At 35.9% G+C, this 144,179-nt stretch overlaps 10 protein-coding genes, 1 long non-coding RNA gene and 1 pseudogene across 15 annotated transcripts in view; 7 read left to right on the top strand and 5 right to left on the bottom strand.

The window, feature by feature from the left end:
• The window catches only part of LOC145064998 (uncharacterized), a 2,713-nt gene extending 391 nt beyond the window's left edge, over positions 1–2,322 (top strand). The window contains exons 1-5 of the long non-coding RNA XR_013688189.1: positions 1–51; positions 178–944; positions 1,050–1,159; positions 1,257–1,315; positions 1,390–2,322. The exon at positions 1–51 is cut by the window's left edge and continues 391 nt beyond it. This is a non-coding gene — a long non-coding RNA (uncharacterized LOC145064998). The remainder of the gene's footprint in view (positions 52–177; positions 945–1,049; positions 1,160–1,256; positions 1,316–1,389) is intronic.
• A 40,170-nt stretch (positions 2,323–42,492) lies between these two features.
• Positions 42,493–45,004, bottom strand: LOC145063073 (uncharacterized). Its single transcript, XM_079010667.1, has one exon. The coding sequence runs from the start codon at positions 44,907–44,909 to the stop codon at positions 42,666–42,668; it is 2,244 nt and encodes a 747-aa protein (XP_078866793.1). The 5' UTR covers positions 44,910–45,004; the 3' UTR covers positions 42,493–42,665.
• Positions 45,005–48,596: 3,592 nt separating this feature from the next.
• On the top strand, positions 48,597–50,365 carry DECOY (decoy). The gene is made up of 6 exons (XM_079008708.1): positions 48,597–48,969; positions 49,278–49,343; positions 49,418–49,492; positions 49,585–49,714; positions 49,785–49,910; positions 49,991–50,365. The coding sequence occupies exons 1-6, from the start codon at positions 48,800–48,802 to the stop codon at positions 50,129–50,131; spliced, it is 708 nt and encodes a 235-aa protein (XP_078864834.1). The 5' UTR covers positions 48,597–48,799; the 3' UTR covers positions 50,132–50,365.
• A 140-nt stretch (positions 50,366–50,505) lies between these two features.
• LOC145061275 (E4 SUMO-protein ligase PIAL2-like) lies at positions 50,506–55,360 on the bottom strand. Of its 4 annotated transcripts, none has more exons than XM_079008705.1 (16): positions 54,935–55,360; positions 54,635–54,713; positions 54,444–54,506; positions 54,220–54,285; positions 54,036–54,118; positions 53,893–53,944; positions 53,725–53,796; positions 53,566–53,633; positions 53,436–53,484; positions 53,234–53,318; positions 53,054–53,137; positions 52,856–52,907; positions 51,985–52,036; positions 51,730–51,846; positions 51,152–51,298; positions 50,506–51,062 (listed from the first exon to the last, which is right to left on the bottom strand). In XM_079008705.1, exons 1-16 carry the CDS (start codon positions 55,111–55,113, stop codon positions 50,637–50,639), a joined length of 1,674 nt encoding a protein of 557 aa, XP_078864831.1. In that variant the 5' UTR covers positions 55,114–55,360; the 3' UTR covers positions 50,506–50,636. The 4 variants fall into 4 exon arrangements, with proteins under 4 accessions (XP_078864831.1, XP_078864829.1, XP_078864832.1 ...); XM_079008703.1 differs by having other exon boundaries at positions 53,054–53,155; positions 54,935–55,359; XM_079008706.1 differs by having other exon boundaries at positions 51,757–51,846; positions 53,054–53,155; positions 54,935–55,359.
• Positions 55,361–63,840: 8,480 nt separating this feature from the next.
• On the top strand, positions 63,841–66,335 carry LOC145064890 (desiccation protectant protein Lea14 homolog). The gene is made up of 2 exons (XM_079012253.1): positions 63,841–64,167; positions 65,974–66,335. Exons 1-2 carry the CDS (start codon positions 63,962–63,964, stop codon positions 66,221–66,223), a joined length of 456 nt encoding a protein of 151 aa, XP_078868379.1. The 5' UTR covers positions 63,841–63,961; the 3' UTR covers positions 66,224–66,335.
• A 19,634-nt stretch (positions 66,336–85,969) lies between these two features.
• On the top strand, positions 85,970–86,979 carry LOC145061219 (desiccation-related protein PCC27-45-like). Its single transcript, XM_079008644.1, has 2 exons — positions 85,970–86,254; positions 86,613–86,979. Exons 1-2 carry the CDS (start codon positions 86,049–86,051, stop codon positions 86,866–86,868), a joined length of 462 nt encoding a protein of 153 aa, XP_078864770.1. The 5' UTR covers positions 85,970–86,048; the 3' UTR covers positions 86,869–86,979.
• Positions 86,980–88,104: 1,125 nt separating this feature from the next.
• Positions 88,105–89,685, top strand: LOC145061218 (desiccation protectant protein Lea14 homolog). Its single transcript, XM_079008643.1, has 2 exons — positions 88,105–88,403; positions 89,239–89,685. Exons 1-2 carry the CDS (start codon positions 88,198–88,200, stop codon positions 89,489–89,491), a joined length of 459 nt encoding a protein of 152 aa, XP_078864769.1. The 5' UTR covers positions 88,105–88,197; the 3' UTR covers positions 89,492–89,685.
• Positions 89,686–106,987: 17,302 nt separating this feature from the next.
• LOC145061917 (RING-H2 finger protein ATL67 pseudogene) lies at positions 106,988–108,091 on the top strand (annotated as a pseudogene).
• A 122-nt stretch (positions 108,092–108,213) lies between these two features.
• On the top strand, positions 108,214–110,306 carry LOC145061916 (S-adenosyl-L-methionine-dependent methyltransferases superfamily protein). Its single transcript, XM_079009509.1, has one exon. It carries the CDS (start codon positions 108,725–108,727, stop codon positions 110,093–110,095), a length of 1,371 nt encoding a protein of 456 aa, XP_078865635.1. The 5' UTR covers positions 108,214–108,724; the 3' UTR covers positions 110,096–110,306.
• An 852-nt stretch (positions 110,307–111,158) lies between these two features.
• Positions 111,159–113,352, bottom strand: LOC145062629 (UDP-D-xylose:L-fucose alpha-1,3-D-xylosyltransferase MGP4-like). Its single transcript, XM_079010207.1, has 4 exons — positions 112,568–113,352; positions 112,081–112,242; positions 111,765–111,980; positions 111,159–111,533 (listed from the first exon to the last, which is right to left on the bottom strand). The coding sequence occupies exons 1-4, from the start codon at positions 113,069–113,071 to the stop codon at positions 111,321–111,323; spliced, it is 1,095 nt and encodes a 364-aa protein (XP_078866333.1). The 5' UTR covers positions 113,072–113,352; the 3' UTR covers positions 111,159–111,320.
• Positions 113,353–113,998: 646 nt separating this feature from the next.
• LOC145062216 (protein ABIL1-like) lies at positions 113,999–118,286 on the bottom strand. 2 transcript variants are annotated; one of them, XM_079009848.1, is made up of 9 exons: positions 117,899–118,286; positions 116,726–116,808; positions 116,483–116,633; positions 116,312–116,411; positions 115,351–115,443; positions 115,155–115,239; positions 114,971–115,053; positions 114,802–114,899; positions 113,999–114,405 (listed from the first exon to the last, which is right to left on the bottom strand). In XM_079009848.1, exons 1-9 carry the CDS (start codon positions 117,980–117,982, stop codon positions 114,232–114,234), a joined length of 951 nt encoding a protein of 316 aa, XP_078865974.1. In that variant the 5' UTR covers positions 117,983–118,286; the 3' UTR covers positions 113,999–114,231. The 2 variants fall into 2 exon arrangements, with proteins under 2 accessions (XP_078865974.1, XP_078865975.1); XM_079009849.1 differs by having other exon boundaries at positions 115,155–115,236; positions 117,899–118,284.
• A 2,168-nt stretch (positions 118,287–120,454) lies between these two features.
• LOC145060972 (delta(8)-fatty-acid desaturase) lies at positions 120,455–124,226 on the bottom strand. Its single transcript, XM_079008304.1, has 2 exons — positions 124,029–124,226; positions 120,455–121,980 (listed from the first exon to the last, which is right to left on the bottom strand). Exons 1-2 carry the CDS (start codon positions 124,075–124,077, stop codon positions 120,626–120,628), a joined length of 1,404 nt encoding a protein of 467 aa, XP_078864430.1. The 5' UTR covers positions 124,078–124,226; the 3' UTR covers positions 120,455–120,625.
• Positions 124,227–144,179: the final 19,953 nt, after the last annotated feature.

The following is a 144,179-nucleotide window of genomic DNA, read 5'->3' as shown; positions in this document are numbered from 1 at the left end:
CAGTGTTTCATCTGCGACATCATCTTCCCATTGATCTGCAACTATGGCCAGGTGAATCTTAACTACCAACCGCTTGCAAAACATTAGGTTTCTTTTATGTGCCAAATACTCCTCTATATGTTCTACTTCTCATCATCTTCTTTTTATCTCTATATTTTGGTCCCACAAACATCTCAGAAACTGCTGTCATGGATCTCAAATCACTACTTGAGATTGAAGAACAACAAGATAAGGAACAAGATGAAGCACAAGAACACCGTAGAAAATGTGAAATTGAAGAAAGAAATGCCCTAAAAGCATATCTAAAAGCCCAAAGGGCATTAGCTGAAGCCAATACTAAATGTTCCTATCTTTACCATAAACGTGAATTATTTTCAGCTAATCTTCGGTCTCATGTCATGGAAGACTTAACCATGTTCTGATCAAACTTAAACATGCCAGTGCTACGTCAGCATACTGGACCAAAGTTGATTACTACCGAATCAACACGAAGGTTACATAAACCACCTTTGTTTTGCTTCTACCATTTTTCCTGAATCCTGTCATTGATTTTAAAATTTTATCAGCACGGTGATTATTAGATATGGGGTTTCAATGGTAAATTTTAAAAGAATTACATTGGGAACGATTTGAATTTCATATCTTGAAATGAATCATCTATTGATTCAAATGACCATAGATTGAAGCATAAATTATTGATGTTCATATGACACCATCTAAGATTGTGAAAATTTTCCTTAAACTAAAGTGAGATTGTGAAAATTTTCCTTAAATTAAAGTGATAGAATGTTTTCCATGGATACATGTTATGGTACTAGCTAATTGAATTTCTTTTCTCTATGATGGAGTATAAGGTGCATTCATATAACAGAAATGGTTTATGCGTGGTGGGCTTAATGGATGATCACTATCCGGTTAGGAGCGCCTTCTCTGTGTTGAACTAAGTAAGCTCATATTATTAATAACTTTAAGAAACAAATGATCATATGATCAATCATATCAGATCCTTAAAGGTTTATATAAATGACTTGAAGCTATATTTTGATTAGGTTATAGATGAGTACGAAAAGAAGCATGGAAATTCATGGCAGAACATACAAAGATATCACTGCTCAATGGCCATATCTTAATGATGCTTTAACCAGGTTTCATGTTTGAGGTAACATTTAACCTTCTTTGACATTGTTATGCACTTGATGTGCTCTTTTTTATCAGATATCTGATATCATATTTGAATCTTTTTTTTAACTATACAGGATCCTGCTCAGGTAGACAAGCTGTTGAAGACGAATTGGATGAAACCAAAATCATCCTTGTAAGCATCAAATTCCTTATTTTCGAAATGAATTTTTGTTATTAACTGCGGCAAATAATCTTTTTTTTTCACAGCATAAAACCATTTATAATATCCTTGAAAGAGGCGAAAAGCTAGATAGCTTAGGTGAGAAGAGTTCTGATCTCAATGCAGCATCACAGGTTCATCTTTAAACTTTTCTCATCAATATGCATGATTTTAAAGAGGGAAAATTTGTAAAAGGTTAGACTTGATGGGGAAGTCTCATTTTCTTGACTTTTCTGTGTTAATTCGTTCCTTTTGTATTAACTCTTGTCTCCTCTTAATTCTATTAAGTTAAAAAGAATCAACCGATACAATGTTGGCTACAGGCTAGTGAGTGGATTTAAAATTTTCCCATTCCCACATTTGTATATTCACAAATTACATGTCTAGAAACATGTTTTAGGGTTTAGGGTTTTCTATACAATTTGTTCGATTCTTATACATGCTTCAAGAAAACAAGATGACAACCAACAAATAATCTACACCATTGACTTATATCTGTGGGTTTAAGCCACATCAAAGGTATGTCAACCACATATTACTGAGTTCTGGTGCTTATCTATAATATTTCACTTTTTTCCCTCCATTAAAAAATTATCAATGTGTGTTTTTGTTTTGACAAACAGATGCGACCAACAATTACACAATTCCTACACTCAAATATGAAACAATTTAGTAATTTGTGACATTGGATTCTGCAAACATGTCTTGAATGCAAAGTTTTTAGCATCCAATTCAGGGTAGAAAAGAAACTACCGTTGATTCCTAAGTTGTCGGAACCGGAACTAGAACCGTTTACATCGGTTCCTAAAACTTTGGAACCGTAATGCTGAGTTGATTTGGGATGGTGTTTGAAGTACAAACATGATTGTTATTTGTTGCATTTTTCATATTTAAATAGCATGGTCCTTTACAATGTAACTTAATAAAATCTTCCTGTATTTTTTCAATTCTTTGGCGTTTCCAACCCCGCAAAGCGGAGTTCTTCCCTAGTTTAATATTATTTTACAGTTTTACTTTGTTACAAATAAAAAGTTGTTATGAGTTGATTGTTTACACAAGTTTAGTTATATCTATTTTATGATATGTTTTTTTTCTAACACATTCTTTGATTTTTTTTAACAACTGAATTTTATATATATAAAGAAAACTAGAAAAAAAGAGATCAATGAACAAATAATTAATTGAATAGCCAATACGGAATTTTTTAACCACTCAACCCAGTCGACTTTAATTTTAGAATTTTCAAGACTAAACCAATTAAAAGAAAAATGTAACAATTTTCTCAAAGACTACATCTTTACTTACTGGGACAAAAAACCAATGAATTAGGGAATAGTTAAAATGGACCCCGATGGTAGACATGAAAACCATATGGACCTTGATGTTGGAATGAGCCTGGTCATGGCCAAAAAAAACTTCAGAGATTAAGGCAAATGATCTCAAGTTTGCCCATTATAGTCCAACCTATACTAGAGGTATCCCTCACGAGCCACATGATCTCAAGATTTGCTCTTGCGATAGTTGATACTAGAGTCCTAAAGCACTTCCAAACTCCCACCATGAAGCCTTATGATGGAACTATGGATCTCGCAAAACATGGAGAACAATACACGGAAAGAATGGAGATCATCCCCATTCCCACACATTTGAAGGAAGCTTGTCTATGCAAGAGTTTCAGTTTGACCTCACAGGATCTACCTTAAAATGGATTCTTAACATTCTGTGAAATCCCCAAATTTACAGTCATTTAAAAAAAAGTTCATTTATACTTATTTTAAAACAGAGTCTTTCTTTTGTTGCGAAATTGGTCCCAAAAATATTATTTCAATGTGAGATAATATTAACATTAAACAATTCCGAAGAAACGTTCGACATTGATATCTTTTCAAAACTTTGTATGTCATAACTTATACAAAACATAAGCATAAACAGATCTTACATTTATTTTCACTAATGGTCTATATCTCCTTTAATCTCTCAGTATAATGTATATATTCGCATCGATACCTATGATACAAAAAAAGTGAGTGAGTCAGGTTGGGAAACCTGGTGAGTACATACAATTTTCAACCCATAATAATATAGTTAATTATCAAACAACTAACCTAATTTCCCATCCCCATTATCTTCTTTATTCTTAAGGATATACACTAAGGATCTTTTATTTGATAGTACTAGTTCATGGATTCCTCCGTAATACTTGTCAATAGGTTGTTTTTCTATCTTCCTTTCTAAAGTTTTTTCCTAAGGAATAGACAAGAAGTTCATCGCTGTCAGTTTTTATCTAATATGCATTAAGTCCATAGGTGTTAGTGTTTATCTGGTAGGCACTAAGTCCATAACTACCAATCTTTATCTAACAGACACTAAGTCCATAGCTGCCAGTGGTTAGGCATGAAATCCATCGCTACCAATGTTTAGGCACGAAATCCATCATTGCCAGTGTTCCACGGGACGGTCATGAATAGTCTTGGTGGTTGTCACCTTTACTTTGTTAGGTGATTATATCATTGATACACTGGTATCATTCCTACATCATTCTCACACTAGTACCTTTTCCACGGTCATGACATTCTATGATTGCCTATATCTTTAATTTTACTATGGCACCTATTACTACCATTTGTTACCTAATGTATTATATCTATAAAAATACATATATGGTATAAATCATATAACTTATCTTTATAACATTCCATCTAACACATCATATTTGCACATAAGCACATATATGGTATAAATCATATAACTATGCACCCACTTGTTAAAGTGGATGATTGGAAAGTTGGGCAGTGCTTCCTTTAGCACTTGGCTTTTCCCTTGATGTGACCTAGGTTCATTTATCCCTAAGTCTTAGTTTATTATTTCTTATGACTAATTAATATTCGAGATCCCTTAATAATCCCTATGTATTCTGATCTATAGCTTATAAGAGACAACCAGGTAGGATCATATCTAAGGTAGGGTCCATTTGGTATACATAGTATACTGTTTGGAAATCCCACTTTAAACACCTTATTAAATCCATCCTAGACATCATCCTTGTAAGTAGATCAATAAATATACGACTTAGAATCACTTATAAACGTTAATTATAGGTTCATAATAATAACTATGACTATAATTAAATGTTACACTTAAATAAAATAAGCGTAGCTTAACTTATAGAGTAATCTAGTGAAAATCGAGATATTATGCGGGTAGAATCTCGATCCGAGAACTTCTATTCTCCGACTATCTTACTCCACAGGGCCCCGCTATAGTAACCGGGAACTTGGGATTATAGGGAATAAGGAATAGAAATGATCTCTAGAGGATTCAAAGGAAGGATGTGAGAAAAATTATCTGAAATCGGAAGTTTATATAGGCTGATTCGGGTACGTGTCGCGCACCCTGTCCCCTGCATGCCACGCATCTGGTTAGCCATGGTGACATGTCGCTCGATGGGTGGTGCCACATGTCGCAATCTCGTGGGTTGTCGATACGCGTCGTGCATCTTGTCTGTGCGCATGACTGCATGCGAATTTTTATAAAATCTTAGAAAGCTTATAACTTCTTCGTACAAGCTCCGTTTTTTACAGTTTTATATCCACGCGTAGCTATCGACGAGATCTACAACTTTCGTTTAGACTCCATCGGCTAACTTTGACTTTATTTTTAAAGTTATATTTTTAATAGGCTTAGATTATTAAAGTCCGTTAAAAACTCATAACTTTTTCATCTGAAGTTTGTTCTCGACTGTCTTTATATTGTCGGGTTTCTATTAACGAGATATTTGATTCTTGTTTAGATTTTTTTGGCTAAAAATCAACCTATCTAATATTCAATTTTTGAGCTGTACAGTGCTCTGCTAAATCTTATAAAAATCATAACTTCCTTTAATGAAGTCAGATTTAGACGTCCTCTATATGCACGCTCTCGGTTTAATAAATAATATGACTTTTGTTTAGATCACTTAGGATAAAAAGTATTTTATCAAAATTTTACTTTAATGATGCGTAGAATCGTGTCGGTTTAATCGCGAAACTTCGAAGAGGCATAACTTCTTCATACAAAGACAAATTTCAACGTTATTTATATGTGTGGAATCCTTGTCAAAAATACTATAGCTTGGTTAAGATTATTCATCATAAATAATCTACTATTTAAAAGTCATTATTTTGGCGTATAATAACTTATTTTCCTAGCCCGAATTTGCAGATGTTACATTTATCTCCCCCTTAGGATGATTATGTCCTGGAATTATCAACAAAACATGGCTTGCATAATGACTCTACCAGTTTCATTTCCATCCTAGGTGGTAATTGTAACTCTTACGTCCTTTGTGTTTCAAATTCTTAGACTATTTAGACTGTTGACGGTGTTGCACTTACTTTTTCTTCTAAATTGGATGTTCATGCTCCTTCTAGGATAGACTTTACCTAAATTAAGATCCTTACTTCAAGCACCGAAATAGACCGATGGGTCATGCTCTAATGACCTCTCATCGTATAATGCAACGGTTAGACTCTAATAAAAAAAATTGTCAAATTTTTTTTTAGCCTAAATATGACTTAGACGCACCATTTGGAGAAGATTGATGTTTTTGGTGTTGAAAAATGATGAGTTGATTATAAGTTCGTAAGTTCACATGTTTTTTTAGTTTTCACAATAACTCGTACCTAAGCTTATATACCCTTAAGGGTATATTTACTTTTCCATATATATATATATATATATATATATATATATATATATATATATATATATATATATATATATATATATATATATATATATATGGAAAAGTAAATATACCCTTAAGGGTATATAAGCTTAGGTACCCAAACTCACAATAGTACATCGTTTTGTATCATATATAGAGATTGTAATTGTCCAATGTTCTCATAATTCAACTTCTAACTTGAATTACTTCAAACATTTTTAAAAATTTCGTATTTATCTTCCTCTTACATAATTGTCATTTTCAACAATAATATATATAGCCTAGTAAGTGTTCGACAAAAAGATGTGATGTAAGAGGAAGATAATAGTGAAAATTTAAAAATATTGAATATAAATCATGTTAAGGATTGAAGTTTAACAAAATTATAATTAATATATCAAACAAAACTACGTATTATTATGAGTTTGGGTACCTAAGCTTATATACCCTTAAGGGTATATTCGCTTTTCCCATATATATATATATATATATATATATATATATATATATATATATATATATATATATATATATATATATATATATATATATATAGAGAGAGAGAGAGAGAGAGAGAGAGAGAGAGATAGATGAATCCCATCCCTTATGAGGAACAAAGAGGTACAAGTGAACCTTCAAGCTAGTGCTAGAAGTCCAAGGTATCCATATGTTTTTCTGTTTATTATTTAAAACTTAAATGGTTGGAGAGATGCGACTTCAGTGTTCTTTCCTACTTTTTCTACAACCCAATGATTATGGATGTAAAAGCAAGAAAATAGAAACATTAAGAAGTTGGTGGAAAAAAGCAAGGAAAAATGATGCTACAACCAAATCATAATAGAGTTATTCTAATAATAACCGAATCACATAAGAATTTTTTCGAAAAGCCAAATATCCCTAGTCCGTCAAATTGAGCCAATTAAGCAACATATCGCATACCCTTTTCTAGTATTTCCACTATTTTTGCTTAATCAAAAGTTTTTTTTTTTTTTTTTTTTTTTTTTTTGTATGCGACAGTTTTAAGGGAATTCTTTTGCTAAAATTAGAATTTAAAAAAATTAATAATAATCTTTTCCTTAAAGAGAATCATTGTCATCGACTATATGGTGACAATGGTAATATATAAATATATTTAACAAGTTAAATTATCAAATATGTACAAAAAAAGAAAGTCTTTTAAATTTGAAAAAAACGAAAAGTTAATTACCTTAATAAATTATTTTCCCCATTTTTAATAGTGATTTTATTTTTCATATTTGTTTGTATTATTTAAAAAAAATTTGAGACGTTATTTTTAAAATATCCATAATGTCATAAATACTGATCAATTCTAAATTTTACTTTTTAATTAATGAATATCTTTTTATTTTGTGAAATATATATATATATATATATATATATATATATATATATATATATATATATATATATATTCTTTTGTTTTTAAACATATATAATATTTTTAAAGTAAATGGTATCTAACAATAAAATTAAATAAATTAAATATATAAAAATAAGTATGGAGGGTCTTTTAGAAAAATAAAAAAGAAAATATTATGTACCAAATAAAAAAATATGTATAATGTAAATGTTTTAAAATTATTACAACTTTTTAATACCTTTTAATTAGAAGTTTATAAAAAGTTTTAATTTTTTTAATACAACTTTTAAACTAGCATTTAACGAAAGTATTTTAAAATGTTATAAAAAAAGTATTAAGTTGTCATACAAACACTTTTAAAAATATTGTAAAAGAAAGTTTAGAAATAATTGTATGAAAATCATAAAAAAAAATTGTATGAAAATATAAAAAAATAAAAAATAAATAAAAGGTTAAAAACTTGTAAGAAAAAATTTAAAATATTTGGTTTAAAAGCACTTGTATTAAAATTATATGAAAGTTAAAAAAAAATATAAGCAAACTTTAAAACATTGTATTAGAAAAAACCTATAGAAAAAAAATATCATAAAATGTTGTAAGAAATTATAAAAAGTCTTATGAAATTTGTAAACAGAAAATTGTTCACATTTAGGCAACTTTTTTTTTTTATACACATTTAATCATTTAACTTGTTAAATGTGTTCACATATTACCATTGTCACCTGCTATATATATTATCATCCTCAGATGCTATAGCAAGTGATAATGGTAATATGTGGAGATTGAATTGGTATGGTACCGATTCTTTTTTCCCTAAACCTTATACCGTACCAACTATAGTTAATATACAAATTTTGCTACCAGTACCGAACCAAATACACTTGGTACCAATATGTTTAGCTACCAACAAGTTCGGTTGGTATAAATTGGTAATGGTATACACCTACTTCTCTTAAAATTTTATTGTAAGATTTAGACTTAAACAAAAACATCTGGTAATTTTGACATTTAGTAAAGAAATTAGTTGTGTAGTTATTTTAATTTACTAAATAATTCTATTGAAGTAAAGCTAAAGTAACTGATGTGACATGGTTCCTCCTCCTTTACGTACTTTGTTCTTAGAGATTCCGATGAACCTGCAAGGTCACAGCAAGAAAGGGCCGCCAGCCATTTTCCAGGAAGGGCTCCCGGAAAAACGCTCTGACGGTCAAGTCAGTGGATAGACTTGGGGTTGTATTGTGATTAAACTGAGAGAGAATCACTTACTTCCCAAGGCACCTAGAGTAGCCTTTTATACGAGACCCTTCTGCTAGTCCGTATGGGACAAGGGCGCCAGACCCGACAAGATCGGGGACGCAGATTGGCAGATCGTGCTCCTAAATCTCTCAGAGCCAATGATTGGTTCGGGCAATAATGCTTTAAGAATCTAGCTTGTCTCCTGACCGTTCTATTTTTCCCGGAGTGGAAGGCACCCCGGGCGGGGCAGAGCCTTTCTCTACGGGCGCCCCGGGCGGGGCAGAGCCTTTCTCTGCGAGCGCCTTGCTCTTAGGGGCGTTGTCCGTCGGGCTTAGCCTTACGGGCGCATCATGCCTTGGGGCATTCTCTGGCGCGACCAGGCGCGGATATTTCGTGCGCGCTAGGGCACGTCATCAAGTCCCCTAGTCCAGCATGCGTAGCTTTGTTATACTAACTATGACGTTCTGGGCTTAGCTGTTTGGTACACACGTCAAGCTTCAATTCAATCGTCGCTTTAATTTTTACGGAGACGTGATTGCCTATTGTGGCAGTCAATTACATCATTACATCAAGGATTTTAAATATCCCGCCTTTCCCTATTCTGTTATAAGGCCAAAAGCGTTTCATGCTTACACCACTCTTTTCTCTTTTTCTTTCCTCCTTCTTCTAAGGTTTTGCTTATTCTTCTTTGGTCTTATGGCTTCTCAATCCGGTGCGATTCCGTTTAAGGCCAACTTCAAGCTTCTTGGAGATGCTTATGGATTTTCCCCGGTGGACGGAGCTGAGTTTCCGTCGTCAGAGTCGATGATCTTATCTCCTCCACCGGGTAAGGTAGGTATCTACTTGAAAACCCTTGATGTCGGTCTACTTCTTCCTATTTCTGAATTTTAGGAAGAGATTTTGTAGAAAATTGTAACGCCTGTGTTTCCGGGCTTGCCATTTTTAGCAATGTAATAGTCTAGGTTAACCTTTGTAAACCGTTTTGAAATAATAAGATTGTATTATTTGAGTATTATGTGTTTTGTGCTTAATTGCTTAATTATGTGGTTTGATTAATTAAGAATAAAAATAAGCGTCAAAATTAAAGTGCAAAATAAACTTGATATCTTCGATTAATGTTGTAGTAGTTGAAACGAGGTTTCCAAATATATATAGAACGCCCAAATCTGACTTCGTATGAGGAAGTTATGATTTATCGAAGTTTCGGCTTAGCGGTATGCAGCCTGAAATACTCGATTTGAGATCGAGGGGTTTTTAGCCGAAGCAATCTAAACGAGGATCGAAGGTCTCGTTGTTGGTATCGAAACTATGAAAAGTTAGGCGAGAACGGACGTCAAACGAAGAAGTTATGAATTTATAACGAAGTTTTTCTGTCCCGGCCTATTAAAAATAAATAATAAAAATAAAGTTAAAATTAGCCGACGGAGTCTAAACGAAAGTTGTAGAGCGTAGTCTCACCTTTGCGTGGATATAAAGAACGTCGAAAATGGAGTTCATATGAAGAAGATATGAATTTCCGAAGTTTATTAAATAATTTGTATTTAAATTTTATTGGAAAATCCGGCATTATCCGAAGAGGAGTCATCGGACTCATCCGAAGTACACCCCGCGTACACCGAGGAATGTCGACACTCGCACTCGAGCACTTCGGATACGTAAGCAGTGACGATTTCAGACTAGTACGCCCCGCGTACTCCGAGGCTCCAGCCTCCTATAAATAGGATCCGAAGGCAGCCGACTCTTTTGCTATTTTTCTCTCTTCTCTCTCCCGTTTTGCATTGATTTGCATGCCAGAAATACCCCGAAGCCCCGGTATTATTCTCGAGCCCCGAAGCAAGTCCCGAGATCCCGAAGATCCCGAGAAGTGCGGTTCTCGAGCCGAAGCTCTGCCCGCGAGAAGTTCAATTTTTGTGAAGATCTTCCAGATCTGCTGAGGATTACTACTTCTGCAAGTCGTAGTGTTGTCCGATCATCTTCTGATCAAGTGAGTGTATACTACCTTTCATAAACACAATAATAATACAAGTATGGTTCGAGTGTATTAAGTATATTGTTGTTTATATGTGGGAGTATGTAGTTACTTTCTTCTAACGCATAATCATGAAGTATTTTATACGAAATACGTGTTATGTGTATATTTTGTGTTATATGTGTGAATGTATATTCACTCTCTTCTATCTCATGGATCTGATTTGTTTTCTATGAAATACGTGTTATGTGTGTGTGCCTCATCTGTTATGTGGGATATGTATTGATCAAAGCATGCTATACAGTTTTTTTAAATTATGTATAAAAATGTATTTTTTATCTACTAATATGTTGGGTAGAACATGGGTAGATAGTTGGTGTGTAATAAACAGATGAGAGGCCTCGTTGTTGTTTTGATTCAGTCATCTAGCGGAGTTTAGATGACGACCACGTACTTTTCTAGACAGTCTTGTGGAACATTAGCAGGTTCGCCACCTGTAGGTGTTAATGAACTTGGGTGTTCATTCGCTGTACTCCATCCCCCTCATGGTTTCCTTATTTGACTTATATTGCTGAGGAACCCCCGAAGCATGTGTTGTCGCCCCGATGAAATATTCTTAGACTATGTCCCTTATGTTAGTTGTCTTAGGGACATAAAGTGAGAATAACGGGAATGAGTAATTGGGTTATTGTTGGTTGGTGAAAATTAAATATGATTATTTATTGTGGGTTGAAAACCCTATATGCTCACCAGGCTCCTAAGCCTGACCCACTCAGTTTTATTTGTATTACAGGAAGTGGCGCGAGGGCATAAGATTGATGAACCATCAAGTTGTTTTGTTTACAAGTCTGTATATGTATATATTTTTTGAATGACTTGTAATGTTATCGTTTATGCTTATTGGTCTGTATCGGAACATGACACCCCGAGTTTTGATTATATAATGAAAATACATTTCTTTTATGAAATGCTTTGGTAAACATTGTTTTATCATGTTTTGTTTTTGGGAACAAATTCCGCAACTCTTTCAAATCAAAAGGATTTACTCTGAAATTATTTTAAAAGCATAAATGAAAATCGGTCTTTTCTGGCCGAGATTTTGGGGATGTCACAGTTGGTATCAGAGCATTAGTTTAAGCGAACTAGGAATTTGTAGGATTTCTAGACTTAAACTTAGAATGCTAAGTGAAGTTTTGAGATGTGTGTCTGTTATGTTTTAGACATGAGCACTAGTTTATTTTAGGAAAGTTTCCTAAAATGCTTTTATATGCTAAATGTTATATGTTGCCATATATGATATTATTTGTTCGGATCTATGGTCTGTTGCCGACCGAATCTAGAAACTTATGTGTGTAGAAGTCTAAGCGTGCGTCTACGATATTAGAACTAGCATGTAAACGTTTCGGAGTGATAAGGATGATTTGAATATCTATCATGAATGAGGATCTAATTTCACCTTATTCGGTGTGTAGATCAATAATGGTAAGAACAAGAAGTGGAGTTGGAAATGCTGATGAAAACAGGAATCAACCACCCATGATTGAACAAATACCTGTCGTAGCAGCAGCACCTGAGCCAATAACCATGGATGGTGTGCAATTGATGATTCAGACGATGTTGGATCGTTAGATGGATGAAACTAGACAGTTGCTTCAACGGAATCGTGAAGAACTGTCAATTCGTGTGGAAGAGCCCGAATTAAATGAAGGGCACTCGGAAGGTGGAAACTTCAGTGGGTCTGTTGGTCAAGCCAACCCACCGATAGTTAGGCAAGATAACCATGATGGAAGGAATGATGGAATGGGATGCAAGTACAAGGACTTTCTAACTTGCAAACCATCGACCTTCAATGGAAAGGAGGATCCGATTGGAGTTATGGATTGGATCTCGGAGATGGAATTGGCCTTCATGACTTGTGGCTGTAAAGGCAAGTTGCAGACTATCTATGCAGTGCGTCAGTTCCGAGGTGGAGCCGTTCATTGGTGGAACACTCTAGGGAAGACTTTGAGCCCTAATGAGCCACTGTAATTGTCATGGGCAGAGTTCTTGGCGCAGTTCAAGCGCAAGTTCTGCTCGGCTCAAAATCTATTGGAATTGGAGAACAAGTTTTTGGCATTGACGAAAAGCAGCATGTCAGTTGATGAATACACCAATAACTTCACCGATAAGATGGAGTTTGCCTTGTGTATCGTCCCAGACGAGCTGACAAAGGTGGACCGGTATGCGAAGGGACTCCCATGGGAGTATGAGGTGCCAGTACGTCAGACACATACTCTAGAGGCAGCTATCTGGGCTGCCAAGTCTGTTGAGAACATGATTAAGGGGAGAACCACCGACAAGGTTGAGGTTGGTGACAAGAGAAAGTTTGAGGGAACGTCTGGTTCCGGTAAGAAGGGCAAATTTTCGAAATCTGATTCGAAAAAGTTTGGAGGAAAAGGAGGCGAAGCGAAGTGGTGTGATAAGTGTAAGAAGAAGCACTTTGGGAAATGTAGTGAGGATGTAACCTGCTACAAGTGTGGAAAGGTTGGACATTTTGCCAATGAGTGTCCGAACAACAAAAGGATGTGTTTTGGTTGCAACGAAGAGGGGCATATTTTGAAAGACTGTCCGAAGAAGAAGGAGGCAGCTAGGCCCAACATTCCACCAAAGCCGACGGCGAGAGCCTTCCAGATGACACTCGAGGCCGCGAAAGATGAAGCTGATGTCGCTTCAGGTACCTTTCTTGTTAACGAACTACCTGCTCAAATTTTGTTTGATTCTGGAGCCAACTACTCCTTCATTTCACATGAGTTTGGTAGAAAACTAGCTTTGCCTGTTGATAGACTAGATGATGCTTTATTAGTCGAAGTTGCTAGTGGCAAGTTTGTACCTGTTAGCCATCGTATGAAAAACATCTTAATTGATCTGAATGGGAATAAGTTCCACGAGGAATTATTGCCTATCGAACTTAATGGTTTCGACATCGTTTTGGGAATGGATTGGCTTAGCGCCAATGATGCCGAAATTTTGTGCAAGAAGAAGATAGTTAAAGTAAACCCGCCTGGGAAGGATTCATTTATGGTGTATGGGGACAAACGCAGAGTGAATTCTAGAATCATTTCTCTAATGAAAGCCAAAAAGTGTTTGACCAAGGGATGTACATCATACTTAGCATTCGTGATTGATGCTAAGAAGGAAAAGAAGGTGATGCAGAGTATTCCAGTGGTGTGTGAGTATCCAGAAGTATTTCCCGAAGATCTTCCTGGATTACCACCCGATAGACAAGTGGAGTTCAGAATTGACTTGTTACCAGGAACCACGCCAATAGCAAAAGCACCTTACCGATTAGCACCGACGGAGATGAAGGAGCTAATGATGCAACTTCAGGAGTTATTGGACAAAGGTTTCATTAGACCTAGTTCATCGCCCTGGGGAGCTCCGGTGTTATTCTTAAAGAAGAAAGATGGAAGTATGAGAATGTGCATTGATTACAGAGAGCTGAACAAGGCAACAATAAAGAATAGATATCCGTTGCCAAGGATTGATGACCTGTTTGATCAATTGCAAGGTTCGAGCTATTTCTCGAAGATCGATCTAAGGTCAGGATATCATCAACTAAAAGTAAGAGAGCAAGATATCGAGAAGACTGCATTCAAAACTAGATATGGACACTACGAGTTCTTGGTTATGTCGTATGGACTAACCAATGCTCCGGCAGCATTCATGGATTTAATGAATAGGGTTTGTAATCCTTTCCTTGATAAATCCGTGATAGTGTTCATAGACGACATTCTAATTTACTCGAAAAGCCAGGAGGAGCATGACAGACACTTGCGAGAAGTGTTGGAAGTTTTGAAAAAGGAGAAGTTGTATGCGAAGTTCTCCAAATGTGATTTTTGGATTCGAGAAGTCCAATTATTGGGTCACGTGGTCAACCAAGAAGGGATCATGGTTGATCCAGCAAAGATTGAAGCTGTGATGAAGTGGGAACAACCAAAAAGTCCCACAGAGATTCGAAGCTTTTTAGGATTAGCCGGATATTACCGCAGGTTTATCCAAGGTTTTTCTTCGATCGCTACTCCATTGACAGCTTTGACCCACAAAGGAGCTACTTATGCTTGGAGTGATAAGCATAAAGAAGCATTCGAGAAGTTGAAGAAGAAGCTATGTGAGGCACCGATACTTTCTCTACCTGATGGAGTTGAAGACTTCGCTGTTTATAGCGATGCGTCTGGGGTTGGATTGGGTTGTGTTTTGACCCAAAGAGAAAAGGTGATAGCATATGCGTCTCGACAGCTGAAGGAGCATGAAAAGAATTACCCGACTCATGATTTGGAGTTGGCAGTGGTAGTTTTCGCTTTGAAAATATGGAGGCATTACATCTATGGCACGAAGTGCAAACTTTTTACTGATCATAAGAGTCTCCAATATCTCTTTAATCAGAAGGAATTGAATATGAGGCAACGACGCTGGCTAGAATTACTTAAAGACTACGACTGCGAGATACTTTACAACCCCGGTAAAGCTAATGTTGTTGTTGATGCTCTCAGTCGGAAAGTCAATCTTGAAAGTAAAAGGCCAAGAGCGTTGAGAATTGAAGTTGTCTCGACCATTGTGGAAAGTATAAAGAAAGTTCAAGAAGAAGCTTCTGAGAAGAATGACCGGAAGGAGGAACGTTTGGGTAAAACGTTAGTGTTTGGTACAAACGGTCATGGACTGAAGGTATTCCAAGATCGTATTTGGGTACCTAAGTCAGGAGGAATTAGGGATCTTCTGATGGAAGAAGCTCACAAAACCATGTACTCAATTCATCCTGGTAGCACTAAAATGTATAGGGACCTAAAACCCTACTACTGGTGGCCGACGATGAAGCTTGATGTTGCAAAGTATGTGGCCGAGTGTGTGACTTGTGCGAGAGTCAAGACACAACATCAGAAACCATACGGGAGTTTAGAACCATTGCCTGTGCCTATAGGTAAGTGGGAAGACATTGCTATGGATTTTGTCACTAAACTGCCCAGAACAAAGAATGGTCACGACATGATTTGGGTGGTCGTTGATCGATTCACTAAGAGTGCGCATTTCATAGCAGCCAAGGAGAAATGGTCTATGGAAAAGCTTGCGAATTCTTACGTGAAGGAAATTGTGAGGCTTCACGGTGTTCCGTTAACGATTGTATCGGATCGTGATAGCCGTTTCACCTCGAGGTTTTGGAAAAGTCTACAAGAGGAAATGGGTACCAATTTATGTTTAAGCACAACTTACCATCCGCAGACTGATGGTCAGAGTGAAAGAACGATACAAACACTTGAAGATATGCTGAGAGCATGTACCTTGGAATTCCTAGGTAATTGGGATGAACATTTACCATTGGTAGAATTTTCCTATAATAATAGTTTTCACTCGAGCATTAAGATGGCACCTTATCAAGCTTTGTATGGACAGAAGTGTCGTACGCCGTCTTGTTGGCTTGAGGCTGGGGAAAAGCAGTTTATGGGACCGGAGATGGTTCATCAAACTGCTGAAAAGTTGAAAATAATTAGGGAAAGAATGTTAGCGGCTCAGGATCGTCAAAAGAGCTATGCTGACAAAAAGCGAAGACCGATGACTTTTGAGATTGGAGATTCGGTTTTGCTTAAAGTCTCGCCGTGGAAGGGACTTATAAGATTTGGTAAAAGGGGAAAGTTGAGTCCAAGGTTTATTGGACCGTTTAAAGTTCTTCAGAGGGTTGGGAACCAAGCTTACAAGCTCGAATTACCCGAAGAACTGAATGGAATTCACAACACTTTTCATGTGTGTTATTTGAGGAAGTTCACGGGAGAATTTCCCGATATAATTCCAATTTCTGAATTGAGAATTGATGAGAACAAAAGGTTGATTGAAGAACTAAAGGCAATTGTTGACCGAAAGACTAAGAAGTTGCGACGCAAAATGGTTGGGTTAGTGCTTGTCCGATGGAAACACACGAATAGGCCGAATCTCACCTGGGAGACGGACAGTGACATGTTGAGTCGCTATCCGCATTTGTTTGTTGATGTGTGATTCCGGGGACGGAATCATTCTAAGGTGGAGAGAATTGTAACGCCTGTGTTTCCGGGCTTGCCATTTTTAGCAATGTAATAGTCTAGGTTAACCTTTGTAAACCGTTTTGAAATAATAAGATTGTATTATTTGAGTATTATGTGTTTTGTGCTTAATTGCTTAATTATGTGGTTTGATTAATTAAGAATAAAAATAAGCGTCAAAATTAAAGTGTAAAATAAACTTGATATCTTCGATTAATGTTGTAGTAGTTGAAACGAAGTTTCCGAATATATATAGAACGCCCAAATCTGACTTCGTATGAGGAAGTTATGATTTATCGAAGTTTCGGCTTAGCGGTATGCAGCCTGAAATATTCGATTTGAGATCGAGGGGTTTTTAGCCAAAGCAATCTAAACGAGGATCGAAGGTCTCGTTGTTGGTATCGAAGCGATGAAAAGTTAGGCGAGAACGGACGTCAAACGAAGAAGTTATGAATTTATAACGAAGTTTTTCTGTCCCGGCTTATTAAAAATAAATAATAAAAATAAAGTTAAAATTAGCCGACGGAGTCTAAACGAAAGTTGTAGAGCGTAGTCTCACCTTCGCGTGGATATAAAGAACGTCGAAAACGGAGTTCGTATGAAGAAGATATGAATTTTAGAAGTTTATTAAATAATTTGTATTTAAATTTAATTGGAAAATCCGGCATTATCCGAAGAGGAGTCATCGGACTCATCCGAAGTACACCCCGTGTACTCGTGTATGCCCCACGTACACCGAGGAATGTCGACACTCGCACTCAAGCACTTCGGATACGTAAGCAGTGACGATTTCGGACCAGTACGCCCCGCGTACTCCGTGGCTCCAGCCTACTATAAATAGGATCCGAAGGCAGCCGACTCTTTTGCTATTTTTCTCTCTTCTCTCTCCCGTTTTGCATCGATTTGCGTGACAGAAATACCCCGAAGCCCCGATATTATTCTCGAGCCCCGAAGCAAGTCCCGAGATCCCGAAGATCCCGAAAAGTGCGGTTCCCGAGCCGAAGCTCTGCCCGCGAGAAGTTCGATTTTTGTGAAGATCTTCCAGATCTGCTGAGGATTACTACTTCTGCAAGTCGTAGTGCTGTCCGATCATCTTCTGATCAAGTGAGTGTATACTACCTTTCATAAACACAATAATAATACAAGTATGGTTCGAGTGTATTAAGTATATTGTTGTTTATATGTGGGAGTATGTAGTTACTTTCTTCTAACGCATAATCATGAAGTATTTTATACGAAATACGTGTTATGTGTATATTTTGTGTTATATTTGTGAATGTATATTCACTCTCTTCTATCTCATGGATCTGATTTGTTTTCTATGAAATACATGTTATATGTGTGTGCCTCATCTGTTATGTGGGATATGTATTGATCAAAGCATGTTATACAGTTTTTTTAAATTATGTATAAAAATGTATATTTTTATCTACTAATATGTTGGGTAGAACATGGGTAGATAGTTGGTGTGTAATAAACAGATGAGAGGCCTCGTTGTTGTTTTGATTCAGTCATCTAGCGGAGTTTAGATGACGACCACGGACTTTTCTAGACAGTCTTGTGGAACATTAGCAGGTTCGCCACCTGTAGGTGTTAATAAACTTGGGTGTTCATTCGCTGTACTCCATCCCCCTCATGGTTGCCTTATTTGACTTATATTGCTGAGGAACCACCGAAGCATGTGTTGTCGCCCCGATGAAATATTCTTAGACTAGGTCCCTTATGTTAGTTGTCTTAGGGACATAAAGTGAGAATAACGGGAATGGGTAATTGGGTTATTGTTGGTTGGTGAAAATTAAATATGATTATTTATTGTGGGTTGAAAACCCTATATGCTCACCAGGCTCCCAAGCCTGACCCACTCAGTTTTATTTGTATTACAAGAAGTGGCGCGAGGGCATAAGATGGATGAACCATCAAGTTGTTTTGTTTACAAGTTTGTATATGTATATATTTGTTGAATGACTTGTAATGTTATCGTTTATGCTTATTGGTCTGTATCGGAACATGACACCCCGAGTTTTGATTATATAATGAAAATACATTTCTTTTATGAAATGCTTTGGTAAACATTGTTTTATCATGTTTTGTTTTTGGGAACAAATTCCGCAACTCTTTCAAATCAAAAGGATTTACTCTGAAATTATTTTAAAAGCATAAATGAAAATCGGTCTTTTCTGGCCGAGATTTTGGGGATGTCACAAAAATGGATGCAACATTATGCTCACCTCGAATGTTGTTAACAAGCTGGAAGCATTCGAGATGATCTGCCGAGCCAATGGGTTGCTTCCTGATTACTTCGTCTTTAAGTAGTTCTTTAAGTTTTGTGCCACCAACGACAAGTATACTTTTTCTGTCCGGTGAGGGCGCATACTCTAGTTCCTGACAGTAAAACTCCCAAGAACTGGCAGGATAAATTGTTATGGGTTAATTGCGATCTGGTTGGCAACGGGCAGTATCAGGCGAACAACTTTGTCGACGTCGCTCCTAAATTATTTCCCTATAACCAGGTCACCACTAATCTCCTGAGGAGTGTTCAAGTTGTTCCTGAAGGATAAATGCCCATCTTCTATATTGTTGTTGATGGTGAGCAGCTCTATTATTTTCCCTTTTCCCTCCCCCCCTGATGGGGGAATGGTGGAATTTTCTACTTGGTTGTTTAGATTCATCACTTACCTTTGCCCTGACAGGTGTCGAGTCCCCGCTGTCGATGGACGAGGTTTTGCGGAAGCGATATTGGGGGAGGTTGGTGATGGGTTTTGGTCATAAGATCATCCTATGTGCTCATACAAACCCTAATGCTTGGATCTAGGTTTCTATTGTACATGTAAGTTATCCAAGACTATAAACCCTAATTCTAGCATACAAGTAATCATATTAACATAAGAATGGGTTTAAGATATTACCTTGATTGTTATGTAGCAATAACAATCCCAATTCCTCCTTGCATTGACTTTAGAAAGCTTAGAGTCACAAATGTCACTCCTCTAATGATTCACAAACACCAAGAGCAAGAGGATGAAGAGGAGAGAGGATGGAGGCTGCCCTAAAACATGTGAAACCCTAGAAGGATGCTTAGCCACGTTTTTGGGTCATAAGGGATCCATATATATAGGAGGCTATTAGGGTTATCTAACAAGGAAACCCTAAATTGGATGCTTAAGCCCTAAGCAACCCATATATTCCTTTCCTTAAGGCCTTGGACGATTTCTAATGGGTTTCCCCATAAAATTCGTCCACTCCTTAATATAAGGCAATCCATAGCCCAAATTGCAATTATCTTATAATTACAATTCCAGTCCCTTAAGTTTAATTAATCTCTTTTAGTCACAAAACTAATTACTAATTAATTCTTGACTAATATTAATTAAACAATATGATTTCTCCTTTAATATATTATTCTCATAATATATTAATAAATCATATTTAATCATTTTCTCTCCATAATTCATCCTATCAAGTTGCTTTGGTGAAGGCAACCCAAAAGGACCATGCACCATCGGGTCAAGTACATACCAAAATAGTTATGGACTTAGACACTAATCCAACAGTCTCCCACTTGGATAAGTCTAATAACTATTCTGCATATGACTTCAGATCCTGATCTGCAATCATAGCTTTCCAAAGCCGCTGTCAACTCTGATCCTATCAGATACGCGTGTCCTTTAGATAAGGGATCATATATTCCTCCATTCTAGATATCGTATGAGACATGATTTCTAATCATTCTCTTTGTACTATATCTCGATTCCCGATTTATGACGACTGACTAATTGAACAAATCAAATTAGCCTTAGCCCGGCCGAGCATTTACGTTTGTCATCACTAAATCATCGAGGGGCCCAAAGATATCGCTTTTATCCTACTTTGGATAAAAGGAACGGATAAACTTTGATACAATGCTTGCTTGCACTCACTCACCGAATTACACACAATAATATGTTTTATAACACCAAGTTACTAGTGCGTTTACATATTATCAATGTGCAACCGATTTGCAAGATACAACTCACACATCTCGGTTTCAAGAATATAAGATGTTATCGTCTCACCAATCACTCGTGATACAATTCATGGAGTGATCCAAGTGAGCGTGGGTTTAATCCAATGCTCAAATCATATTCATAAGCACTCATGAACGTTGCAGCAAACATTTGCTTATGTCTAATGCTCTTTAGACAATCCACACACCAATTCACGACAATCTTCTTTCATATCTACTTCCAACATATGAACGACTGTGGTCCGTTCGAATAATTTGACTGTTCTTAACCAATTAAATTATTCAGGAAGTCAAAACATGCAAATGTGAAACACAAGGATAATACTAATCCCATATGGCCTCAAACCTTTGAGTATAAATAAAACACCTTTTATTTACCACCATATCGATTACTCATTATTTGTTGTTTCGGGTAATCAACTTCTTACTTGAATTATTACACTTGTCCCATGCTCTTATCATGCACACAATGTTTACCTATGGTTCTTACTTTGTGAAATAGATCAAATGAACACATTTCCAATCATACTCATTTCACAACTCCTAATCCTTTTCCATAAGTGAAATAATATCAAATTCTTGCCACTTATGGAATATGCTAGATTCTAACATTTTATGCAATGATCCTTTCGTAATATCACTGCACTAAAGTCACAATGACTATTGCCAATGAAATTACAAAGTCCTCTATCGGAGATGTTACAAGACAATTCCTTAGATATGATGTCTCTCACTCAAAGTACATTCCTTTGAACATCCTTTTGCATAAAGGTTTCTAATCTAGACATAGATTTTCAATATTCAATTCCCAATATGGAAACGTTTCCATATTTTCCATATGACAACTCATTCTTAATAGAATCCTATCTATTCGTAATAATGTCGATATGGTCCATCCAATATGGAATCATTTCCATAATTTCCAATACTATACTTCCAACTACTCACAAGCAACCAATCCTCGTCGAACTTTGGATTGTCCTTTGATAGTTGTTTAATTATTTTAGTCAAAACCGATTCTAGTCCTTTTTCCCTCTAAATGTGCTAGACATTTGGAAAATTTTAGAATGGTCAAATATTATAGCATTCGCAATCAATCCTATACCCGAAGTGTATGGGACACGATGCATAATGTCTTACATAAAGATTTGATACTTTATCAATCTTCTGCCATAATATTTTATTTGCTATGTTCTCAAAATTCGAATTGTGAAGAGGAATGTCATAATCATAATCAAAATTTTAAGAACACACTATGTACCTTTGACTAAATTTATTAACATTCCACAACCTAAGCCTTTAGATTTGAAATGAAGCATAATATTCTCTCCCTTAATTATAGCAAAACAACTTTACAACCCTTACGACTTTGCAAGGTGTAACTCTTGTTTTCTATAATTAATATTGCCAACTTGCAATACGTGCCTTAATAATCATACAATCATAACATTTATGCTCCCACTATCATGATGATTATTATAAAACATAACACTTATGCTCCCACTAGCTTCGACATGTATTCATAAACATCTTAACTTCCAGAAAAACAATACATATTGAATTTCTTAAGTCCATGTTTCTAATACTTAATGCTTTGATAATCTTTTATCAAGGCCTCTTAAACTTATACACCTTTGCCTTAGATAGTTCATATGTATGTCTAAACAATTAAGACTAATTGCCAAACCTCACAATTTAAATCATGGAAAGGGATATCGTAACCATAATCGAATTTGAGAATGCAATTTTACAATCACTATCTTCTTAAAATCTTTCTTAGTGAAAGCATTTCCTCACAATCATTTTCATGACGGAGAAAATCTTATGACACTTAGATTTAAACGGTGTATGTGTTCCTATCCATGTGAATTTGTTAAAACCAAAGTTTACGACAAATTCAAACTCATATGGACCGAACTTTCTTAATCTTGATTTCTTGCCTTATGGTAGCACAGCTGCCCACCATGTCTTCCAAGTAGTTAAGCAACTCACCTTTTCCTATCAATGTGCCTTTCATTGATTAAGGTGCTTTGCCTTTTATGCGTTCAAAATGAGAACTCATAGAACTCACATGCATAATTAACTCAATTGGAACAGCACATAAACAAAATAAAGTCAACACGATAGGTTGTAAACCTCAACTCGTGTGCTAGTGATGATCGATAAGGTTTATTTGATTTGTTCTTGAAACCTTTCAAGACCATTAAGACTCCCACTAACTCCTTGACATATAAGATTCTTTTGTCAATAAACATTTCTTGACAAACAAATATTCAAGAGTTAGTGTAGCTTTTATTAAGACAAAACACTTCATAACTTTGGTCCTAGTTGGTCTTTGTCTTATCCAAGACATCACAACTTTCCACATTTGATGAATGTTATAAACCTTTTTAATACTTGTCACTCATTGTCACAATCTTAACTCTAAGACTTGTTTGGAACGAAGTATGATTGACTTCTTGATTTTAACCATTTCTTCAATTCTTGATTCCTCTTCTTATACATACAATTGTACTAAGACTCACTTAGAGGATCAATTGAGATATGGTTCTTAATCATTAAGACCTATCATAAAGCATAAAAGGTACTCTCCCTTCTTCTTAGAATGGAAAAACTTTATCTTTCTGCCTACTTGATTCTTCTTATTCGTTCTGCTATTGATTTAAACTTTTTCAGTCAATTCAGAATTATACTTAATCTTATAATTATAATCATACTTACTAAACCTTTAGTAAATCATGACGAATATCTTTGTTACTCTTATGGTGGACTTGATCAACACGCAACTTTGTGTACTTGATCTCCTAGTCCTTCACTTGACACTTTGTCTATGAATTAGTCTAATTTTCAAATATGAAATTTCTCATTCATCGTGCAACCAAGTTGCATGATTCCAAGTTTCTGTCCAATTGAAACTTGAACGATGAGAAACTCTCCCTATTTGGTAAATTCTCGACATTTCCATCAAACAACATAATTAAGAATCAAATCCATTATTGCAAACATCAATTTTTCATACACGCCATTGCAAGGATAAATAAATAAAATCAAAATTTATTTTATTGCGGAAAAATTTGTCCTTACAATGCAATTCATTGAAAAACTATGCTAATACATCTTTCTTAGCAATCTAATTCTAACTCTAAGTAGCAGCTCGAGAATCTAATCTTCAACTAATGCGATTGAAATCCATTCCTTCACGGTTAGATTCTGCTCACTTCTTCCCTTAAGCTTCCTCTCCTTTCTTCGATCCTACAAAACATCAATTGTAATCTTATCACATTATGTATTAAGAATCTAGAATAGGAGCTTAAAAGAGTTAGTCAATGGATTTTACCTAAAGTAGAGCCATACGTTTTGACTCTCCCATCTCTTAGATCTCTTAGGTAAATAGTGCAGCTTCGTCTCCAATGCCCCTTCTCTTGGCAATAAAAGCAAATTGACTCTTCTGGAACAGGACATGGAACTACTTCAGACATTGCCTTTCTCTTATGATCAAACTTTTCGATCATAGCATGTCTTTCGTTGCCATTTTCTATATCCATAGAGGGCTTGAAGGCAGATTCACCAATCAACGTTGCTTTTCTATTGCGCCAAACCATTGTTGATTCAGCAGCAATAAGCATATAGGTGAGATCTATGAGGGTCACGTCGCAGTTCATCATATAATACTCTCTTACGAACTCACTATACGAGTTAGGAAGTGACTGAAGAACCCAATAAACAGCCATCTCCTCACAGACAATGGATCCCAACATTTTTAACCTATCAATGTGTGACTTCATCCCTAGGACATGTGCACACACCGACTTTCCTTCTTTATGTTTACTTGCCAAAAGGGCTTGAGTGAGTTTGAACTTTTCAAGCCTTCGAACTTGTGGGTTAGGGAGAATAATTGGAGGAGGTGGAGGAAGTGAACCATGATCTCTTGTTCCTCGATCGAATCGTGGACTATCATCTTCATGTGGAAAGCTTGTTCCACGGGATTTGGGAATACCATAGTTGTCGAACTTTGACATCTACAAAACGGGAGAAAACGAATTCAGGTTAGTTGATTGATTAAGTCCTTAGTAAATCACCCAAATGAGATACTAAGGCTAGGACCCAACACAATATTCCACAACTCGGGAGAGGGATGTCGTAACCCTAATTGCAGAATATTTGAAGGTAAGTGAATGACGATTCACTAATTTCCACCACGAAAAACGAAAAAGAAATTTAAGTTTTAAATCTATGAAAACTCCTAGATCCTATGAGATTCATTGAACATTTCAATGGCATGTTTAAATCTCGATATGCCCCTCTTGTTTGTGACTGGGATGCCGATGATCACAAAGCGGGTGTGAATAACCATGCAAACTGACATGGTGCCCTCACATGTTATGGTCACCTATTCGATGTGCCGGTAAACCACACACGCTCCACCGAAATATGAAAAACATTGAGTCACCCTTTGCTACCTTTGCTTAGAAGCATTTAGTGTGCCGGTTAACCACAAACGCTCCACTAACGTCTTCGCAAGGGCACAAAGTGTAATTTCATGGAATTGCATCAATTCACTTTTTCCTAAGTAACTAAGATTGGAAATTTGTAAAACATTTAGTTACTTTTGTACTTTATTATACTTATAATGAAAGGTTTTTTCCTATCCTACCCGTTCGGCTAACGACCCTCCACTAGTCAAGAGTGCGGTGGGTAAGAGTGGATACCCATTCAATCGCCATTTTATAGGCAATTTCCTTAAACACCCCTTATTGACCAGCTTCGTGAATGAGGCCTACTAACGGTAAGACTGACTTTTACTCATACATATATATAATGTTAGACTTTTAATGTTATATATAGTATATGGTGTATTTTACACTTTCAAAATACTAGGTGGTCTAATTTAACAATTATACTTTTAATTCAATTAAATTGTAAACCTAAACTTTTATGGATTTATTAATCCTCTTTTAATTATACACCTTAATTAATTAATAAAACCATAAGGGTGTGATTTGAACTTTTCAAAACAATACTAGGGTTTTAGAATTTAACATTCCTAATTAAACTTTTAATCAACTTTTAAATTCCAAAACTTGAGGGCAAGTTTTGAAACATTTCAAAACATTTAGGTTTAGAATTTAAATATAAATCAAAATTAAACTTTTAATCAAAATTTAAATTCCAAAACTTGAGGGCAAGTTTTGAAACCTTTTTCAAAACATTAGGGTTTTAACTATTTAAATTTCAAAACAACAAAACTTTTGGGTTCAAATTTAAACTATAAAACCTAAAGGGGAAAATATGAAAACTTTTCAAAGCACAAGAATCAAATAACAAATAATCTAAATTAACATTTAATCACATAATTATCCATATTTGATTTATTTAATGATTTCTTGCAAAACAATTTACCAATTTAATCAAAATAATTAATCAATTATCACATAAGGAAACAAATATTTTATTAATTGATAAATATCTTCAATTAGATCAAGAATATAGTCAAATATATCATAAAATCGGATTTATATTGATTTAATGTGATAAGGCAACTATCCTTAAGCAAAAACAGCAAGAAATCCCAGTTTTCCGTCAATCTGACCAGCCGACTCGCCGAGTCAGGCATGGACTCGGCGAGTCCAGCCTCCAGAAACACAAAAATCGAATTTTTCAATCATACAATGCATCAATACAATAGAAACCAATCTAGGCTCTGATACCACTGATGGGTTTTAGTCATAAGATCATCCTATGTGCTCATACAAACCCTAATGCTTGGATCTAGGTTTCTCTATTGTACATGCAAGTTATCCAAGACTATAAACCCTAATTCTAGCATACAAGTAATCATATTAACATAAGAATGGGTTTAAGATATTACCTTGATTGTTATGTATCAATAACAATCCCAATTCCTCCTTGCATTGACTTTAGAAAGCTTAGAGTCACAAATGTCACTCCTCTAATGATTCACAAACACCAAGAGCAAGAGGATGAAGAGGAGAGAGGATGGAGGCTGCCCTAAAACATGTGAAACCCTAGAAGGATGCTTAGCCACGTTTTTGGTTCATAAGGGATCCATATATATAGGAGGCTATTAGCGTTATCTAACAAGGAAACCCTAAATTGGATGCTTAAGCCCTAAGCAACCCATAGATTCCTTTCCTTAAGGACTTGGACGATTTCTAATGGGTTTCCCCATAGAATTCGTCCACTCCTTAATATAAGGCAATCCATAGCCCAAATTGCAATTATCTTATAATTACAATTCCAGTCCCTTAAGTTTAATTAATCTCTTTTAGTCACAAAACTAATTACTAATTAATTCTTGACTAATATTAATTAAACAATATGATTTCTCCTTTAATATATTATTCTCATAATATATTAATAAATCATATTTAATCATTTTCTCTCCATAATTCATCCTATCAAGTTGCTTTGGTGAAGGCAACCCAAAAGGACCATGCACCATCGGGTCAAGTACATACCAAAATAGTTATGGACTTAGACACTAATCCAATAGTTGGAGCACCGAGAGACTGACCTAGTTGAGATGCTTCCCCAGCCTCGTCAGGCTGATCGGCTTGCCTTGACTGCTACTCCAGTATCTCCGGTGGTAGAGGGATCCCCGGCGTCTGTTGGAGTGCCACCTTTGGCCTCCCGTCCTATCTCGATAGTTGCTCCTCCTTCTGCTGCCTGATCTGGTCATACGAATGTGGTTGAGGACAACAAGGATGGTATTATTTCGGACATCCGGCAGGCTATTTCTAAAAGGAAAGTTGTCTTGGCCATGGGGGAAGCCTCCGCCAATGTTGTTAACATCGGGAGGCGGGTTCAATCTAGATGCAACTTTACTTGTTTGTTGAACTCGATATCTTCCACGCCAGAAGCGGTTGTTGTGATCCCTGATAACGGCGTGCAACAGTCTGAGGGGGAGCGAGGGGCGATTAAGCAGCCTGTAGTTCCTGTTTCCCAGCCTCTTTTTGATCTTTCTCCCCCGAGGGGCTCTAGGGATGTTGCGCTACACCAAACCCCACCTCGAGAGGAGTTCACGGGGATAATTATACATCCAGTGTTTTTGTTCCTGCTTGGAATTTGAGAAATGAATCTCGATTGTCTGTATGTACTAACGCCGTGGAATTCGCTCGCCATACGTTCCCACATGTTGTTGTTGCTGACATGGAGGCTATGAGTAGCTCCGCCTTATCTCATAATATGTCTTATGCTGCCACCCATGCCATGTTCTACCTTGTTGCTGGTGCCTATCGAGTTCAATTGCTCAGTGTGACGGAGGCTGCTCATTCGGGATGTGCTGCCCAGGAATCCAACTTGAGGCGTCGGATTGCTGAACTTGAAAATGATGTTTATGATTTTGAGCAGAAGTGTGCACTTCTTGCTTCGGAGAAGGTTGTTGCGGAAGAGGCTTGATCTGCCCTGGAGGCGAAAGTGGATACCCTGATCCAGTCTAATGAAGGTCTTATGATTCAGAATGAAAGCTTGGAACGGGATGTCTGGGATCGTGATAAGCTAAATACGGATGCTCGTGTTGAGGTGGATGCTACCCAATGTGACCGGGATTAGCTTTTGTGTGTGGGGGTCGTACGCATTATGAATAAGTTGATTTAACATACGGAGTTTTCTAGCATTGTGAGCTTGATTAGGAATAAGTTGAGGTGGATGCTACCCAATGTGAAAACCGGTAATATTACTACCCAAAACTCGCACTTGGAGAACTTGGCATACAAGCTCTCCCTCCTCAGGGTCTCTAAAACCTCTCTCAGATGCTCCTCATGCTCCTCCCGTGTCTTGGAATAAACCAAGATGTCGTCAATGAAAACTATCACAGACCGATCCAGCATCGGTCTGCATACGCGGTTCATGAGGTCCATGAACGCGGCAGGAGCATTGGTGAGCCCAAAAGGCATCACCACAAACTCATAATGTCCATAGCGCGTCCGGAACGCGGTCTTCTGCGCATCCTCCTCTCTGACCCTCTTCTGATGATAACCCGAACGCAAATCGATCTTGAAAAACCAAGACGCTCCCTGAAGCTGGTCAAAGAGATCATCAATCATCGGGAGTAGGTAACGATTCTTCACCGTTACCTTGTTTAGCTCCTGGTAATCTATACACATCCGATGCGACCCGTCCTTCTTTCTCACGAACAGAATCGGGGCTCCCCAGGGTAAACGGCTCGGTCGAATGAATCCCTTGTCTAACAGCTCCTGCAGCTGTGTAGACAACTCCTGCATCTCAGGAGGAGCCAACTGTTATGGTGCATTGGCTATCGGAGCCACACCAGGAACGAGGTCAATCCTGAACTTCACCTGTCGCTCCGGAGGTATCCCAGGAAGCTTCTCTGGAAAAACATCTACAAAATCTCACACCACCGGAACCTTGCTCACCGTCGCCTTACCCGCCTCCCGGGTATCCATCACGTACGTGACATAACCTGCGCATCCCTGCTGAAGGTATCGTCTAGCCCTCGCTGCTGAACAGGCTGTGGGTCCACACTGTGGCCTCTCACCATGAATCACTAACTCTCCCCCACCTGGGGTCCTGACTCGCACTAGCTGTTGCGCGCAATCTATCAATGCCCCATTAGGGCTCAACCAATCCATGTCTATAATCACCTTGTTCCCACGCAACGGAATGGGAACCAAGTCTACCAGGTAGCGCTCCTCAAACAAACGCAATACGCAATCCCGAAACACCATCGATGCTCGCACCGATCGATTATCAGCAATTTCTACCTCTAAAGGGCGATCTAACACGCCCGAAGACTCAGGAAACTTCTTGCTAAGCGCAAGGGAAACAAATGATCGGGAGGCACCCGAGTCGAACAACACCTGAACTGGGATGTCGTTCACATGGAGCGATCCTAATGCATACATATACACACAGAGCACATATCAATATCATAATATCATAAAAATAAAATAGAGGGAAAGAATCATACCCGTCACCACATCGGGTGCGGCGCATGCCTCCTCGGTAGTCAGCTGAAATGCCCGACTCCTCACCACTGGAGCCTCTGCCTTGCCCTGTCGGCCATCAGTAATCCGTAAGGTCGCTGGTGTTGGCGCTTTCACTGACGCTGTAGCTGTCAACTGGGGACAATTGGCCTTCTTGTGGCCTCTCTGGTTTCAGTGGAAACACAGCAACTCCGATGTCTGTAACACAGGTGCAGGGGTGGTACAATCCCTGCTAAAATTCCCCGTCTTTCCGCACTTATAGCAGCCTGACGATCCCAGTCTACATGCCCCCTCATGAGGCCTGCCGCATTTCCTGCGGCGGCCCGGTCCTGGCTGACCTTTCGGCCTACCATCTGATCCCTTGGGCTTCTTCCCCGAAGCCCTTCCCGTCTGTCCCTCCTCTGACTTCCGTTTCCGGATATGCTCCAAGTCTATCTCCCTCTCCCTTGCCCTGGCAATCATAGAGTCCAAGGTGGGGCAAGCTGAAAAACTAACGTGCTCCCAAATGTCAGCTCGGAGCATGTCATGATAGCGGGTCCTCCTCATGTCCTCATCACCCGCGTACTAGGGCACTAACAGTTCCCTCTCCCGGAACTTGGCGGTGATCTCCGCCACAGTCTCCGTCGTCTGTCTCATATCCAAAAACTCTCTGGCCAGCTGCTGAAGCTCGACAGCTGGCGTAAACTCCGCCCTGAAATTGGTCACAAAGTCCGACTAGGTCATAGCCTTGACTGCTGAGGCTCCCAACGAGTCACCCACTGACTCCAACCAATCTCGTGCTCGGTCTCGTAAACACCCTGCTGCATACCTCACCTTCGACCCCTCGGGGCAGAAGCTAGTCAACTGTGCAGACTCGATGTCTGCAATCCATCGCCTGGCAGCAATGGGGTCTTTCACCCCGTGGAAATCCGGCGCACCACTGCCCCTGAAGTCCTTGAAGGACAGCGTGCGAGATCCCGACTGGCCAGATGCCATGTCGCTCCTGAACGCCTTGAGGCGATCCTCCATCAGCTCAACTATCCCTTCCTTGATTGACCCGAAGATGATGGGGGTTGACTCAAGGATACCCCTGGTGATCTCTGACGCGATGAACTCGCGTAGTTCCTCATCTATCGGCTCGGAACCTGATCCCGAACCTGACCCCTCTCCTGAACCGCCATCTATCGGCCTCGATCGAAGTACCACCATTCTGCAATACATAAATAACAATTATTAGTGATACTGCTACTTCTTGAGGGATCACAACTACTACAAGTTCCTCGGTCTTATCTCAGCCTTCCTTAGTTTGGGTACGGATCCTCTGCTTTCAGTAGTATGGGCCCATACTACCTTCCACATCTATCCGTACCTTCTTCAAGGACTTCCTTGACTCCACCGGACCCCTTTCACTATTGTTGTTCATTGCTATACTCATCCTAGGATTGCCCTAGGGAAATTTCTGACTCTACTCCACCCAGTCCTCAGCTGCTGTAATGCCAATTAGCCATTACCTGAATACCATCACATGTGATGAGGCTCAGATAATCCTTCGAGTAACAGACTCGTCCCTACCACGGTTAGACTCAAACAAGAGCTACGCAATAGGATCAAATCCAACACTCTAAGATTATTCAACCCTGATCACATGTGACGTGACGTATTCACCTAATGGCTAACTCCCATTATTCAGAGTCCCACAAAGCACGAAGCAAGCAGCATTCAGACAAGGGTAACACTCTCAATCAACTCTATCTGCTTACAGGAACTGTACTAGCATACAATGCTAAGTTCATACTATCAGGCATAACCTAATCAGGCTATCCTACTTGCTGTCTACTCAATACTAGCATGCAATTCTCATACAACTGAAACATATGAAGCAGACACATAAGGCATCACTCCTAGATCCATAGTCCTATTCTAGCATGCTGTTCTACAAAAGCTGATAAACATAACATAAACTTTTATGGGTACTTTGGGGAATACTTACTTGAGCTCGGCCGGTCGCGCACATCACACACTTCGTTCTTTCTCAAAACTCTTTTCTTAATTTTGTAGAAAACATTTTCTTTTTGGAAAATCTTTTAATCCCTCGATTTGAGTTCAGACACCCCCGAAGGTGTGTCCGAATCCCTCAAACCAGGGCTCTGATACCAACTTGTAACGTCCCAAAAATACCGGTTAAAATTTTCATTTTTAATTTAGGTTAATACATATAAACATCATTCCAAAACATTCATAACAATAATCCATGTCTGAAAACCGATAATATCATAGTAATAATTCAGAGTACATCCTAGAAATCCATAGTGCGGAAAACAAGAGTGTGTGTGTGTTATGCCGCTACCGTGCCGGCTCCTTTCCCCTAGCTGAAGAGGTACCTGAAACAACAACTGAAACACGTAAGCACAAAGCTTAGTGAGTTCCCCCATCGTACCACATACCATAAAAACACATAACATACATACTGCCAGGCTATTCTGGGGTGCCTGACTACCCGGTTCGGCCATTCTGGGGTGCCGACTACTCGTGCGGCCATTCTGGGGTGCCGTCTACCCGTGTCAAGCTATTCTGGGGTGCTGACTACCCGTCGGTCCCGACAACCGATCCTCGGGGACTATTTCACTCCCTACTGCTACTTATACATATATCATAACATAACAAATCATCAAACATATATGAGGTGTCTGAACTACCCTTCGGTCCTAACAACCGAACTCTACTTCTATCACATATAACACATCATGCTAGCATATAACATATAGTGTAGTAGCAAACCTAGATGATATCACAAATACATTCATCTAACGTACAACTCCTACTGGTGGGCCGACATTGTGGCCGTAGACCCACTGCTACTGGAAGGTAACTCACCTCAAAGTAGCTGCTGATCTGATCAGGAACTGACTGTCTACTGCTGTTGCTGCTGCTCCGGACGTCCTCCGGCTATAATTCCCACAAAACGATCAGTCAAACATTGCTAGAAGTACTTAGGGTAAAATGACCCTTTTACCCTTGACCAAGTCGAAATCCAAGTCAAAGTCAACTTCCAGTTGACTGGACTCGCCGAGTCCGCAAGCAACTCGCCGAGTCCTTCCCTTACTAATCCGGTCCTACTCGCTAAGTCCCTCTCCCCACTCACTGAGTCACCCTTGACTCACCACTCGAGACTATGGGGCCGAATCGAGTCCCGACTCGCCGAGTCCGCGAGCAACTCACCGAGTTCCTCGAGCGGATCCCCTACTCGCTTCCAATCCACACCAGAACACCCCATACAAGGGTTTGGGGTTTTGGGACTACGTTACACGGTTAATTCCGCGTGCAGGTACGAAGGGTTGAACCTTCAACGCTAAAACCCCTCTTGCTCTGTGAAAGTTCATATGACTCGCCGAGTTTAAAGAACAACTCGGCAAGCTCCAAGCAATCTTCATAGGACTCGCCGAGTTGTTCATCCAACTCGCCGAGTCTAGGACCATCTTCATAGAACTCGCCGAGTTCCCCTTTGGGACTCGCTGAGTCCCTCGACCCATTTACCGAGTAGGCCAGATCTGAGACATGCAAAGCTTCAAAACCACAGATCTATGGTCCTAGGGCATGTTTACCACGTAAAGTTGTAAACTTTACGTGCATGCATGGCCCTATGAGCTCAAACATGCAATTCCAAGCTCTTTAAGAGGTCCTACACTCAATAGGGACCTCAATCACCTCAACCATAGAGACTTTATGCTACTAGGATGTCTAAAAGGTCCAAATCCGAAGTCCTTGTAGAACATTAACCATAAACACATAGAGATTTAGGTTCTTAGGGCTTAAAACCACTTTTTAGGGACAAAAAAGGGATTTAATGAACTAAAGATCAAGGTAGGAACTTTTCTACCTGAATAGAAGCCCTTCACAGAGAAGATTCCAGATCTTCTTCCCTTCTTGCACTCTTCAACCTTCTCCTTCTTCTCCCAAGCTCCAAACCACCTTCACAAAGCTAAAAATCACCCACAAGGACACAAAGGGGGCTAGGGTTTCGTTCTACATATCTCTGGGAGTGCTAGGGGAAATGGAGGCTGGGTTAGATCGTTTAAATAGGGTGCAAACACCCGGGTTAGGGTTTTAGTCCAGACAGGGTCTACTCGCCGAGTCCCACGAGCCTACTCGCCGAGTAGACAGAGTAGATCCCGCGTCTAGTCCCGTTTCTACTCGGCGAGTTAGTCCTTCAACTCGCCGAGTCCAAGGTTAAAATGCAATATATAAGGAGAGTTAATAACTAAGAATACATATCAGGAACCAGGTGCTACACTAAGCATTTTGGTTTGATCACAACTCTGAGCTGTATAAACATACTGAGTTTTTTAGCTATTTCGAGCTTTGTAAGTACACTAAGTATTTAAATGTTATGGCTTGTTATGATCCTTCTGAATACACTAAGTATTTACGTTTTATGGCTATTCTGAGCCTTGCAAATACACTAAGTATTTAGGCGTTGCGACTTGTTCTGAGCCTTCTGAATACATTAAGTATTTAAATTCCATGGCTATTTTGAGCCTTGTAAATACATTAAGTATTTAAATGTTGCTGCTTGTTCTGAGCCTTGCGAATACACTAAGTATTCGATTTTAATACCGGAGTATTATAATTAAAAGGAACATTCAAATACATTGAGTATTTTTAAGGAAAATGGCTACTTAGCCCTGCGATACATTAACCACTTTGTGGAAAGGAAAAACAGAACCTAAGTGCGTCAGGTCTTCAACGTCGGGTATCCTTGGATTGGTCGGGCCTGGTAGTGTGTCAGAAATGGAACTTCCTTAGGTTCCTGGCATTCCAGGTTCTTTTAATTTGCTTGCCTTCCATCGTCTCCAGTGTATACGTGCCGCTGCGGTTGGCTTCAATGACCTTGTATGGCCCTTCCCAGGCGGGGCCTAGATTTCCTTGCGGCTGAGCTCGACTTGCCTCGTTTTATCTCAAAACGTAGTTCCCCACCTTGAAATCTTTCTTGTTGACCCTTTGATTGTAGTACCTTTCAACAACATTTTTGTAGGTTGCTTGACGAATGTTTGACCGTTCACATTTCTCTTTTATGAGATCTAAGTTTGCTCTCAAATCTTTGTCGTTGTCCGCTTCTTTGAAATAGGTTGTACGCAACGATCCAATCGTCAACTCCATTGGTAGCATTGCCTCCGTGTCGTAGGTTAGGCCGAAAGGTGTTTCTTTCATGTGTACCCTTGGTGTCGTCCTGTAGGACCAGAGTACACTTGGTAGCTCCTCGACCCAGTTTCCCTTAGCTTTCTTAGCTGCTTCTTGATTCCATTTACTAGCGTTCTGTTGTACACTTCTTTTTTGTCCATTCACTTGGGGGTGTGCTACCAACGTAAACCGCTAGTTGATACCCTTGTCGGCGCACCAATCTCGGAACGGGTTTTCGGCAAACTGCAATCCGTTATCGCTAATGAGTATCTTTGGTATTCCAAACCTTGTCACGATATTCTTCCACATAAACTTTATCATGTGTCTCCTTGAAATACATGCCCACGGCTCCTCTTCGATCCATTTTGTGAAGTAGTCTAGTGTGACTACTAGGTATTTACTTTTCCTGGGCCATCTGGGAATGGTCCGACAATGTCTATTCCCCATTGATAGAAAGGCGACAGGATGGAAATACTTGTTAGGGGGTTGGGGGTTCCCTTGAATCGGGGAGTATGCCTAGCATTCTACACATTTCCTCATCTCTTTCGATGCGTCCTGATGTATAGTTGGCCAGTAGATGCATATTCAGAGCATTTTTCCCGTTGGGGCCCTTGCCCCTACATAGGCGCCTGCTAGGCCGGAGTGGTCTCTCGGACCGCCTCCTTGCCTTTGGTTTCCTCCACGCATTTTAGCCATGATGACATGAATCCCTTCCAGTACAATACTCCGTCCAGGATTGCGTATGACGGTGCCTTGATCCGTACTTTTCTAGCTTCCTCATGGTCGTCTGGAAGGATACTGTGCTGCAGGTATTCGATTATCAGTGTCATCCATGTATGCATAGCCAGTGCTAGGATGTGCACCCGTCGCTCATCTATACTTCTTTCTTTAAGCACTTCCACGAGAATCTTTTTGGACAAGTGATCGAAACATGTCGACGTTGGTTTACTGAGGGAGTCCGTTCTTCTGTTTTCTCCTCTTGGGATTTGTTTGATGGTGAATTCTCTTAGGGGTTCGACGAGCCGTTGTACAGACTTCACATACTTCTCCATTCATTTGTCCTTTGCTTCAAACTCTTCGATGATCTGGTTAGATGCCAAACTTGAATCTGTTAAGGCTACTATTGCCTCTGTGTCCATTTGCTTTGCTAATCACAGTCCGACTAGCAGGGCTTCTTACTCAACTTCATTGTTGGAAACATGGAAGTCGAAGTGAAGGGCATAAGTGATTTCTTCCCCTTCTGGGCTTGATAGGATCAGGCCTGCTCCAGACCCTTCCTTACTGGCTGCTTCATTGGTATATAAATTCCACTTTTGGGTGTTCCTGGGTTTGCCCACCCCTAGCGATCCCTTTTCCTGAGTTGTGTCCTTCTCCTCTCCCTAGATTTCGAGTAGGAAATCTGCTAGGGATTAATGCTAGTGTGTGGGAGGTAACTGATATCATGCTCGCCTAGTTCAATTGCCCATTTCGCTAACCGCCCGGAGGTTTCTGGCTTGAGCAACATTTGCTTGATCGGCCAGTTTGTTAGCACCTCTATTTGGTGTGCTTGAAAGTAGTGTCTTAGGTGCCACACTACATAGATGAGTGCCAATAATAGTTTTTTGAGAATGGGGTAGTTAACTTCGGGACCTTGTAGCGTTCGGCTGACAAAATAAACTAGTGCTTGCATGCCTTCTCTTTCCACGACCAGGACCGAGGAGATGGCTTCCTTCGAGGCTGAGAGATATATTTTCAATGTTTCTCCTGGAACAGGGCTGGCAAGCATGGGTAACTTGTTTAGGGACTCTTTGATCTGCTGAAGCACTGCTTCTACCGCCGCTGTCCACTAGAAGTTGCTCTTTTCAATACACCCTTTGAGTATGTGAAAGAGAAACAAAGCCTTTTCTGCCGATTTGGAAATGAAACGAATTAGCACCGTTATCTTACCATTCAGTCCATGGGCGTCTCGCAAGGTGTTCGGGTATGGTACTTCCATGAATTCGTCTACTTTGGTCGGGCTTGGTTGTATCCCTTTTTTGGTAACATATCATAATTGATTTCGGGTATGGTACTTCCCTGCAAGTGTTTACCTTGTCCGAAAGTGCCTGCCCCCGCCTTAGGCTTCTAAGTGGGAGTGTGGTGGGCTGTGGCATTTTGTAGCCGAGGCGGTCATGGCATTCAAGTATGCTTGTTTTGTGGTTGCGCCCTCTTCCTACCTCATGTAGCGTTCCACTTTCTCTTTTAGCTTTGCTCGTGTATGCGACTTCTTTCCCATGAGCTTTTGAGACAGAGGTACCGGCAGGAGGGCCCATCTGAAGGCGCCTGTTATTAAGCCTTCGTCGTGGTCTGAGACATGTAGTGTGGCATTTGTAAACATGGTGAAGTATTCTCTGACTGTTTCTCCTTCCTTCTGTTTGCAGCCAATAATTGAATGTGAATCTCCCTTGTATTTACGAATCAGCATGAAGTTCGTCAGGAACAGGTATTTTAACTACCCGAAGTTGTATATGCTCCTTGGTCACAGCGTCTTGACCCATGTTCCTGCATTTCCATCCAAGGTTGTCGGGAAGTATGTACACCAGAACCGTTCATCCAGTTTGAGAGATGTCATCGTCCACTCGTACGTGTCTATGTGGCTATCAGGATTCGTAATTCCATTGTAGGTTTTTGAGTGTGGCAATTTTGCTGTGTTTGGGATTTCGAAATCTAGGAGCTCCTTGGCGAACGGAGATGTCACGTTACACGATAGGCAGTCTTGGTTTGTGTACATCTCAATATTCAGGTATGAATTTAAAGCTTATTATTTATATTTTCAGGGAAACTCGACAACTTGGAAGGCTCTAACTCGTCGTGTAGAGTAGTTAATGTCCGCATATCTTTCAATGTCTACTCGACGAGTTGGAAGGCCCCAACTCGACGAGTTGAAGGCTGAACATGAAAACCCTAATTTTTAGGGTTTGCACCCTATTTAAAGGCCTTAACTCTCATTGATGGCCTCCCTCATCGTCCCCTCACTCTAGAGAAAACCCTAATCGTGCCTCTTTCCTCATTTTGAGTGTGTGTGAGCTTAAAGAGTATTCTTTGGTGCTATCTTGAAGGAGCTTGAAGTTGGTGGTGCAAAGTTGAGGGAGAAGCTTTAGATCCAGAATTTTAAGTGTTGTTGCAGCCACTTGGAGGTATAAAGTTGTTATCTTGTACATCCCTTTTTCTAGATCTCTTCTTTTGAATGTTATGGCCATTATTAGCTTGTTTTGGGACCATTCTTGGATTTGAGCATGTTTTTAAGCCATGGTTTTAGATCTGGACATCTCATGGCCTCCATGGACTTAAAGTTGCCAACTCTATCAAGTGTTGGCCCTCCTTCATGCCCTAGGTCCCTTGATAAGCCTTATTTGAGTGTTTTAGCCCTCTTGATGTCATGCATGGACGTAAAGCTAGAAAATTTACGTGGTATTTCAGTCATAAGGGACCAGATCTATAGTTTGGGCCTTTTGTTTCGCTTGGAAGTGTCTGAATGCATTAAGGCTAAGAAAACTCGACGAGTTGCTCTGCCAACTCGACGAGTTGGTTCAGGTTAACCTGTTTTCCGGATGCTGAAGAACTCGACTAGTTGATTTGGTAACTCGATGAGTTGCCTCAAGCTTTTCACGATTTTCTGAGGCATGAAGGAACTCGACGAGTCAGAAGATGCACTCGACGAGTTGGGTCACATGGATTGTTTACCTTGGCTGTTGACTGTTGACTTTGACCATGGTTGACCAAGTTTGACTTTTGAGGGTATTTCGGGATTTTAATGATGTAGTCATTGGTGATTAAAGGCTATTGAGTTGGAGCTGTGAGCTGGGATTGATATTACCGGTTCATCAATACTTGTGAGGTGAGTTTTCCTCACTATACTTAGGGGTCAAAGGCACCAAGGTCGGCCCATTGAATTGATATCCTAGTAGTTACTGACATGTTGAGTATGAGTTAGATATGCATGCTGGTTTGATATGCTAGTCTGGTAGATCTGTAGGACTACCTGCGATACTGTCTGATTATCTGTATGTGTGATCTGTTACATGTCAACATGTTGTGTGGGTTGGGTTGAGGTTGTACTGCTCCGTGTTGTAGCCAACAAACCCTGAAGTATGTCAGATATGAGATGAGGGCCAGGGAAGGCATACCTGACTCATACTGAGGACTCATAACATTCCAGATACGAGCTAAGGGTCGAGTAGGGTATGTCAGACTCGTACTGAGGGCTAATCTTTTGTATTCCAGTCCAAGGACTGAGGGAGCAAGCCAAACATAAGTTGTGGGCCCAAGGGGCAAGCCAGACTTATGTTGTGGGCTCGGGAGCAATCCAGACATGAGTTGTGGGCAGGACAGGCAAGCCAGACTCATGCTATAGGCTCGGGGTTAATCCAGTCTATAAAGTTGTGGACCCATTACATGTTGTTATTATGTATACTATTTGTTATGTATCGGTATTTTGGGGGAACTCATTAACCTTTAGGATTACAGTTGTAGATTTTGTTTCAGGTACATCGGATGATTGCGGGAAGGCGAAGGCTTGATCGTGCATCTCCTCATATTTTATGTTATGATTTCTAGGGTTTCTCTGATGTTAAACTATTTTGAAAACAATTTGTAAACAATGGATGGTTTTGGAATGTTTGAAAAGTTTAAATTTTTTATGAATTTTATGGATGTTACAGTTTGGGATGGGGAGGGCACCCTGCGGGTTATACTATTGGGCAGTAGCATGAGGTTACATAAGCACGTTGTTGTATGGTAGGTAATGGCCAAGGCTCAGTCCATAGAACGCTTGGTGTGGGAACGATAAGGTTAACGTGTGGGTGGACAGTATGGGTGTATTTTGTGCATGGGGATTGTTGGGCACAACTTCGTGATAATGCGGAATAATGGAAGGGGAAATGTTTGTTGCAAGTGGAGGTGTTGGGAAGGCCACCACTTGGTTTCTAACCGTCTGGTCCAGCGCGACATCTGGATAGCCAATGACGTTTCCCCCGCCATATGGGTTATTGGCGGTGTCTGGAGGAACACCAATTGCACCCCTATCGTTGGTTTGTCGATGGTGTTTGAAAAACCACCGGTTGCGTGCCTGCCATCTGTTTTGGCGGCGGTGGCGACTGGAAAACCACCGGTTGTGCGCTTTCCATATGGTTTGACGACGGTGGTGTTTGGAAAACCACCGGTTGTGTGCTTACCATCGGGTTTGGCGGCGGTGATGTCTGGAAAACCATCGATTGTGTGCTTGCCATATGGTTTGGTGGCAGTTGTTGGAAGATACTCGGTGTGGCGCTAGCGTTTTCCATCGTCGGCGGCATCGTACTACTTGGTACTGGTGCTAGTTGAGGTGCTTGTATCAGAGTGCTTTGCGTTGACACAACGGCAGAAGAAGGTTATCCTCCGTCAACTGGTTGTTCTTCTCTGATTACTGAATCACATTCCTTTGACGCTTCGCCGGCGATTACTATAGGATTTGGAGTAGTGGTTTGCTCCAGCGACATCATGGATCTAATGGGGCTGGTTGGCTTTCCACCGATCTCTCCTGTGTCGCCAGATGCCATTTTTCACCAATGTGTAGTGTGTTTTTGGTTTGTTTTTCGTCACACTTCGGATGGTGCCAAATGATGTGACATGGTTCCTCCTCCTTGACGTACGTTGTTCTTAGAGATTTCGATGAACCTGCGAGGTCACAGCAAAAAAGGGCCGTCAGCCGTTTTTCGGGAAGGGCTCTCGGGAAAACGCTCCAATGGTCAAGTCAGTAGATAGACTTAGGGATGTATTATGAGTAAAGTGAGAGAGAATCACTTACTTCCCAAGGCACCTGGAGTAGCCTTTTATACTAGACCCTTCTGCTAGTCTGTACGGGAAAAGGGTGTCAGACCCGACAGGATCAGGGGTGCTGATTGGCAGATCGTGCTCCTAAATCCGTTCGAGTCAACGATTGGTTCAAACGATAATGCTCTGAGAATCTGGCTTGTCGCCAGACCGTTGTATTTGTCCCGGAGTGGAAGGCGCCCCAGGCGGGGCCGAGCCTTTTTCAACGGGTGCCCTGCTCTTAGGGGCGCTGGATTTCGTCGAGCTTAGCCTGCCGGGCGCATCATGCCTTGGGGCATTCTCTGGCGCGACTGGGTGCAGCTCCTTTGTGCGCGCTAGGGCACGTCATCGGTTACGTTTTAATTTTCTGTTTTAACATGGTGATAGTCATCGACTAATTAATACGACCAAATGACTTATATAATATTATTAAAACTATAAACACTAAGCACAATTGACAATTGAAATATACGATTTCTTATATATATATATATATATATATATATATATATATATATATATATATATATATATATATAGAGAGAGAGAGAGAGAGAGAGAGAGAGAGTTATGTTCAAATGTTTTCACTATCTATTATGTGTATGTATGACTGATTCTGGACCAATCATTTTAGTTATTTTAAGAAAGTAGTTAATGCATATTAAATGTTGAAGATGTAATTAATACCTATTATATCTTCAACATGTAATATGCATTAATTACTTTCTTAAAATAACTAAAAAGATTGGTCCAGAATCAGTCATAAATGCACACAATAGATAGGGAAAACAAAATAACCTAACACTATATATATATATATATATATATATATATATATATATATATATATATATATATAACGATATAGTATTATTCATCAATAAATATACGAACAATCACACATTAATATTCACATTAAAATTTTGTATGTACAACTTTATGACATTATTCATCACTGAATATATGAACAATCACATATTTAACATTCACATTAGAATTTACTAAATTACTACATATATATAAAAATTTTATAGTAGAATAGCAATATAAAATTGAATATATTCATATTATAATTACTACAATACTATACATATTAAATTCATAGTAGAATACTAACATAAAGTAGTGTTGTCACGTTCTCACATTAAATAGTGTTCTCATTTGAACTTAACCCTATATATATATATATATATATATATATATATATATATATATATATATATATATATATAATGAATTAGTTGGTATGGTATTACCATGGTATTCAAAGTTTTGTACCATTACCGTACCAAGATTGCTCAATTGGTACGGTATTACCTACCAAACACGTTGGTTACCAAATATATTGGTTACCAACTTTTTTGGTTCGGTTGGTAACATGTCGGTTGATTTTCTGTGGCACAATTTTGTCAGCCATAGTAATATGTAAACACATTTAACAAGTTAAATAGTCAAATGTGTAAAAAAAAATTGTCTAAAGATGAACAGGACGAAAAGATAATTGTCATGACAAGTGATTTTCCCTTATAAAAACTACCATGCCACATAGATACTGTGTTGCTTTTTGTTACACATAACTATTATTGTGTTGCTTTTTGTTACATATAACTATTATTGTGTGTATGTGTATAAAAAGATTCTAACAGTATGTGTACTCATATAGCTAGATGGTTGGTTGGTGAGCAACTAGAAAATTAAAAGAAAGATTATGAAAATACAAAGAATAAGAACTCCTCTCTTAAAACTAAGAAATCTTGATGCACAAAGTTCTTTTTTTTTTTTAGATATTTACTGAAAATACAAAGAATAAGTGAGGATTCTATAGGAAGAGCATTTCTACTTGTAACACCAATAGCATCCAATAGAGAACTTTATGCCACCAACTAATAATAATGATAATGATGTAAGATGAAAAAGGTCAACCAAAATACAAAAAGAATCATTTTAAAGCCTCAAAAAAATTCAACGGCATTTTAGAGAACATAAATATAACTCAAAAAACATGGATGAAATCATAATTATTCATAATCAATTTAGCAAAAAAATAAATAGTATTAAGCAGCAGAAGGAGACACTTGAAATCCTTGCACAAACTGCTTCAACTTGTCAACTTCACCAATTGCAGAAAACCAATCATTCAAAATCTCCATAGTAATGTAATCTGGATTACAAGCTTGAGTTGTCATCTGATTCATAAGCCTACTTGCATCTTTCAACCTATTTCTACTTGAAAGCCCTTTCAGCATCGCATTATATGTTGTAGTATTTGGTCTAACACCTTTCTCTAACATCCCATCCATTAATGAAAGAGCATGATCAACTTTCCCACATTTGCAAAGAGAATCAATCAAGATATTATATATAACATTATTAGGAACAACCTTTGATGTTCTAAGCATTTCCTCAAAAAGATTTAAACCCTCATCAAGATTCCCAGCCACGCAATGCCCATGGATGAGAGTACCATACGTCACTACTGTAGGGGCATTTCTGTCTTTTACCATTTGTTTCAAGAACTTATGAGCAGTTTCAAAGTCACCATTTTGGGTGAAGTAAGAAATTAGAGTATTGTAGGTGACAGAATCAGGTTTGATGTTGGAATCTTCCATGTCTTTAAGAATCTCAACTGCTTTGTCAAGTTTCTTTTTTCTACAAAACCCACCGATTAAAGTGTTGTAGGTTAAAAGATCAGGTAAAAATCCGGATTTTTTCATTTTTGAAGCAATAAAAGCAGCATCATCTGGTCTTCCAGCTAGAGTCAAACCAGAAATTAAACTATAGTAAGCAAGTGCATCAGGAGACCCTAAAGACTCCATCTCATCAAACAGTCTCATTGCTCTATCGATGTTATTCACATTGCAAAAAGCAGAAATCAATGTAGAAAAAGTAACTGCGTTTCCTTTTATACCCTTTTCTTCTTGCATTTTTCTAAAGAACTCCATTGCGTTACTGATTCTTCCATTTTTACACATTCCATCTACCAAAGTGTTTATTGTAATCACATTTGGAACAACATTCTCTTTGTTCATTTGATCAAAAAGCTCATGTGCACGTTCGATTTCACCCGATTTACAAAACCCATCTATCAAACAGTTGTAGGTTACAACATTTGGAGCACAATTATGTTCTGATTTCATTTGTTCCATTAACAAGAAACCTTCTTCTTGCCTACCCACTTTGCATAAACCATCGATTACAGTGTTGTAAAGAATCACATCTGGTTTTATGGAGATTCCATCACTTCCTTCCTTCATCTTTTTAAGCATATCTAATGCATCGTCTACCCTATGAACTTTGCACAGGTGATTCACTAACATCCCGAAGGTGACAATATCTGGCTTTATGTTATTCTCCTTCATCTCATTCAACACAAGATTTATCCTCTTGTAGTTTCGCTCTCTTGACAACCCTGATAAAAGTGCATTACATGGTCCGGCTTCAAGTTTGCCAAACTTTATTAACTCATGCAACAATTCCCAAGCTTTATCATTTCTGTGACTCCTGCATAACCTAGTGATTAATTGAGTTGACCAAACATTACAGGGAAACACACCATGTATCCCAAATTTTGGGATCAAACCAAGGATTTTTTCATCCTCTTTCCCATAATTCCATCTAAGCAACACAGAAAAGACAACGCTTAATGTAGTCTCGTTGGGGGGAAACTTAGTATCTGGTTGGAGCATTTCATCGAGCAGCTTGTGTGCATCCTCAAATTTGTTAAATCTCAACAACAAACCCAGTAATGTGTTTTTCACATTGGTGTTTTTCGCATCTGGTTCTAATTCATTATACAATTGCAGAGATTCTTGAACCTTTTTGACATTAAAAAAGTATCTAATTAACAGGATTGCTGAGTTGGAGGTGAGGGGGACCTTTAGTTCCTTGGAAAGGTTGAATAAATCAACAAGGGGAACTGAATCTTCTTCACGCATTGCTAGCTCGATAACAGTTTGGAATATTGAAGGTAACGGTAGTTGAGAAAGAGACGGAGATTGGTTGTCATGAATGAAATGGAAAAATTTAAGAGCTTTATTTGAAGTTTCGAGGTGACGAGCGATTTTGATGAGAGATTGAGGGGGTAGAGAGAGGAGTTGGTGATGGAGATTGGTGTTGCTTGTCCAATCCTCGGTGATCTTCAGCTGAGTAATAGCGGTTTCCGTCAATTCTTCTTGTGAAGGTGGTTGCGTTGAATCAGGTGCAACGGAGAGGCGGCGGAGATGGGTGGTCGTGAAATATTTATGGGGTTTAAGAAGGTGATGAACGTATCGTTTCGATGCGGAGATTGGTGTCTTCATTGTTGTGGATCAAACTGAAAATACTGTCGAAGAATAAACAGTTTGTTATTTTTCCAAAAATTCGATTATAGTACAATGCAAATTACAAAGGATGACAGTCAACTCGGTTATAAGGAGGGTTTTTGGGATCGTCTTTTGAACAATAAAATATTTTTAGACAAAATGTTTATTGATTGGTGGTAAAATGTGACTTTTAAAAATTATGTGGATTAATTTTTATCGTAGATAAACCAATAAATCAATAAATAAAAAAATATTTTGTTTAAAAACTCATTTTTAAAGTAATTTTGGTTAAAAAGCCAAAAATAGTTTCAAAAAACCAAACTTTATGTGTTTTCTAAAATCAATTTTTTAAAGTTAATAGAAAAACTATTTTAAAAATTATTTTTGAATTTGGTACACTTTTTGTTTTTACTTATTGGCTTTTGAGAAAACCAACAAACTATTTTGAGAACCAACCCCAATCACCTCTTTAGGTAACAAGTTGCTTTTCAAAAGATATATCTAGTTAAGTCATCAATATTTTATTTTTTCGTTCTAACTCTGACAATTTTATACAATAGACAAATTTTATAAAATTACTAAGTTTATATGAAAATTTAATTTTAACATTGTGTTATTTATTGTTTTAAATTGGACACATGACATTTTGTTTACTAATTAGTTACAATTCTGATCGTTTGACTTGTCAACTAGATTGTCTGTTGATATAACATGACGATGTGATACTATTTGGTGACACCGTATTTTAGGTGTAAAAATTAAAGAAAAAAAAACTAAATTGTAGTGGCTTTTGGGATAGTTATCTAAAATATAACGTTTAAAAAAATCAAGATAGCAAACGTATCCAAAATGAATTTTTCGGATAAACATACTTTCTCTAGTTTATAAAGTTTGTTAAACTCTATTTTTTATACAAGCTTTGAATATATATTTTGACGGTTGTCTTCAATTATATATAACAATGCCTTGACATATATATATATATATATATATATATATATATATATATATATATATATATATATATATATAGAGAGAGAGAGAGAGAGAGAGAGAGAGAGGGGGGAGGGGGGGGGGGGGAGAGGAGGGGTAAGTCCAATTGAAAAAATAAAAAAGGTTGAGAATGTGAAATCATTCTCAACAATCATTTACTTTTGTCGTAAAAGTCTCCGACGTACCAACATAAATGATAAAGGAATACACATGTATTTTGCAACAAAACATGTTTCTTTAAATATTGCTAATCATTACCTTAATATATACAAAAACACATATATATTTTTTTTGTTTTTTTATGTTTTAAGGAGCTATTTTTATCGAAAAATGATTTTAAATACATCAAAATTCATAATTTTTTATGCTCTATAAATAGACATCTATATTGATATATTTTTAAGATAAAATATTTTTTTTTATTTTTTTATAGTTTCAGCTATTATTATTTATAAGTGAATAAAAATGCATCAGATTTTTACTACATTATATTTGTTATTCACTTATGAATAAAAAATATGATTAATTTTTTTTAGAGTTTAAATATCATTCATATATAAATATAACTACATTATACACGTAATAAAACTTTTTTACCTAATATATATATATATATATATATATATATATATATATATATATATATATATATATATATATATTAGGTAAAAAAGTTTTATTACGTGTTATATTTATATATGAATGATATCTAAACTGTAAAAAAGTTAAACATACGTTTTATTTATAAATGAATAATGAATGTACTGCAATAAAACTCTGATCGATTTTTATTTACTTATGAATAACGAGAGATAAAACTCTAAAAAAATAAATTTTTTATGTATCTTAAAACTATATCAATATAGATATATATTTATAAAGAATAAAAAATTATGAATTTTGATATATTTAAAATATTTTTTTGATAAAAATAGCTTTCTAATTTCAGTCGACACTATGCAAAAAGGTGAAAAGTGATTGCAATATAGAGGGAGAATGAGGATGCAACAGTTTAATGTCCCTAACGGAGTTGGGGTTTTCTCCCAAACGACGTTCATGAGCTTCTAGTTATGCAAGTGGTAACCAACCTATTAAAAGAAAACTGGTTAATAGGTAAAAACACAACATTTAATGCAAGTTTGAGACAAAAATAGACACAAATTCGAACTTTAGGTAAACCTGACAATTTCATACAAATTTGAAGGTTTTTATGGCATCGACCCTTTTGATAACTTATTAAACTTCAAATTAGTTTTTGCATACATTGAATTTATTAAGTTGATGGGTCGGGGATGAGTCGAGGATAAACTCAAAATCTAAAGGGGAGGAGATTCGAGTCCCCCCAGATGGTGGGGTCGATGTTAGAGACGAAGACATAGATGGTCAACCTTTACCCCATTTCCATCCCTAAGACCTTAACAAAAATCACACAATTATTTGTTCCCGCCGCATTGTGTCCGCTGCCGCAAACCTCTATTGCTCTCTTAGGCGGACCCAAAAATTGTTTTTGATGGGGGCAATTTCTTTTCGGTGGTTTCATATTTTCCGAAGCCAATTTTTGACCGAATTATTTATTTGATGCAAATTTTAGTATTTTAACATTTTTTTACTGAAAAAAGTTAATATACCATCTATCTACAATCTTTTAGCATATTTAAACAAAAGGGCATGAAGACAAAAAGGAAAAAAAAATCATCTCGCACATTGCATGTGGTATATGAGTGTAGACATTGTTGGTATATAAACAAAAAGATGCAAAGGAATTTATGCAGATTCATGTGAATGAAATCGTATAGGTTTGGTGGGGCTTATAAAAAGATCAAAACTCTAAACTTTAGTTTAAATATTTTATTTCTATTTCTAATATATTTTGAGGGGACAATTTGCAAACTTATTAGGAAAATTCATAAATTTTTTAGAAGTGGTTATTAATTTTGTGGGGTGGCTTCTCACACTTCCCCTAGTATAGGTCTGTGCTTTTTACTGACATTTTTTTTTGGTTAATAATCTTTTTATTTTATATGATGTTATCGACAAACCAACATCATAAAAACAAAATTGTCCATTTATCTTGTCGTTCATCAAAGTTGGACATCTGTGAGTTTAAATCTTATAATTGTCGTTGGACATCCGGTGTAAATGTAATTTCACACATTAAAAACTAGGCTTTCATTGTAGCACTATTTTATCATAATATATAATATTTTGATCACAATTGACATATTGATTAGAGATAATGACATAAAAATCTTTAAATTTGTTAAAAATAATAATTGTTTTACCCTAAAATTGTTTTTTAGTGTGTATATACTTAAACTTTGAAATGTTTTTGTCATTTATTTGAAGTTCCATTCTAATACATTTGTTTAGACCTGAACAAGATTTCATGTCCTTTAAAACATCCCTGATATGATGATGAATTTTGGTACCGTATATTAAATTTGGGATGTTACATTTTAAAATTTAAATACTTTTTTTACATTTTGAGGGGTGGAGATTTTATCCAAATTTTATTTTGCTAGGCCCATAGAAAAGTAGAAGGATATTTATTTATTTTTTTATTTTTTTTATTTTTTTTACTACTCGGAGCTTCAATATATTTCAAAATCGAAGAGATGTCTACGGAGAAGCTTCCATACATGTCAAAATCAAGAATACGAGGAAGAGGAATCCACAGGGAATGGAGCGGTGATACAGCTACTATTGAAGGCCCAAAAATGTTTTCAGTTAGGCTGGAATAGGCCCAGATACAAAGCCCGAATTCTAAAACCCTTGGTCTTCATCTTCTCAGGCAAAATCTCCGATTCACCCACACACTGAATCGATCTCCGATAATCTTTCCACCAGTTTGTATGAAAAAGCGTTGATAATCCGAGGCTTACATAGAGGAAAGTATGCAGAGATCCTCTAGAATCTTATCTCGATTTCTTCCTTCAAATCGAGGTTATTGCACATCATCAAAAGGATCTGAAAATGATAAGATCGTAGCGTCCGTGCTGTTTGAGAGGCTTCCGGTTGTTATTCCTAAAATCGACCCCGTCGTCTACGGTTTTCAAGAATTCTCGTTAGTTATCCCTATCCTTAAATTCATATGTATTTGTATGCACATTGTTTTCAGAAAAGTCACCACCTGAGTTAAGAAATTAGGATTCCCTTCTACGTTTCAGGATTCAAAAAGTAGATTAGTTGTTAACTTGCAGAATCGGTAAGATTCAGAGGACCAAATGAAAACTACTTCAATTTGTTAGAATCGATGCAAATTTGAATCGAAAACTAGTATGCTTAATTAACAAAGAGCGTTGTGATTGTGCTGTTCATTTCCATTTCATTTTCATCTGCAAGTAATTCTTATATCATCATGAAATTATGTAGCTTTCGTTGGAGACAGCAGTTTCGTCGTGCATACCCAGAAGAATTTCTTAAAAAATCTGATGCTAGGTAATTTTGCACACTAGTTTACATGTCTTCATTACTATAAATTCCAATGTCATAACATTTTAACTTGTTATTAGGGGTAAGGGTGAATACCACATTGATTTCGTACCAGCTCCTAGGATCACAGAAGCTGACAAAACCAATGATAAAAGGTACATGTAAATGTAATTGCTTGTTATATTATTTGCTTCTTTTTCTTTGATACTTAAACTTAAATTATGGATTTTGTGCAACTATTATGAAGGTCACTGCAAAGAGCTCTTGATAGAAGGCTATATCTTCTTCTTTATGGTGATGCATATGGTAGTCCAAAAGGGCAGCCTGTATGGCACTTTCCTGAAAAAGTTTACAAGTCTGAAGAGACCTTACGCAAGGTAATTCTGTGAATTTCTTTGCATATTTGAAACGATTTTGCGGTATTGATTAAAAAAAATGTTGTTTCAGTGTGCAGAATCTGCACTAGAATCTGTTATTGGAGACTTATCTCATACATACTTTGTTGGAAATGCTCCAATGGGTCATATTGCAACGCCACCATCTGAGAAAAATAAGGATAATTCATCTTTTAAGGTATGTGAGTTATGGGTTTTGTTTGTTGGCTTTTTAGTGTGTTCTTCACTCTTATGAATTTTGTTTGTTTGTTTGTTCAGAGGTTTTTCTTTAAATCTCAAGTGGTTGCAACAAATAAGTTGGATATCAAAAGCAAGGATTTTGTGTGGGTAACAAAGGACGAGTTGTTGGAGTACTTTCCTGAGCATAGCGAATACCTGACAAGAATGATCATCAGCTAGCTGAATCCAAGGGTCCAGATTGTTCCAAGTCAAGATTTTTAAACAGTGCAATAATTTGGTTGAAATTCATGCTCAGAATCAATGCAATGCATATGCATGTGTTTTTAGTTGTAGGTTTGTATTTTTGAAACTGCAAGAACTCTGTGGGTTATACCGCATTAGAGGATCCAAAACCCTGGTTTTTGTTTTGATGCGAAAGAATGTTGAAATATAGCCACTGTATCCGTTTTCTAAGATTATCTGTTAGTTCTTCTGTTGAGTTTACAAAACAGTGTTTCAGCAATTCATCTCATTCAAGGACAAAAATAAAGAAAAAACTGTTGGCCCATTTTTATACTTGTTATCAATAATGAGTGCAAATCATCACCTGTGCCTTATTTAAAAAGTGGATTGATTGACTTGCGTGTAAGTTACCTCATCAATTTATATGTCTTACTTGAAGTTAATATGATGGGATATTTGGTCTTAAAAGCATTTATAAAAGAAGTTGAAAAAAAAGACATTTCTAGTTTGGGAGATTTAGAGTGTTATGACTAGAATTGGTAGTGGTTGGTTGCATTAGCAATGCAATAGGAAGAGTTGCTGTCGGTCTTGACCACAGAACCGGTTGTCGTGGTGGTGCAAGCAATCTGTCTCGAGCCTCTGCCAGCTGGTCACCCCTTAAACTCCCCCTCATTCTCCTAACCGGCATCACATCTCCAGTAGGTGGTGGAGCCTGTTGAGGTTGAGATCCAACAGGTGGTGGTGTAGATATGGTTGTACTTTGAGCTTGCTCGGTTGTACCAACATCAGGTTGAGATGGATCAAGATCAGTGTAGTGTTGTTGCTCTCCTCCTCCCCTCAGGTGCTCGAAAGCTAGAGCAACAGTTGTACTTTGAGCTTGCTCAGTTGTACTTGGACCAGCATCGGCTTGATCGGTCGTATGCAAACTCTGTATGTACAACACACATAATAACAAGGAGCATGAGTTGTGACATACAAGGCTAAAATGGTCATTCAGTCCAGAAAAGGTCACACAACCTGTGAAGGCAAAGAAGAATTAGGAACATGATTATTATTTCGGGTGATGCTTTCAATGGTCTGCCTCTTTGTTTTCGTGGCAACAGTCCAGGATCCATTTGCTGACACCATTACATTACTAACATCCTCTGCCACCTCATTCAACATCTAAACAAAATCATTCAAAACATCATCAGTTAAAAACAATTATATATACACACACACACACACACAGATACAAGAAACAGCAACATACTTTTATTTATTTGTATTATAATGATTATAGCATCCACTTCCATTTCTTTCTATTAGAAGTTAGAACATTCTACTTTGAAATATCTACCAAAATTAATTATAGCAGTGAAAACTGATTTGTGTATTGATACAACACTGCTATAAATAATTGGGTAGATTTTCAAAGTACAATGCCGTAATAGGAAGAAATGAAAGTAGGATGCTATAAAAAACAAATCAAGGAAACTACATTGCTATTTATTGCATTTATCTGTAAAAGAAAAATGTAGTTAGGCTTTTTATTATCAAGTGAAGGTGTTTCTCATATGTGGGATAGTGTGTGTGTGTGTGTGTGTATTGCTTGCCTTTACAAAAGTCTGATCGATGCGTACATCAAGATAGCAAAGTGGGATATTACAGATAGGGCAATTCCAAGTAGGCCACCTTGAGTTCACTTCCAGAAAATACTTGTAATCGAAGCACTACAGTAGCCACACTTAGTTTGTTAGAAACTCAGTTGTTTGAAGAAGAAGAAGAAGAAAATATATCTTCAAGGAGACACTATTAGCCTTTTTACTGGTGTTAGGTTAGGCAATCCTGCTTCCCTAATAAAACCTCACCTGAGGATGCTTGCAGAGATGCCCTTTCACAGGAGTTCTTATACGAAGTTTACTGTCATATATATGTAAGGAAAATCAAAGTTAAGCTCGTCTGATTCATAAAACCCACTCAGTTTTAACAACTAAATCAGAAACTATACCATTATAAATAGAACAGATATACTAAGATCCCTAATTTGGAGCTAAAATTCATATATATAGTAGATATACATTACAGATAGGATAGACAGCAATATGGGCCCAAATGTTACATATTATTCTTAGATGACTATTCTAACTTTCAATCAAACTTCTCTAGGTGGGAACTTGGTCAAACTCAATCAAGGGTCACAATTCACATTTAAAAAAAATGAAAAGGTCGAGAATTTGCAAATTAATATGTTTATTTTTAACTTTATCTAACATTCTAATCCTAAAACTATAGCCTTAAAACTAAAGTAATGGTACAAGATAAACCTAATCTAACATTCCAAATTAATATTTTTAGTTTTTACTTTATCTTACATTCCAAATTAATATGTTTAGTGAATGTGTATATTTGTTTTAGTGTTGTTTACCTATTTTGTTATGAACATAGTCACCTTATGATATTTTCCATATATATAATTTCCCCAAATTTAACTGCTTTATAATTTTATACCAATTTACATGATATTATATCATCTTGTACTACTCTTTGATGCTTTTATACCATTTTACATGATATTATATCATCTTGTATTACAATACATGTCAACCTAATAGAACCAAAAAAGAAATGTTGTAGATTTAAACTTAAAAGATTATAAAACTGAAAAATAGAAAATTTTATATTTATAACAATATAAAAAACTTAAAACTATGGTGTTAGAAAGTGGAGCATCTGACTTACCTAATGGGGCAGTCAAGTGAAATCAGTGATGAAGTCCCAATAACATTGCAATCTGATACAGGGAAGACAAGAACTATGTTTACTGAATCATATTTTTGGAATATATATATATATATATATATATATATATATATATATATATATATATATATATATATATGTTTTAATATGTACATTATGTTTGAAAGATTGACTTACCAGAGTCGACTACAGTAGACGTTGTGTGGACATAATCTTTCAATGGAGGAAGATCAGGAGATGGATTCAAATTCATAAAAGCTACTGCAATAATATATTGTCCTGAATTTGTATAAAAAACCAGCATGTTTTAGGAAAAACAAAAGCCAACTATATATGTTTCAAAAAATGTAAGCATACCATCAAAGTCCCCAAGAACTTGTAGTAAATTTACTCCATACTTTATCATTTTCGTCACATTTGATGGGAGTTGTGGTCCTTTACCCTAATACACATATTACATCAGCAATTTTGGTGCTTAAATTCATGGGGTATATTTCGATAACATAGATTTAAAGATATTAAAATTGGTTTTCCACTATTTGAAGTCTGTTTACTTTACCATGGTGCTTTTGGTCCTCTTAGGTACTCCCTTACCATTGATGAGAAAGCTACAAAAGGAAAGATAGAAATACAATGAACGGAGAACCATTCTAAGAAAATATTAAAAACCACAAAATCTGTAATCTTACTCTACATTTGATGGGTTGGCAATACATGCAACTGTATCCATATTGTCCATTCGAGCTACTAAAAGCCACTGTAAGAAGTAAATATAACATCAAGTGATATAATTTACCTTGAAGATTGATTTTAAGCTAAACATGTTTAGGTGCATATTATTTGCTTACCAAATTTCGACAGTTGCGAGGCAATGTACCCTGAGAGATGTGAAAATCAACTACAAAAGTCCCATATCCAGCCTGTGAATTAATTAAATTTGACATCATAAAGACATAATAAGAAACTATAGAGGATCTTAAACTGAAAATGGATAGCTGGATATATTATATATTTACATTCACATCAAATGAAGTAAGTATGTTTTCCACCTTCATTGTTGGATAGAATCTGGATGTGGAAGACACAAAATGGGAAGGATGTCATTTATTGTATTAAAATGCAGATGTACTCTTTTTAGTTAGTTTTGATAAACCATTACCTTAAGATTATGTTTGAAACACAAGAATGTGCATAGTTCGGCTCAATACTCATTTTCTCTGTGTCTGAGAACCCCTTGCATACCTAGCAATAGTTAAAATATATATAGGGTTATTACTTCATGAATATAAAAAAATTAATAGCAATCAGTAACCCAAATTGGCCAAGAAAGAACTTAAACCAACCTCCTCTACGATCATAAGGAGATCAGCTTTATCTCCATCTGAAAACCAGCCAACTTTACAAGCAGCCTGTTTGGAAATGTTTATATATAAATATGTAATATACATTATGTAGTCAGACACATACATAGAGATAGAAGTCACAGAATGAATCGCAACCACATTGAATTGACCAGATTCAGAAAATGAAATGAATATCTGAATTGTTATTTGATGGACATGTATACCTTGATAGGTAGCATGAGCAACATCAATGATGGTTGTTGCAATTCTGTTTTACGCCTATAAACCTATAATCACATAGAAGTAGGGTGATTAACACAAAATATATGTAAAAGACTAGAGCTGACGATTTGGAACAATCAGTGTAATGTGTAAATAATAATTCCGTAACAAAACAATGACATTTACAACTAACCTCTCTAACAATCAAAAGTAGCTGGGGAAGATGAAATGATGATGGAACTACATTCATCGCGATAGCTGAATCGATAGTGCTACATTACCAATAGCAGAAATTGAAGTATATTAAACAAGTATTACTCATGACTATAAGTTGATCGGAGATAGTTGCAAACGAACACCCTATCATTTCTACATGTGGAAACAGTGTATGGATAAAATTGCACATGTAACTATATGTAATCTTATATATCTATTAGAAAAATTGAGTGTTCGATAAGGGAAAGACACCAATTCAGTGGTTAAAAATCAAAACCTTCCTAAAGTTATGCAGGTCTTGCTATACACCAACGGATTGTCGGAATCTTCTGTCCGAATATACGTCGAAGCTTGGTTTATGTGGTTTTCTACAATCTTCGCCGCATTTCCTTTCAGATACTCCATCTGTCTTCTGACGCTGGCGCTCGTCGTCGCCGCCGCATAGAATTCTGACATTCTTCCTCAGTTCCTCATTCACACAGAATCTTGATTGATGCGAATTTCGAGAGGATGCAAACCGGTTTCTGGTTAACGGCGGGAATTGCGTACAAATTCAGAGAAAACACGTAGATTACCTGCTCCGTGCTTGAGACTTTGAGGATTAGCTTCGAAAGTGCGGTAACTAATTTACCGCTGTTGAAGCGATCGCTCGAGGTTTAGGCGGTGTTTGTTTTTTCGAAGAGATAGACTGCTGTGCTGTAACAAGGCAAAGTGTAATAAGGTAAAAGTAAAGTGGGAAGGTTTGAAGGAGGGTCTAGTGTTTTGCCAAATATCACTTTTTTAAGTTATAAGAAATGTTTTAAAAACCGGTTTTTTAATTGAACCGGTCGGGTTACGTTTTCCGGTTCAACCGGATGGTTCAGAGGCGGAAACAGGAATATTCGTAAGGGGTAGCCTATATTTTTCGGTGAAAAATCATCTTATGACACACTTGTATCTTAGACTCTTAGTTTAAGTAGTGTGTATCTAATTAAATTATAAGAGAATGGAAATGGAATGTGCAGCTTTTGAGATAAAACCAAGTTGATAGTTAACCTACAAGCTACAACAGAACAACATATTGTATCGCAAAACAACATCAAGTGAAGATTAAAGAGACAAAATTATCTATCAATGTCAAGTTTATAACCATATTTTGTACAAGCATTCAGATGTATAATATCAAATCACAGAAAGCAAAGTTACAAGAAGCAGAAATCAGAAGACAAAATGTCACTAGAGCATTTATGCAAATACCTTGTGTGCATATCAATGGTTTACTAGTATTCAATTATGTAATTTGTATGAAAGGGTAAACGAAAGTAAGAGCACCATTTACCAAAATTACATATAGATTGTATGACTGACGTGTACCTTATTATTTATGAGTTTTCTCTCTTTCATTTGTGAACCTTAACATTGTCAGTTTGGGATCATACCAGTGAGTGGTTATGTATTAGGATTAGTGACTAAAGTGGAGCATTTAGCATCTAATATAACTTGGATGACGTGAAGATTGAAGTCAGATCTAATAACATCTAACCCTTCAACACTTTCATTCACATCCTTCATCTCTATCAACCAACCTCCCCTTCATCTGGTGAGAACAACCACCATAACCCACTAAAACCACCACTGATTCGTTGCACTATAATCACACCTGCAAATCAAAAATAAAAAAGATAAATCCTCGTTTTCTCTGTGAATCCCATCAAACCCACACACCCTTCTCCATCTCGCTCATCAAACTTGTAAGTCGATTAGAGGGAAAGGGGTTGAACCGCGTGTTCTTTTGTGCGATTGAAGGCAGAATGAGAGAGACTCAGAGACAACCGGTGAATTTCGAATCAGTGCATAAAGAAGACATGTGAGAAATTGATCGATTGCAAGAGAAGTGTCAAAAGTGTGTATATCTCGAAAGACTTTAAGGGGTATCCCGGGCTACCCCAGGATCCAATGTGGACCCGCCAATGGGATGGTTAAATCGGTTCTATATTTTTATATGGTTTTAATTATCTTGCATACATTGATTACAAAACTTGTCATTTTTTTCCTCTTTAAAAAGAATTTGTCATCTTTTTAGTATTACAAACGTAAATAGAATCCAACATATAAAAACAATCATTATAGAAGTCAGAATCAAACAAAGAAGTCCAAAACAAACACAAAAATCCAAGAATGTCCGGTTCAACCCGGTCCATTCCGGTTCAATTCAGCCGGTTGAACCGGTTTTTTACCAAAACTGGCTGGTTCAATCCGGTCAGGAAATCGTTATAAAACCGGTCCAAATTGAACCGTCCTCACCTCCGGTTCCCGGTTCGAACCGGTTTTTAAAACACTGGTTAGAAGACAAAAACAAACAGCTGCTTAAACGGTTTGAATATCGGTCAATGTAAGAGATATTATTCCAGTGAAACACAAATTTACACACCCAAAATAAATAAATAAACAAATAATGAAAGAAAGGTTAATATATATATATTGTATATATTTGGTCACGTCCCGTGTTAATTTGTTTAAACTTACATATTTAGTCTTTATAGCCTAGGGTGAACATTTAGACTCGTGGACCGGACATGAACATGAACCTTTTTTTGGACCCCGGCCGATTCTTAATTCTAGGAATTGATCAAAACCGGTTCGGTTTTTTTACCAGTTCGGTCCGGGCGGTTCGAGGTGAAAACCGGTTTTGGACAAGATTTTTTTTAAAACATCTTTAAACAAATATATATCATTCAGTCTAAGTCGGATTGACATGCGGTTTTTTCCAACATGTAATTTATAGCTTCTACATGATTTTAGACTATAATTTTATCTTTTTTGGTGTTATATTCAATGAATTACAACCTTTTAAAGTTGGTATATCAAAACTGAAATATTTCAGCTTTTCAACTATAATTTTAAACATTTGTAAGTGAAAATCTTTAAACAAAGAATACAAACATATCTCATTCGTTTTAAGTTAGATTGACATATAGTTTTTTCCAACTTGTAATTTAGAGTTTGTACATGATTTTAGACAATAATTTTGTTGTTTTGCGTGTTGTATTTAATAAATTACAATACTTCAAAATTGGGATATCAAAGCTGAAATATTTCAGCTTTTCAGCTATACTTTTAAACTTTTTTATTCTTTGAAAATCTTTAAACAAGCATATCTCATTCGTTTTAAGTCGGATTGACATGCGGTTTTTTCCAGCCTGTACTTTAAAGTTTGTACATGATTTTAGACTATAACATTTTATCCTTTTTGGTGTTATATTTAGTAAATTACAATCCTTCAAAGTTAGGATATCACTAACAATTTTTATAGTTGATTGTATAGTGTATACCCTAAGCACACAACACAAAAAATATGTGGTTATTCTATTTTCATCATACAATGATTATTCGATCCTTTTTCTTCTTTGTATCATAATTAAATCAACTGTGGTTATTCTAAACTATAACTTCAATCAAATAAGAATAGTTATTTTCGTTGGTAGACTATTCCAATAAGATGGAATCGAATCCGATTACCATATTTCTTTCTTAGTTTTTATCAATTATTGTAATGTAAAAAATAACAATTTGAATATTGAATTTTTGAATAGAAGAACTATATCTTTTTTTTTTTTTAATGAGAATCAATTTGTTTTTATGTTATATCGTATTGTAGAATTCTTTTCCTTGTGGGATTATTTTCCCGCGAGAAGTAATGAGAACAATGATAGAATGGATTGCTGCCTATGCCTAGATCGCGGATAAATGGAAATTTTATTGATAACACCTTTTCAATTGTAGCCAATATCTTATTATGAATAATTCCGACAACTTCAGGAGAAAAAGAGGCATTTGCCTATTACAGAGATGGTGCAATTTGACTTTTTTTTTATTAATCTCAGTCTTACGAGAAATACACATGATTCGTGATGGGGAAAAAAAGAAAAAATCTACGCTTGTTGAAGGTAAAGTTTGGAAATAGAACAATTCCTTCTGTCGTGTATCCTCGATTAATGCAGCTTCAGCTACTTTTTAGCTACTATTTTGAATTTTATGTATCTTTGATAGATAAATCATATGAAAAAGGATCTCGGTAGAGTACCGGAAAATTCTGACTTTGAAATGGTAATTGATATGGTGGCGTTCTTTGAAAGATTCAAGACAAAAATATAGTTTGTTTAGGCTACATCAAAACCTTTGGTAAAATTCAAGATATAAATCTAAGAAATTGGTTTTTACAACCAATGTTTCTCGAAATGATATGTAGCATCCTGATGTTCAGGTACTTCTAAAGTCATCCCTATAATTCTATTTCATGTCAATTGGTCAAGTGATAGCACCCTTGGGTATAACTGAGGTTTGGACACAGCATATTGGAGGCACCAACACGACATGTCTAGATATGAGAAGGCGTGGGCTTCATTTTGGGCAACACGACGTGTTGACGGCTGGAATGAAAACCTAATCTTCCAGGTTTTCCTCCCTATTTAAAGGAAAGTGAAGGCTAGGGTTGTTCACTCTCAGCCCCCATTATCCCCTCAATCCCTGAAATAAACCCTAATCATTTCTCTCCTATTTGTAAATCTAGTTTGGTGTTTTGAGGCTAAAAGAAGGAAGGAGGTGGAAAAAGGAAGCAAAGATCTAGCAAGCAAGCCTCATTCTTCGGTTTGGCACTCTCTTGGACCTTTGTAAGTGTCCACGACCCAATTTTTAGCAGTTAAGTTGTTATATCTTGAGTTTTCTCCCTTTTGCTCCTTGTTCTTGTATGTTGCAATGGATGGATCTCATAAAGTTTTCAAATTTATGAATCTCCAGGTCAAGGTGACCTAGTAGTGTCTTGGATCTGGTCTATAACCAAGTTTTGATGTCATGCATGAGATTAGGTCATAAATCCTCATTTTGACCTAATATGGTTTCAATACATGCATTGGACATGTATGTCTAAAAAGCACCAACCTTTGGAATGGTTTAGGTGTTAGAATCAAATTTAGAAAGGATGGACTTCAGATCTTAAGGATTAATAGTATTTTTGTTAAGCCCTTGCATTATCAAGCTTGTGATTTGGGTTTTTGGACCTTTTTGGTAGTCCCAATAGATAATTGGAAACTTTACCCTTCCTAATCACATTTTGGTCTAGATCTGAACTTTGGAGCTCTTGGAGTTGAAAAGGCAGTTGAATGTATTAGGCTGTTGAAACTCAGGCGAACACGATGTGTTTGCAAGTCAACACAACATGTTGGATGAGATTTTCCCGACTATTTGGATGCTCGCGGAACATGGCGTAGCCAAGGGGAACACGGCGTGTTGGGTCAACATGGACCGTTGACATTGACTGTTGACTTTGACCAAGTTGGACCTTGAGGGTATTTTGGGATCTTGATGGAATTGGTCACTTGGTGGAAACAAGTATCGGTTAGAGAACTGAGATTTCAGAGTTGGACCTCATCAGTTCTGTTCAGTATGCGAGGTGAGTTTTCCTCACTGTACTTATGGGTCGAAGGCACCGATGTCGGCCCTTCGGGTTGTTATTTTGGTTTATCGTATGATGGTGTGTTGTAGTGATCTGTTAGATCTAAATCCTGGTAGATAGGATGATGCTATACTTAGTGATCTGTAAGATATGTCTGTTGTTTGCTGATTGGTTATTTTCATGCTTGTTTGTTATATATATATATATATATATATATATATATATATATATATATATATATATATATGTGTGTGTGTGTGTGTGTGTTTGTATGTGTGTATGTGTGTGTCGACACAGTATATGTGGTTGGGTTCAGGCGGTTCTGCTTTGTGCAAAAGGCCAACAGGCCTAGGGCGTCCCGGCTAGACTAAAGGCAAGTAGGGCGTACCAGTCTGGCCGAAGGCCCGGAGAACGCTCCAGATAGGCTGAAGGTCGAATTTGGCGTACCGTTCATGCTGAAGGTTCTGTGAGTGTACCAGGTAGACTGCAGACCGGTGGGGAGTTCTAGTCAGACTGAAGGCTCTGTATGTTGTTTGTTGTTATTATTATGACATTGTGTTGTGTTGGTAATTTGGGGGAACTCACTAAGCTTTGGCTTACAGTGTGACATCCCCATTTTCACGGCCAGAAAAGACCGATTTTGTTTATGCTTTATAAAAATCAGAGTACATCTTTTAATAAAAATGTTGCGGAATTTGTTCCCAGTAAAACATGATAAATACATTATCAAAGCATTTTCGAAGAAAAATATTTTTATTCACTTTAAAACATTTGGGATGCCATCGTTAATACAGAAACATAAGCATAATCAGAACTTACATTCATTATCACTAGTGATTTATATCTCATTAATCTCTTGGTGTAATGTGACTTCATATCAACACTTGTGATATAAATAAACTGAGTGGGTTAGGTTGGGAAACCTGGTGAGTGCATAGGGTTTTCAACCCATAGTAATATAATTATTATGTTTAATCATCAAAAAGTTAACCCAATTACGTATCCCCATTATCTTCTTTACTCTTAAGGATCTACCTTAAGAATCAGTTATTTCTCATTCATTCATTCCTAAGGATTATCCTAAGGAATAGGTACGAAGTTCATCATTGTCAATGACACAGCTGTCAAGCACAGCTGCTAGTTCTATCACTTAGGCGCAGCTACCAAAATTGTGACATTCTTTATGGGGCGCATCTGCCGGTATAGTCCTTTAGGTGCATCTGCCAGGGTTATGAGGTTCTCTATTAGGCTCTTCTGCCGGTAGAGTCCTTTAGGCGCATCTGCCAGGGTTTTATTGACAGCATCGTTTTCAAGAGTCCACTTGCAATACATGTCAATGGGTTTTTAGATTACACCAGTGAACACATCGTTCACAACACCTACAGGTTGCAAGTCTGCTTGTGTTCCACTGGACTGTCTAGAATAGTCTGTGGTTGTCATCCATACTCTGCTAGATGACGGGGCCAACATTTGGGAACAAGGCTTCTCACATCGTCCACCTCTCACCCTTACCTCATGTTCTATATCACCTCTCAACTTGTCATCCAACTCATATTTCATCTACCCATATTTTACCTAACATATTATGTAGATATAAATACATATACAGTTTAAATCATATATAACTTGTATAAAATCGTTCATCCAGCATAGATTGCAAGTATACAGATAATATGCATACATAGCACATAGTTTATATAAAATACTTCATATCTATGTGTAAGATGAAAAGGACCATGCACTCACTTGAAAATGTGGTGATTCCTCTCTATTTGTTTTTGCTCAAGATTCCAATATTATGTACTTATTGGTATATGTTGACGATTTGATTCTCACTTGTAATCACGAATCTCTTATCACATCTTTTACTAGCAAACTAAATAGCAAATTTGCTATAAAATACTTGGGTGACTTAAACTACTTTCTTGGTTGGAAGTTTCCTATACCACTGATGGTCTATTCTTGAGTCAGTCAAAGTATGCAACCAATATTCTTACATGAGCATATTTAATTGACTCAAAACCGTTTCCTACTCCCTTGGTCACTCATGAAACCTTTACCTATGATGGACCACCTTTTGTTGATCTCACGCTCTATCGTTCCTTGGTTGGTGCTCTTCAATATTTAACTATTACATGACCAGATCTCTCTTATGTTGTTAACCAAGCTAGTCAGTATCTTCATGCACCTACCACCTTGCGTTTTCAATCAGTAAAACAGATATTGCAATATGTTAAAGAGACTCTTTCCTTTGGACTAATCTATTGTCGACCTCAAACTACTACCATTCTTGGTTATTCTGATGCAGATTGGGCTCGTATTGAAACCCGCAGATCAACTAATGGATATTCTATTTTTCTAGGCGGTAACTTAGGTGTTGTTTGTTTTCTTAAAAAACCTCTTCAAAACTCTTATTGTTGCGCGACGCAGCACACGCGCAACACTTTTTATCTCGCAGCAGTTTGTTTTTCGGAAGTCTTCGAGGCTTAAAACCTCTACCCGTGTGCTTCTTGGGGAAGCACTTGTTGTACATTTTCCCACCCCTTCAAACTTAAACCTAAAAAAATCCAATCCCAAAAAACAATTGACCCTTTTTTTTCTTCCAAAAATCTTACAACTTTTTTTCTTCCAAAAATCTTACAACGCCGTGTGTTGTTTTTTAAATAAGTGTCCATGAAGTATATTTAATATTACGTTATAGTCATTTACTTATATACTATATTCTATTTTCATCCGTTTAACATTTAATACATTAAATTTATATTCCTTTAACTGTTTTCTCTCATTTGATTTACATAAGTTAATTCATTTTAATGTTGTTTTTTAAATTAGTTTATTTTAAATTTTTAATGTCTGCAACAATCTACAGATGTTAACAAAAACAAACACGTTTCTTATTACAGTCTGCAGCCGTTTGGTACACCTCTTCTGCTGCAGAGGTGGTCCGTAGACTTTTTGAATTTTTGCTTCGGGAAAACAAACAGCACCTTAGTGTCCTAGAGTGCCAAGAAGCAATCTACCATTTCCCGCTCTAGCTGCGAGTACGGGTATCGTGTCATGGCTAATGTTGCAGCTGAAATTGTTTGGATCACTCACCTTCTACGAGAGCATCATTTGTTGCCTCCTGATCAACCCATGTTGCTATGTGATAATAAGAGTGCTCTTTTTATGACTCAAAATCCAATTTCTCACAAAGGAGCTAAACATAGTGATCTGGATTATCATTTTGTTAGAGAGCTAGTTCCTTCAGGAAAGCTCTATACTAAGTTCGTCTCTACCAAGCTTCAGGTGGCAGATATTTTCACCAAGAGTCTTCCACGCCCTCAATTTGAACAATTTCAGGATATGCTTCGTCTTGGTCCACCACCCATTCGCTTGAGGGGATATTAGATATTTAGTCTTAATTATATTCAAAATATTTATGTTGTATTTATCTTGTATTTGTTACTCCTTTATCATAGGAGATTCGTTTGTATTATTTATATAAATACAACTCTCACACATATAATTAATGTGTGGTTGATTCAATCTTAGTTTATAATGCTGCAACTTAGTATTTTATTTTCAATTTTTCATATAACATTTTGTTTTTCTAATTGAGCAAATATTCCCCAAAACTGAACTTATTATATATATACTTTGTATTTTGATGTATGGAGAAAAATTATGAAAACGAATATCACGTGTGACTCACTCTTTGCGGCAAGATCCATGTAATTTATAATTTATAATACCACCATCATTTTTATGTATAAATGTGGCATGTTATCTCCACTAACTAGGAGCAAAAGCAAGTTCTTAATTAGTGCGAAACAATACAATTGTTTTACACTTTTAGAAATATATTGCGGTTAATTGATCTTCGGCGGAGATATGTGCGGTGTAGTGGACATTATAACGCATTTATTTTCAAATACGTTGGCGAGCATAGAGAAACCGAAGGTGAGAGTGGTGGATGTCGATCTGAAAGGTGAGGAAGATGGGGTTTACACTTATCTGGTTAAGCTCAATGTTTCAAATCCTTACTGTATACCTATTCCACTCAGCGAGATCCAGTACGCTCTCAAAAGTTGCGGCAGGTTCGTTTCCTCGTTATCATGTTATCTTGTCGATTTCCTCTGGTTTATCTCTTACCCCCACACACATTTCCACACATGCATGGAATATGGAAGTCCTTAACTATCGAATCTAAATTTTACTAAAAAACTGAATTTTATATATATATATATATATATATATATATATATATATATATATATATATATATATATATACTAGTTTATAACCCATAGAAACCACAGTTACAAAATTAATTAAATATTCATAGTAAAAAATTCAAAATTATTAATTAATTAATTTGTATAAAATTCTAAATACATTATTAATTAAGAGATTTTTTTATTAGTTATGTAAAATTATAATTATTGATTCAAATAAATATGTGGAATTAATTTATCATATATATTAGACTCTTTTTATTTGTGAACTAATGAAAACAATAATATAAAATTTAAAATTTAAAATAAAGAATAAATATATTGACAAATAACATCACATTAATTAGGAGGTTTAATGAATTTAAAATAGAAAATTAATAGAATGACAAGTGTCATCATATTAATTAGGAGTTCTAATATTATGACACTTGACAAAAGGACTATTCTTTTATTAGTATATATATATATATATATATATATATATATATATATATATATATATATATATATATCTACATCACCCATTTCGTTAAAAGCACAAACATTAAACCCAATATTTGGACGCGGTGCGTTCGCATATGACCCATGTCCGTAATAATTAATATAGGTTCGATGACTTAATCACGTGCGGCGAACCATGGAACGTCATTTAAGTAGCTTTTGTTGTTTATTTTCGTTTATTTTTTTTCGTTATAATTTTTTTTCTTTAAATAAACAACTATATGCTTGGTTTTAACGTTTTTAAATTTTTTCGTTTCTTTTAAATATATATTTTTTTTCATTTTATTTAACATATTTACTACATACATGAAGATACTTGTGTTCTCATTTTTTTTTATTTTTTTTATTATTTAAACTAAATATCAGTTTGAGTTTTTAATGTTTCACAATTATAAATTTTTAAATAAGAAAAATACTAAGGATCATAATATTTCCGTTCATATTTTTTTTAATCATATTATTTTTTATCAAAAAATTTTGAATCAAATTATTTTGAATCATATGATTTTGGATCAATAATATATTCAATTAAATATAGTTTTTGTTCAAAAAAAATTATGAATCATTATATATTTTGAATTATTTAATTTTGAATCATGAAAGATATAATTAATGATTATAAAATATTTGAGTCTAAATATTTTTAGATCATAACAAATTAAGGATAATAAACAAGTTGAATAAAAAGTTTTTTTTAATCGTAAGTATTATGAATTATCATATTATGTTCAATATATTTTTTTTTAAATTAATATTTTATTAAAATTAAAAATAAATACTTCAAAAACTTATTTTTAAAAAAATTAGTTTTACAAAGTCAATAATATATTGAATAGAAGTATCTCTTAAATTTTTATGATTTTTTCAAAATCTTTTTTATGGGTTTTTTTATAAAAAAAAATATTTTTTTTTTCAAATTTTTATGATTTTTTTCACTAAATCGTTGAGTTTACAAAATTTTCTTTTCGGTTATAAAGTAACTTTGATGGCCGTGTTTCCAACAAATAAATAAATAATATGTTATACCTAGTATTTGATTTTGATGAGATTCACGTTTTAAATCCAATTATTAAAATAAACTTTTTTTTAAGATGCTCTAAGTTATCCACTTTGCTTTATACATGTGCTATACTGATCATGATGTTTTGTTGATTAATTTGAAACTAGCTTGATAGCGAACGGGACAATCCCAGACATAGGATCACTCAAAGCGAAAGGTGACACCATATTATATGCGGAGATTAATTTGCCACACGGTGCATTGGTAACCTTGGTCCAAGATATCACTGATGATTGGGACATTGACTACGAGCTTGATGCCACGCTGGTTATAGATTTCATTTGCGATATCAATATACCTATAACTAGCAATGGTGAGATCAAGCTTCCTTCGGTCGTCGACTTGTTTCCTAATTAAATATGTGTGAAAAAAAATAAAATAATAACACCAATCTCGTGATCACATGCTTTTCAATTATGTTTTAATTTGTAATCCTTTATGAGTTCTCGAATGAATGATAATTTGTAAATGGTGTTATATGCAAACTTGTATTCGTTATCAAACATGTATTTAATTTGTTTCAAAATTTGTATTTCCACCCTCGTTTTGTTGATATGGACTGAGGTGATGAATTTGATTACAAATTTTAGGTTGGCTATGCTTTCATCCTCAAAGTTTAAGTAATCAACAGTTAGACCGGTTGATTGGTAAAGTTGATTTTAGTTGTTAAGTTATGTAGGTAAAATGGTAAACTGCAACCCACTCCAAAGTTTTCGGGATATATGTTAATTGCGGAACACTAACTATATTTTGCAATGTTTGAACTCTACGGGGAATTCCACCATTTGTTCATCCTCTTGCTCTTGATTCTTAAATTGTTGTGAATCCATTATATTATTTTGGGGGTTGTCATTTTTCTTATTTGTCTCATTGAAATATAGGCATTCTCGAGCAATTCCCACAACTTTAGCAAACATTCATCTTGTGAATCCCTATTCAGGGGAGTACAAGTAGTGTGGGTAATTAACTATTTCTAGTAGAAAGTCAAGAGAAAACAATCATGTATTATTGAGTTACTATTTGTAATTTTCCATAAAAATTATGAACAAGTAAATTGACATTTTTTTAGAAGTCTGAAAGATGTTCGAAAAGACAAACTAACCGGTTGTTTGAATCAAGTTTTGTATTGTCTATCTTCTTAAACTATCAATATTTCCACATGTGAATGAGGATATAGTTGGATAACTATTTTGTATTTTTTATAAAATCAAAGGTATGTTGTAACTTGTAGTATTTTATTTTGTTTTAACAATATAATATTTTCTGGCTGAGCAAGTATTCCCAAAAAATTGTACTTAAAATTTGTATTACGCCATACCTCAAAAGAAAGTTTATTTTGATCTTATGGAGTATAATTATGAAAACGAGTATCACGTGTGGCTCACTCATTGAGGCAAGACCCATGGGCCATGGATCCTTTACCCCCCACTCCACTCATCACCATCACCACCACCACCAAGAAAAATGAATAATTTGGAGCAAAAGCAAGTTCTCAGTGCGAAACCTTAATCCGATAGTTTTACTAGCTTTTAGAAAGTGCGGTTGACTATCTTCGCCGGAGATATGTGTGGTGTGGTGGAGATGGTGAAGCATTTATTTTCCGATACGGTGGAGAGCATAGAGAAGCCGGAGGCGAGGGTGACGGATGTCGATCTGAAAGGCGTCGGCGCTCACTCTGTCACTTATCTGGCTAAGGTCAACGTTTCAAATCCTTACTGTATACCGATTCCACTCGGCGAGATCCGCTACCTTCTCAAAAGTTCCGGCAGGTCAGGTTCAATTCGTTTCCTATCATTTAATTATGTAATTCGTTAAGGATCTTCTTCTATATACACACTCGAGGGTTTCTGCACGTTCAGTTACTATTTAAAGATTCCATTCGATTCTGATATAATTATATTTTATCTTGTCTTCTGAATTTATAATTATTATTTTAAATTATATAGTAACTTAATTAATTTGTTTTTGGTTTACGATCGAGTTTATCTAATTTGTTGATATATAAACGTATTTGGAGATTTCATTATAACTTGTTTATCGACTCATTTGAGTTTACAATTTCTTTTATTCCATGATATGGTTAACGATTTTGATGACGTTCACGTTTTTAATCCAATAAAACAAACTTTCTTAATATTATCTTAAATTTTAAAAGTTCATCTTATTCTTTTGGGGAAAAAACAAACAACTTTATATTATATGTCCAACAAAAAAAAAAAAACAATATCAAATTATTGTTTTATATTATACGTTTGAGTACTGTATTGGTATACGTACGTGTGCTATATATACTCATGTTTTGTATTTCATATATATATATATATATATATATATATATATATATATATATATATATATATATATATATATATATATATATAACTTTGGATTGATTGATCTTAAACTAGAGAGATTGCAAGTGGCACAATCTATGACACAGGTTCACTAAAGCGGAAAGGTGACACCTTACTATATGTTGAGATTGATGTGGCAAACAGTGTGTTGGTAACCTTGGTGAAGGATATCGCTGTTGATTGGGACATTGACTACGAGCTTAAAGTCACACTCATTATTGATTTCCCACTCATTTGCGATATCAGCATACCAGTCACTAGAAATGGTCAGATCAAGCTCCCTTCTCTTGCTGACGTGTTGAAAAAGAAAAAATAACACCAATCTCATCTCCTCTTTACATACTTTTCAAACATGCATATTTCAACCTGTAATATATCCTTCATAACTTCTTGAATTTGAATCGTAGTTTGTAAATGGTGTGTGAGCATTTCACCCCTCGCTTTGCCTTTACTTTATATTGTATATATGTCTCATTCTAGATTTAAGTACCTCGTTTTGTTGATATGTATGAATGAGTGAGGTGATTTCAAATATACACTTACACTTTGATCCTTAAAGTTGAAGAAATTAACCATGGGACCCATTGGTAAAGGACAATCCACAGTGGTGTATACCACTTTACCAGGTTTGGTTGTTGGGTCATGTCGGTTATAAAACTGCTCTATGACCTTGTCAAAATGAAAATCATCCATATGATATGTTAATTGAGTTTACCATGATAAACTCACCTTTAATTGTTTTAATTTTAAGATTTAAAGCTATCATCAATAGACAATTAGACATATATATATATATATATATATATATATATATATATATATATATATATATATATATATATATATATATGTATATATGTACGGTGAATCAATTCTTACAACGAATCTTGAAAACAGCTTGGGAACTCGCATGTCGTAATAAAAGAAAAACTATTGGGATGTTTAAATTTTAATACACCCGTGATTTGGGAACTATAAGTTTTGACCACTAAATGCGAAATATCCATAAAAGAAGTTAGGACTTATAGGACATTATATCCAACAGTTCTCTTTCTCAAAGCTAAGTGGTAGATTATTGCAAATGGAATTACAAAAGATTTTTCTAAAAGTAACGAGTTTTTACAAAATATATAAAAAACATGTATGATTCAAAAGGGTTTTCTATGAAGGTTTTCCAAGAGGCTCATATGTAAAATATCGGATCCATTTGTACCAAAAGACATTATATTTTGGAGGTTTTGCGACGAAAATTAAATTGATGCCCCCATCAAAAATTGTTGTAAAATGTTATCAAACCTCACTTGTTAATAATAAATTGAAATTGCTATAAAGCAACTTTCTAAAAAAAGATAAACAACACCAACTTATTATTATTTTCTAAACATACATCTTCTAGTATTTTATAAGCAAATTTAGATATTATGCTTTCATTATAAATACTTTTAAGAAACTCTTCTCAATCGAAATCAAAGCCAAAACATTTAATCTATCTAGAGAAATGGTAGATCGCTAATAAAATTTAAAAGAATTACTTTTGAACGACTTCTTTCCACTTATACAATTATAGTGTGAGTAATCACAATATTTTGTATGCTAGCCAAAAAGTGTGATACATTTTTATTTTTATTTTAAAGAAATTTAGTATTTGTGTTAATTATATAATGTTCAATTGGTAACTTTTTTTTTTTAACAAATCCAACTCCTTGAATAAATCATCACCATTAATGTTTGAAATACGATCATTTTATAACCTCTTTACAAGATTTCTTTTCCAACTTTCATTTATTAGTTATTATTTAATGGCTTCAACTTATATGCTAAAAATAAAAAGTCAAAATTGTCTTCATATTGCTTATATAGCTCAAATATTCACTCCAATAAACCAATAACTTATATGCTATGAATAAGAAGCCAAAATTGTCTTCAACAAAGTTTGTCAACTATAAGGTTTTTATAATATATATATATATATATATATATATATATATATATATATATATATATATATATACTAATAAAAGAGTAGCTCTTTTGCCATGTGTCATCATATTAAACATTTTAATTAATGTGTTGCCACTTGTCAATCTATTAGTTTTTCATTTTAAATTTATTAGACCTCCTCATTAATGTGATTTTATTTTAAATTTTAAATTATTGTTTTCATTAATTCATAAATAAAAAATATTTAATATATATTAAAAATTAATTTTATATATTTATTTAAATCAATGATTATAATTTCACATAACTAATAAAAATATCTTTTAAATTAATAATTTATTTAAAATAACTTATTAATAATTTTGAGTTTTTACTATAAAAGTTTGATTAATTTTATAACCGTGGTTCCCACGGATTATAAACTAGTATATATATATATATATATATATATATATATATATATATATATATATATATATATATATATATAAATATATATATATATATATAATTCTAATTTCTATTATAATAAAAGAATAGGTTTAATCTCCTATTGACAAGTGTCATAAAATTAGAATTCATCATTAATGTTATATATAAATTATCATGTCACTTGTCAACCTATTAATTATCCATTTCAAATTTCAAATTTTAAAATTTTCATTCCAATTATAATAAATTAATATTTTATTATCCATTTCAAATTTCAAAATTTAAAATTTTTCACTCTAATTACATAAAATTAATAATTGATTCATTATTTTTAATTTCAAATTTAAATTTTTTTCACTCTAATTATATTAAATTAATAACATTAGATTGAAAAATAAAATAAAATTAATACATATTATAAGATGATATAACTTCATGTATTTATTTAAATCAACGATTATAATTTTATATAACTAAAAAAATATATTTTAAAAAAAATTAATGAATATTTTTTATTTTTTGATATGAAAGTTTAATTAATTTTATAACCGTGTTTCTCACGGGTTATAAACTAGTAAAAGAATAGATTTAATCTTATATTGACAAGTATCATACAATTAGAACTCCTCATTAATGTTATATATCACTTATCATGCCAGTTGTCAACCTATTAATTATCCATTTCAAATTTCAAATTTTAAATTTCCACTCTAATTACATTAAATTAAAATTGATTATCCATTTCAAATTTCAAATTTTAAATTTTCTCACTCTAATAATATTAAATTAATAATTGATTCTTCATTTTAAATTTCAAATTTTAATTTTCTCACTTTAATTATATTATATTAATAACATTAGATTGAAAAATAAAATAAAATTAATACATATTATAAGATGATATAACTTCATGTATTTATTTAAATCAATGATTATAATTTTATATAACTAAAAAATATCTCTCAAGTAATAATTTATTTAAAATATCAATTAATAATTTTGATTTTTTGATATGAAAATTTAATTAATTTTATAACCGTGGTTCTCACGGGTTATAAACATAACTATATATATATATATATATATATATATATATATATATATATATATATATATAGTTATGTTTTTGCTTGAAAAATGACAAAACTGCACAAATGATTCCTGTGATTAGCTGAAAATTGCCACTTTTGTCAAAAAAAAAAGTTTGGACTAGCACCAGAGGTCCAAACTTTTTATTTTCTTGCTAGTTTGGTCCAATTTGCTTTCAATATTTTTATAATGACGGTTTTGCCCCTGAATTTATCCTTTGTACTTTCTTTTTTGAATATTTTTATTATAGAAATTAAAATAATACTCTCTCTATCTCTCCCCCTCTCTCTCTCTCAACAATTGCAAAAATATAAAAATAAAAATCATACATACTCTTAACCAAACAATTCTCAAAGTGATTTCATCATAGACAGGTATACCCAATCTGAAAAATCACGAATCTTCATCATCTTCGTTTCTCTTCATCATCCATCATGAAGGAAAACCCCAAAGTGATTTCACTTACTGGGTCGACATGATCTTGACCATCGTCCAATATGTAAAATTGATTTCATCATCGATGAGATCTTGAGTTGATTTAGGAGAACGAATGAGGAGATAGTATGGGAAAACACAACGATGGCGGTGACAATAAATAGGGAAGATAGAACGTCCAAGACACGTTGTTCTTATTGGTGAACATACTCTTTGGATCTCGAACCTCCTGAGAATCGATGAGCACCACCGGTGGCATATCAACAACTTCAGATCCAAGCTTCGGCGATTCCGGCAGTGGAGGAGCATTCACCGCCAATCAAACTATCCTCAAAGCATTCTCGGAGTAACCCAAGTAAGTGTGGATTCGTTGAATGTGGCTTGATGTTAATTTTTGGATTTCTTGGTAGAGGTGAAGGTAGTGGTCGGCGAATTACAATTTCCTACCCCTCCAGATTTAGCGAAGGTTATGGAATTCGTCTTGATTGTTACGATGGAGAGATCCGTTTTGGTGAAGATCATCCCTACATCTGCAAAAATCGATTTTAGGTTTAGGGTTCACATCAGAAATTGATTCAGATTAAGCGATGGTTGTGGAATCTATGTCCTTCCCTCTTTTATCTTGTTGATTTTCTCCTGTTAATCTCTCTGATCTTTGTTATGATCTTTGTTGACCCAGTTCATTTAATGTATTTCCGATGGATGATTCGATTTGGTTAATGCATTTTTGGTTTGTGGCTAGATTTGGTTTGATTTTCAGAACCACGAATTAAAATCTTTAAGGAAAATTTTGTGTTAAGCTTTTGGCTAAGAGGTGTAATTCGACAAGATAGAGAGTTAATCTGCCTAATTCATATCAGGGGCCAACCATTTTTTTTCTTTCTTCATATCAGGGGAAAACGCATAATATGGCTCTGGCAACAGGAGAGAGAGGGAGAGAGAGAGAGAGAGTATTTTTTTATTTTCTTTTAATCAGAAAAAGATTTAAATAAATAGAAAAACTAAAAAAATCAAAAAACAAGGGCAAAACCGTCATTATAAAAATGTTTAAAGCAAAGTGGACCAAACTCGCAACGAAATGAAAATTTTGGACCTCTGGTGCTAGTCTAAACTTTTTTGGACCAAATTCGTAATTTTCAGCTAACCATAGGGACCATTTGTGCAGTTTTGTCAAAAAAAATCAGTTATTAGAAAATTAGTGGTAAACCTACTAAAATGGTATCAATGAAAAAAATTATAAAAGTGTGAGGAGTTATTTTGTAACGTCCCATTTTCAAAACAAATAATATATCTAGGTTTGAAGACTTATATGATATTACCGTCTCACGATCACTCGAGATAAATTCCATGAAGTGATACAAGTGAGCGTGGGTTTAATCCAATACTCAGAACTTATGAGCACTCATGAATGTTGTAGCAACTTTTGCTATGTCTAACAATTTAGACATCTACAAGCCTAATTCATGACAATCTTGATTTATACCTACTTCCGACATATGACTGACTGTGGACAGTTTGAATAAAATAATTATTCTGGAAGTCAAAACATGCAAAATTGAAACAATAGTAAACAATTGACACAAGACAGCAACACTTTACTTATAAATAAACAACAACTTTTATTTAATCATCAAATGTCAATTACATTTTACAAGGTTCAGAAATATCTATCTAATTTGTAAAACTAATATCATCCTTCAGCCCGATGCTCCTCGCATGCTTGTAAATGCTTAACCCTACACAGTCCCTTCATGAGGGGATCTGCTGGGTTCTCATCCGATGATACCCTCTTTGCCACGAGGAGTCCTTCTTCTATCCGATGTCTAATGAAGTGGTATTTTCTGTCGATGTGCCTAGATCTGCCGTGATCCCTTGGTTCCTTAGCTAAGGCAATTGCACTCTCATTATCACGTAAAATCTCCATAGGCTCCTCAATAGCTGGTACAACTCCAAGGTCTCCGATGAAGTTCTTTAGCCATATTGCCTCCTTTGCCGCCTCGCTTGCTGCTATGTACTCTGATTCACAAGTTGAATCAACTACTGTTTCCTACTTGGAACTTTTCCAAGTAACTGCTCCTCCATTTAGGGTAAAGACCCAGCCCGACTGAGAGCGAAAATTATCCCTATCAGTCTTGAAGCTAGCATCACTATGCCCCACTACTCTCAAGTCATCACTCCCGCCAAGGGTAAGGACCCAGTCCTTAGTCCTCCGTAGGTACTTGAAAATATTCTTCACCGCAATCCAGTGAGCCTTGCCTGGATTCCCTTGATGTCTACTGACCATGCTCAAAGAAAAGGCCACATCAGGGCAAGTACAAGTCATAGCATACATGATCGAGCCTACAGCAGAAACATATGGTACTCAACTCATCTCAGATATCTCAGCCTCAGTACTCGGGCTCTCAGTCTTACTCAGTTTGGCGTTACACTGGATTGGTAAGTCACCTTTCTTGGAATCCTGCATGCTGAACCTTTTCAGCACCTTATCCAAGTAGTTACTTTGACTAAGTCCAATTAGTCTCTTAATCCTGTCTCTCATAGTGAAACACTTCCCAAGATAGGATTAAACCTCCTGCAAGGTTGGGATTTCATTTCCTATGAGTAGTATGTCATCCACATACAATACCAAAAAGCTAACTATACTCCCACTAGCCTTAACATATACACAAGACTCATCTTCGCTCCTCGAAACGCCAAACTCTTTGACTTTCTCATTGAAACAAAGATTCCATCTGCGAGATGCTTGTTTCAATCCATAGATGGATTTCTCAAGCTTACACACTCTATTAGGATGCTTTGCATCGACAAAACCCTCTGGCTGACTCATGTAAACATCCTCAACTAACTTTCCATTAAGGAAATCGGTTTTGACATCCATTTGTCATATTTCATAATCATGAAATGCAGTTATGGCTAGCATAACCCTAATTGACTTAATCTTCGCTACTGGTGAGAAGGTCTCATCATAGTCAACTCCCAGAGTTTGAGTAAATCCATTCACAACCAGTCGCGCTTTATAAGTGTGTACATTCCCATCCATGTCGGTCTTTTTCTGTAAGACCCACTTGCACCCAACCGTCTTATGACCCGGTACATTGTCAACCAAGTTCCAAACTTGATTATCATACATGGACATGAATCTCGCTGTCTGTGGCCTCTTTCCATTTGGCAGGCTCAGGGCCTGCCATGGCTTCCTTAAAGTTGTTAGGCTCATCCAAATTTACCAGTGTACTATCACTAATCAATGCATCATCTTCCGTAGTAATATGAAAACCATAGTAATGCTCAGGTGGATTCCTAACTCTTGTAGAACGCCTCAGAGGTACGGACTCATCAATAGGAGTTTCCTCCTCAGTTTGATTGCTAGGGTTTGAGGTTCCTTCACCTCTTGACTATTGAAGTTCTTCAAGGTCAATTTGCCTCCCACTATTTCCTTGGCTTATAAACTCTCTCTCTCTCTCTCTCTCTCTCTCTCTCTCTCTCAAGACCCATCTTCTTGCCACAAAGACCATATTCTCACTGGGTATGTAGAAGAGGTAACCAAAGGATTTATGTAGGTAGCCGATGAAAATACACCGCTCACTATAAGGTTCGAGCTTCTCCTAAGTCTCACGTCTCACGAAAGCCTCGCAACCCCAAATCTTGATGTGGTCTAAATTGGGAACTTTCCGAGTTCACATCTCGTGAGGTGTTTTGGTAACCTTCTTGGTAGGGATAGATCTAGGATATGGGCGGCAGTCTCTAAGGCATACCCCCAAATGAGATTGGCAAAGAAGCTTGACTCATCACAGAACGAACCATGTCCAACAAGGTTCGATTGTGCCTTTCAGCCACACCATTAAGTTGTGGTGTTCTGGGAGGTGTCAACTGTGAAACAATTCCACATTCCTTAAAATCGTCAAGGAACTTTGTACTAAGATACTCTCCTCCTCGATTGGATCAAAGCATCTTAATGTTCCTGCCCAGCTGATTCTCCACTTCCTGTTTAAACTCCTTGAACTTTTCGAAGGTTTCTGACTTATGCTTGATTAAGTAGTCATAACCATGTCTACTGTAATCATCAGTAAAAGTCACATAGAAGCGGTTAGCATCCCTTGTGGCGGTTCTGAAGGGTCTACACACATCTGTGTGTATGAGGTCCAACAAACCTTCACCCGTAGCACAAGTACCAGTGAAGGATGACTTAGTCATTTTTCCAAGTAAACAAGATTCGTAACTATCATCTGACCTTAAGTCAAATGACTCCAAGACTCCAGCCTTTTGGAGTTGGCCTATGCGCTTCTTGTTAACATGTCCAAGACGGCAATGCCACAAGGATGCTTTATCCAAACTAGTGGAAGAATCGATATGCACTCCTAAGTTATTTACAACCGACATAGTTTTATATACACCATCACAAGGTAATGCTTTAAAATAAAGAGCATTATTATAAAAAGCATTAATACCACCACATTCATTATCAAATGAAAAAGTAAATCCTTGTTTGTACAAACCGTGAAAAGAAATAATATTTCTCGCCATTTCGGACAAGTAACAACACTTATTCAAATCTAACAGTAGCCCACTACTTAGAAACAAAGAATAAACTCCAATCTTGGTGACAGGTGAAGCTTTCGTATTCCCCATGATCAAGTTTATCTTTCCGTGTTCCACATCCTCACTTCTTCTTAGGCCTTACAAATCAGAACATATATGAATACCACAGCCTGTATCAAGGACCCAAGAATTAGTATGCGGTGAGTTATTAGACAATATAGTGTAAATACCTGCATGGGTAGGTTTGACCTTCCCATCCTTAACATCTTGCAGGTACTTGGGGCAGTTTCGTTTCCAGTGCCTCTTTTCCTGAAAATAGAAGCATTGAGCTTCATTTGGGTTGGAAGAAGGAGTGACAGAACCACATTTGGTTCCACTTGAAGATGAGCCATCAAGAGACTTTCCCTTGGTACCCTTCGAAGGGGTCTTCCTCTTCTTCCCTCTACTTTGCCCGATTAACAGAACAAAGGCGGTGTTAGGAGTAGGAGTAGTTGCAACCGATTTACCTTTGAGACAAGTTTCGGAGGTCTTCAAAAGTCCTTCAAGTTTGCTGAGTGTGACCTCCTCCTTGTTCATGTGATAGGTCGTTCGGAACTGATCATAACAAGTAGGTAAGGAGTGTAGTATGATGTCGATTGCCAACTCCTCGGGGAAGTTCACATTCAACTTCAGCAAACGGTCCACAAATCTTTTCATTTTCTGCATGTGGCCAATGATGGATTCACCATCCTTAATTCAGGTTGTTATCATGGAAGAGATAATTTCATACCTCTCTTGATGAGCACTCTGATGGTAGCGGTCCATCAAGTCCATGTGCATCTCAAAAGGGTGAAAGTCCTCATAGGACCTTTGGAGTTCAGTTGTCATTGTGGCCAACATGATACATGCCACTTTGGTAGCATCTCTCTCATGTGCCCTAAAGTCAACGATCTCCTATGGAGTAGTAGTAGACTCATCAATTTCTTTCAGCTCCTTGTCGAGGATATATTCCTTGTCCTCGTAACGCGTGACCATCCAGATTTTCCTGATCCACTCATTAAAGTTTGAGCCATCAAAGATGACTCTTACACAAAGGTTCATGAGAGAGAAGGAGTCGGTAGGGTTTGAGCCAGAAGCAGCATTGTTGGAAGACATCTAAAAAGAATAAAGACAAGTTTAGATTAGATATAGAATCCTTAATAAGACACCCAAATGTAATATTAAGGCTAGGACCCAACACAATACTTTATAACTTGGAAGAAGGATGTCGTAATCCAAGCTATAAAATATTTGAAGGTAGGCGAATGACGATTCACCAATTTCCACAATGAAAAACGAAATAGGTATTAGGTTTTAATTGGATTGAAACTCCTAGATCTTTTGAGATTCATTGAACTTTTCAACGGCATGTTTAAATCTCGATTTTTCCCTCTCAAGTTTGTGACTGGGATGCCGAGGATCACAAACAAGGTGTGAATAACCATGCAAATTAACTTGGTACACTTAATCTTTATCACTTAATCAATGTGTCGGTTACCCACATGCGCTCCACCGATCTATGATAAACATTAAGTCACCCTTTGCCACTCTTACTAGTCCATGTTAGTGTCGGTTACCCACACACGCTCCACCAACGACTTGGTAATGTACAAAGTGTAATTTCATGGGATAACACCATATTCACATTTTCCTAAAGTAACTAAGATTGGGAATTTTTAAAAGGTTTAGTTACTTTATATTTATCATTATACTTTTAATGAGAATTATAGTCCTTGTCCTACCCGTTCGGCTAACGACCCTCCACTAGTCAAGGAAGCAGTGGGTGAGAGTGGACATTCATTAAGCTGTCATTTTATAGGCAACAACCTTATACCCCCTTATAGACCGGCTTCGTGAATGAGGCCAACTAACGGTAAAACCTACTTGCTCTTTTATATATATATATATATATATATATATATATATATATATATATATATATATATATATATATATATATATATAAGTAGGTTCATGCGAAAACATAAATATCTTGCGAAAACGTGAAAGCAGATTTTATCTTATAAAAATTGAACACATGTACTATAAAAAAATAAATTTATTAGCAATAAATTAAAGATAGTAAGTTTACATTGGATGATGTTATGAGAATATACAGTTAAAGACGGTTTTAATAAAAAAAATTCACGTCCTTAATCATTTTTAAATTCATGTTTTCATAATAAAAATGTTAAAAATCATACTTTGCTAATATGAAACAATTTCTCATCTATCATCGATTATCATCATGTATTTCAAAGTTTGGATGAATTATTTTCTAAAATATAATGTTAAGGTGACACAATATCATAGGTTTTTCTTGTTTTCACAAATTATTTGCATTTTCGCATGAACTATCCCCTATATATATATATATATATATATATATATATATATATATATATATATATTATTAACTTATAATACTATAAAGTATAAGAGTTGAATTTTAACTTTTAAAACTCTAGGGTTTGGAATTAAATTTTTCTAAAGTTACTTTACAAATTCCAAAACTTGAGGGCAAGTTTTGAAACTATTCAAAACCTTTCATATTCAATAACTTATGAGTTTAATGGTCTATTAAAATGAAGACTCTTCATTTTATGTAACCTATGGTTCTTTAATGACTCTTTAAAGAAATGACTTTTGGTAATCCATAACTTGAGGACAAATTATGGACTCCATCAATAACATTTAGATCAAATATTACATCATCAAAAAATTTGCAAATAATTCTTATGATCTACTAAGACTCATAAGCATGAACATTCAAATCAACAATTTCAAGAATCATATAAACATATATAAAACTTGAAAATTTGATAATAACCTTTGAAAATGGATTAGCATAATCATTATCACATCAAAAACATGTTTTATAGGTCCAAAACAGTTTAGGGTAATGATTCTAGTCCATTTCCAGCAGCAAAACTCGAAAATCTGCACACATGGCCTCCTACTCGTCGAGTAGGATGAATTTCACTTGGACTCGTCGAGTCCCCCCATGAACTAGGTGAGTCCACTGAACAATGAACATAATTTTTGACTTTTTCAAGTAGTTTGCATCAATTATCAAGAAAACAAGCCTAGGCTCTGATACCAGTGATTGGTTTTGAGCATTCTAACACTCTTATGGTGTACATGCAACCCTAGAAACCTTGGATCTATGTTTTCTGTAATATTCATGCAAATTTGATTTTTACAAGGTTCTCATCCTAACTAGCATGGCATGGTGTACTTGTAATATAAAAACTAATAGGATGACATACCTTTCTTGTAGCTTGGATTCCTTAAGACCTTGTAAGCCTAGCACCCCAAATGTGATGCCTCAAATGTTTCACACAACAGCGCAACTCTTGGAATAACTTAAGAGAAGAACAATTTCACTCAAAATCGGCTAGCCCTCCTTATTCTTGTCTTAGTCACCGATTTTGCTTATCATTAGGTTCTTTATATAGTGTGTTACATGTAGGGGTACACCATGTAAACCCTAATGTGCATGGCTTTTCATTTCCCCCATGATCCATGGGTTTTAACCTCCATGTAGAATCCAATGGGTCCTAGCCCAATCTAGTGAATCATGGATCATAAGTTTACTATATAAGAATGAAAGATTTACATAATCAATCCCCATATATTTAATTTGTCTCTTTTGATCACAAAATTAATTCCAAATTAATTATTGATCAATACTAATTAAATAATATGATTTCATATTAATATATTAGAATATATTAACAAATCATAAGTGTCCTTATTCTCATTTTGTCTATCCAATTGTTGAGATGTCATGCAACCCAAATGGACCATTCCAAGCCGGGTCAAGTACATACTAAATATAGTGATGGACTTAGACACCTTATCCAACAGGTAGCCTATGGCAATCTTATGTATGTGGCATGGTATTCTGTGGTTGTATGTTATATTGTATTTTGGGAACTCACTAAGTGTAACGACCCAATTTTCAAGTCCAAAAATTTCATTTTTAATTAGTTGACTCATAAAAACATTCATAAGAAAATACTGTGAAATCACATCATCTCATAAAACAATGTATCATATCTGAAAACTCAAGTCATAAAAGTAGTAACATGTCAGAGTACAATCTCAGAATATCCATAGTGTGGAAAACACAGAGTGTGTGTATGACGTGTCACTACCGCGCCAGCTCCTTCCCCTTCGCTGAAGAGGTACCTGAAACCAAAACTGTAAACTGTAAGCACGAAGCTTAGTGAGTTCCCCCATCGTACCACATACCATACAATCACATAGCATACATACTGTCGGACAATTCTGGGGTGCCCGACCTACCCGGTACAGCCATTCTGGGGTGCCGACCTACCTGTATGGCCATTCTGGGGTGCCGACCTACCCATGCAGCCATTCTGGGGTGCCGTATTACCTGTGTCAAGTCATTCTGGGATGCTGACCTACCCATGTCAAGCCATTATGGGGTGTTGACCTACCCGTCGGTCCTAACAACCGACCCTCGGGGACTATTCCACCTCCTACTACTACTATCACATATATCATAACATAAACGTACTACCAGACATATCTGGGGTGTCCGAACTACCCTACGGTCCTAACAACCGAACTTAGGGACTATTCCCCTCCTACTACCACTATCACATATAACATATCATGCCAGCATATAAACATATCATCACATACTGTCAGACATATTTGGGGTGTCTGACCTACCCTTCGGTCCTAACAACCGAACTCTACTACTATCACATATAACATATCATGCCAGCATATAACATATCAGGTGGTAGCAAACCTAGATGATATCACAAAGACAATCATCTACTCATACGACTCCTACTGGTGGGCCGACATTATGGTCGTAGACCCACCGCTACTGGAAGGTAACTCACCTCAAACGAGTAGCTGCTGATAATCTGTGCGGGAAACCTCTATCTGCTGCTGCTTCGGAAATCCTCCGACTATAATCCCCACAAAACAATCAGTCAGAAACTGATATCTACTCTTGGGGTAAAATGACTATTTTACCCCCAACCAAGTCCAATTCGAAGTCAACTTCCAGTTGACCCGACTCACCGAGTTGGGCCGTCAACTCGTCGAGTCCCTAACCCTTTACCCGTCATTATCCACGACTCGACTCGTCGAGTTTGGCAATGACTCGACGAGTTCCTCCTCTATATGAACATCGAATGAACCTTCATCCGACTCGTTGAGTTGTATGAACAACTCGTCGAGTTGTATGAACAACTCGTCGAGTTGTATGAACAACTCGTCGAGTTCACCTTCATCTGATGAACAAGTTATGACCTTGACTCGCCGAGTTGTATGAACAACTCGTCGGGCTCATCTTCAACCATAAGGAGATTACCGTGGACTCGCCGAGTCTGTTCTAGCACTCGTGGAGTCCCATGAACTCTAGGTCTAAGGCTAAGTCTAATACATTGGGTCACTTCTTCAGACCTTCTACAACCCTTCTAACACCCAACTGAGTTCTTTTAACCCTCAACAAACATAGGACTTTATGCCTTGGACTCGTCGAGTCCCAAGAACGGACTCGCCGAGTCGATAACGTCCACACCCTAAATCCTTGATTTCTGATGTACAACCTTTGACCAAAAGATAGATCCAAGCCCCTAAGCTCGATCTAGCACATAAAGCTTCAAACTTTATGTGCATGCATGGGACTTTTGACCCAAAAAGGCTCTAAAATGGCTCTTATGTTGCATGGGACCTTCCTTGGGTGCAAAAGCAACCCAAATCTGCCTTGTGACTCCTCCCAAGACTTAGATCCGAAGTCTTGACCCCCAAACATGTTTGCAATCATGGTTGGCTACCTCATATGGCTTAAAAAGCCCTAAATCTTCCCCAAAAAGGGATCTAACAACCAAGCAAGCAAGGTACAAAATTTATACCTTTCAAAGACTGCAAATGATGAACCAAACTCAAATCCTTCAGTCTCCTCTTGATCCTTCTATGCTCCTCCTTCTTTCTTGAGGTCAAAACCCACAAAAATCACTCAAAAGCCTTAGATCTTGAACCAAAACACTTAGGGTTTGCTATGGAGGGTTTCTGGGAGCAATAGGGACGAATGGTGGTTGAAAGAGATGATTAAATAAGGTGCAAACCCTCAGATTAGGGTTTTGTCCAGTCAGAGCCTACTCATCGAGTCCTGGACCCGACTCGACGAGTCCATCACTTAAATACCGCGTCCCATCCCGCTTCTACTCGGCGAGTTGGTCCTTCAACTCGCCGAGTCCCAGGCCAAAAATGCAAAACTCTTAAATGAAAATACATACCAAGAACCAGGTGCTACACTAAGATTTTTCTTACAATTTTTTTGGGTGTTTTCTGGTACTTCAGGTACTAAGGGGAAGGGTCCGACTTGATGGTGCAACATTCAATCCCATCAATTTCCGCATTTATCAATATTGATACTCTGATATTTTGATATGATATGATGGAATGGATTTTGAGAAACAAATTATGATTGTAATTTCTATTTAAAATTAAAAATAAAAAAATTTATCTGAATTTTTGGGCTGCTACAAGTTGGTATCAGAGCCTTGGTTTGAGGGATTCATGCACACTCTCGGGTGTGTCAGAACTCAAACTGAGGAAATGGTAACCCTTTCTAAAAAGAAACAAAAGTCAAGTTTTTCTGAAACAGGTTTTTTAAGTAAAAAAGGAGAGTGCAATACGCGCAATCGGCCGAGCTCAAGTAAGTGTTTCCCAAAATTTAACCATGCTTATGAATTGCAACTAGTATGTTAATATATGAAATGCATGCTAGAATAGAGCTAAGGATACCTTCATGAGTTATGAGAATTGCCTGATTTGTGTGATGCCTTGTAGCCTAGGAGAATTCAATGCTATGAATACAATGATTGGAATTATTGTTGACTCTATTATTTGCTAAGTGTATGCTTTCAAAGTTGTATATGTTTAGGATTGCATAGCCCTAGAATGATGGATTCTGCCTCATTTCTTGTTCCTTGTTTGGTTGTGGTCTTTGGGAAGAAACTTTATTTGACAGTCTATGTGATTCTATTTATGTATAACTTGCATGTATAAGGCAATCTGCGGTGTTGATTGAGATTTGTCTCACGTCGTGAGATCTGTCTGAATGACATTCTGATGAGTAAAATCCTTAATCAATTAAGCCACTAATCCATATTCTCTAGAAGGCTTCTTAACACCCCAAAGACCATACAAATCGATGCTTTAAGGTCTTGAAATTCCAATACAAGACTAGAGCTCAAATTAAGGCATTCTTGAAGAAAAAGGAGGTCAAAACTCAAGCATGAGTTCAAACATTACCCAAACCTCAGATCCACCACATATAAACACCAAAGGACTCTGAGGACCCATAAAGTTGCTAACTTTATGGAGTCCCAACACTCTAACTCATCTAACCATGGATAATCATGCATAAAACCTTAGATCTAGCAACAAGGAATCATAAAGCTTGAATCTTGGTTACTCACAATGGTCAAGAGATGTTGCTAGAAGATGAAAATGAAGCTTCCAAGCTAGATCTATGCACCAAAGGTGATCCCTTCTTCTTAAAGCCACCAAAATACCACCAAAAGCTCAAAAATCACAATGATAAGCTAGGGTTAGGGTCTCTCTGTGTTTAAGGACGAAGGAGACTGTAAATGAACCCCAAAATAAAGTTTATGGGGTTTAAATACGAAGGAAACCCTAAAAGATCTTGGGATTAGGCTGCAACGCATCTCATGTCGTAAGCACTGTGTCTCATGTTGTGAGCTCGGTTAAATTAGCATTTTTCAATTAATCCCTTGTCACGTCATGACCTATTTATGGTAACTTCGTGGCACCTGATTTTACCTAAAAACCATGCCTTTAACTCCTTGAATCCCTAAACTGATCCATTCTGGAAACTAGGCGTTACAATTTTCCTCCACTTAAATTATATTCCTTCCTCGAAATTGGTTCTCGCTTCCACTCTCGAAGTAACCCCTTATGGGTCTTTCAAACTCGACTTCTTCCAAGAGGTTTGAGATCACTTTAATGCTCGCGCCTACAACCATCAACAACCAAGGTTCCAAAACCAAGCTCATAAGCCAATTTGAGTAGAGACTCAAACAGTCTGAATCACAACTATCACATCATCCCTTGATCAGCCGACCACCTCCCAATACCTTTGCAGACGTAAACAAGAATCAAGCGACCTGAAGAAAACACTACTCCTCATAACATCCTTAATTCGCAAGAGAAGAATCCGCTTCTTAGTCCATGACCTGCTGACTTCGAAATCACATCCAACGTTCAGGTAGACAGAGCCACCCCAATTGTCACCTAAGCTAACCAAGACTTGCATGCCTGATCCAACCAAAATCTCCTGGCCTTGCGCCACTCATCGAGCATCTGAAAATAGGAACTACATCATACATCATAGCTGGCAACCCCACACACTGACAATGGTAACCAAGCAGTCTATAATGACATCATCCAAGAGAAGTCTGATCATGTATAATAGAAATCAGTTATCATTAGTAAAATCATGTAGTCCGATGTATGTGAGCATAACAAAGACACAGTAAAGATGTATCAATTTGGAGCCAAAATTTTGAATTAGCATAATAGAGCTCACTAACGATTTACTTGATACAGTGGAGAAGACTATCTCGAGTCCCAAATTTTTGAAAATGTGGATTCTATGGAAGACATAACCACATCTACAATGGATGTGGAAACTGTGGAGATAAGAGATTTAGGTAAAGAATATGTAGACCTGGAAGAAGGTTCAGTGGTGGATGATGTTTACAGCGATTCAAGGTGGTTTCGATGGAGGATCTTGGAGAAGTTATAATCTGTTTTTCAATGATTAACCATTTAAGAAAAAAAGATGCAAAATCAATATATATATATATATATATATATATATATATATATATATATATATATATATATATATATATAAGTTACCTTTTTTTTTAAACGGCAAATCTATCCTAAACTACACCTTAAATTCACCTATATGTCCACGACGGGACTTGAACCTTCAACCTCAAACAGGGAGGACAATACCGGATACGGGCTAAAAGCCCTTTGGTAGATAAGTTAACTTTTATTTTGACGTTTGAAGGTGTAGTCATAAAGACTTGTATTGGAACATTTTTGAAACTTAAAAATCATCTATGCAAGAAATTACTCAAGGACTATTTGTGACAATCTTTGAAATTTTGTCGACAGCAATAAGTGCCACGTGTTACCCACTCTTTGACGCCCGACACATGGATCCTTCCCCCCTCCCCTTCTGTATAAATATCTTATGGTATCTCCTTCTAAGTTAGAGCAAAATCAAATTCCTCTTGCAAAACCATCCGACTTTCTACTTTTTGAAATTGTGATTGACGATCGATATGGCCAGTTTGATGGACAAGGCGAAGCAATTCGTTTCGGATGCGGCGGCGAGCATCGAGAAGCCGAAGGCGAGTGTGACGGATGTCGATTTGAAAGATGTTGGTGTCAGTTGTGTGACCTATCTGGCTAAGATCAACGTTTCAAATCCTTACAGCGTATCTATTCCAATCGGCGAGATCCGTTACGTTCTTAAAAGTTCCGGCAGGTTCGTTTGCTATCATTTTGTCTATTTACCTTTCCACAGAGTAAATGTAGATTGTAGCTATGCAAGTCCTCGATTATCAAATCGAAATTTTACTGAAAATAACAACAATTAATCGTATCCGCCATGTACTTGTTAGACTCTCGAGAGTTTCGGCAGCTTCATTTGCTAGTCGTTATCAGTTTCGATCTCCTTTCTCACATAAATTTTTTACAGAGTACATGTAACCATGGATATCATGATTTTTGGTAGAAAACTTAAAACATTAGTTCGGATAAGGAAGACACTCGAAAAACAAATATATATAATTAATATTTATGAATGATTAGTGATTTCGGTTTTGTTTTTGGATTTTGATCAGTGAGATTGCGAGTGGAACAGTCCCTGACCCAGGTTCACTGAAAGGGGATAGCGAGACGATGTTAAACGTGGATATAAAAGTGGCACACAGTGTGTTGGTTAGCTTGGTGAAGGACATTGGAAGAGATTGGGATATCGACTATGACCTAAAAGTCACACTCGTTGTTGATCTCCCTCTCATCGGTAACATCAGCATACCAGTCACTAGTGCCGGTGAGATCAAGCTCCCTTCCCTCACCGACTTCTTTACTACGTGAATAGCTGTAGCTCTACAATATGATAAATAAGATCAATCTTGTACGTGTTCACATACTTTTCAACTATCTTATGTATGAGATTTTATTTTAATTCCAAGGATCATTTCATAATTCATACTACCAACTTATACGCTTTCACCCTTTAGGTCTAAGTAATCGGCAACTTTACACATCATTCAAAGATTTTTTTCAACTTTCATTTGTTAATTAGTATTCAATTGCTTCAACTTATATCGTATGGAACTTTTATCTTATGGAAAAGAAGCAAAACTGTCTTCGTATATGCCATGAATAAGAAGACAGAATTGTCTTCAATTTTTTTTGTCAAATATGAGTTTAAAAATAAAAAAATAAAGGTAGGTTTTTGTTTGAAAAATATAAATAAATTACTAAAAGATTAACGTTAACCTACAAAATGGTCGGAATGAGAAAAAAAAAATTGCAAGGAATTTTTTTTTAAATAAGTTTAAACATAAACAAAACAAAATTGTAAAACATTTTATATTATAACACGAGATATAATTATAAAAAGACAAAATGTCAAAAATGGTCCGTACTATTTACAAAAATATTATAGATGGTTCTTAAGTTTGTAAACCCTTGTATTTGTTCTTCTATTAAATCTTATATGAATAGACATTTTTGTCTATCTTTTCTGTGTTTCTCAAAACCAAAATTTCTTTCTCTCACTCTCGTCTAACCCCTCTTCACTTAACCTTCTTTATCCCTTTTGCTTTCTCTATGGCAATGTTAATAACAACCAAGTTCAGATGAAGCGACAACCAAATGGTCTATAGATGACATCATCCAAGAGAAGTCCAATGCATGTTACCATAACGGGGACACAAAAGGTTATGGTATCAATTTGAATTTTAGTTAACATAAGTGGGATGTGTGTGTATTTTCGTGGACAAAAAAGAAAAGAAGCAAAGGTTATCACATTTGTGTTTTTATTGATTTGCAATGCAATGTGTGTATAAGCAAAATTTCTAATTGCAGGTTATTTTTATAGAGAAGAGTCTGGAATTGGGGTGGGATAAATATTTTAATTTTTTTAAACTTAAAAGTCATCTATGCAACAAATTACTTTAGGATCATTTGTGGTAATTTTATTTATAAACCACAGGGACAGTCTTTGAAATAAGTATCACGTGTGACCCACTCTTTAAGGCCCGACCCATGGATCCTTGCCCCCCTCCTCCGCTCACCTACCTATGTATAAATGTCATATATGTTATCTCGATCAAGTTAGAGCAAAAGCAAATTCTCTTGGAAAACAATCCAACTTTTTCCTTTTTGAAACTGTGGTTGACGATCGTTGCCGGAGATATGGCCAGTTTGCTGGACAAGGCGAAGCAATTCGTTTCGGATGCGGTGGCGAGCATGGAGAAGCCGGAGGCAAGTGTGACGGATGTCGATCTGAAAGAAGTTAGTCTCGGTTCTGTGACTTATCTGGCTAAGGTCAAGGTGTTAAATCCTTACAGCGTATCTATTCCAATCGGCGAGATCCGTTACGTTCTTAAAAGTTCCGGCAGGTTCGTTTGCTATCATTTTCTTCATTTAGTTTCGTATACCTTTCAACAGAGTAAACTTAATGTAGGTTGTAGCTATGCAAGTACTCGATTATCAAATCAAAATTTTACTGAAAATAAGAACAATCTATCGTATACGCTAAGGACTTGTTTTGGCAGGTTCTTTTGCTATCATTTTGTGGAGATCTCATTTCGCTTTAATTCTGTAATTTTGAAATTCTAAATTTTACCCAAAATGTGAATAAATAATCAGACGTGGTGAGGATCTGTTATCGAGAGAGAGTTTCGGCAGCTTGTTTCGATCTCCTTTGACGTTTATCTGTTACTTTCACAAAACTTCTACACAGTAGATGTAGCCATGGAATTTTGGTAGAAAACTTTTCTTAAACATTTAATAATTCGGATAAGGATCTGTTACACATTGTCAAAAGGTTGGGCAGATCTGTTTGTACACAAAATCCCACACGGTAAATGTAGGTATGGAAGTTGTTAATTATTAATTAAATAATCACATCATTTTTGGTTTTGGTAAAGTTGGATGTACTTATTGCAATAGTGAGAAACCAAACATTATTTTAAGATCGCTTATGGAATAATAAGAATATTCCCTCTAAATATATAGCAAAAGACTTTTCAAATTAGGCTGTTTCGGTTTTGTTTTTATCAAGTATTTGTTACTATATTTTAATTAATAGATTACAAGTTTTTTTTTTTTTTTTTTTTTTTTTTTTTTTTTTTTTTTTTAAAGAAAAGATTTGGATTAATTCTATTTAATAATATATCAAGTTAAGTATTTTATAATTAATATTGATGAGCGACTGTGTTTGGATTGAACTAGTGAGATTGCAAGCGGAACAGTTCCGGACCCAGGTTCACTGAAAGGGGATGGCGAGACGATGTTGAACGTGGATATAAAAGTACCACACAGTGTTTTGGTTACCTTGGTGAAGGACATTGGTAGAGATTGGGATATTGACTATGACCTTAAAGTCACACTCGTTGTTGATCTCCCTCTCATCGGTAACATCAGCATACCAATCACTAGTACCGGTGAGGTCAAGCTCCCTACCCTCTCCGACTTCTTTACTTAGAAATTAGAATGCCTTACCTTTAAAAAACCATAAAATAAGATCAATCTTGTACTTGTGATCACTTACTTTTCAATTATCTTATGTATAAGTTTTATTAATTCCGAGGATAGCTATATACAAGCTTATACATGTATTTGTCACCAAATTGCACCCCTCGTTTTTTTAAATGTCAAAGAATGAGGTGATTTCATATATATCTTCTAGGTTATCAACTTACACTTCCACCCTCGATGTTTAAGTAATCGCCAACTTTTACCCACTTCTACAATCGCAAACTCAACCATTTCACTACTTGGGTATATTTTGTATATCACAAGAGTAAAAATGTAAAAATAACATCAAACTTACTCGACCATGTGAAAAATGTTGGAGAAGTGCAACAACGAAGGAACCACCAAAAATGTGGAATGTCTAATGGGAAAATTCATATTGCCATCTTTGGCGTGAAGTTATTAGTGATAATTAATAACATGACTTCTAATCATAACTTAACGATTTAATGTTATCCACAGTCACATATACATGTGTAAGTTACAAAAACAAAATACACATACAAAAGATCGAAAATTACATGTATAAGTTAGAAATAAGTTCCTTCAAACAAAGTATACATATAAAAGCTCTAAAATTAGATTTCATAGGGGAACTTGATATGCCACATTACGGGGGAACGTTGTTGGGCCTCAAATTGTTTTTCACATAAGGTTTCCGAAACGTCAAGAGTCGGCCTGATTAATTCCAAACCAAATGCTCAAGAACATGTGTGTGTTCATTTGTTTCAAGAAAAACTCAAGAATGTGTGTGTTCGTGTATTGGAATAAAAACTCGCAGCATGTGTCATGTGTGTGTTACAATGAAAAAAAATCTGAAGACAACCACAATGAAAATCCACATATGGACAAAAAAACACGAATCTAAGCAAATTGATGTGTTTATGTGTGTTAATGTGTTGGGAGAAGGAATGTGACAAGAAAACTAGAGCTCCAACTTGATCTTGTGGTAGACCGGCTATCTTAAGGGGCACTTGGCAACTCACACGTGAGGGATGAGACCCCAAATTCCTAAAGTACTTGCTGCACTTCTTGGGAAAGAAGTTGTCTTGGTATTGGATCCATTCTTCTCTTAGCCTAAAGTGGATTCCCCATATGGCCAATCTTGATTGACTGACACTAGGAACCGATTCAAAGAAAGAAGAAGCATGAGACAAACAGCGAATGAAATTCCTACAGAGAATTACTTGACTCGATGGATGGAAGTAGAGCCCTCCAACTCTTGAAAGTCTGACATAATGAATTACATTATCAAGTTATTATCTTTTTAAAGTCATTTTATATATTTTTCTTAAATGTTATAATTTTATATAGATAAAATTTTTAGTTTTTTGTTTTCATCTTTAAATTATCATCTGCTTTTGCCAAATCATATATTATCTTTTAAAAAAAAGTTTATACAAAAACAAGTTTATATATATATATATATATATATATATATATATATATATATATATATATATATATATAGAGAGAGAGAGAGAGAGAGAGAGAGAGTGTGTTAGGTTCAAATGTTTTCACTATCTATTGTGTGCATGTATGACTGATTCTTGACCAATCATTTTAGTTATTTTAAGAAAGTAATTAATGTATATTAAATGCTGAAGATGTAATTAATATTCATTATATCTTCAACATGTAATATGCATTAATTACTTTCTCAGCCACTCATTTAATCTAAGCATAAAAAGACACGGTAGCAAACTTGTAAATATGTTAATAATCTTCAATCTCAAATACGTAACTATAAAGAATTCGATAACAGTTCGTTCATCATCAAAAATTTTCATCTAACCTTCAACAATCATCCAGATTTCTTCAACTAAACCATCATCAATGTCATCTAGTGTTAATCAATCATCGATATTCGTGGCTGAGAGGTTCGCCGTTCAAGACAGATTTGCAACTCAAATTCATCGATTTCTTTGTTGAATACTCCAAATGTTCGTAGCTTGCAAGCATTTGTTAAACTTCATAACGGATTTGGAATTGGAATTTCCCATATTCGCAAACGAAATCAGTTGAAATCGGAATTTCTTCGCTATTCATGAAATTGGAATCAGAGTTCTGGACTCGCAGTCACAGTCGACATTGAAGGACTCAGAATCGGTACTCACTGGTTCCCAATCGGATTTTCGGAAATCAAAATCAAAATGAGAAATCGATCAGACATAAGATGTCGCATCTGAAGTTGAAATCGGAAATATATGATGATTTGGAATTAATAACTTGATGTTTTTAACATTTATAAAATAGTTAACTTTTATGCACTCCAACTGTTTGATGAAATGCATAAACTAAATTATCATGTTATATTCACATATGAATATGTTTTCTCACCTGAATCAGTATATGATTATTAAAAACACAAAACAAATATGCAAGTCTGTATGTTATTCATATGTGAATAACATATGAAAATTATATATATTTGTCAAAATACCTTCTAATATTCATAAGTGAAAATATACCTTGTAATATTCATATGTGAATATATTGTGTAATATTCATAAGTGAATATATCATCTAAGATTCACAAGTGAATATACTATGTAATATTCACATGTGATATACCGTGTAATACTATGTAATATTCACATATGAAATATCATTTAATATTCATAAGTGAATATATCATCTAATATTCACAAGTAAATATACTATATTAATATTCACAAGTGAATACATCGTCCAATATTTAAATATGAATATACTATGTTTATTATATGCTATATTTATATATTAATGATACTTAAATTGTAAAAAAAGAAAAAAAATCATACTTTTTATTCATAAGTGAATAACGAATGTACTGTAATAAAATCTGATGCATTTTTATTCACTTATGAATAACGATAGCTGAAAATATAAATATATATATATATATATATATATATATATATATATATATATATATATATATATATATATATATTATCTTAAAACTATATCAATATGGATGTCTATTTGTAGAGAATAAAAAATCATGAATTTTGATATATTTAAAATCATTTTTGATAAAAATAGCTTCTAAAAATTAAAAAAAAAAAAACAAAAATAAACTATGTTTTTGTATATATTAAGGTAATAATTAGCATAGTTTAAGAAAATATGTTTTATTAGAAAACACATGTCTATTCATTTCCCATTTCCGCTGGTGCTGGTACGACGGGGGCTTTTGCGACAAAAATAAATGAGTGGCTGAGAATGATTCCCTCATTCTCAACCTTTTTTTTCTCAATTGAACTCTCCCGTTTGTGTGTGTGTGTGAGTGTGTATATATATATATATATATATATATATATATATATATATATATATATATAGGAATGAGTTCTATGGAAAACAAATAACTAGGGCAACATCTACCGGAACCAATAAGCAAATGACACGTGTCCATTTCTTTCTTCACAAGTAATGTATTGTGGAAGTTATTGTGGAAGTGATGTGTTGTCATGTTTTCATTGGTTCAAATATGTGTTGCCCTAATCATTCATTTTCCATATAACTCTTCCCTATATATATATATATATATATATATATATATATATATATATATATATATATATATATATATATATATATAGAGAGAGAGAGAGAGAGAGAGAGAAAAAAATGACAAAAATAGCCATTTACACTAATTGCATTACAAAAATAGCCAAAAAAAATCGAAATTACAAAAATAGCCACCAATTTCGCAGATGAGAAGGTCCCATCTGCGAAATGATCTTCTCATTTGCGAAAGTACAAGCACCTAAAGCACAGCTGTGCTTTAGGTGCTTGTACTTTCGCAGATGAGAAGGTCCATCTGCGAAATGCCCTCGATTTTGAGTATAAAAACGTTTTTTTTTCTCCATTTTTCACCCTTCTCTACACAAAAACTCTCTCTAACTTTGGGCTTCTCTCGGAATTTTGGCTAGTTTTTGAAAAAAATGGAGGATTATGTCAACAATCCCGCAAATATGGTTAGATTTTAACTCTTTTAATGTCAACAATCTCTTTATTTTATCATTTGTTGTATTATTTACTGTTAAAAAAAGGGTAATTTTGTTGTGTTTGATAGTTTTAATATTTTTTTAGTATACTTGAAGTTTAAATGCAAGTAGAGACAAGTAGAGACTGCGTAGATAATGTTTACAATTTGTTATTTTTGTTGTTTTTTTAGTTGTTGTATAACCTGAAATCTTGTATATTCTTATCGTATAATTGTTTATACAAAGTGCAAAATAGTCGTTTGTATATATATTTGTCGTATAAGTATAACATTTGTATAAGTTGAAAATTTGTCGTATATATATTGTTAGAAATTGTTTGTGTTTGTCGTATAAGTATAACATTTGTATAAGTTGAAAATTTGTCGTATATATATATATATATATATATATATATATATATATATATATTGTTAGAAATTGTTTGTATTTGTCGTGTAAGTTAAAAATTTGTATAAAGTTGTCGTATAACTTGCAAAATTGTTAATTTGGTTGTCGTTTTATTTTTAAATTTTTTTGTTTATATGGTTATAAAATATTAGTTTTAATTAGAAAGATAAAAATTGTTTATATATTTGTCGTTTAAGTTGAAAATTTGTTTAAGTTGAAAATTTGTCGTTGATATATTTGTCGTTTAAGTTGAAAATTTGTTTAATAAAATGTTTATATAATTATGTATGATATTGTTTTCTATCGTAAATGTATTTGTTGTATAACTTGGAAAATTGTTTATATATGTGTATGTTATTGTTTTTTATTGGAATATATATATATATATATATATATATATATATATATATATATATATATATATTAGTAATTAAGAAATTGTATTTGCAGTTCGTAATCATATATTTTAAAAAAAAATATTTTTTAGTTATCTAATTTGTTTTTGTGTTTTTTTTGCAGCATGATTTTAGTTTAATGAATACGAAAGCCTTTGCGAACTTAAAAGGCTCTGGCGGTAACATATGGGAAGTATTTGAAGTTTTAGATGATGTCTGACGTGTTATTTTCAGAGATACCGTCTTTGGTTATTTTATTGATGTCCCTCGTTTACAAGGGGACGCATTATTGTTTCATAAAATGTTCCTTCATCAGATCCGGTCGGACCATGTTTTATCTCCAGATGGAATAAAACGTTTATATTTTCGAGTAGGCAATACGAAAATGGTTTATGGGCCGGAAGAGTTTTGTTTGATTACCGGCTTCAATTTTGGGGAGTATCCAAAAAACATTGGGAGAAAAGGGTCGGAAAAATTAATAAGCAGTAAAAAAGATGTTTATTGCGTGAACGGCTATTTCCGGACCATACTAATAGTTCGGTGAAAATCGGCGACCTGAAACGTTTAATTTTAAATCGAACATTCCTAGCACTTGACGACGTTTATGCAGTTAGAGTATGTTTGATATACATTTTGTGTGAAGGTTTTTTGGGTAAAGAAGTTAATGATCGGGTGCCACAAGATTGGTTTTTTTTGGCTGAGAATTTGGATCTCTGGAACAGGTATATTTTGTTTACGTTAAAAGTTCTATTTTATTAAAGTTATAATTTATATAATAATCAATTTTGTTCTTTTGTTTTGTTAGCTTCGTTTGGGGTAGCTATCTCTGGGATTTTACTTATGTTGACCTTGAGGATACATGGAACAAAATACATAATTATTTATCACTTTCTGAGCGTGGTCAAACTTTAAAGTACTCCGTCTCAGGATTTACGGCTCCAATAAGGGTATAAAAATTTTCTTATATTTAAATTGTTTTATTATTATGTTTTTTATTTTAATTTTAACTTTTATTACTGTAATTGTAAAAAATTGTAGATATGGATATATGAGATGATTCCGGCTGTTCGTGCATGTAGATTTGCATCGAGAAAAAATAAAGACTTGCCTCGGATGAAACGATAGAGTGGAACAAAAAAATTGAAATGGGTTGACGTGAATAAGATTTGGTCAAAGATGCAGGTTTAAAAATATTTCGTTTATTATTAATAAACTTGATTATTATACTTTTATATGCATTTTTAATATGTTTAATTTTTTAGGAGGGGCTACCACCAAGACAAAACATGTTACCGGATGATGGTGAGATGACATCTTCTTATTATATGTCATTTCAAGAGTATGTATATGGTGAAGGGAAAGCAGTTCCATCCCCAGTACGGGACCATTTTAGGAGACAAGACGAATCTTCATCTAGTATGTCGTCCAGTAGTTGCTCTAATGGTAGAAGTCGGGGCAGTGGGAAACACAAGCTAGACGAGGTGTTGAAACGGCAACATGCACTGGAGCAGCATGTGTTTATGAACCGACAACCTACAGATGTTTTTGTTGAAGAAGTGAATAATGAACAATTTTGGAACGACATTATTTTTGATGATCCGACAGTGTTACAAAGAAATTATGATGAACAGGTTAGTTACACGCTACATTATTTATTAAATTTTATTAACATATATGAATACCTGTGTTCATATTTTATATTTGAAAATATAGGTTGTGCAAGATGAAGTGATGAATAAAAACAATACAACTGAAAATGTTTTTGGTGATATTCAAGACGACAAGGTTGTTATAGATGTTACCTTTACGATTTTAATAATTACTTTTTAATAAAGTGTCTTTCGTTATTAAGTAAAAAGTTATATTTTTAATGTAGGTGTTGGAGGAGAGCAATGAGTATGCAGGGAACAAATTTGATGATGATGTGTTTGATGTAAATGATTATAGTGAAGTTAAAGAGGTTCTTATAGTTACATTAATATAAATATTTTGTTTATTTAGATATTATTGCTTATTAAATTATGTGTATTTCGTTATTAAGTATAAAGTATTATTTTTAATGTAGGAGTGGGAGGAGAGGAATGACAATGCGGGGAACAAATTTGATGATGATGTGCCGGACGAAGACGAACTAATAATAACGGGAATTGTAGATTATTTTGATGATGATGATGACAAAGAAGTTACACCCGATAAACGAGGAGTCGAAAACCATCACAATATTTGTGCCCTCCTTACACCGAGGTATTCGTTTTATTTATAAACTGATGATTTTATGTTTATGTGAATTATCTGAAAGATATAGATTTAAACATTTGAATATTGTTTTTAGTTGCACACGACACCGAAGCAAAAAAGAAGAACAAAAAAGAAGGTTGATATCAAATCAACAAGCCCCGTTCCTCCTCCAGTTTTTGGTGTTGCTCATGACTTCTCCATGTTGCGCCTGCAACCTTACGTAGCAGGCGTTGAGGTTGTCATCCAAAATTATGTATTGCATTCATATGATGTCCAGCATCGTTTGTTTAATTTCGTGTTAGATAGAGATTTTTGGAGCTCATTGTTTGGGCATACACACGACGGATGGTTGGAGTCAGCGGTAAATTAATTGTTAATTAATTATTTTAAAAGTTAATTGTTTTTTAGTCAATAAGAAAACTATCATGTGTGCAGCATATAACCATTTGGTACCGACTATTGATGGAGAGACGGTTTGAGAGCGACCGACATACAATAATGCCTCCAAATTTTTTTGTTTCTCATGCTTTGGAAGAAGGACAGGACTGGAGGGCGTTTATGGCTGGTATTGCTACGTACCCCAACTTCATGGTTACTTGGTGGAATGTTGATACGGTAAACTTAATAGTTTATATTGAAAATAATATCGTTTTTTTGTTATGTTTTTGTATTGTGATGTAAATAAACATAATTTTATTTTCTGATCCTTATACAGGTCTTATTGCCGATTCATTCATCCCCTAATCATTGGCTATTTGGGGAGCTACGATTAGCGTCAATGGAAGTGCATATTTATGACAGTCTTGGTAGAGGGGCTTATGAAAAATTCAAATCTGAAGGAATCTTTTCCAAATTTGAACGTCGGGTGGCAAATTATTTGGACAAGATTAAGTATTGGGCCCGGAGGAACATCCCAAGGATTCCATTGAATATGCAATTCATTTATGAAGAAAATGTTCCCCAACAAAGTAGTCATTTGGGAGATTGCGGTGTTTTTGTTTGTATGTTTATGGAGCAATTGGTTTCAGGTCAACCAATACGTGTTCTTATTGACCCAAAGAACGCAGCTTTAGAGTTCCGTCTACGGATGGCAAAAATTATTTGGGGGTCTAGTCTTGGTCCTATGTAGTTGGATTATATAAATGTATATATAAATTAATGTTGGATTTCATTATTAGTTTATTTTTACAGTTTACTCAACGGATGGAAAAAAATATAACGTTACGACAATTACAACAAATTAATGACCTACTAATTACTTATCAATACATACAACATAAGAACGACTACAACATTTGTTTTAATGTTACAAATACAACAATTTATTGACCTAACAACTTCAAAACCATAAAAACAATATTGAAAAGCTTACAACTTGTAAACAAGAACTGCCAAGAACAATACCCAACTACAAACCAACGCTATCTTTAACTTCTTATTTTCTGATTAAAAGAGCTTATTAGAGTTAGCTACTTTAGCTATTACCATAGAAGATTGGTCCTTCTCTTCATCAACCCAACTGATAAACCCGCATTTTGGTCCCTGTTAAATTTAATATTCACAGTAAGAAAATAAATTTTTGTGATGTAAACACGAGGGTTTAAATTTGAATGACGTTAACACATGATACCAAATATGGGCAAGCGTAAAACAATCTTTCTGGGTTTTTAGCTGTACCCGAAATCCTAACGATACGTTCTCCTCCGCAATTGCAGTATGCCATTAGCCTTCTTTTTCTTTTAAATCGGAGTTACTTTCTCAGTTAAATTTTTCATAATGAGTGACACCCATTTATAGAAGAAATCATATTATAGACAATTCTTTTTGACTATGAAATGAACTGGTTTGACTATGAATTCAAAAAGTTGAAGTATGAAATGCAGACAAGTACATTCTGTAGTATTGTCATGTCGGTCAGTGAAATTTGACTATGAAATGAACTGGTTTGACTATGAATTCAAAAAGTTGAACTATGAAATGCAGACAAGTACATTCTGTAGTATTGTCATGTCGGTCAGTGAAATTTGACTATGAAATGAACTGGTTTGACTATGAATTCAAAAAGTTGAACTATGAAATGTAGACAAGTACATTCTGTAGTATTGTCATGTCGGTCAGTGAAATTTGACTATGAAATGAACTGGTTTGACTATGAATTCAAAAAGTTGAACTATGAAATGTAGACAAGTACATTCTGTAGTATTGTCATGTCGGTCAGTGAAATTTGACTATGAAATGAACTGGTTTGACTATGAATTCAAAAAGTTGAACTATGAATTTAAAAGGTTAAACTATGAATTTTGATCAGTAGAGATACAATATTTTCTATTTATAATTGCATTTGTTTCATATTGCATTTTTGTGATGATTGTAGAGCACTATCATCGGTATTGAAAATGATTAGTTACAGCGAAAGAACCTTTTCTCAACTACCAATTTTCTTGCATAACCTTCAAAGAACAAATCCTAATACCTTCACAGCCATTAAGAAAACCGATACCAACCGCTTTCAATTCTGTTTTGTGGCTTTAGGTTGCGTGGTATAACATACTTCTTTTATTGAGTTATATAATATTTCATGGTAATGTATCTCGATTAGTTTTTACTTATCACTAATATGTGTTCGTTTTTATGTAGATTCGTATCTTCCTTAGGTGCATGATACCGCTGATATATGTGGGTTATTTACCCATTCTTGGGAGCTTTCTGACAACAATGTACTTCGCAGTGACTTTAGATGGAAATCATGAACCACTACTCTTAGCAATTGGTTTGGGAACCTTACAGTGTGAAGAATCATGGAGATGGTTCATGATGAGGTTAAGAGATTGTTTAGGTGAGGACATAGAGGTTGGTTTCATAAGCAACCTGTGTGATAACATAGACTTTGGTGTTCAGAGTGCCTACCCCGATTCCTATCATGGATATTGTCCTAAAGATATAGCTCGAAAGATATGTGAGTCTGTCGGACATAACAATACGGAAGTCGAATCGTTGTTTTGGAAGTCATGCAATGCGTATAGCGTTGATGATTTTTACTTGTGTTTGGAAAGGTTGTAAAGTACATGTAGGAAACCACCTTTCTGCACCTTGCTTATGAGTCCAATTTACTGGCTTGACGATATACCGATTTCAAAATGGACAAGAGCATTTTTCCCAAAAATACGTTACAATGTTAAATCGATTGACGTCCCTGAAATTTTGCAAATTATATCCTCACGTGAGTTTCCTATAACAACGATAATTGAGTTAACCACCACGTCGATACAATCAAAGTATGCTGAATGGGCCGAACTGGCTGGTAAGGGAGATTGTTATATTTAGTTTTTTGTATTGTGCTACTATTTTTATTAAAATATCAAATTTTACAGGGAGGTTGTCTGGTGGGTTGACCCCTTACGTTGAGAGTAAGGTTCAAAAAAGTCTCAACAAGTCTTATAATTGTAATGCAAGACGTTTGTATGGGGATACATTTGAAGTCGATGACACTTTTGCCACCAGCAACGTACAAGTTGAACGAAGGGTATGTAGTTGTGGTAAATGGCAAAAAGCGGTATACCATGTGGCCACGCTATAGCATGTCTAAGAACCCGTACATCTGAGTCCATTCAGAGAATGGTTGATTACAAGTTCACTAATTATGTGTATCGACTTGCATATGGATCTGAGTTGGTGAATACTATACCATCACATGTGCATTGGGAAATACCAAATGAAACGGTGGTCCTGTTACCTCCCTCAATGCAGTAGTTATTCATGTAGCACCTTTATGTTTTATGTAGTATTATGTATTAGTTTTTTATGTACCCCGTTTTTATTTTAGTGTTGTGTTATGTATTAGTTATCCATGTACCCAATTTATATTTTATGTCGTATTATGTATTAGTTATTTATGTACCCCATTTATATTTTATTGCGTTCTATATATTGGCTATTGACGAAACAACATACATTAAAAGAAATGGACGTTTATTAAATAGTAACGACTAGACACATACAACAACAAGTAACTTAAATAACGAAAAACAATTAACTTAACCAACATGCATATTAAAAATAAGGGACATTCTTTAAAAGATTCCATGCATCTAAGTGGGTAAACTCGCTACCATCATATTCAAAACGGTATAGTTCCAAAGCCACCTGCCGTAGAATGTCTTCATCCGTATTTGCATGTTCGTTATCCAACTCGTTATAAATACATTGAAATTGTTTCACCTTCATTTTCATATCCAGAAACTTCGCTTTGACATCTCTTCTTCTTCGATATTGAGTGCGGTTCATTAAATGGTGAAACAAATGACAGACACGAGACCAAAATGATCCAGCACGAACTTGTGGGGGACCCGGTGGAAAATCCACCTCTACAGTTGTAATCCAAGCTTGAACCAAAGCGACCTCCTCTGCGTTCCTCCATATATGTGCTGAGTCCATAATTGCAAGGAGGGAAGTAATACAATACAATTACAACGGATATTGAAATCTATTTATAACGACTCCTTACTTTCCTGGTGCAATGACTTGTCAACTCAAGCAGCAATGTATTGTGTTGTCATTCAATCGGGGATGAATTGTCAACTCGAACAGTGATCTGTTGTGTTATAAGTATAGTACACTGCATTCGTCAGTTAATTTTGACTATGAATTGCAGACATATTAGAAGATTGGACTACGATTTTGTGTAGAAACTACTATAAATTGACCTTAAGTTACATGCAATACTTTATTAAATTAACCAATAAAGTTGTTCAAATATTGTTTTTTAGATTCTACTCTCTTTGTTTCAATCAAAATGAGTTCTATATCATGGAGCAATGAAGAGTTCTTGGTTCTTACACATGCTTATATTCATGTGTACGAGACAAGCAAGTTGAACGATCCAATGTTTTGGAGCCGTTTAACCAATATTTTCAATGCTGAAAACCGAATGGCTACAAGAAACGATCATGACGAACTAGACATCTTAGCAAGATGGTATGAAATGAAAACCGAAGTTCTATTATTCAACGATCTTTATATCAAAATTGACGACACCCGTTTAAATGCTACTGAGGATGTCATCTTGGAAGTTGCTAAGGAGGAATACAAGTCATTAAGTAACGGGTTGGAATTCCAGTTTGAAGCCCCTTGGAATATTTTGAAATATATCCCGTTTGTTTAAAATCTATTTTAGTTTATTATTTGAGTACTAGTTTATTTTCATGTACTAGGTTATTTTCATGTATTTCTTATGTATTTCGTATGTATTTCGTTTGTTTAAAATCTATTTTAGTTTATTATGTGAGTACTAGGTTATTTTCATGTATTTCGTATGTATTTCATTTGTTTAAAATATATTTTAGTTTATTATGTGAGCAACTCGTATGATTAACTTGAGTTAATAAATGGCCATTGCATTAGTTATCACAATATATTAGAATGCATTAGTAACAAGGATTCCATGAACCATTAAAAACATCACAACAATTACATGAAAAACAACGACATAATACGAACAAAGCATTAACGTAAAACACAAGCCCATGGGTTATTCTTAACACAAATTAGAGCGGTATACTTGAAATACTGTTTATCTCTAACAACCTTCCAAACTTCCTCATATTCGAAGTCTCTGCCGTCATGCTCACAGATGTAAAACTCTGTAACAACTTCCAAGAACTTTTCTTCGTCACGATAACGAACATTGTTACGTTTCGCATAACTACATACTCGATTGAACCATGTCACTTCTTCCTTTACATCCGTCCACTTAGTAACAACATCTGATTTTTCTCTTTTTTGTCCTTCTCCCATCTCATGGTTAAACAAAGATGTGATGCGACTCCATTCATCACCAATTAGGCAATGCGGGGTAGCAAGTAACGATTCACCATCCTTAACACTTAGCCAGCATCGTGTTAGAACTAACACCTCGTTTGTCGTCCATGGCCTTTCAGAATTGGAACCAGGTACTTCATTCGAAGAACTTGCTGCATTCGACGACATTTCTAATAATGGGAATTCGTTTCGTTTAGGTGATTTGGGTGTTTGGTTTATAGATCTTAAACATCTATTTATATAAATAAATAGACTATGAATTAATACTTTGACTACGAAATGGTTATATTTGGACTACGATTTTCAGCTTTATGCAGTGTTTTGTCATGTCAAACTGTCATTTATCTCTTGTCACTTAAGGGTCCCACTGGGATGTGCAGGTTACTACAGTGACTTGTCATTACTGTCTAGTCATTTCAAAGTTGGACTTCTCATTACTGTCTAGTATGTATAAATACCACTTATTGCTCCAGTTTAATACAATATCGACTTTATTATGAGTTCCTCACACAAATTCGAAATTTGCTCATGCAACGAAGTAGATTGTTACTACTGTGATTCGGTAGACCCTTTTTTTACACCCTCTTCAGCCGGGCCATATATGTCACATGAAAATTTTGAAGAACTAAAGAAGGCTGAAGCACAACAAGAAGAGGACAAAGAGTCATCCCGACTTCTCACTCAACTTGCTAATGATATAGATTCGGAATGCAAACAAGCTCAAGAATGGATTGACCTCAATAAAAACAAAATCAAAGAGCATAAAGATTGGATAAAAAAAAGTAAGAAGGCAATCAAAATGACTGAAAAACGGCTTGCTGAGAAGGATGAGCAGTTGATACACATTATGGTAAAAAAGGATCGTTTCGAAGACAAAATGAGAATTAGAGATGACTATATAACAATGGAGAAAGAGAAGTACCCGTTGCAGTTCCCTGAGTTTAAAAATTAGTTACAAAGTTGTTGTAATATTATCATGAAACATATTAGGTTGCCAAATGATCGTTTGTTGTTTTTTTTAAATAACATGTTGTAACTGTTAAAATAAATCTGCAAACTATATTTTATAATATAAAGGCTTCATTCATTGTTATAATCAACAAACTTAACTAAAATATGAAAGCATAGCAATGTCTTGTAAGAGTTAATAAAAATATTACAATACATAATAAGCTAACAACTCGTCCTTACTCTTAATTTCAAGGTTGTTTTATATCAAAATCAGCGTTATAGGTTTGTGAGCAACCCGCTGAACCACCAATATTATATGCCATTTCTGCAGTAGAAATTATGTGACCTGCTCTGCTACCGGACGCCCTTCCAGTACAATTATTTCTCGTGTGTCCTAGTTGACCACATGTAGAACACTCTTTTATAATTGGACCCTCGCCTTGGGATGGAATGCGGTCTGTGTTTCTTGGCCTGCCTGGCTGACGTTTATCCATTATAGGTGGCTTAACAATCATCAAATCATCGGGGATCTTCCATTCGGATGGCTTCGGCAGAGGGTTTATTGATTCCTCATATGTTTTTCTCAGTGTTTCGGTAAGGTAAGCATTTAATGCAAACCTCGAGCAGTCTTGGTAATTATTCACTGTTAAACATCTTATGACATGACCACAAGGTATCCCATCAAGTTGCCAATGCCTACATGTACATGTCATATGTTGAAAATCAACAATCACATTTTGTGCCCCCTTTTTGACCTCGCATTTCGTATTTGAGATCATGCGAACATCCCATTTGGTAAAAGTTTTCTTGTTTTCTTTTACAACTTCATCCGCCCAAGGGGTAAGTGTTGTTGTTGCTTCGGCTAAAAAAACAGCCAAAATGAAGAAGTTAAGATCAATAACATCAAAACTAATAAAACATTAATATTACAAATTTACTTAATACCTGCAAAGTTACGTCTTTGAAACCACCATTGTTGCATTGTAGCACGAAAAAAATCAATCAACATAAGTATTGGCACCTTACGTGCGTGTCTAGATAATGCATTTATAGACTCCGCACTGTTGGACGACATAAGATTGTATCGGTTCCCTTTAAAATGTGCCCTTGACCAGGTTTCTGGATTTATACTTTTTAAGTACTCCCATACTGGTTCTTTTGTCTTTTTCATAACATCCATGGCAGCATCAAAAGCATCAACTGTGTACGCCCTACACGCCTCCCAAAAAATTCCTTTAACCGTCTTACTCTTGTCGAATCTAGATACTATGTTGAAATACAAATGGACACCACATATTCCATGATGAGTGTGAGGAAAAATGTTGGCAACGGATGTTGCTATAGATGGAGACCTATCAGATATAATTGTAAGCTCCTGCATATTTCCTATGCAATCATGTAGTTTTTGAAAAAACCATGTCCAAGAATCGGTACACTCATTTTTGCATATACCATATGCAACCGGTAATATTTGGTTTTGTCCGTCCTTAGTAACTGCAAGTAGCATGGTACCTTTGAACTCGCCCTTTAGGTGAGCTCCATCTACTACTAGGGTCGGCTTACAAAAATTGACAAAAGCTCGTACCTATAATACATTGTATATCTATTCAAATACACCAAAATAAATATTAAAAAATTAAATTAGGATATGATAATACTAACCGAGCAACCGAGTGCGACGTACAAAAACTCAAAGCGATCATCAACATCTGTTTTAATATGTGTGACAGTACCCGGATTATGTTTGGCCAAGTTGTGACAATACGCCGGAAGTTTGGTAAAAGAATCCTCTTTCGTACCCCTTAACGACAACAATGCATATTGCTTCACACGCCATGCCTGATGGTATGAGATATTGATATTCAATTAAGCATTCATATCATTAACAATTTCTTTTCCCCGATAAACTCTACTATAGTCTTCAGCCAAAACATCAGCAACATATTCACCCAAAACATATTTGTTTGCTTGTCGATGATTAGGTTGCAACAATGTTGAAGAACATGTGTGTACATCAACAAATTTATTCACTTGGAAAAGTCCATCAGAATTTTTAATTGCTTTTGCTCTTAGTAACCAAGAACAATTTTTCAAAACACACACAGCTTCATAACTTGATTTGGTGGATCTACTTGTCCTCGTCTGGAAACCTTCTCGAAGACATTTTTTTACCAATACACCGCTTTAAAAGTTCTTTGTTCTTAAATAGACTCTCACATTGAATCTTTTGAAGATTCATGTCTACCATCTGTGTTGGGATATCTTCATTAATATCAACTGGCCATGCTGGTACAGGGGGCATACCGTGAAAAAGGTTATCGGGAAACTTAACTTTAACTTCATCACCCAACTCATCTCTATCGGAATTGCTTTGTAGCTCGGTTATATCTAAACATACATCACCAACATCAACATAATGCCCGTAAACATGATTTTTTTCATTTTTTTGACTTGAATTTTTTTTCTTTTTAGTTTTATCTACCACACGCCTATTCATAAGTTTAACTTCTTGTTCGGCAACATCATCACAACGACCACCCACATGATTAAGATATGTACCAACATCATCATCACCAACAGACTTGTAATTCTCGGGATCCACATAGTGAATAGGTGAATAACTAACATTAACATTTTCAGCAAAACTGTGAAACTGAGGTACACTAGGAGTATTGAAAGTACCTATCGGGTCGTTGCTCCCTTTATAACTGCATAAATTACCAACAAGTTGGTTTCCAATTTCACCACCCCCATTAACCTCCTCAACTTCATCAACCACCACAAACACTTTCACAACCCTTCCTCCACTACATTTGATTACGTTTATCAACATTCTAACATCCATGTCTTCAACTATAGCTATATAATAATTTAATTCAGGATGGTGGAAACGAAGACTAATTCTATATTTGTCTAACAAACCAATTTTGCTTCTTACCAAAGATACAAAATCACTATAACTAATATACTCAGAAAATATCAAAGCGAATTCAGAAATACCTCCCTGTGGACATATGTATTCCAGATTAGTTCCATTAACTTGCCATCTCCCACCGGTTACAAGACAAACCAAATATTCAATCATTTTTTGAGCAAATTGTAGAGAGAGTTCCTAAACAAATAACAACCAAAATGATATTTTTTCTACAAAACTTTTTATATAGCAACATGATTTCGTAGTCAAACCAATTCATTTCATAGTCAAACTTAAAAAAAAAATAATAATACAAAAAAACCACCATTTCGCAGATAGAGTGAGAGTATTTCGCAGATGGACATATTCCATCTGCGAAATTACCCCTATATATACAGCAAAAATATTAAAAAAAAAATAACTTCTCATCTGCGAAAATACAAGCACCTAAAGCACAGCTTTGCTTTAGGTGTTTGTACTTTCGCAGATGAGAAGATGTAATTAATATTTATTATATATTCAACATGTAATATGCATTAATTACTTTCTTAAAATAACTAAAATAATTGGTCCAGAATCAGTCATACATGCACACAATAGATAGTGAAAACAAAATAACCTAACTATATATATATATATATATATATATATATATATATATATATATATATTAAAAAAAACATTAATAAAATTGGTTTTTTATCCTAAAAATCCGTAAAGGAAAAAATAACTTTGTGGCTCCAAGTGTCCTTCCTAATAAACCCATAAACAAACAAACAAAGAAAATTGGATGGGGGAGCGTTGTGGTTTATGGTAGGTTCTTCAATGGCAATCCGCCATTTTCATGCTTTGATTCCTCTGTGTCGACATTAATGACCTTTCTCTCTATAACTCGCATTTAATGCTGCAATTCAGCGACCTACCCACCCACTTCCGATAATATCCATCACCACCACCACGTCCACCCTGTCTCCTCCCTCCAAATGGACATCACCACCACCACCACCCACCACCACTATTACTTCAATGTCCACCATATCTCCTCCTCCACCCCCCATCACTAGCCCTACCCATTACTACCTAACTAACATCGGCCTCGGTTACGCCATCGCCATCGCACTTGGGTTTCTCGTCCTCTTCGCCACCCTCCTCCTCGCTTCATACATCTGCTTCCGCCACCGTTACAGGTACCAGTACCAGCATCGCCACCAAAACCAAAACCCTAGCGATAACGGCGTAATTCTACCGAGTATAATCTTCGTAGATGAAAACAACAACGACAACGACGATGAAGAGCAGAACGCCGTCGTAGGACTTGATCAAGCAGTGATCAACTCATACCCTAAGTTTCCGTTCTCGAAGGGAATTGATTCTTTATGCGCAATCTGTTTGTGTGAATATAGGGAGGGGGAGATGTTGAGGATGTTACCTGATTGTAAGCATTGTTTTCATTTGACTTGTGTTGATGCTTGGTTGAAGCTTAACGCTACTTGCCCTGTTTGCCGGAGTTCTCCTCTTCCTACGCCGTTGTCAACTCCGTTGGCGGAGGTTGTTCCTCTCTCACAGTATTCCGACGGACGTCGCCGGAGGTAATTTAACGGAAGCGTTACCAGATCTCTCGCATTCTATTCCGAGTGTTCGCTGATTGTTTAGTAATATTACGATGAACTGATGATTCTCCTGTCATTTTCTCTAGAAATTAGGGTTTTGATTAGTGAATTTAGATGATTTTAAGAGGTTCAGATTTCAGTTTGTTTCAGATTTTGCGATTTCAGAATTTCTCTTCTTACTTCATTTTCTAGCTTCTATTTGATCAAATAACATATTCGAATTATAAGATTCAAACTTTTTTATTCTGGCTTAATTGAACAGATTGAAAAAGTGAAATTGTTCATGAAGTTCTTCATCTTTCATGTGATTTTTGTTGCGATTCCATGATTTTTGAAATGTTTGATCCTTTCCCTGTTCATGAATCGTGATGGTTGACCAACTTTTTCCATGGTCACACGAAGATCATTTCTTTAAAAAATCTGTGATTTTTTTCAAACACCATCGAAATCATGTGATCAAATTTCATCTCCTTCATCTTTTCTAGTTTTCGGATCTTGATTGCGAGAAATTAATTGGGTTCCTTTATTTACGCATCATAATATGCAATTTTTTTTACATTATATTATCTTGAATTTGGCATTACTTGAAGCTACATTATAGGCTCAGAAATCATGGATGCATTTGTTTATACAAGACTTTAAGGTTGCTTACACTGTGATAAACAATTGTTAATTCTTCTTAATCCATCTGTCAAACTAGAACCTTGAATCTGAAACCAATTTGCTCATAAACTATTACTTTAAATAGTCAAACCAAAAGTTCAAGATTTGAGATCATTTAAAAAATTCAAAAGATTCGTAACTCAAAATCCAAGCAACGCTTAGATTTTTATCAAGTTTTCTATAGGATGCAACTCTCAACTTTTCATAGCAAAAATGAAGTTAAGCATATCGAGAGGAATTCCCAAGTTTGTTTTCTTATCTTGTGTTTTTTCACTTATTTGTGTGGTTTTATTTTCAAAATTTTACTCTTTCAGCCCTTTTATTTTTTTGGATACTAAATGCATGTATGATTCTAATCCTCATGTTACCTATAATCCCGAAATCAAGATATTAGAGACAGTTATCAAGAAAATCGAGCAAGAAATTATCGATATTAAAGTTTCACACAAGAATTCTTCGCACGCATTAAGATACGGTTCATTTCTTGCAGACATTTTGGGTTTAATCGAGTCTGTAAAGTTTGTGGAAAACGAGGTTGTTGGATTACCTGAACGTGACGTGAACCAGTCGAACTCGGTTCAACCGGTTCACGTCTCGCAAGATTTCTTTCTGACAGAAGAAATCCGGAAATATGTTCGAATGAAAACGAACAGATTAGGAAAACAAAACTTCATGGGTGCAAACGGGACATTCACGAGCATAGGACATGCATGTTTCTCAATGAAACAAGAGCTCGAAGAGTATATGAATTATGATGTGGGTGACATATGCAACGATGATTGGAAGTTGGCTCAACGGTTAATGGTGCACGGGTGCGACCCATTGCCTAGAAGACGGTGCTTCTCGCGAGCCCCACGGTTCTACACCGAACCATACCCAATCCCCGAGTCCATTTGGAGACTCCCGGATGATAAAAACGTACGATGGAGTCATTACCGATGCAAAGGTTTTGCATGTCTTGCTGCCAGCAAGACAGGCAAAGGTTTCTTCAAATGTGCAGATTGTTTCAATCTGACACATCATGAAAGGCCGAGATGGGTCGGACCCGTTTATCTGGGTCCGACCAACTCAACTCCAGACTTCCTGCTCACAGAAATTCTAGACCTGAAGCCCGGCGAGATACGTATCGGTCTCGACTTTAGCGTTGGAACGGGTACTTTTGCCGCTAGAATGCGGGACCACAATGTGACGATTGTCTCTGCTACGATAAACCTTGGGGCACCTTTTAGTGAAATGATTGCGCTTCGTGGACTTGTACCGATCTACATGACGATAAATCAACGGCTCCCGTTTTTTGATAACACATTGGATCTGATCCACACGACCAGGTTTCTGGACGGGTGGATCGATTTCGTGCTATTAGATTTTGTACTATATGACTGGGATAGAGTCCTTAGGCCCGGAGGGTTGTTATGGATTGATAGTTTTTTTTGCTTAAAGGAGGATTTAGAGGATTATTTGGAGGGTTTTAAGATGTTGAGGTACAAAAGGCACAAGTGGGTGGTTGTACCAAAGGTTGATAAAGACGATGATAGAGAGGTTTTCTTTTCTGCTGTTTTGGAGAAGCCTCCTAGGCCTTTCTAGTCGAAGTACAAGTCTATAATGGATGATGTACAAGTTTTAATGCATTGACGTAGAAGTTGTATTAGCAATATTCTTCTGCAAATATGATTTATATCTAAGTTATTGGGTGCAGTTTGCCGGTTCAGATTGAATTTTTAACATGTCCAGTGAAGTACAAGTCTTGATGCATAATTAATAATTTGCAAGTTTTAATAGCAATATTTTTCTCCAATTGTGCTTAGTATAGATTGTTGGCTGTTAATAGCTATTACTCCCTTTGCTCAAACAATACACAATGTTTGATTTTTCATATAACTTATTAAAATACAAATATCTGACTACTTATCAATGTTCTGAAGCCGTTTTAATAGGGACGTGATAGAAAAACTTATGGACAGAAACTAAAGTCAAAATATGAGGTTATTGTTGGTGATGCCCACAACGTTGCAAACATTATTCCCACGAAAGTGCTAAACTTACTGTTTTTTGCTAGACCAAACACAATTTTATAGGGTGTAGAAACTGATGTTTAATAGCTAATAAATGAAAGCAGCAAGGTAGAATATATATATATATATATATATATATATATATATATATATATATATATATATATATATATATATATATATATATATATATATATAAAGTACATCAAATACAATAAACGCGGTTATGTTGTTTTAGGAATTTAGATGGTTTGGTGGGCTGTGCATATACGAAAGTTGTTGAATGATATTGATAGATTACAAGTCTCTTTTTTCTGTGAATATGAAAATAATACTCGACTTGGTTGGTTTAATTTTGGTGTTGTTCTTGGGGGTGTTTAATAAGTGATTGTGATTTGGCTGTAATCTTCAAATCTTTTTCTGTTGGAAGTTGTAAAAATAAGATAGTCATCCTGTGTGTTTTTCAAATTATGATTATTGAAGCAAATTGTAGATAAAATCACATTAATAAAATGTTTATTTGTGTGATGCATACACCATGGTATCACTCCATGAGTCTGGTGAGAGATCTCGTCCACCCATAACTAACTAATGAGAAGGATAGGGAGGGAGAATTTTGTAAAACTTTGTAACGATAAGAACATTTTTGTAGTTTTACCATGAACATTCAAAAAAAAAAAAATTAGGTTATGCAGTTAAAAACTTACAAGATTTCTACAAAAGAATAATAGTACATAAAGAGTTGGTTTCCATGTGAGATTTGAGGAGAGATATAGTGAGTCATAGATGGTTGCAGCCTATTGTAATCTGCCAAGTGGCGATTCGGAGGCATGATCATCAACCAACCAAAGACCATAGTCATGAAAGCGCTTTATTTTCTTTTCAAAACCAAGAATGTAATTGTTATGAATTATAACATGTTTTCCCTTGGTCTCTTCCACCCATGTCTGATTCTTAAAATATAGTCCACCTGTCGGAAATGCTGCCTGAGGGAGCAGGTATAGGTCCACCTGCTTTCAATTTTTCTTATTTTAGCATATTCTACTTTCCAAAAAAAAAAATAATAATAATAATACTTTGAAATTCTTTGTTATCAGGGCATTGTACTTTGAAAGAAATCTACCTAGTTATAACAACGGTACCTTCTTTTAATTTTTAAACCATAATATAATGGGTTGATGTTTCAAAGTAAGCAGCCATAAATAATACTAGTAATAAGGTTAAAGGTATGAGAAAGACACCTGGCCTGCTGTTTTGTTCAATGCCCAGTTGAAAGCAGGCTGGTCATTAGCTTTCTTTGCTTTTGACCATGGTTGACTTTGAAGCTCTTCAATCCACTTTTTCAAGACCAGTTTTGCCCCTGGTGTTGGGTGCATATAAATCATACAACTGCAAATATAAGTACGCCCTTTTTTCCCAGGAGGTGGGAGGACATTAGGGTGATCCAGCGGTTTGACCTGGTCAAGATTACAAAACAAAATGAGACCAAGGTTTTCAGAAATAAAAATAAAGTAATATCTCAATGAAACAACTTAAATATCTAGACGATAAACTTACAGCAGCCATGTCATCCATAAAGTACACATCATGTTTTCCTTTGAGGTAAAGAAATGGATCTGCTAACCAGACCATATCAACATCATTGTACATCACGCTATATCCAAGCTCTAGGATTTGCAGCAAATGCCGTGGCCTTCTGGAAGTGAAGTTGAAGAATCCCTGCAAATGGAACCAAAACCCATTAATCATAAGAATGTACGTTCTGGATTGATACATGGAGGTAACGCCAAACGAATATGATTCAACCAGCATGCAAAGTGAACTGCCAACAGAATCACAAATCATACAGGACTGCAATTAGCTAGGCATCTTTGGCTTGTAATTGAATTGACTAAGCAATGGTGAATCAGATGATTTTGACATCTCCAGACCCCAATTATAGGCCATAACTAAAGCCAAAACACTATTCATTACGCTAAACACAGATCATCATCTTGCATCTTGCAAGCATTCATTTTAGTTCAGAACAAATATCAAATCATACCTGAGAGCCAAACTTATGAGCAACTTGAGCATCAGGTGCAGGAGGTATCAACACAGCATGACCAGGCCACCTCCCATTAACAGTATACAACGTCGCATAATCCTCCGCAATAACAAGCACTTTCTCATGATGCTTTTGCCTCACAATACTAATCAACCAATTATTCAAAAACGGCAAGTACGGCTGACTCACCGCACAAACAATCACCGTACTCCCATTCTTCGCCACATACGCCACCGCTTCCGGTAGCGTATATCCTCGCCATTTCGCTTCCAAAGAAACCCTAGAATTGCCTGAATACGAAAAAAACGTCGAACGGTCACCGATCCATGGGGAGAACACGCCAAGGATTATGAGGAGGGTGAGGAGGAGCAAAAGCGTGGTCCGATTAAAGAGCATTGACAAGGAGTAGGGTTTTGAGTGACCATCCGTTGATGATTTTTGGAATAACAAATTGTAGGGTTTGTGAAGTGATCTTTGATGAAGTGATGATGTTGATGACATTGAATTTGTATATAAAAACCTGAGGATTGATTCAATTGAATGATGTATGGATAGATTTAGTGTTTGTTCTTGGTGTTTGTGAGTGCAGCTGGTGAAGTGAGTGTGGAAGAGCTTGAGAGTGTGAAGCTATGGAGGTTCAGTGGAAGATTTTCCGATTGGATCTAAAACCAGAAGAATTATATGTGGTGGGTTATGCTAACTTACGCAGTTACCGCGTCGGTAGTAACAATAACGAGTTAACGACTGTCATACAGAGTTCTTGGTTACAGGCACCGGAAATAAGATTTAGAATTTTTTTAAAGGGCTAACTCCTATATATTAAGTTTTTTCTTGATTATGTCTTAATTTTATTTTCTTTTTAAAATCTCTAAGATTTTTTTATTCCACAATTTTAGCAGGTTTATGGGCAATCTTTACTTTATATATATGTATATATATATATATATATATATATATATATATATATATATATATGAACTTAAGTTTTTCTTACTAGTTTTACTTTAAGAAACTTAGAAACCAATGATACAAGGTAAAAAAATAAACTAAAAAGTTGAATAAAAAATATGAGACAAAACTAGAATTAGAGAAAAGATTAAACCTTTAAAAAAAAAGTTGCAAATTTAAGAGTTTTCTTGAAAATATTCAAACACATGTTTACCGAATTCGTTTTAACCTTTTTTCATTGCTAATTACTCCAGTAATTACCTACCATTCACCAACTCTTACATTCCCGTGTTTCTCCTAAATTTACAATGACACATCAATAAACAGATGTCAGGATATTTTTTTTAGTAAATATGAATTTTTTTTAGGATTTCAAATAAATAAAATAATCATTATGAGATAGAATAAAAATTGGATTTAAATCTTGAAAATAGACAAACTCCATCCAAATTCTAAACAATATAGCCAAAAGAATAGGGATTAGTCATAATGTTTTATAGATTTAATCTTAATCAATAGTCACACACTTTTATTAAAGAAATAAAACACCAAATTACATACAGGAATACACAAAGAAACAAAATACAGGTACAAGCAAAGGAAATATAAATATACACTTGTTGTTGTTATTCGCAGTTTCATGAGCACATTAGTGACGTCGTGAAATTGAAATATAAGGGGTTTAGGGTTTCCTTGTTGCAATTGCAAATGATTCAAGAAACGGCACTTGTCCTTAGTTTGGGTGTCTTTTGTTTGACAAAAAAAGAGGACAAAACACTCTTGCTGCGTATAGGATGAGGAGGAACTTGGGTCGTAACCTCACGTTTAGGATTATCAAATGACCGGAACGACATCATTGGGTTTGGATTTGGACCCTCCAACTCATCCTGTCAAACCAAAAACATTTTACCCAAATTTACCCTTCCAATTCTATTTCTAACAAAAAAACATTTCACAATATTCATCAATTTTAATGCCAGAGGAGTTGTGTAAAAAAAAATATAAAGGGGAAATAGGTAAAAGTGTCGGTGTCTTAATACATTAAGCCAGTTTTTTTGGCTTAATCGATTCTGTCAGGAGTAAGTAAAAAAGAAACAACCATGTATAGTTGTCCAGATTAAGTGCTTAATCTGTTAAGCTCATTAAGTCAAAAAGAAACAACCCCTTAATCTGGACAAAATGACTTAATATGTTATGTTAAGCTAAAAAACCTTGGCTTAATGTATTAAGACACTAACCCCTTAATCTTCTTATATGTTAATGATTATCGAATTTAATGTTACCAGTCGAGAGATGCCAAGTGTCTGAATCGCGGCGCTTGAAGCTGGGCCCGCATTACGCATCGCTTCAGACGATTTTGTCCGTACCCCATCACCTCCATCTACATGTAATAAGTATTATAAATACAATTTTAATGCAATTAAAAAACAAAAATAGTAAAAAGATACATACGGGATGCATGATGATGATGATGATGATGATGATGATGATGATGTGACACAGGAGCATGGCCAGAAGTTTTCGGCTCATCAAAACTGCAAATAATAACCCAAAATACTTACCTTTTGCAATCATGTTTAATACATTAAATATTTATAAAATCAAAAGAAAACATTAAATGAAGATATTTATGCACCTCATTGAGCGTGAACTCGCTTTCAAAGTAGACTTGGTTTCTGATGCTAAATGCCAACAAAGTGTATTTGCAGGTGGGGTGCCTACTTCAAATGCAGCATGCAGATTTATTAAACATGCAAACATCATAAGATTTGAAATGATATATATATATATATATATATATATATATATATATATATATATGTTACTGTTACCTGAAGAAAATTGTCGAGGCCTTGAATGAAAATGACTCTGGTTTCCATCAGTTTTAGTCTGAGGGCTAAAATGAACTTTTTTGCTGACAGATTCTAGGTTGAAACAATGTGTAAGATGTTAAAGTTCCTTTATGAAATACAACTGAGCAATAATAACCAAAAAGCAAATGTAGTAAAGCTCATTTACTTATTTAACAATGTACTATAACTGTTAGACAAATTGTACCATGATTATCACATATCTTGACATAAATATTGTTATTTGTCAAATTTTGAGATAAATGTTGTTGCTTGTTGAATTATCAAATGACTGATACTGTGTTTTTGTCTTTTTGGTAATAATATATAGCAACATACTTTCACTTTAATTCTATATGTCATTGAATTTTAAAACATCACTAATTCTACCTTAAAAATTGATTATCCTGGGTCATTTCAACCAAAAAAACCTATTAAAGCAACCTACTTTCATTTCTTCTTATTACAAATTTGAATGATTTTTAAAAACTGTTAAGTGCAAGAAATAGCAATGTGCTTCCATTGATTTGTTTATCATAGCATCCTACTTTCATTTCTTCCTATTAAAACATTGTACCTTGACAAATCCACTCGATTATAACAATATCATCCAAATACAAAGCAATTTTCATTGCTATAATTGGGTAAATTTTTCAAAATATAATATTCTACTAAGAAAAGGAATGAAAATACCATGCTATAATTGGGTACATTTTTCAAAGTACAACACTGAAATAGAAAGAAATGAAAGTAGGATGATATAATACACAGACAAATGAAAGTGCATTGCCATTAATTGTTATTGCCCTCTTGGTAGTTAACCTTTTCCAAAACTTCCAAATAGTTAAAGCTCTATTTTTTCAGTCATTTAACAATTTTCATTCTGTGGGTCCCATTAACTTGAAAATAAACCGGAAAAACAAAAGAGCACAAATATTCTTACTAGGCAAACTGTAATGCTTGTGATGATGTGGCACAACAGCTAGCAACTGTTGCTGTCTGAGAGCTTCTTTATCCGTATATGTTTGGCATGTAAGAAGTTGCTTAAAATAAATAAATAAATAATCAATCGTCAATAATTCTGGCATAAAAGATCTTTTAAAACGCATCTTACCTGATGTAAACATGAAACATGTAATCCAGTTGTTGAAATTTCTAAACTTTGTTGATCTAAAAGATCGGTCAATTTGTAAGCAACAGTGCCAAGATGGTCAACAGCATTGACAAGTGCCCGTACTGCATAATCTTTTAAGTTATCAAGAACCCTACAACAAAACGAATATAAAAATTACATTTTTTTAAAAAAAATTGATTTGTTTCACTATTACGAGATGTTCAGGTTTGAAATGATTCTCACACTTGTTTTTGTTCGCTATGAAGATAAGACTTTTCACAATAATCAGCTGCTGAATAAAGTTGAGGCCTTAGATTTTTTAGTTCCTAAAACAAACATTAAACAAGAATTAAAACCAATTAACAACACAATAATTAGCTATTATTTAATTAATATCTAAAACACACATTATGCCACTAAGGCTGAAACACTTGGTGATTTTTGTAATGTAAACATGTGATAATGAAGATATGTCAAAGCATCTACATTGATTATGTAATCAGAAAGGCGAACTGAAAGAAACAGCAATGTACTTTCATTTATAGGAAGAAATGAAAGTAGAATGCTAGAGCAAACACATCAATGAAAGTACATTGCTATTTGCATTTAGGCTTTAATTACAATTCATCAATCCAAAATTACCAAATAGTATCACTTTTTCCTCTGTCCCATGAAAATTGCAATGTTTGAGTTTGGCCAGACACATGTGAATGTGATCCATCCTTAAGATAATAATACAAATTCTCTCTAACATGACAACCCATGTTACTTGATGGACCCTAAGCTTTTAAGAATTAAGTAATTCGATTATGACAACTCACACTTAATGATCACATGTCTAAAAGATGTGCATTTTAAGGGAGTTGTGATTGTTTGGCAAAAAGTTACTGTATAATGATTCTAATTTTCTGATTCTGTAGGGTGAAAAATAATGAGTTTTCAAGGTGTGTAAAAAACTGATTATCATGATAAATGAAGAATCACATTGAACAAGCGCATCCAAACACCCAAAACCATTCTATCCAATTCTCTCTCATTTCTATTGTAATATCATCATTTATATTAATAAGTCAACCCTACTATTTCTAAAATGCAGAATTGGTACAGGTTTTCAAGGCAATTAATGCCAACTTTATTCAATTTGTAGTTCTTGTCATAAAGTTAGATGCAGTTGGCAATTTTCTAGAAAAGTTTAACATAGACATACCCAATTTGATTTCCAAAGTCAAAGTGTACCTCCTACAACATGCAACTTATTCACATAAAGAGAGATCAAACAGTGAAAGTATCACAGAAAAAGTCAAACATATCGCACAAAGTTTCATCATTAACATAGTATAATTGTATACCAAAAACTCAGATCTGACGTGAAGTAAAAAAAAAAGGGAAAATTTAAACTAAATTGAAAAGTAAAACCTGAAGGGCCGTAACGAAGCTAATGCTCTGTTCCATGGAAGGCTCATGGAAGGTCATTGATTGATTTGATTGTTCCACTTCCATAACTCTCTGTCTCTAGCTGAATCAAGAACTTAAAACAACAAATTTGGGGAAAATTTCAAGAAGAAGTGATCGTTTGAATCTCAGCAAAAGAACCCTAGCTTTGATCGTACAATGCAAATTTGAGAAATGAGTTAGTGAAACTTTGGAATAACTTTTCAGTTAGCCGGGTTGGGAAGCATCAAATGCTTGTTGTCGGGATTAGATTTGGACGTAATAGAAAAGAATATATTATAGGGGAAAGAGGTGAGTGAGAAAGAGAAAGGGTGTTTTGTTGAGCAGAAGCAAAGCCACTGGAAGAGTCGGTTGGAAGTGAAAATGACAATTGGACTGTAAAACCCGCTAAAATAAAAATATGGAGCAGACAGAGACTCCAAATCATATTTACCTTTTCGCCAAATCATTTTCCCATTATTCCCTTTTTTTTAATAAAGTTATAAAACTATAATTAAAAAATATATAAAATTAATAAAAACTATCTTAATAAATACAAAACTAATAAAAATTCGTACTTTCAAAATACAAATTACATAATTAAAAAAATAAATTAAAATATTCATCACACCGAATCGTCGTTCCACTCATCGCCCGAATATGCATTTCTGAATATTCTTTTATATCCACGTACAAATCCTTGTCGACAAGATTTATGTCAGCTCTGTAAATATGTTTCATCAAATCAACGTGAATTGTGTGATACATATCGTGATCATGTACTTCCCATATGTTTGTCATCTATTGTCGCATACCAATAAGACACAATTTTGTATTCATCGTAATGACATATCGTTTTGCCTTTATCTTATAAAATCATATTATGTAATATGATGCATGTATACATTATGTTTTGCAGTCTCCTGGGATCATATGACTGTGTTGGGAGTTTGAGTATCCACAAACGCCTCTCAAAAGTACTAAATGCTCGTTCCACGTCCTTCTTAGTTGCTTTTTGGTTCGCCTTAAACTTTAATCGTTTATTGTGGTTTGTACATGTCAACGGTTTGACAAATATAGACATCTCAAGATATATCTCATCAATAAGATGGTACTCACGCTTGTAGGATACTCCATTCGCTTAAAATGGCACATTATGTGCCTTTCCAAGATATATGTTGTTGAATACTCACGACTGGTCAAGTACATTAATCTCGTTGTTGGAACTGGCAACACCAAAAAATGCATGTCATATCCAAAGATCGTAGAACGCGATTGTTTCTAGAATTATTGTCGGTTCTTTATGATCATCTTGCATGTATTGAACGCAGCATGCATTAGGACAAATTCCACACGTCCGATGCATACAATCAATGTTACCAACATTCCAAGGAACTCATGTTTGTTTTCATGTCTCGTGTATAGTATTATTTTGTGTAAACCATAATCATGACTTTAGCAAACTTGTAAACATTATCTTGTGTGGTCCGCTCAGACATTCTCAAATACTCATCACATGAGTTTGCTTCCATTTTGTATTGTAACTGACGAATTGAGGGTGTGCATATTTTGTATCGGAGAAAAAAAAATTCCTATCTCTCACACATTTCACTGAAAATATGGAAATTGACTCTTCAATTCATAAACTATATGTAAAAATAACTTTTTCCTTATGCGTAACCGTCAGCTAAAATTTTCAATGTACTCATCATTGGCAAAGTTGGTTAAGGCGTTGGAGTTATGAACATGATGTCTAGAGTTCAAATATTGTCTTTGACATTATTGTTTCATTTTGCCAGTGACTTGCATGTCCCACGTCGAAGAAAGGATTAAACTTATGTCATGTTCAATTGCATCAAAGGTTTAGTGGTTTGAATCCGAAATACACCAAAGTCATGCGGTTAAAAACTAGACTCTTTGGGCCTCAAACCAAACAGCTCCGAAAAATAAACCACACGAACAGTTTTGTAATTAGAAAAACCACATTTGTGGTTTGGTTTTGGCAAAAAAAAAAAAAAAAAAAAAAAAAAAAAAACGAACCGTGATACAAGTGTATCCTATGGCATATCTTTTACTAAATGTAGCATTTATTTTCTCTGATATTCACCATGGGGTATGCATTTTCATGAATGAAGTTGATAAATAACGATTTATACAATAAAATGAGTGGTTGATTTATGAATGAGAATTTTGTTAGAACGTATTTACAACGATACACTTGAAAATGCTTTTTAAAATAAGAAAAACTGGTTGCAAACAATTTCTTTGGTATGAAAACTATATTTACTTTAGATGTTATAACTCGCCCCCGATAACCAAACTCCTTTTATCCATTTATTTTATCGCCTCAAATAATTGGAGGCTACTATTTTGGATCAGATTGCATCTTGGATTCAAACGCTGGCTGATCACCGAAAGGTTACAAGAATTTTTATGATTCAAGTATTCAACGTCTTCGGCAACAAATGCCCAGCCCAACCCAATATAGTATCATAGTACCACTACGACCCAAAATGTAATAATTATAAATGTGCATGTAGATTATAATCAAAACGCAAAATCTATTAATAAACATGAATCCATAATCAGTATCATAAAATACAAAAACCGCAGAAATACGGTCAAAACCTCATACACAACGAAAAGTACTTGAGACAAATACTACTGCGATAGACAGACAGACAGACAATACGAGTGAGAGACGATCTCATCTCAACCATGAGTGTTAAAAGCTTCCCAAACTAAATTCTGTGGGGCCCCGTTGGCCAGGTCACGCGCCTGTAAAGCCGCAGTCCTAAGCGTCTTAAGAGTCGTCACATTTGCATCATAGAAGGACAAACTCGTATACGGCAAATTATGTTTCTTGCAAAGTTCCCTAACAATCGGAGATATCGACCTCAAATGACACCTTGGCAACCTCGGAAACAAATGATGCTCTAACTGAAACTGCAACCCACCGAAAAACCAATCCATGTAAGACGAACACGAGATATCAATCGTCCCACTCGTTTGCTTCTCAAACCAATCGTTCCCTTTCGGTGGGCCCACGTACACATCAGCCGCGAAATGGTTCAACGTGAACTGAACATGTTGGATTCCGGTCACACAAAAGCTAACCAAAACAAACGCAACACGTTCCGGCCAATTCGGGAGACACGAAACAAGAACCGGAAACCAAGTCCAAAAAACCAGAGTCCCGATAATGTTGTAAGCTCGGTCCGGGATTCTTCGTTTTGAGCATAATAATAATATTGTTTGTAGGTAAAGGTTGACACGTGCCACACACATGATCGGGTAATACGTGTAATGTTGGTAGGAGATGAAAAAGCGTGCGAGGCTATCGAAGGTTAACTTACGGCCGTAAAAAACGGAAGTGATGGATTGGAACAGTTTTGATGAGACCGCAAGCATTGGGAGATGTTGGAGGTCAGGATCGTAATCGAGGGAATTACACGCGATGTGGTGCGCGTTGTGTGTCCATTTCCACCACGCGATGCTGATTCCGGTGATGCAATTCCCGATGAAGATTCCGGCAAACTTATTCCACCCGCGGGTCGACATCATTTGGTAATGACCGGCATCGTGGCCTAGATACGCGATTTGCATCCATGCTAATCCCAATAACGCCCCCGAAAGCATATGGATTGTGACACTAGTGGAATATAGAACACCGTATACGCAAGCCGAAAGGAGTAACGAGACGAAGCAGAGTGAGTAGATGACACCGTGTCCTTTTTTGTCAAACATTCCGGCTTTTGAAAACTCGGACGCGAGCTTTCGGTAGTCTTTTGAGATATCGGAAACTTGGTAGTCTTTTAGGTGGTAACCCGTGAAGAGGTTTTGGAGGTGTTGCCAGGCGGACCCCGGGTGGAAAGCGATGAACGCATCGGTCACGTCCTGACCCGCGAGATTCAAGAGGGGGATATCGCCGCCCGGATGTATTTTGGACCATTCAGTCACATTATAAACCTTTCCCTGAATTGAGATCCATAGGTCGCTAGGTTTGTTGTGCTTTTGTAACTCTTCGGATGTTATGTATTTCTTTCCATCGGTCGTTGAATCCAAAACTGCATAGCATACAAAAGCTTACGTGTCAGATACAGTATATATACTTACTAAATTGCAACCTACTTTGCCTTTTTTACCATATATTCATACAATATACTTTTAACTTTTACCCATTATAGCAACTTTCTACCAAAAACAACATTCAACATGAAGAACCCGGTTTGTTTTTTCTTTCTTTTTTTTTTGGAGTAAATTACATGAACGGTACCTAACTTTTTTTTTTAACTCGGACGGTCCCTATTATATGTTTTTGTTGCATGTTTGGTCCTTGGTAGAAAAATCGTAAGTACGATTACTATTATGGGTAAAAACTAAAAATATATTGTTGATATCGGTAAAACACAACTTGTTCTGGAAATGTGAATGACAGCACACATTTATTATTTTACATGATTTATTAACAATAAAGCTTAAAGAGGCCTTAAACATGTTTAAAGTCCAGAATCAGGGGTCCCACTTTTGACTTAATTAAAGGCATAACTAAATTATTAGTTATTGCACCGAAAAATGGACATAGGTATTATACTTGAAAAAGACAGGTAATAGTATGGGCAATTTGAAAATTTAATGATAGGGCTAAATTACATTTAATTAGATAGTTTGGCAGGCCCACTGGTGATAATCAGAATTATAAAATATTGGAAGGTAGTGTAACAACAAGGACCCACAAGAGTTAAAGAGAGTTTTTTATGCACTGTTAATGGACGTTTGCCTAAAGTAGTTTATCTCTTGGGTTGTCAATTCTCCAAAAGTAGAAACATGAAAAGGAAAAAACCCAAGAAAATAGAGAGATATTCTAACAAATCTTAAGATCATATTCAGTTCACATCTTATCTAGTTTTTCAAGAAATCGTAACCTTAATGCTTAAAACTGGTGCTTAATCTAGTAAAAACCAAAATCAACCAATCCCACAAATACGCATGGTAGGTAATAGAATATCTTCCCCTTTTTCACCGTTACATATTCCATCATGTATTAAAAACTTATAGCCGCTATATAGGGATACAGTTAGTATTGCATTCAATACAGTATAAAAATCAAACTAGTTAGAATGTGAGCACATTAAGGAAGCTTAGAATCAAATAGGCTATCCACATAATTGTACCATTCAATCAAAGAATGAATAAACAGGATTAGTGAATAAATAAAGGTGTGTTTCTGTTTTAATCGGAGAAAGGGGGTGATTTGGGAGAAAAATGAAACAGTAATACTCCAATAAATTATTATGGTAAAAGTCTCTGTTTTATACTAGAGAAAAAAAAATGAAATCTTTAGCGTACATCAGGGTTGCTATTCCTGGGAAACCAGATCGGATGCAGATAGAATATGAGCTTGATCTTTTAGAAACAGAAAAGTCAGATTTGATTCATGATCAAATCCGGACAAACACTGGAATTCGTTTGGAAAATATGACCAAATAAGAAATCATAGCTGCTCATCTAATTTCACTATGCATAGAACAGGGAAAGTAAAACTAAAAGATGGATTCATGATCAGATACAGAAGCAAAGACCGGACTTGAAAGACAGTCATAGACCGATTCACACAATTAAAAACACCAAATCGGTAAACGAGTCAACTACATCCACTGACAAACGGAGTAAACGCCACAAAATCAAGAGAAAACATATGAAATTTAGAAAATGCGAATTGGAAACTACTACCGGCTTTCGACCCCAACAATAGTCAACAGAACGATTCAAACAATCAAATCAACAAACCGATTCAACGTCATCCTCATACAAACCTGACAAACTACAGGAAATCATAATAAACCTTTTAATACTTCGAAAATGCGAATCGCAACAAATACCAAACCTTCAACCACAACCACAGATCGACTCGACCAATTAACAAACGATTAAGCATCACGAAATAAAAATCAAAACAAATCATATAAAAATTCGAAAATGTGAATCGGAAACAAACACCATGCCTTCAACCACACCAACAGAACGAATCAAACAAACGGAGTAAACACCGATCAAGCATCACAAAATCATTATCAAGAAAATCTAAAAATGTGAATCGGAAACAAAAACTAACCTTCAACGACAGCACCGGAAGGAGAAACCATCGTTGAATCTTCACACATCGATACGAATCCACCTCCAACTGCTTCACCACCGATGATTTATGTTAAAATAACAAATATAAAACACAATGTGCAGCGATGCAACCCGGAGAGAGAAATTGATACGAATATGTTTCGGTATTTTGAACCCTAACAGCGCAAAATTGGAAATATTATATTAGTAAGGAACAAGGTTGCAGTAGGAGAAAAGATCAACGGTTGAGATCGAATTGATCGTTGAAAATATCTTCGATGAGCTCAACGCGTGAAGTACCAGATAATCCCTCCGAGGTCCTCAATTCGATCCTATTACGCATTTTATTTGATGGACCGCCCATTGTCATCTCAAAAAAAAAATGAAATTCTAGAAAAATTAATTATTTATTTACTTGATTTAAAGTAATTTTGTTTACGGTTATTAAATTTATAATTGGTCTGTCTATCAAGAATTTTTTTTGTTAGTTTTAAATAACTTTTTCGTTAACTGGTTATTTTAAATTATGCGGATGATTTCTATAGTTTCAATATCTTTTGTGATTAGTCTCTCAACAACAAAGTTCAACACTAACACCATCATTGTTCACTTCCAGCAGCCACCATTCTTCACTTCCAACCAAAATCGAAAATCTCCATCATCTTTGAAAATCAATATCTTTTCGTTTCACCTTGAGCCCATTTTCAAAACATCATTGAAACGAAAACTCCATACTCGCATTCTTCAATCAAAAACCAATACCATACATTATCTTTGAAGAGAAGCAACGTAATTATCCATCGAAAATCAATTCATCCAAATAATTCTTCACCTTTCTTCAAACCTCCACAAACTAAACTTTACTATGATTATTAGTGATGAAGACTATGATGATAGTGAGACTTTAAAGCATGAACTAGCTCATTTTTTTCCTATAAAAGACATGGGGTTATTGTGCTACTTTTTGGAGATTGAGGTTGCTCAATCTCAAAAGGGTTAGTTGTTATCTTAAATAAAGTATATTTCTTATTCAATTTAAGTATACACAACTTTTTGACAATAGGACGGTTGATACTCCTCTTGAACATAAAGTACGGTACTCTCCAACTAACAATATCACTATATAAGATCCATGCTTATATAGTACTATTGTAAGAAGTTTGGTTTACCTTATAACCACTCCCCCAAATATAGCTCATGTATTTCATGTTGTTAGTAAGATCTTCACGTTATTTGTATTTTGACATACCTTCATGGCATTTAGTTCTGAAGCCTTATGTTTCATTCAAAGTCTTTTTTTTTAGTTGGTTGTCTATAGTAAGGAAAAATGACATTGTAGCATAACAAATTTTTGGTTTTGTCACGAATTGGTCACCAATGTTTTTTTTTGCGCAATAGGCTACTAAAATGTTATTTTACTAGTTAAATAGGGGAAAAATCCAATGAATAGACCATTAAGCACTTAATCCGTGAAATCTTTGATCTAAAAATTCCAAAAGGACTTTAATGACCCTAATGATCCCTAAAAATGCAAAGTTTATGGACATGCATACCTCATGCATGTCATTTCTCAAATTTAGGTCAAAAGATGCAATATGACTTAGGATTCAAGTAAGGTTTACAAATCACCAACATTTCCTAGATCTATGAGATTTAATGATATTGGGACATAGAGAAACCATAAAGTTGCAAACTTTATCTCTTCAACCGACACAAATCACCTCAAAAGGGCCATACTATTACATAAAATCTAGATCTAAGGAGAAAGATATGAAAAGATGGAAACGTAAGGACTTACAAAGGGTCCAGAAGATACACATAAGTGAAAGGGATGGTTGTTTGTTGAATCAAGGCACAAACTCTTCTTCTTCTTCCTTCAAAACCACCAATAACTTGAAAAACGATTACCAAAGCTTTAAAAAAAGGTTAGGGTTTGGACAAGGAATCATTTGAAGGTGATGGAGGTTGAGGGTGCAGGAAACCCTAGCCTTAAATTCCTTTAAATAAGGCTTAAAGTCCGGAAATTAGGGTTTGGCCCAAAATGGTTACCACTGTGTGGAACCCATTTAAAATGCGCGATCATGAGCTAAATCACCACGTCGTGGCCAACCAAGTTTTCATACATAAATAAAATTCATATCACAGAATCGGATGTTACAACTCTCCCCCACTTGAATCAAACTTCGTCCTCGAAGTCCTCCACCACAAACAACTCAGGGTAGTGCTCCCTCATCTCGACCTCAGATTCTAAAGTCCACTCGGAACCCTTATGATGCTACCATTGCACCTTCACTAGATCTACTTCCTTGTTGCACAGGGTCTTCGTCTTTATGTCGAGAATCATGATAGGTCTCTCTATAAAATTCAAATGTTCATCAACCTAAATATCATTCAGAGGAACCACTGCAGACTCATCCGCCAAACATTTCCGCACTTGAGAGACATGAAAGGTGTTGTGAATCTGACTAAGCATTTCAAGCACATCCAATTGATATGCCACCTTGCCCACCCGTGTAGTAATCATGAAGGGACCAATATGCCTAGTGTCTAGCTTGCTCCACTTCCTAAACTAGATGACACCTTTCCGAGTTGATACCTTTAGTAGCACAAGATATCTGACCTGAAACCGAAGATCTGAACGCAGACAGTCAGTATAGCTCTTCTGGCGACTTTGCATGGTCCGCAACCTATCTCGCACCTATTGTATCAACTCGGTAGTCTTGAATACTACCTCAATACTCCCCATAACCCGATGTACAACCTCACCCCAACAAACTGGGGTTCGACACTTCCTCCCGTACAACATCTCGAAAGGTGGTCGGTCAATATTAGTATGATATATGATATGAGCATATTTAGTTATAAAATTCATGCAATATCTTAATACTTTATGTTGATTTTATCTCATTTAATGAACAAAAGGTGCTTAATTAGTTTATAATTTCATTTTTCAGCAACAATTACATGCTCGAATGGAAAAGGAAGCGGAACTAGCGATTGGAAGCTTGGATCTTGGATTTTGAAGAAAGAAGGATGTTGCTGGACAGCTTGACCCATCATCAGTGTTTTGGCCATATCTCATGAACCGTAACTCCGATTGACGAGATTCAAAATGTTCTGAAAACTAGACACAATTTCGGACGACTTTCGTGTTTTGAGAAAATGCTGATTCCAAACGTACTCGGCGAGTAGGCCATAGTTGGTCAGAAGTTTCGCGATTCTTGACTTTGCCCTGCCGTACACGGGATTTTAAGTGATGAACTCGGCGAGTAGGTCACTGGACTCGCCGAGTAGCCCCTGTTTTCAGAATATATATATATATATATATATATATATATATATATATATATATATATATATATATAGAAACGCTTCTCATTTGAACCCTAATGAATGGGGGAAGTTTTGGACAATTTTTGGAGGCCATAAGGGTTCTTAGAAGCTGTGGTTTTCGAGATTTCAACCTAGATATCAACTTGGAAGAAGATCAAAGGCAATAACACACTACTTTTATCTTAATCTTTTGCATAAACCATGTTTCAATCATTAGATTATGTTTTTAGTTTGTTATTTGTTGTAGATATGAGCTAAAAACTCATAACTTCTGTTTAGGATAGATGATTTTGTGATTATGGTTTAATTTATGGTAGGATTGATTTAATATTGGTGATTTTGTTGATTCTAGCTTGTTAAAGAACCTTATGTGTGAATAATAACTATTTTTCTATTAATAGGAAGACAATTGAGCTGCATGAACATCTCTTAGTTGTTAACCTCATATGTTTATGTGACCACTTTATCATATGTCTAGGATTAATGAACATGAAACTAGAATTAATAAGAAAAACGGGTAAATTCATGTGTGAGCTTGTGTGATGACCATCAACAAGAGGTTAACTAAAGGACCAGATTAGTTAACCATTACAAGTCTAGATTAACCCAAATACATAACCTAGTGAATTGAATTAAATTAGACAACTGGCCATTGTTTGAGTTAGTTTGTTCTCTAAGGATTAGTGCAGCGAACGTGAATCTAATCACTTGAATCGGTAGCCAATAAAAGAATTAATCCATTGCACTATTACCATAATATCAACCATAGGATCAATTGAGTTGAACTAAACAGAATTTCCCTTCGTTATTGAATTTAGTTGAATCTTTGTTTATCTAGTTCTTAGTTTCTTAGTTTAAATTATAGTTAATTGTTTAAGTTTCTAGTCTTGCAAAACTAGAGAAACCCCATTTTCTATTACTTGTTTTATTTAGATAATATTAGCATTTATTTTAATTGTTTACCGTTCCCTGTGTTCGATACCCTACTTGCTTGAACTATATTACTAATCGATAGGTACACTGCCTTTTGTGTGTTCTTCTTTATGTTTAAGTTAGTAGGATTAAAACTAGTTCGTTTCACACACATCAAGTTTTTTGATGTTTGTTTTCTAGGGTAATTTAGGAATTTAATTTTGATGTTTGTTTTCCTTTTTCTATTACTTGTGTGTTGTTTTGATCTTTTCAGTTTGAAGCTTAGGATTGCATGTGAGGGTCTAGAGTCAAGACTGACGAAGCGAGAAATCGAGTCTAGGCAAGAGAGGAAACGAAGTTTTGAGTCAAGCTATGAGTCCAATTGATAGAAGGGTTATAGAGTCTAATTACGAGTCCGATGATGAAAGAGGTTATTAAGAGCCCATTTACTGAAGAAAAAATGGGGGAAATTATCAATTTAAAATTCCCCACAAACATCAGAATTGAACCTGGAGAAAAAAACATTTTTTTCCATACAGCGATGGACTCGGCGAGTCTACATACTTACTCAACGTGTCGCTCATTCTTCTTACTTTTGAGCTGAGGATTTGTGTGTTCTTCTTTGTGTTTAAGTTAGTAGGATTAAAACTAGTCCGTTTCACACACATCAATATATGTTGTTGTAAGAGAACTCAACCAAAGGTAGATAAGTATCCCAACTCCCACCAAAATCCAGCACACACGCCCTGAGCATATCCTCGAGCATCTAAATAGTTCAATCACTCTGTCAATCGGTCTGCGGATGTTATGATGTGTTGAAATGCAACTGTGTGCCCAACTCCTCATGTAATTTCCTCCAAAATATGAAAGTGAAACGGACGACTCTATCAGAAACCACCAAAACTGACACCGCGTGCTGAACCACCACCTCTCTGATATAGATATCAGCTAATTTCTCAACGGAGACGCTCTCAGCAATGGGTATGAAATTCACACTCTTGGTCAATTTGTCAACGATCACCTAGATAGAATCAACCCACCACGTTGTCATAGGCAAATTCGTTATAAAATCCATGGTGATATCTTCCCCTTTTCACATGGGAATGGGTAACGACTGCATTTTTTTGTGGGCTCTTTGATGCTCAACCTTGGCTTTCCGACAAGTCAAACACCACCCCACGAACCAAGTTATCTCCTTCTTCATACAATGTCACCAATAACTCAACCTCATATCCCAATACATCTTTATGGCCCCCGGGTGGATAGAAAACTTCGATTTATGAGCCTCCCCCAGTAATGTATGCCTAACCCCACTAGCAACCGAAACCCAAACACTACCTCACCAAGTCAACAACCCACAATTATCCTTGAAAAATAACGGAATCCGACCCATGATTCTTTCCTCCTTCCAATTTTCCTTTTTCAAACCTTCCACTTGAGCCTTCTTAATCATATCTAACATCGGAGAAATAATAACCATCCTCAAACATAGATATGTGATGGGTGTACCCGTGGCCTTGCGACTCAAGGCGTCGACCACAACATTGACCTTCCTAGGGTAATACAAGATCTTGCAATCATAATCCTTAATCTCATCCAACCATCTCCACTGTCTCATATTCAAATTCGGTTGATCCATCAGGTTCCCAAGCTCTTGTGATCCGTATAAATAGTGCACTTGAACCCATACAAGTAATTCCTCCAATATTAAGGGAAAAAACCACAACCCCCAGCTCAGAATCGTGCGTAGGATAGTTCTCCTCATAAGGCTTCAACTGCCTCGAAGCGTAAGCAATCACGTGACCCATCTACATAAGTACCGCCCCTAATCCCGGAATCAGTACATCATAATAAACCACAAAATTATCCATACCCTCGGGAAGAGTGGGAATCGGAGGCACGCAAAATATCTTCCCCAGAGTCTCAAAAGATGCCTGTTGATCAGCCCCCCATAAAAAAGTAACGTTCTTCTTTGTCAATTGTCACGCCCCCAAACCAAGGATGGCGGAAACGTCTGGGGGTGGAGGACTTCATGTATAGTATCACAACAACGAGTATAATAGTGCTCAAAGTAAAAACAACCAACATAAATATAATTGAAAAAGTTACACCATAGTATGAGTTTACATGTTTCTAAATCAATTACATTATGTTGACAAAAATGAAATGTTTAACGCCTAAGCGTTCCATCCTCAAAGTCGTTGATTTCCTGTTTTACTGATTCCCTAAGAATACAAGTAGTTTTGAAAAAAGTGTCAACAATTAAGTTTGTGAGTTCATAAGAGTTTTATTTGATAAAGATGTCATTTTCCTTGAAAAAGTGAATGTGTATGATTCCAGAAAATCCAATATTTTCTTTATAAAATGTGTAAGGAAAAGCTCCTATGTTATGCAATAATGTACCCTAGAAAGACTCATAGATTTCCTCTATAATCACCCAATGTATATGAGTTATATAAAATTTAAGTTAAATAAACCGTCGAATATAATGGGTCTGCCCTAGGTCTACAAACAAACAAGGAACAGGAAGTAAGGCGAGCCCACCAATTCTAATTTGATCGCAACTAAATTCTTATATAACTCTGACATATACACTTAGCAATTATAACCGGAAACTAACAAGTTCTAGATGGAATGTAGTTCTAATATCATAAAACCATTTTGTGTAAACCCGGTACTTTGTAATGTGCCCCTTTAGTTTATGAAAACCCGGTACTTTGTATTTACACCCCTTTGTATAAACCCGGTACTTTGTATTTGTACCCCTTCTATATGAAAACTCGATACTTTGTATTTGTACCCACTTGTATAGACCCAGTACTTTGTATTTGTACCCCTTTGTATAGACCCGGTACTTTGTATTTGTACCCCTTCTATATGAAAACCCGGTACTTCGTATTTGTACCCCCTTGTATAGACCCGTTACTTTGTATTTGTACCCCTCTGTATAGACCTGGTACTTTGTATTTATACCCCTTCTATATGAAAACCTTTCGTAATGAGTTTGAAATGTAATTCTAACATAAATTATATCTATTATAGTCTATCATAACGTTTGTAATGCATATGAAACCTAACTATACCTATTATAGTTTAGCATATTTGTTTGTGGTGTATAATATTATTTGATAGTAACCCCTTGTATATGATTCGTACCTTTAGACTAGGGTAAATAATATGCACTATCAACAACATGTATGTATGTGTGTGTGTGTGTATATATATATATATATATATATATATATATATATATATAATAACACACACCTTGCTCAACAAGCTACAAGGTGCAAATGAAATTGTTAACCATTTTTCTAGTTTTAACCATGTTGTTCCTGTTCTTACAAAAATCATAGAAAAATCATTTGAAGTTGAAATCAGAATCCGTAAATTCTGAGAGCTTAGAAAATGTGTCTATTTTATTCATCATTTTTATCATGATTTTTAGTGACCTTTCACTTTTGTAAAAATGTCCAACTTCACAGACTAGTCCGAATTGGTTTTTGAAATGATAGGCTGTTTTGCAAAAATCGCCATAAATTGTAGAAAAATTGTGTGGAGATGTAAAAGTAGTCATTTTAAAGGTATAAACCTGAACTATTTGCACCCAATACAGTTTTGAAAACTAAAATGTTTAAGTTGACCAAAACAGTCTGTGAATGGAGTTAAATTTTTCTGATGAAAGTTGATGAATGCGTTTAGTTGTGTTCTTGGTGTTTTAACTTGTATTCCCCCCCCACCCCCATCAAAACTTAAGAAAAACATGAAAAGATAGGGGTATGAACTCACCTTGTGTGTTCTTAGTGGATGGATGTTGAAGAAAAGAGGTGTTCAACTCAAGAACACTTAGAAGATGCTTTAAAGATTTGAAGATCTAACATGAATGTGATGATGTTTGTGTAAGATATCCATGATTTGAGTAGAAAGAAGTGAAATAATCATATGGAGGATGTTAATACTTACCAAAAGTAGAAGAAAATCTTGGAGAATAGCCTTCAATCTCGAAATTTTAGAGAGAGAAAGTGAGAAAAAATGAAGTTTGTTCTTTGGTGGAAAATGAGAGGAATGAAAGAAATGTGAGGAGAGAGGAGGGTTTTCCAGCCCTTTACCAAGTGTGTGGCTGGAAAATGGTGGGAACAGTACTATGGAATGACTAGGTATGGTGGAAGGACAAGGATTGGTCATGGAGTGGGCATAGGGTGGTTGCTTGTGTCATACACTAAAGCAAAGTCAACACTCTACTCATAAATCTTACCTACTAGATTTTATTCTTAGGCAACAATTTTCCCCAAAATGTAATTAAAATATGAATATTTATGGTTTATTATGTTAAAATACGAGTTTGGGTGAAAATACCAGGTTAAAATCACGAAAAACGGGCTCAAAACGCTAAAAATATTGAAAACCGAGTAGAAATTGCTAAAATATGAAATTCAGGACCGAAGGTGCGAAGGTTCGGCTTCAGAAGGGACCGAAGGTTAAGCTCGGTTCCTTAGCAGGTTCGGTTCAGGAGGTGGTTTCGGTTCTTTAAGGGAGGTTCGGCTCCTTAGGAGGGTTTGACTGTTTTTCGCGTTAACTTCCGTTTTCGAGCGGTTTTCGTCTAAATTATAGGTCGGGATGCCCCGAGTGATTATAAGAAGTTGAGAGAGGTTTTGAGAGAGATTTGGGAGAGATTTCACACACTTGGAGAGATTTCTCATACAGAGAGAGATTTGGGAGAGATTTCTCATACAGAGAGAGATTTGGGAGAGATTTACGTACTTGGAGAGATTTGGGAGAGATTTCACACACTTAGAGAGGTTTCTCATATAGAGAGAGATTTGGGAGGGATTTCACATTCTTGGAGAGATTTCTCATACAGAGAGAGATTTGGGAGAGATTTTTAATGGAGAGAGATAGAGTGAAAGAGATTGGGAGAGGCTTCTTTTGTGACCTTTTTGGGTGTCCGGCTTCACAACGCAAGGTCCGTAAACCCCGTTAAACCATGTTTAAGGATCTTACACACTCCCGATGAGTATGCAATAGTGTTTTATCGCTTTAGTTAATTACTTACCACTGTTCTAGGTTAAAGAAATCTAGATATACGAACTTTTCAATTGATGATTTCTCATTAGAATAGTGAGTTGTACATTAATTTCATAACGTAAACCCTAGTATACAAGGGTTAGTTGAGTTGACCGGTTTGACTTTGTTTGACTTTGACTTGACTAGAATTTGACGGTTGTCACATCATCCCCCCGTTAGAGGGAATTTCGTCCCGAAATTTGCATTTTGACCAGGAAATCAAGAATTTGGGAAAAATATGGGGGGGGGGGGTATTTTTCGTAATATACGACATTGACATGGTAAAGACCAAGTTAACTTATGTTTACACTAGCCTTCAAAAGCTCACCAGTACAAATCCTAAGTTTTTATATAAGCGATACGACTTCTTTGTGTTTTGTCATATTCTCTAGACCCATTGTTAATAAATCCTAAATTGACAGTAGTTTAAGTAAAGGAAAATTTAAAACCTATATGCGGCGGGTAGAAGCACGTACCGCTACGGGTGGTTCCGGGGAAGTCTCTCATGCGATGATCATAAGTACCTTTCCACCATTACCAGCATCCCTTGTCCTTAGATAGACTCTTTTAAAGTGTCCTGCTTCACCGCACTTGTAAAAAGTTGGGCTTGCTCCAATGTCAGGGTCCTGGTTGATGGGTCGCGTCAGTGCCTTGCAGAAACGGACAGTGTGCCCCTCCCTATTGCAATTCTTACAATGCATATCCCAGCAAACCCTAGTATGATGGAAGTTACACTTGTTGCATTTCGGAAGGTTTCCAACATATCGATTTATGGGTGCTGGAGTGGCGTGAGCTATGGCAGCGTGAACAACGACAGTCTGTTGCTTCTTGGTGGAGTCTTGGGCTGGTTGGTCCTTCTTGTTGTCCCAGAACTTCCCCTTGTTGCTTCCCCCCCCCCCCCCCCCGTCTTGCTCAGGGGTGGTTGTTACAGTGTGATGGATGGCCCTATGGCCGATGAGTTGTTGTGCCAACTCCTTGACAATGTCAAAGGTAGTTGGTCTTGAAGCCAACACGTTGTCTTGAATTTGAGGAGACAATCCCCAGAGGTATTGTTCCACCTTCTTTTCCTCATGAGTGACCATCGCGAGACAAAGGAGTGCTAGATCACAGAATCGGTCGGTGTAAGTTGCAAGGTCAGAGCCTGTCATCTTGAGATTCCACAGTTCTTGCTCTAGTTTTTGCACTTCGCCCCTTGGGTAGTACTCTTTCAGCATCATCGTCTTTAAGTCTTCCCAGCTTAACGAGTTAGCCACTGCAAGCGTCAGTGACTTAACGTGATTGTTCCACCAAGTAAGGGCCCGGTCAGAGAAAGTGCAAGCTACAAATTTGACCTTGCTTGCTTCGGGGCATGCATAAATTTTGAAGACCGATTCGGTCTTCTCGAACCATAGCATCAGTGTGATGACTCCCCCGCTTCCATTGAAAGAATCAGGTTTGACACTAGTAAAATCCTTGTAAGAACATTCCTTCGTACGTCCCGTACTGTCCCCATGGTTGGAGTTTGTGGCACTAGATCCAGCACCACCGGTACCATTCGTACCAATTTGCGACATTGAAGCCGCTATGGCTGCGGTTACGGAGGCTTGGAACATTGTGGGATCAAACTGCGGAGGTGGTGCTACTGCTGCTCTGCCGGAAGGTCTGGACTTTTTCTTTGGCGGCATAGTTCAATCTGTCACAAGTTTGTAAAGACAAACAGATGGTAAGTCTCCAATAGCAGTGACAGGTCGGATGTTATTGAACTAGATTTTTCTGTATTATGTCCCAACTCAAGGGTATTTTGAAAGCAATTCATAATGAAAGTCCGTATATATAACTTATTAATTTAGCAGTAGTGACTCGAATGTAATCTTGTGATTTGTTCCATGTCTGATCCACTCCTAAGATCACTCGATGTATACCAGTTGCGTGTAATTAAGGCTTAATAGGCCGTTGAACTTAATGAGCCTGCCCTAGGCCTACAACCAAACAAGGAACAGGACCCAAGGTGGACTCACCTTTCTAATTCGATCGTCTCTTAATTACACCTAACCTTGAGGTATACATTAAGAACTCTTAGAGTTACCATAAGCAAATCGTTTGTAATACCAAGTTATGAAATATTTGTTAAATTCCCAATGATATAAAATGTATGCTAATTTCATTGATATGATCTAGTACATAAAGTTCTGGAAAGTTTGACCTTATAGAAGGTCCACATTACACTATGGTACGAAAAATTTCGACACTAGCACGACCCTCTTGAACGGCGTAGTCTCTAAATTTGAAGGGTTGAATTCATGCATGTGAGGAGTAGTGTTTAAACGTATTCTAGTAGTTTGAGTCTTTATCGACTTTGTAAGTAGTGTACACACTACTCGCGGTGGATGATGTTTCGTGGGACATAGAATGAAGGCATGCAAGTCTGCATTGACCTAACTCCTGCCCTGGCTTCTGTCATTTGATGTTCTGATGTGATCATGCTCTTTCTCTAACGTTGTTTGATGTTCCGGGTACTCCCTAATCTCGGCTCGAGTTGTGGTCACTTACCTCTGAAGGTTTTGATGCAATTACTGATCTGTTCATGGCCTCCATCCAATCGATGAAGGCGAATTGCAGTGATCTTGGTGGTAGCTCCAACCTCCACGATTTGGCTGACCGATGCTCGCGTTTGCACCCTCTAGTGAGTGATGCGGCGTACCATGACAAGGAGAGCCCTTTATACAAATCCTCCTCCATTGAGGTTGTAGAAGCCTCATCAATGCCATACAGAGGGTGTTGACCTTGTTCCTAACTCTGTCTATGTAAATCTATGACTCATCGAGGTGTCGGACCATGGAAGTCTCGTCGGGGTCTTCCTTTATTATTTCTTCAGGATCCTCTTCGAAATTCTCTCTGATCCAACCACCATTTTCTTGGTTAGAAAGAATAGGGTCTCCTGGTAGTTTAGCTCCCGCCATGTTGATCGTGCGAGAATAGGGTAGAAGAGATAATTTAATAGACGTCTAATCCTATAATTACTTATAGGGGTGATCCTTATTAGTCACTTCTATAATTACATAGTGCATACCAGTTATACATAATCTGAGATAGAATAGACCTTCGAATAAATGACTTTACTCTAAATCCACAACCAAACAAGGAACAAGAAGTAGAGCAACAGTCATAGATTCTGAATCTATAATATCTTTAATTATATATAACCTTAGTGTATGCATTCAATCATTATAGACCTACTTAACATGGATCTTTAATTTTCACATAAGTTGGTTATAGTATCACAAAATACTCCTATAGTATTTTAATGTTTGTCTTTTGTCCTCAATGTTTCCTTGTAGATAGAGTTGGTAAGTTTTTGGACTTGTTGCAACCCCACAACCATTCTCGGGCATATGCTAATCACTTCTAGGAGGGACATAGTTGATCAGGCTACGTCATTCCCATACCTGACCATACATCCCCAAGACTACTTGTGCCATTCAACAATCACCACTTTTGTTCTGTTCTAGTATGATACTGACCTTAGTATGTATGCATGCATGTACTCATTCATTTAATCAAGGAACTATTTCATTTCTAAAAGTATAGTTATTTGAAAAAAAACGTTTAATCAGATACTTTTAGTCCCAATGCATTTATAGTTTGTATATCTTATGTGATTTGATATACTTAGTTCACTGTAAACAATGCTCTAATGCCAATCCGTCACACCCCCAAACCAAGGATGGCGGAAACGTCCGGGGGTGGAGGACTTCATGTATAGTATCACAACAACGAGTATAATAGTGCTTAAAGTAAAAACAACCAACATAACTATAATTGAAAAAGTTACACCATAGTATGAGTTTACATGTTTCTAAATCAATTACATTATGTTGACAAAAATGAAATGTTTAACGTCTAAGCGTTCCATCCTCATAGCCGCTGATTTCCTGTTTTACTGATTCCCCGAGAATACAAGTAGTTTTGAAAAAAGTGTCAACAATTAAGTTGGTGAGTTCATAAGAGTTTTATTTGATAAAGATGTCATTTTCCTTGAAAAAGTGAATGTGTATGATTCCAGAAAATCCAATATTTTCTTTATAAAATGTGTAAGGAAAAGCTCCTATGTTATGCAATAATGTGCCCTATAAGGACCCATAGATTTCCTCTATAATCACCCAATGTATATGAGTTATATAAAATTTAAGTTAAATAAACCGTCGAATATAATGGGTCTGCCCTAGGTCCACAACCAAACAAGGAACAAGAAGTAAAACGGGCCCACCAATTCTAAGTCGATCGCAACTAAATTCTTATATAACTCTGACATATACACTTAGCAATTTTAACCGGAAACTAACAAATTCTAGATGGAATGTAGTTCTAATATCATAAAACCATTTTGTGTAAACCCGGTACTTTGTAATGTACCCCGTTAGTTTATGAAAACCCGATACTTTATATTTGCACCCCGTTGTATAAACCCGATACTTTGTATTTGTACCCCTTCTATATGAAAACTCGGTACTTTGTATATGTACCCCCTTGTATAGACCCGGTACTTTGTATTTGTACCCCCTTGTATAGACCCGATACTTTGTATTTTGTACCCCTCTGTATAGACCCGGTACTTTTGTATTTGTACCCCTTCTATATGAAAACCTTTCGTAATGAGTTTGAAATGTAATTGTAACATAAACTATACCAATTATATTCTATCATAACGTTTGTAATGCATATAAAACCTAACTATACCTATTATAGTTTAGCATATTTGTTTGTGGTGTATAATATTATTTGTAGAGGTAGTAACCCTTTGTATATGATTCGTACCTTTAGACTAGGGTAAATAATATATATATATATATATATATATATATATATATATATATATATATATATATATAATAACACACACCTTGCTCAACAAGCTACAAGGTGCAAATGGAATTGTTAACCATTTTTTCTAGTTTTAACCTTGTTGTTCCTGTTCTTACAAAAATCATAGAAAATCATTTGAAGTCGAAATCAGAATTTGTAAATTCTAAGAGCTTACAAAATGTGTCTATTTTATTCATCATTTTTATCATGATTTTTAGCGACCTTTAACTTGTGTAAAATTGTCCAACTTCACAGACTGGTCCGAAGTGGTTTTTGAAATGATAGACTGTTTTGCAAAAATCGCCATAAATTGTAGAAAAATCGTGTGGAGATGTACAAGTAGTCATTTTAAAGGTATAAACCTGAACCATTTTCACCCAATACAGTTTTGAAAACTAAGATGTTTAAATTGACCAAAACAGTCCGTGAATGGAGTTAAACTTTTCTGATGAAAGCTGATGAATGCGTTTAGTTGTGTTCTTGGTGTTTTAACTTGTATCCCCCCACCCCCCCACCCCCTCAAAACCTAAGAAAAGCATGAAAATATAGGTGTTAGAACTCACCTTGTGTGTTCTTATTGGATGGATGTTGAAGAAAATAGGTGTTCAACTCAAGAACACTTACAAGATGCTTTGAAGATTTGAAGATCTAACATGAATGTGATGATGTTTGTGTAAGATATCCATGATTTGAGTAGAAAGAAGTGAAATAATCATATGGAGGATGTTAATACTTACCAAAAGTAGAAGAAAAGCTTGGAGAATAGCCTTGAATCTCGAAATTTTAGAGAGAGAAAGTGAGAGAAAATGAAGTTTGTTCTTTGGTGGAAAATGAGAGGAATGAGAGAAATGTGAGGAGAGATGAGGGTTTTCCAGCCCTTTACCAAGTGTGTGGATGGAAAATGGTGGGAAAAGTACTATGGAATGACTAGCTATGGTGGAAGGACAAGGGTTGCTCATGGAGTGGGCATGGGGTGGTTGCTTGTGTCATACACTAAAGCAAAGTCAACACTCCACCCATAAATCGTACCTACTATATTTTATTCGTAGGCAAGGATTTTCCCCCAAATATAATTAAAATATGAATATTTAGGGTTTATTATGTTAAAATACAAGTTTGTGTGAAAATCCCGCGTTAAAATCAAGAAAAACGGGCTCAAAACGCTAAAAATATTGAAAATCGGGTAGAAATTGCTAAAATCCGAAATTCAGGACCGAAGGTGCGAAGGTTCGGCTTCTTAGGAGCATAGAACCGAAAGTAGGGTTCGGTTGTATATGGAAACCGAGATGTCTCGCAGGCGACTCATCAGAATGGACCGAATGTAGCCTCTCGGACCGAAGGTTAAGCTCGGTTCCTTAGCAGGTTCGGTTCAAGAGGTGGTTTCGGTTCTTTAAGGGAGGTTCGGCTCCTTAGGACTGTTTTTCGCGTAAACTTCCGTTTTCGAGCGGCTTTCGTCTAAATTACATGTCAGGATGCCCCGAGTGATTATAAGAAGTTGAGAGAGGTTTTGAGAGATATTTGGGAGAGATTTGATATACTTGGAGAGATTTGACATACTTAGAGAGATTTGGGAGAGATTTCTCACACTTGGAGAGATTTCTCATACAGAGAGAGATTTGGGAGAGATTTCACATTCTTGAGGAGATTTCTCATACAGAGAAAGATTTGGGAGAGATTTCACACACTTGGAGAGGTTTCTCATACAGAGAGAGATTTGGGAGCGATTTCACATTCTTGGAGATATTTCTGATACAGAGAGAGATTTGGGAGAGATTTTTAATAGAGAGAGAGAGATAGAGTGAAATAGATTAAGAGAGGCTTCTTTTGTGACCTTTTTGGGTGTCCGACTTCGCAATGGAAGGTCCGTAAACCCTGTTAAGCCATATTTAAGGATATTACACACTTCCGATGAGTATGCAATAGTGTTTTATCGCTTTGGTTCATTACTTACCACTGTTTTAGGTTAAAGAAATCTAGATATACAAACTTTTCAATTGATGATTTCTCATTAGAATAGCGAGTTGTACATAAGTTTCATAACGTAAACCCTAGTATACAAGGGTTAGTTGAGTTGACATGTTTGACTTGTTGACTTTGTTTGACTTTGACTTGACCAGAATTTGACGGTTGTCACATCAATCGGGTCAATGGAACAACAATCTTGGAGAAGTCCTGAATGAATCTCCGATAATAACCTGCTAAACCTAGGAAGCTCTTGATCTTAAACGGTGACTTCGGAACTTCCCACTGTATCAATGCCTCGATCTTCGCCGGGTCGGCCAATATATCCTTCTGGTTGACGATGTGTCCCAAAAACCGCACCTCACACAACCGAAACTCACACTTGGAGAACTTGACATAAAGCTTCTTCGTACTTAAGGTATCCAAGCTCTCCCGTAGATGCTCCTCGTGTTGCTCTTTAGTCTTAAAATATACCAAAATATCATCAACGAAGACAATCACAGACTGATCCAACATGAGATCTATGAATGATATCGGTGTGTTGGTGAGCCCGAATGACATCAGCACAAACTCGTAATGACCATAACGAGTCATGAAGGCCATCTTCTATACATCCTCATCTCTGACCCTCATCTGGTGGTAATCCGATTGCAAATCAATCTTGGAGAATCAAGACCCACCCTGAAGTTGGTCAAATAAATTGTCGATCCTCGGGAGTGGATATCGATTTTTCACCATTAGCTTGTTCAACTCCCGATAATCAATATACATCCGGAGTGAAGCTTCATTCTTCTTTATGAACAAGATCGATGCTCCCTATGGTGAACTACTTGGTCTGATAAATCCCTTGTCTAGCAGCTCCTGCAACTGCGTAGACAACTCCTGCATCTCCGGGGGGTGCTAATCGATACTGTGTCTTGGCTATCGGAGTTGCATCGGGAACCAAATCAACCTGGAACTTAACCTGCCTCTCGGGAGGCACTCCAGGTAAATCCTTCAAAAATACATCAGAAAAATCTCAAAGAATGGGCACATCCCTCATAGCAGTCATGCCCTCAACTCGATTATCTGCTATATAGGCCATAAATGCATAACATCCCTAATGAAGATGTCTCCTAGCTCTTGCAACTGAACAGAGTGTCGGTCCATGCTGAGTACCCTCACTGCGGATAACCAATTCCCCCACTTCGGGTTCAAACTCTCACCAATTGGTGGTCACAATCAATCATAGCCTTATTGGGGACAACCAGTCCATACCCACAATAACCTTCAATCTTCACAAAGGAATTGGAACCAACTCAATCAAATATCTTTCCCTAAACATATTCATAACACAATCCCCACAAACCCTCAAAGCACTAACTAAACGATCATCGACAATCTCCACCTCTAAAGAATAATCCAAAGTCCCTAGGGCATCGTTAAACTTCTTGATAAATGCAAGAGACACAAAAGATCGGGTAGCACCCAAATCGAGCAGAACATGCGCAGTCATACCATTGACTGAGAGCATCCCTATACATGATTAATAAAACATAAGCATAAATAAGGAAAGCAGTAAAAGATATCGCAAAAATACATATCAGTAACCACATCTAGTTCTTCTTGCGCCTCCTCGGCTGTCAACTGGAACACTCTACTCTTCACCACAGAAGCCTCAACCTTACCCTGGAGGTAGGGGTGAGCGTGGTGCGGTTTGGTGCAGTTTTTACACCAAACCAAAACCGAAAACTGAAATTGTGGTTTTTATATCCATGAAACCGATAGGTGCGGTTTTTGTTGCGGTTGCGGTTATTACCCGCAATATAGAAATGGTGTGGTTTTATTTCGATGGTGCAGTTATTTTTATGTCCAACCACAACTTTGAGCTTTTATTTCCTTTATTAAGTTTGACTTTCCCATAACTTTCAGGTTTTATTTCTTTTATTAAGTTTGACTTTCTTATATGACAACTAGCACTAGATACAACATATAAGCATCAATTCATAATATATCAATATATTCCCTTTAATTTTTTTTGAAGTTATAACTTGCCAACTTGAACTTGCATCCAAAAGATAATAAAATAGATATAAACACACGATCCAACCACATTTTGAAATTAATAAATTCATTTTAATTCATAACCATTAAGTCATCAACGTCTTGGTTTAAACTTCATACAACATAATATCCATCAAAGTTCAAACTTCATCAAAAAGCATAAACATGTTTTTATCACCGACAATAAAACATATAAAATAAACCACCATTAATCATAATCTCCTTGATCCTTAGAAGATTTTTTCTTGTTTTCAATCAACATAAATAAATAAAAATATTAGATTATAAGTGTGACAACCCGAAACTTTTTCCGTTATCCTTACTCAGTTTCCGTTAATAAAATTTGAGTTTTTATTAAATTTCGTCAAATTTCTTAGTTTTGGAAAGACTCTACATTTTAAATAAATAATATGTATTTTATACGAGTCGGAATAAACCAAAAATCACTCGAAAAACTCGAAACTTCACTTGAAATACCGAGTTCACGGTCAGGACGAGTTTACGGTCGTAAACTCGTGTACGACCGTAAACCCGTTTACGGTCGGTGCCAGGTGGACCCCACCACCAACCAAACCCCCAGCCTATAAATACTGGACCCACATCCTCATTTGAACCTTCTTGACCGGAAACACCCACCTTCTCTCTCTAAACCTCTTGACCGTAAACACCATAAAACCCTCTTTTCACCCGAAAAACGTCGGAAATCGTTATTTGGGGCCGTTTGGGAGCCTCTGGAACACTTTTTCGTCGAAAACAAGCACCCTTGTTCTTGAGTTTACGGTCAATCTTCATAGACCGTAAACCCGTTGCGACCGTAAACTCACCAAATCGTCATAGGCCGTTAACCCGTTGCAAAATGATCACCAAAGCTTCAAAATGGGTTAGGTTTTGGACAAGGAATCATTTGATGGTGATGGAGGTTGCCTTAACTTCCTTTAAATAGGGTTTAAAGTCCGTAAATTATGGTTTGACCCAAAATGGTCACCACGACATGGACACTTAGCGCCACGATGTGGCACTCATTTAATATGCGTCATCACGAACTAAATTGCCACGTCGTGGTCATGCCATCACCACATCATGGCCAACCAAGTTTTCATATATAAATAAAATTCATACCTTGAGATCCGGATGTTACATAATCAAACCTAAATACAAACAACGAAATCAGAGCATTTAATAGAAACTTGTAAACTAAAAATCAACAAGATCATAGCATTCATCAATGATAGTTTCGGGTGATTGTTCGATGACAGCTTCGGTGGTCAAATCTAACATGCTTCAGGTGGTGAAGTCGGTCAAGAGGTTTCATGTAAGATAAGAAACCAAAAGCTGAAGAGCACTCGGGTGGTATCTATGGAAAGAGGACATGAAAAAGAAAGTTTTTGACGAGGAAAGTTTGACAGTGGTGTATTGGTGTTGAACTAGGTAGCTGGATCTGGAAATCGGTGAGCGCATCTAGAAATTAATGGTAGGATCTACGAAGGAGATGAAGGTGAAGATCAATAAGGCAGAGAAACGAGGGTAATATGTAATTCCATGTTCCGAATCGTTACCCATTTGGGTGTGGGTGACAAAATGTAGATGGTCCAAGCATTCAGATTTGGTTTTCGTGCCAATGGATATTTTGGTAAATTGGCAGCAGGCTTTTATGGAAATTAGATTTTGTGTTCTAGGAACTTTATGTCAGGTATGAGTTGATAATAAAATAGGGCTTCTCGATACCTTTTCACGGATATAAGGATGGTCGAGTGATGTGTACATTTAATGCACTAGTTTTTTATTTATAATTCCTAGTTTATCGCATCTAAGCCACACCTTACAGGCAGTGAACCCGATCGAGTACAATATAGTTTTGATAAGCAATGGTGTCGAACTCAAGGGGAACGATAGTGAATTAATTTAGAATGTTTGATTATAGGTTACATAAAACACATGAAAGCAGTAACGAAAGGTTTTATGGATTTACATCTCAAACAATTGATTAAATGAT

This window comes from Lactuca serriola, chromosome 7, assembly GCF_051521515.1.
Source record: "Lactuca serriola cultivar US96UC23 chromosome 7, Lser_US96UC23_V15, whole genome shotgun sequence".
Taxonomy (NCBI): domain Eukaryota; kingdom Viridiplantae; phylum Streptophyta; class Magnoliopsida; order Asterales; family Asteraceae; genus Lactuca; species Lactuca serriola.
Note: the sequence above shows the minus strand (reverse complement) of the source record. Positions and strands in the feature narration are given on the sequence as shown.

Excerpts from the sequence above, each read along its gene's own strand:
- LOC145063073 (XM_079010667.1), bottom strand. The coding sequence starts at position 44,909 with ATGAAGACACCAATCTCCGCATCGAAACGATACGTTCATCACCTTCTT.
- DECOY (XM_079008708.1), top strand. The coding sequence starts at position 48,800 with ATGCAGAGATCCTCTAGAATCTTATCTCGATTTCTTCCTTCAAATCGA. Across the intron at positions 48,970-49,277 it reads TACGGTTTTCAAGAATTCTC|CTTTCGTTGGAGACAGCAGT; the intron begins GTTAGTTATCCC and ends GAAATTATGTAG. Across the intron at positions 49,911-49,990 it reads AGGATAATTCATCTTTTAAG|AGGTTTTTCTTTAAATCTCA; the intron begins GTATGTGAGTTA and ends TTGTTTGTTCAG.
- LOC145061275 (XM_079008703.1), bottom strand. The coding sequence starts at position 55,113 with ATGTCAGAATTCTATGCGGCGGCGACGACGAGCGCCAGCGTCAGAAGA. Across the intron at positions 54,507-54,634 it reads TACTTTTGATTGTTAGAGAG|GTTTATAGGCGTAAAACAGA; the intron begins GTTAGTTGTAAA and ends ATGTGATTATAG. Across the intron at positions 52,908-53,053 it reads GTCTACTGTAGTCGACTCTG|ATTGCAATGTTATTGGGACT; the intron begins GTAAGTCAATCT and ends TCCCTGTATCAG.
- LOC145064890 (XM_079012253.1), top strand. The coding sequence starts at position 63,962 with ATGTGCGGTGTAGTGGACATTATAACGCATTTATTTTCAAATACGTTG. Across the intron at positions 64,168-65,973 it reads GCTCTCAAAAGTTGCGGCAG|CTTGATAGCGAACGGGACAA; the intron begins GTTCGTTTCCTC and ends ATTTGAAACTAG.
- LOC145061219 (XM_079008644.1), top strand. The coding sequence starts at position 86,049 with ATGGCCAGTTTGATGGACAAGGCGAAGCAATTCGTTTCGGATGCGGCG. Across the intron at positions 86,255-86,612 it reads GTTCTTAAAAGTTCCGGCAG|TGAGATTGCGAGTGGAACAG; the intron begins GTTCGTTTGCTA and ends GATTTTGATCAG.
- LOC145061218 (XM_079008643.1), top strand. The coding sequence starts at position 88,198 with ATGGCCAGTTTGCTGGACAAGGCGAAGCAATTCGTTTCGGATGCGGTG. Across the intron at positions 88,404-89,238 it reads GTTCTTAAAAGTTCCGGCAG|TGAGATTGCAAGCGGAACAG; the intron begins GTTCGTTTGCTA and ends GGATTGAACTAG.
- LOC145061916 (XM_079009509.1), top strand. The coding sequence starts at position 108,725 with ATGAAGTTAAGCATATCGAGAGGAATTCCCAAGTTTGTTTTCTTATCT.
- LOC145062629 (XM_079010207.1), bottom strand. The coding sequence starts at position 113,071 with ATGTCATCAACATCATCACTTCATCAAAGATCACTTCACAAACCCTAC. Across the intron at positions 112,243-112,567 it reads CTCATAAGTTTGGCTCTCAG|GGATTCTTCAACTTCACTTC; the intron begins GTATGATTTGAT and ends TTCCATTTGCAG. Across the intron at positions 111,981-112,080 it reads TTATGGATGACATGGCTGCT|GTCAAACCGCTGGATCACCC; the intron begins GTAAGTTTATCG and ends AATCTTGACCAG.
- LOC145062216 (XM_079009848.1), bottom strand. The coding sequence starts at position 117,982 with ATGGAAGTGGAACAATCAAATCAATCAATGACCTTCCATGAGCCTTCC. Across the intron at positions 116,634-116,725 it reads CATAGCGAACAAAAACAAGT|GGTTCTTGATAACTTAAAAG; the intron begins GTGAGAATCATT and ends GTTTTGTTGTAG. Across the intron at positions 114,406-114,801 it reads CACTTGGCATCTCTCGACTG|GATGAGTTGGAGGGTCCAAA; the intron begins GTAACATTAAAT and ends TTGGTTTGACAG.
- LOC145060972 (XM_079008304.1), bottom strand. The coding sequence starts at position 124,077 with ATGTGTGAAGATTCAACGATGGTTTCTCCTTCCGGTGCTGTCGTTGAA. Across the intron at positions 121,981-124,028 it reads TTCCGGTGCTGTCGTTGAAG|TTTTGGATTCAACGACCGAT; the intron begins GTTAGTTTTTGT and ends TATGCTATGCAG.